The following is a 105635-nucleotide window of genomic DNA, read 5'->3' as shown; positions in this document are numbered from 1 at the left end:
AGGCTCAAATTGAGTGCGGACGGGAATAAAAAAATCTCCACATTCCGGGAATAAGACGCGATAGCGGTTTGTTGATGCCCCGCGGGGCGCGTGTTCACAAGAATCTTTACTGGCACGTTCGTGAGTCATACGTGAGTCATGGACGTGGGTGGGTGGATGTACGACGCGATCCTCCTTTGTTTCCTGCTAAATCCTCGGCTCTCACCTCAGCCTTTAGTAGTGTGTAGTATCCAGGCAGATAACGAGTCATGTGATTTTTTTTTTACCACCCCCCCGTGTCTCTTTCGCATGTTTCGACCGTAACGACACCTTCTCCGTGGGTGGGTTTCATGTTTGCGTTCGAACAAAACAAAAAAAAAGTTGAAATGTTAAGAGAAAGTGCCGACGGAAGGGAAGAGGGGTGGTGGCGGGTGATCAGTTGTTGATCAACCCTGACCTGTTTATCAGCACTCCCTTCCTTTTTATCATCTTCCAGCTTTTTTAGCCTAATGGTCTCCCTAGAAACAGTTGCCATGACACCCGGTGCTCGTAAGTGATGCAAGTACTCCAGGTGCACAGTTGACCACGGACCGTATGGGGGGGGGGCGCTGGGGATGTAGGTGGTGGTGGTGGTGGTGGTGGTGGTGGGGGGTAGAGTTTAGCCGCGTTAAGTAATTTGACACAGTATTCATATACCACTACAATTCATTGACATATTCAGAAGTATAATCTATGTAGTATAATCACATCTGTGCGATTTATTTGCATATCTTATCTGTGTAATCTACGATGTTACATTATAGTTCTGTTTCTTTCGTGCATTTTGTGCTCCTACTGCAAGTCTGTCTGTCCTGGACGAGGGATACCTCCTCTGTTGCTCTCCCTGAAATGTCTCCGATATTTCTTTTTTTTTCCTGATAAGGTTTTTCTTGTGAAGTTTTCCCTCAATCAGGTCTAGGGTTCAGGGATAGAGGGTGTCTGTCGCATGTCTTATACTGTCGTATATTGTTGTATATGTATATTGTACTGATTGTAAATCCCTTCAGGACTACCTTGTGATTTTGGGCAGTACAAATAAACTTGACTTGATTTTTTCAAATTGGCAACTACTATACACGAGGTTGCCATCAGAAAAGGTTTCTACGCTGTTCCAGTCTGGTCTATTCTAGCCTAATTTATTCGAATCTTTTCTATTCCATATGGAAAGGGCTCGGTGACAGATGAAAATAAACTTGGCTCCAAGCCATTTTCCTACAGCGGTTGCTGCTGAAATTGATGGTCTAGGTCGAATAGATTTGATTTACAGTTAAAGTTGTGAACTTTTTTGTGCAGTGTAATGTATTTTGCATCATCATGGACATAGACTCGTGTTCTAAATAATCAAACAAAATATCAACCACCATTACCATCAATGAGCTCTTCACGTTTCATCCAATTCGTTTACAGATTGCCATGTTCGTCAACTGGTGATGTACAGTGAAGAACATTTCAATGAATGTAAAAGGCAGGCTAAGCATAATTTTGTCTAGAGTTTCATAAAGGAAACCAGTTCTATGCAAAGCTGGAGGTGTAAACATTGTCACAAGAATGCGACATTCATCACCAATGCAAATTGCAATCTTTTCTGTACAAGGGTTAGCCTACATGTGATTGCACCATGTTGTGCTTTTACATGACTGGAAGACTCGACTTAGCTGATGAATATACAGAGACTTTGACTGCATGAGATGACTTTATCAACGACAACCCATGCTGCATACACATACACTGAACGCATGGCCGGAGGATTCACCAAACAGAGTTGCTCCAACTTCACGTCATCAACTTCCGTATTAGTATCAGTACGCAGCACTATATACTACATCCTCCTTTCTCATCATGAAAGTTACACTTCAACATTACTATAATGAAGATCTGTTTAGGACTGAACTTTGTGTCTCATGACTGTTATTGTCTAACTCACACATTTGCTTTAACATAAGAACAAATGAACTTGCTGCTCAAATAGTACAGATGATGTATAACTCTTCTGTCAAACATGAGAACAAATGAACTTGCTGCTCAAATAGTACAGATGATGTATAACTCTTCTGTCAAACATGACAATGGCTAATCAGTGTCTGAGAGCATAATATTGTGTCTTCTCCCTGCAAAGAATAGAAAATATTTCAAATATTCTAACATTTTAAATTACATTTCCTTCTTGAACAATTTTTTTTAATGAGCATAGTTGGAATGCGACTCTCACCGCCAGCTCAGCAGAAAGTCTTTGTACCTCTCAGGTGGTCAAATAACTCGACCACTCCTAATTTGAGCTGGCCTTGACGAGGATGAGAGCTCAATATCAACACTCTGCTGTACCTGCGTCTGGTGTGTTGGTTTGCTCATCATCTGTTAAGTCTGTTTCTGAATTCATCTGAGTGCTGGGTGGTGTTTTCCTCATATGGTGTCTGTTGTGTCTGTAGTGTTGCCCTGGATATGTCACTATGTCATGGGACCGTGGTTCACCTCTCTGTGCGGTCACCACAGCTGGACGCCAACCTTGTGCTGTCTCCATGTGAACAGTGCTACCTGGGTGCAGTTCTGGAAGCCACTTTAATCCTCTGTTGCAGTACTGCTGCTGTCTTTTCTGTAGATTTTGGAGAGTTGAGTGTACATCTCTGGGCACTGATGGATGGAGAACTGTGCTGGAGCTCGGTTGAGTGCTTCTGAAGACTCTGCCCATTTGTGCTGGGGAGTACGCCATGCTTGTTACAGGTGTGTTCCTCAGGGTGAGAAGTGCAAGATGGGAGTGTCTACATTTGTTTGTTGTGCTTTCTTCAGCACAAGTTTCAAAGGTTTTCACTGTTCTCTTGGCTAATCCAATTGACTGTGCATAACCCGGACTGGAGTGAATGAGTTTTGTGCCCCATGACGTTGCAAAGTTTGTCATTTTCTGACTTGCAAATGAAACGTGGTAGCACACTATCTCTAGTGTGTCACTATCTCTAGTGTGTAGTACTAGAGAAGACCGATTTCATCTTGCTGATCACAGTGTGTGATGTCTTGTCCTTAATGTTCAGTACCTCTGGGTATTTTGAGAGGTAGTCTACTATCAAGAGAAATGACTGACCTTCTATTTCAAAGAGGTCAGCCCCAACTTTGAGCCAAGGAAGCTCAGGGATGTCATGTGAGATCAGTGGCTTCTTCTGGTTTCTGGGCTGGAACTGCTGGCACGTCCCACAAGTCTCAACCATTTGTTCTATGTCTCTTGTCATTCCTGGCCAGAACCAGTGCTTTCTGGCCAGTGCTTTAGTCCACTGCATCCCTTGATGAACTATATGTAGCTTCTGTAGCATTTCTGTTCTCATTGTGCTTGGGAGGATTATCCTGTCTCCAGCGAACATTAGTCCTTCTCTCACTGCCACTGTGTGTCTCGATAGGCCAGTATAGTATCAGTCTTGAATCTGGCTACTTCTTGTGTCGGGGCCAATCATCTCTGTGTATGAATTGCAACAGCTGCAGTGTTTCATCTGTCTTTGTTTCACCCCTGAGCTACTCTAGAGTCTCTGTACTCAAGGCATCTGTGGGCTCCAAAGCATAGACAATTTTCTCATCCATGATTTCATCTGCTGACGTGTACTGTTCTTGTATGACAGCTCGTGAGAGTGTGTCTGCGATCAGTAGATCTTTACCTGGTGTGTAGGTGACATTTAAGTCATATCGCTGCAGCTGAAGCAGCATTCTCTGCAGTCTGGAAGGAGCTGTTCCAAGTGGCTTTCTCAGGATGTTTTCCAGTTGTTTGTGGTCTGACTGAACATTCACCCTCACCCCATACACATACTGGTGGTATTTTTTGACAGAGAAAACAATAGCTAAGAGTTCCTTCCCAATTTGTGCATAGTTCTTTTCAGTCTCAGTCGGTGCCCCTGATGCATAGGCTATTGGGTGGCCCTCTTGTAAGAGACATGCCCCCATGCTGTCTTTAGATGTGTCAGCCTGTATTATGAGCTGTTTCTTTGGATCGAAGAACCTTGAGCAAAGGAGCATTTGTAAGGGCATGTTTCAGTTTGTTGATTGCATCATCATGTTCATGTTGCCACTGCCACACATTGTCCTTCCGTAGCAGCTGCCTTAGTGGCACTGTTATGGTGGCCTCACCAGGGATATACTGTGCTAGGTATTTTATCATGCCAAGCATTCACTGTAGTCCTGTTTTGTCAGCAGGTGGCGGCATCTCAGCAATGGCCTTAACTTTTGCTTCATCTGCCTTAACACCCTCTGCAGTGACAATGTGGCCCAGGTAGTTTACACTGCTCACCTTAATACTGTATTTTCTCTTTATTGAATTTCACGTTGGCCTCTTTCACTCTAGCCACCACCTTCTGTATTATCTCATCATGTTCTTTCTCTGTAGATGCAGCAATAATCATGTCATCAGCTATGATGTGAACTCCTTGGATGTCTCCGAATGTTTCACAGTTGTGTTGCTGGAAGACATCACTCGCTGACTTTATTCCAAATGGTAGGCGTTTGAATCGATATCTCCCCCATGGTGTGTTAAATCAGCACAGTAGTGATTACTCCTTGTCTAGTTTTACTTGCCAGTAGCCATCCTTTTCGTCGAGCACTGTGAATATGTTCTTACCAACAAGTTTGCTCAAAACTTCATCAGTTGTAGGAACTGAGTAATGCTGTCTTAGTATTGCTTTGTTCAAATTACTGGGGGTCCAAGCACACCTGTAACTTCTTTTTGTCCTTCTTTTCATTGACTACAAGGCTATTCACCCATGGTGTTAGTTCAGTTACCTGTGCAGTCACATCAGCTTGTAACAGATTGTTCAGAGTGGCTTTGAGTCTGTCCATTATTGCCAGTGGTATTTTTCTGCAGCCGTGTATGACTGGTGTAGCCTTGGGGTCCGTGTGGATGTGATACTCTCCAGAGAACTCCCTCAGACCTTCAAAGACAGTTGGGTGCTGAGCTATCAGCTGCTCTTTTGTTGTTGGATGTTTCATGTCCAGTGTGTCAATGTCCACCTTTTTTACTAGATGCAAATCCTCACACGCCTCCCTCCCTAGGATGGATATGGAGGAGTGCTTGGATACATAACATTGTAGACTCGCTTAAGCCTTGGGTGTGGCACACTTGAGAGTGAGTTTCCCTTCTGGCCTCAGTCTCATCCCTCCATATGCTACCAGCACCGTTCTTGTGGGCTGTAGTAGTAGGTGTGCTCTCCACTCACCCCAGCCTTCCTTTTCGTGGACTTAAGCATCCTCAGTGGCAGGACATTGGCCTCTGCTCCCATGTCTAACTTGAATTTGACAGACATATTGCCTACATTTACCTCAGAGTACCACGATTTGTCAACTTTAGGGTCTAGCTGATTAATGTTCACTGTTTCAGTAAACGGCATCCATTTCAGGATTCACTTCATGTACTCTTTCTATGCTGTACTTTGCCTGACATTCACATCTTTGCATAGTGGTTCTGCTTTCCACACTTATGGCAGGATGCACCACATGCTGGACATTGCCTTAGCTTGTGCTCCCTTGTCCCTTTTTCTATGTGTATTGAACTGGCTGTTTTTGTCCTTTTGTTTTGTTTTTATGCACTGCATGTACAGCTCTCTCCTGGGATACTGCACCTATTGCTTGTATTTGTGCTTTAGCAGCCTCAACAGCACAACATGTGTCTATGGCCTTCTCTAATGTAAGATTTGGTTCTCTTAAAGTCTCTCTTTCAGGCGCTGGTCATTCATACTGAACACAATCTGATCATGTCATTTTCCAAGACGCCAAATTCACAGTCTTCACTCTTTCGCCTGAGCTCTGTCACATACGAAAAGACAGGAGGCGGAGCTGGAGGTGGCAGAGTTGAAGATGCTAAGATTTGCACTGGGAGTGACGAAGAAGGACAGGATTAGGAACGATTATATTTGAGGGACCACTCAGGTTGGACGGTTTGGAGACAAAGCAAGAGAGGCAAGACCGAGATGGCTTGGACATGTGTGGAGGAGAGATGCTGGGTATATTAGGAGAAGGGTGCTGAATTTGGAGCTGCCAGGGAAGAGGAAAAGAAGAAGGCCAAAGAGGAGGTTTATGGATGTGGTGAGGGATGACATGCAGGTGGCTGGTGTGACAGAGGAAGATGCAGAGGACAGGAAGAAATGGAAACAGATGATCCACTGTGGCGACCCCTAACGGGAGCAGCCGAAAGTACTAGTAGTACTAGTAGTAGTAGTAGTAGTAGTAGTAGTAGCGATAGATTGACATAGGGTGCACCCAAAACTTTTGTCTTTCAAACACCGTGTTTTTTTTAGGCTGACAATAGGCTCTGGAAGCTGCTAGAATTTCTTCTACAGTCTCTTCATCATAGCCAATATCAAGTGTGTTATACACCTCAGCTTCCTCGCCGAGTGCGTGCAGAAAAATGGCTACTTTTAGCTTTTCTTCCTTACGATCTGCACCAGTCATGGTCATGCATATTTGGAAGCGTTGTTCCCATCGTCGCCAATTTTCTCCCAAGTTGCCTGTTAGAACTAGCGGCGACGGTAACGTAAACTGACCCATCTTCAGACGGTGGCTCACCTTTCGTTGTCTGTGTGCCGTACGCGCTAGCGTAGCTTTTAGCTAGTAGAAAACTCCGTTGTCTCACAAACTGGACCGATCTCTGACATCATGTTATGGTTTTACATGACTTAGCTGATGAATATACAGAGACTTGACTTTGACTGCATGAGATGACTTTATTGGTGACAACCCGTGCTGCATACACATACACTGAACGCATGGCCGGACGAATCACCAGCTACTCCACCTTCACATCATCAGCTTCCATATTAGTATCAGTGCGCGGCACTATATACTACATACCATATTGTAGCAAATTCTGGGGGCAACCACAGGAACTGACGCGGCCGGGGCGCGAACCCATTTCGCCCGCATCGCGGGAGACATCGCTTACCGCTCGACTAAAGGCTCCGACTCGTCAGCTAGTGGCCAACGTGTGTAATTATCCATGCACGTTACAATATGCACTTACTCTATTTTGTCGGAGAATGTAATTGTACGGTGATTGTAAAGCCCTCTAGGACATGAAGCGTGATTAAGGGCAGTAAAATTTGACCAAGTTTCGTTTTCAGAGAATCGATTCCCTTGCAAAACAACAGTTACTGTACATAGGCTGATTCTGCTACATACTTTAAATCTGCAAACAAAAACTCGTTATATAACTTAACCTATCGGCCTATAAGCGTAACCAAGGCCTGACAATGAATAAATAAATACGCCAATAAAGTGTCAGTATTTAAAACAAACAAACAAGCAAACAAACACACATCGATACGTATGAAATAACACCTAAACCATCATTGGGGACGTTTCCCAGAAACTTCCCTTGAGTTTCGCAGTAACCTTCCTGTTTTAACCCCCCCCCCCTCCCGTCCGCCTTCTCATCTTTTTGCCCCTCCCTCCGTCCCTCCTGCCCTGTCCCTTCTCTGCACTCTGCTCTAAACGCGTGCACGGATGCGCGGCCACGCTTCCTGGGGGCTCGGCGAGGGGGCGCGCCCGTCAGTGAGAGCAGTGTTGATGTGTCGCAGATTTAAAAGAAGTCAGAGAGACGGGCGCACCGCGGCCCGGTGTGCTTGTGTGTGGAAAGTGCTAGAGATCAGCGGGTTAGAAGCGGAGTTAAAAACAAGGGATTCCCTCCTGTTCTGAGTGTCCGTCAGACAGAAAAAGAGCGGCGGTGTTTATCCTTCTTCTTCTACATCCTCTGCTTCTTCATCTTCCTCGTCTTCTTCTTCTTCGTCTGCGCCTTCTTCTTCTTCTTTTATTTAAGCAGTTCTAGAAAAACAGCGGAGACTCCGAGTCGCGTCCTGTCCCTGTTTTGAGCGTGCGGAGCAGTGTTGCCGCGGAGCAATGGAGCTGTCATCAATAGGAGATCAAGTGTTCGCAGTTGAGTCAATCACTAAGAAGAGGATTAGAAAGGTAATATTATACAACTTTTTGAATAACTCGTGTAACTACTACCCGTGATGTTTTCTTTCTCGAATCGAGTCTCTCGTGATATGCTCACTTTCGCTCATCGTTGCCCTTTTTTGTACCCACTAAAGTAGGGTACGCAGTTTCCCTATAGTTTACGCAAGAACTCATAGAGGCACTTCAGTGTCAATGACCACGCAAAAGTTTGACATTGTTTCGTGCCCAGATCGCGTCCCCCCTGTCCAAACGCCAGTGGGATGCGTGTCATGGTGTGCAGCGTAAACGCGCTTCATTTCTCGGCGCAGCTGTTTTGCAGGAGTCTGCGCTCCTGTAGTAAAATGTAAAGGGGGGTGTGTATCCTGAAAACGGCTCTCCGCCGCGACTATAGGATCATCCGCGACAGGCACGGCCAATGTGGTGAGAGCTACGCAGTTTATTTGTAGGTTACGCCAGTGAGAGAACGGTGCTAGAGGACGGGATGTGTATCTGGGTGAAACTGCTGCGTAATGTCCCTTTACTGCTGTGTGTTTATCCATTGATTATTGATAATGTCTCATGTTGTCGGACAATCTGCACGTACGGATGGTATTATCGCACAGGCGCTCGGAGGGATAATTCATGCCGTAATAAGTATGCACCCCGATCGAAATAGGCTGCATTTGCAGGGGGGGGAGAAGTGCCTTAATTTCTAATTCTATAAAAAGTCGTAGGCTATGGAACATCGGCTTACATAATGTTTCCTCCGCTGCACATGCCAGTAATAACTGCTTAGGAACGGGTGGAGGTGAGACTTGTGCGTTGCGCAACCCAGCATTGTTTACATGTAACCATGGCCCCACCTATTTCCGCTGGTTTAATGTTCTAGAAAGTCCTAATACATTATTAAGCTTGGCCATATACCCGACCCGTGCCCATGTGCAGTCACGTCATCACAATAGGAGAGAAGCTGCACGGAGACAATCCAGCCCCGCTGTCATTGACGTCATCCCTCAGAATTACGCTTCAGACGAAAAAAATAGCCCATACCCCCTCCTCCCTCTTATACCTTAAAGTGACAGTCATCCTTTTGTATTTAGCACACACACAATCACATGGTTAATTGCTTCTGCACTGCATCGGACTCGATTGCGAGTACAAATTGTGTGTACATCTATTTGATCTATCTATTTGTCTCTTTCTTGCCTCAGGGTAATGTGGAATACCTACTGAAATGGCAGGGATGGCCCCAAAAGTGAGTAATCTCATAGTCATTCTTCGATGAGCTCATACTAAGCACTTTAGCGAATCAGTTATCAGAATTATGGATTATGGATGTGGTGAGGGAGGACATGCAGGTGGCTGGTGTGACAGAGGAAAATGCAGAGGACAGGAAGAAATGGAAACGGATGATCCGCTGTGGCGACCCCTAACGGGAGCAGCCAAAAGTAGTAGTAGTTATCAGAATTATACATTGTTGTGCTTGCCATGTAGAGAGGGATGTCTGTGTAGACAGAGAGCTGGAGAGGTGCAAAGAGAGATTAATTGGAGCTAGCTATGCATTTGTGTATGTTTGACATTGACAGATACAGTACCTGGGAACCAGAGGATCATATCCTGGACCCACGCCTGGTTCTGGCATACGAAGAGAAGTGAGTGACGGACTTTTTGGTGGGAATGCTGTTGTTTGTTTAGTTGCCTTTTCTATCCTCTTCAACCTATTTTTGTCTCTCCCTCCCCCCCTCTCTTTCTCTCTCTCTCTCGCCACTGTTCTGTTTGCCCTACTGTTCATCTCCTCCTCCCCTTTCTCTCTCTGTCTTTCCCAGGGAGGAAAAGGACAGAGCTCTGGCCTACCGCAGGAAAGGTCTCAGACCCAGGAGGCTGGTGTTGCGGGTAGATATCCACATTTTTCTCCTCATCCACGCTCCTCATTATGAAACACCATGCATAGCACCCTAACACCAGGTGTCGTTGAGATCTGGCCCAGATTCAACTGTCCCTGCCCACTTCCCTCATTTCTACCTGTAAGCAGGGAGATGTCAAAACTTAAGCTCACATCAACAATGGGTTGGGCAGTTTCACCGCAGTTTCACCATTGCCAGGATGATGTCATGGGCCGGCTAGCCCGTTTATTTTGTTGTAATGTCTCAAAATACCTAAAGGAATAGAGGAAGACTGCTGCATCATTAAAGGAAGATTCTGGCATTCTTTTAACCTAAGTCCTATTTTCCTATTGTTGGGAGTCAAACCGAGCAATGGGTAGCAAAATCATTTAAGTTGCTTCTGTATCGAGAAAGCTAACGTCAGCTGACTGCTGCACACCAGACTGCAGCGTAATCCTTTTGGGTAATGGCGCTCGCCAAATAACATTGACTTTAAGAGCACTTTTTTGGCATTAACAGGCTCATAATGTTATGAGACGCATCTGAAAACACATTCCGTTATGAAAAGACAATCCCAGTGTAGTCACTGAGCACAATGATGGCATTTTTATTTTTTATTTTTTTGCATTTTCTTGTTTGTACATCTTTCCAACTCCTTCACACTTCCACTGTTGTCTTCCAACAACAACTTGCTCCTTACACGATTACAGAGTGAGACGTCTGCTCTGGGTTAAATTAACTGATATCTATATACTTGCATGATTGATATGGTGGCTATTGCTCTTTAGACACCTCTCATAACACTCTGAGACTGTTTTTACTGCAAATAAAGCTGGATGTTATTTGGCAAATACTGCCCCGAAGGAGTATGTTGGAGGTTGGTGCGGAGCAGTCGGCTGACACCAGATTGCTCAGTACTGAAAATTTTTACATTATTTTTCTACCCGTCACTTGCTTTGACTCCTAACAATGAGAAAATAAGGCTTAGGTTAAAAAATGCCAGTTTTCCTTAAAAAACAACAACACTAAAACAGACTACGTGTCATATTGGTTTTGGTGTGCCGTTCTTTTGCTGTTGTTAACAGCTTGATTCTGTGTCTTAATTTTCCTGAGCTCGTCTCTCTCGTTCACCCCACTTTTCTCTCTCTCTCTCTTGCCGTACCCCAAGAACATTTTTGCCATGAACCTCCGGAGTGCACACAAGGTCCCAGAGAAGTCCTCCTCTCGACTCCGCCTTTCCCTCACCCGTTCCATGAGCACCGACGTGGACCAGGGGGAGAGAGGGGGCATGTACCGGCGCCTGGCTCGACGCAAGAGCAAGCAGAGGTCGTCCAGACGAAGGCCCGAAGGACCCTCCAGCAAACCCCAGCATGCCAAGAAACGTGAGGATCCTATGGAGGAAGGAGAGCCCATGGAGCGGGACAAGGAAGACTCTGGCAAAAAAGGAAGGCAGGATACTGAGAGCACCACAGAGACACATGAAGACAATCCTTATGGTTGGTTTATGAAATCTAAAATAGTTCAAAGCAACCGATCATTTTACATGTGAAACTAATATGATTTTGGAAAATCAGAGACAAGTGTTTTTGCCTTACTTTTTTGTGTCATGAGTCCTATAAAGGCCTGTCCCTCTGAAACGTATTGTCATGATGATGCCATAATCAATAACCCCCCCCCCCTCTCTCTTTTTACAGACTCGTCAGATTTTGCCTCCCCTCTTTCCCCGGATCGAGATGATCCGAACATCAAACTGATGTCAGCAGGAAGAACACCTGAGGCACACATGGTGGAAGTACGTTTGACTGACACGCCAGATAAAGACACTTCTGAAACCAGACTGAACGCAGCACCGACATGCGACCAATTGGAGAACTGCGTTGCAATGCAGGAGGCGAGACCAACAGGTAACACTGACAGCACGGATGTCTGGTTAGATTCAGGAGGCTATGCAGGCATTGAGCTACAGAGAGATCCCAGCGCCACAGCAGCAATACATTCATCAGCTGGCGAGATTGGGACGGATGGTTCAAATCGAAGGTTAGAGAGCAGCGCATTAGAACCGGAGGTGGGGACTCAGATCAGGAAGACTACGTCAGTGATTGTGAGCATTCAGGGGACCAGCAAGACGACCTTAGATGACAGTTTTGCAGACTGCTCCGGTGCAGAGACATGGAAGAGAGGAACAAGGGGTGACAATCAGAGCATCGCTGCGACAAAACATCACCCGGGCAGCAATGCTATCGCCGCAAAGAACCCTGGGAAGGTTATTGTAACGGATGTGACTATCAACTCGCTGACTGTGACTTTCAAAGAAGCCACGGTGGCCGAAGGCTTCTTTAAGGGGCTTTGAATCGAGAAAGAGAGAGATTGAGGGGGTGCTGAGGAGGGAGAGAAAGAGAACTGTGTGTGTGTGTGGGGGGGGGGTTAGAAATGGAGATTAGATGATTAGATTACCACTCATTTTGTCCATGTAAATAGCTGCATATGTAACTAAGATATTTCCAGATGTTTACAAAGCTTATCTAAAGAAGGTTAACACATATTGAAGGATGAAATTTGCCTTTGAAAAAAAATGAGTGGTAATTTTAACATTGTGGCTTATATGACGGATGTGCGACAGAGAGAGAGAGAGAGAGAGAACAATTGTTGAGTTGAAGATGTTATCGCCTACATCACTACTTCCATGCAGCTACTTCTTGATACTTCTTCGTCCTCTGTGCTTTCCAGGATAACACTGGTCTCAAACTCAAATCCTGTCATCGGGGGCTTGTTTCAATCGCTCCTTTTTTTTAAAGAAAAGATGAAGTTTTTTTTTGTAAAGATATCCCTCTTTTACAGTATTTGCACAGTGCTTTCTGCATGCCCTGCCAGCCGGTGCCACGTGTGCACTAAACCTCTGTCCTGTGTTACCACTGAAAAAGGTTTATTTCTGTCACAAAAGAAATAATTCAAAGGGTAGAAATAATAACCTGCCTGGGAATCGAAGCTCCGTATTTCACGGAGAAAGGATGCATAAATAGAAGTACACTGTTGTGTTAGCTGTCTGTCCTTTTCAAGTATGAAACGCTACCTGGTTCTATTTTTGTATTACCAATTGATAGTGCGCTCTTCTTGCTAGCCTTTGTGTATTTTAAGAGAGGAGATTTCAGTTTACACTTGACTATCATGCTGCGTAGGGGAATGTGCAAACGGAGGCCATGTACATTAGGTCAAATGGTAGTGAGCTTTAATTTATCGCATGTCACACGTATAAGCTAATTTAAATTTCGTCATATGTTCGAGATGCTTTCTCTGACCAGGGTGAATTGTCGAACACGTCTTCTCTATGAAACGATGCCTTGTTATTTTGACTGTATTTACAATAAATATGTACTAAAACAGTTGCTGCCTGGAAAACGTTTCTATATTTCAGTCTTGTTGGATTAATACCAATAAAATGAAAGTTGTATATATGTCCCATTTCGAATGCTGGTTTAATGGAATCCCTTTCTAGGGAAAAAGTGCACAACCGAAACCCACAACGGGTTTATAGACTTTAAATTAGTTCACTAATAGTACATTAGGTATGGTGATAGTGTGTCTGGATTATAAAATCTAGCGTAAGGGCGGCACGGTGGCCCAGCAGTTAGCGCTGTTGCCTTGCAGCAAGAAGGTCCTGGGTTCGAACCCCAGGCCCTCCCAGGTCCTTTCTGTGTGGAGTTTGCATGTCCTCCCTGTGTCTGCTTGGGTCTCCTCCCGGTGCTCCGGTACCCCTGACCAAGGTAATGGAAAGGAGAGCTGGAGTTGGTCCCCGGGCACTGCAGCTGCCCACTGCTCCTGTACAATAGGATGGGTTAAATACAGAGAACACATTCATTGTAACCTGTAAAATTACAAAATAAAGTGGCTTTCTCTTTCTCACCTCTCTTTGCAATTGACGTAATAACTACCTGAACATAAGCAGATGTCAACATATATTATCAATGGCATGATGAATCATAATGTGCCACCATGTATTACCAGTAGAGCTCATGGTGTTGTCGGCGAACAAAACAAATAATTGTGACCATCCCCAACATATCAAGTGCAAAACAATGGAGACTGCTATTGGTGAGTACTGTGCAGTTTATTATAAATGACATAGCACTAGTACTGAGGAATTAAGGGTACACAAAGTGTTATGTGAGGCCTTAAGGTCACACATTTGAACATAGGTTGGTCATCTCACTCTAATTAGATTAAAGTTTGATTCATATTTCAGCTTCACCATCCACATGTCCGACTTCAGATACAGAAATTTCTGGGGTGTTCTCGGTTACAGGCCTGTGTCCTATAATGATGGTGTTTTGTCACTTCAAAAGACATCAAAACTGGAAATGTTTTGAGACATTAAGTATTCAACCCCTTTGCAAAGATATCACCGACTTATTGTGCCCAGATATATAGTTTTTACCTAACTTCAAGATTATCATATGTATATTTATAATTTCATTTTGTACTTGCATTTTTTTATTTCGCTTTATTCTATTTATCTTATTTTATTTATTTGCTTGTAACCCCTAATTTTAGCAGCCACATTAAGGATTCATGTCTAGTCTAGCATGTTTCCACAGTCTCCAGTAGAGGGCGCCAGTAGATTTTTTTTAAGGGGGGGGGGGAGTGCCACGTCCACCAGAGGGTAGTATAACGACAGCAACTGTAGAAGCTGCAGACGAAATAACGAGGACGAAATAGCAACTCATAGAAGTTGGAAAGAGAAATACATTAGCTGACACTTTATGGTTGAAACCTACACATTCCCAATTGAAGTTCATTACCACCGTTTTCGAATATTGAAGATTGCTTGAAGATTGCTTGTTCTTTTACCCAGATTCTCTGGCGAGTTTCTGCCGAGGTTAGCTAACCACGTGCTAGCTCAGCCAAGTTGGCTGTCTTTTGATTTATGCACTGTAGTATTTTCGTGGTTGATAGAGAACCTAAAGTATTTCATTTAAAAAAAAACAATCGGAGGATTTTCAGATATATTATGTAGCCTACTATTTCCTTTAAAGTGATGCTGTGATAACTGTGATTTTGCTGTGGTTAGTGCTGGTTAGCTACACAGACCTAATTGACTACATTGTAGCCCATGTGCGTTTTCAGTAGCCTAATTCTTTTCTTTTGGCTGTCGATTTGTTTCCTAATTCTATGCTTTGGGAATGTAAAAGGTTGTATATAGAATCAAATATACCAGATCTGGCGCTTTCTGTGAGTAGAATTTTACTGATTATTCCCTGTGGTATGCAGGTTGTTGGGGTTTTTGTTTTTTTTTGTTTTTTTTGTTGTTTTTTTTGTGTGTATGCACGATTCCTTTCTAACTGCGAGGGGGAGCAGCAAGCTGCGGAAGCCGAGTCGCAACGAGCCAGTGGACAGCACGTGGACGTGATCGGCTGTTCTAGCTGCCAATCAACTGCTTCTTCAGTTGAGGAGGGACAATAGACAGAGAAGGACAGAGAAGGTTGTTTGTTTTTTTTTTGAAGATCTCCACATTCATTTTCAGAAATACTACCCTGATAGACCTTTGTTTGAACTTTTCCCACTTTTCTTTTAACAGAGCTCTAATTTCAATTTATTCAGAGACATTTACAGACAGGTTTTGAGCAAATAGTGTACGCGTTGTTTCCAAAAGGTGATACTTTCTACGTTAATGTAAATAAATGCCGGCTATGTTCATTTTTGTAATCTGTTGTCTGTGATATTTTCCCCCCTCTTAACTCCTCCTTAGTCGAACCAGATTAGATCAGTGAGTCACTATTGCTAGACTGGAGCATTACATGCTGATTTTATATTCTTGCACAGTAACCGAGCATCCCTTTCATTTCATCTCACTGCATGTTTTACTTTGTACCTCGATGCATGTGACACATAAAGCTCCTTGAATCCTTGAATTCCCATTAACTGTCCTGGAAATGTCTTCATAACTTAACCGGAGTTAAGCTGTGGATATGACCGCTCACAGAGAGTATGGAGCAGTGGTATAAAATTGAATTTTACATGTCATAACATTAATATTCTTATCCACTCTGTTTAATCAGATTATCTTATGCACAGGCAACAGTTTATCCCTTAACTGATCCTCAGTTTGCACAAATAAAATGAGGCTGCAGGACGGCACTGAACAGTTATTTTAAGTGTACTGATGACACCTGACACCAGGACTTTGGATGGGCCTCCAGACTTATTCTCTGTTGGTCAGTATGGACAACGCTAAAAAAACTTTCACAGCGACGAGCCTCCTGCACCACCTCTCCGCTCTTATTTTTATTTTTTTGATTTTCCCTCCCAATTGTATTACCCCACTTTTCTGAACCGTCCCGGTCACTGCTCCACCCCCTCTGCCGATCGGGGAGGGCTGCAGACACTACGACATGCCTCCTCCGATACATGTGGAGTTACAGCCGCTTCTTTTCACCTGACAATGAGGAGTTTCGCCAGAAGGACGTTATTCCCCCCCAGTTCCCCCTCCCCCTCCCCCCTGAACAGGTGCCTCGACCGACCAGAGGAGGCGCTAGTGCAGCGACCAGGACATATACCCACATCCGGCTTCCCACCCGCAGACACGGCCCATTGTGTCTGTAGGGACGCCCGACCAAGCCGGAGGTAACACGGGGATTCGAACCGGCGATCCCCGTGTTGGTAGGCAACGGAATAGACCGCCACGCTACCCAGACGCCCATATATTGTGCTGGGGACGTATACGGAAGAGTTTTCAACTAACACTGACTGTTTCTTCAGAGAAAGCCAACCAGAGGCTGTTTTCAATTAGGAAGCTGGTCGAGGAGTCAGCACGGCAAAAAGCATCTTTACTCTGACGATATGGCTTGGAAGTCCTGGGAGAAAGCACAGAAACTAACCTGCCAGGATTGTCAGTATGGCTTACCAAGTCACGCGCAAGCGGCAGACACATGCAAGTGTCCTGCAAGACGTAACCGGAGGAAGGAAGGTTAAACTTATTGTCAATGACCTTAACCATCCCCCTCCACTAAAATGTCCATCAGCAAATCAAAAGCTGCACGAAAGATCTTTCATGCCTTGCGCAATCAAACACTTACACAGCGCAAAGTGATGGGTTGTGTGTGTGTGTGTGTGTGTGTGTGTGTGTGTGTGTGTGTGTGTTTTTTTTTTTTTTAATGTGATGCATATGTGAGATGTTATGTGTGTGACTGTACATGTGGTTTCACTGTACTGAGACGAGACCAAAGACAATTTTCTGGCCACGAAGAGACAATAAAGTTTTATTCTATTCCAAAACTCACGTCAGAGCAGAATCTCTACCGATGAAATCTAATAAAACAATTTGTAAAATTCAAAGTGCTGAAGCATGGTTGTGGAGAAGGATAGAAAACAATGTGCTTGGGCAGTAGGCCATAAGGTGAAAGGGTCACCTGAGTTTAGAGGATCTCGGATTGGGGAGAGAGAGCCCAAAAAACCCAGTCTGGAGGTCCGCGGTGGTGTAGCGGGGAATAACTAATGACTGAGTGTGGTGGACTATGTGGGCAGAATTCACCATAATCGGTTGACGTTCTGGGTTAGGTGGACACGGGCCCTTTAAGAAAGGGTTTCCGGGTTGACATGGTGGCGCTAGGAGGAGGAGTGGGAGTAGGTAGACGATCGGTATACCGTAGACGAGTAGAGTTAGGGTCTCAGTCCGAGTGTCTTCACGTTATTAATGAGCCATGCACATCAATAGCTCTGATAACGACGGGCGTGGCTAAACATCGGAACACAAAGAGCCATGGACATATATAGTTCTGATAACGACTCCAAAGAGGATAAATATCTGAGTTTCATCACCAGCCAGTCAGACTAGCTCGGTCTAGTCAGAAAGGCACGAACTGAGGAAGCCTCTTGGATGAGAGGCGAAACGTCTCCACGGATATATACCAAGTCCAGTTGCACTTGATTCAATTCCTTTGGATAACCATGACCTGGATGAATGAGAACATTCACAGACACGTTATTAATAGCATTATACGATTATTATTGTTGTTATTATTAGTATTACTATTAATGTGCCGTTGGCTACTACTACTACTACTACTACAACTGCTACTTTGCCGCCAACGTGACAGTTTAAACACAGACAACAACCGTTCAAAGTAGGCTGGAAGGACCCTTTAACCGACTGACCAATAGAATTGCTTCGTACCAACTTCCGACTTGCGGGGTATACCGATCCTCTTATACCGATCGTCTACCTACAGTGGGAGCAGCGCCATATTGCTCGGGTTGTCGTTGGTGTACGGAAGAATAAATGACACACGCGTTCGTGTAGTCAGTGAGAGAAATTGTCCGTCTCTACCTTCCTGCAGTTTCCACACTGGCGACCCCGACGTTTGTCTGCTGGACGTTTCCAGGGACAGCTCTTCGTGAACATGACGACTAATGCGGTGTCTCTCAAGCTGCCGGAGTTCTGGGAGCCGTCCGCCTCGGCGTGGTCCGCCCAGACAGACGCGCAGTTCGCATTGCGGGAAATCACCGCGGACGCCACAAAATACTATTATGTGGTGTCGGCAGTTCAATCAATCAAGCAATCAAGTTGCATTTTTTATAGCGCTTTTCTCAACAGCAGCCAGAGTGAGGAGTCTCCTCAAAAATCCTCCGCAGCAGGATAAATACGAGACACTCAAGGCTTTTCTCTCTACAAGGCCTCGGTGACAGTAAGCCGTGTGAACTTATGGACAGGATGCTGGATCTCCTGGGGCAGCACAAGCCCGACTTCCTCTTCATCCAACTGTTTCTGCGACAGCTGCCTTCTCAGGTACGGGCTGCTTTAGCCAACACCGCCATCACTGACTGTCGTGCTCTGGCCGAGGAGGCGGATAAAATTTTCCTGGCTGATCAATAGTAGGGATTTAGATAGTTTGTTCAGATTAAGGCGTAGGAGAATTTTCTCAACCCATAAAGGAACACTTGCATTCTTCAGTTTATCACAAATACTCAAATTCAACACGTCTGGTTTTCACTGGACAGGAATGGTATAAACAATTATCTGAAAAACTGTCAGACGAAGTGAAGTAAAAGCTACAATATTTGCCTCTGAGATGCAGTGGAGTAGAAGTACAAAGTTGCATAACATAGAAATACTCAAGTAAATTACAAGAACCTTAAATTTGTACTTCAGCACAGTATGTGGTTACATTACACCACTGGTGGTTAGTCATGTTGACTGTGTGAAGTCATTGTGTCTAATTCCTATAAATAAGCTCCCCTGTCAGATTTACAAGAGCTGCACAGATTTTTTTCTTGTGGGAGGCGATGGAAAGTGTATCATCGCTGACAGGAACAGTCTGGATTACTAGTTTTAGGCTTATGATCGAAGCACTCCCGTTTAAGCCACTCATTAAGTTTCGTCTGGTTGTACATACAACCACGAACAGCACATGTTGTCCCCGAGCTCCGTAAGTACATTTTATATGTAGGTTAGCAACTTTTATCGTTTTTTTTTTTCCAAAAATGTATTTCTGATTTTTCCCTTTTTCTCCCAATTTAGTGGCCAATCGATCCCTATTTTAATTCAAACAACCACCCTCGTAATGCATGCGTTCGCCAACTGCATCTCTCCGGCCGGCAGTCTCGAATCCGGGCCGAACCACTGCTTTTTCCGACACAGACGCATTCATGTGACGAACACAAGCCGACTCCGCCCCCCTCCCGAAGACAGCGCTGGCAAATATTGGCGCTTCATCGAGTCCGGCCATAGTCGGATCTGACCAGACCGGGCCGCGAACCCCGGTCCCCAGTGGGCAACTGCATCGACACAAAGCCGACGCTTAGACCGCTACACCACCGCGGACCTTTATCATCTTTTTTTTTAAACACGAACAGCAATACACCAATTTCACGCCGCGGCCATCTTGGATTTAAAAAAAACCAAGTGGTGGGAGTTTAGCTACGCCCCCTTATTGCTTCATGGAAAACGCTGCTGGAAGCAAAATGTCGTACTGCTGTGTACCATCCTAAATTCAACTGACACATTAAGATGCCATATGGCTAAATGTTTACTCCTCCTGCTATTGTTGCAACAGACATTATGTACATGTAGGCCTACTGTATGCATTGAACTGCAGAGGTTGCATGTACATTTAACGTTACTGTATGCATTGAGCTGCAGAGGTTGCACCATGTACAGCCAGTTAAATAATATTGGGGTGACCAGTTTCACTGTGACTAAAACATTAGAAGGGAGACAGAAGTTTGACATTGAAAAATGTTTGCTCCTGTTTATAGTCGCATTGGTGACTTAATAGCGGAAGAAGATGAAGAGGAACATGAGGGAGATAGGTGAGTTGTTACTGTCAGTACAATACAATTTTTCAAACATGTAGATTACTGCATTGTATAATATATATATATATATATATATATATATATATTCACTAATCTTTTAATAGTGGATAGCTCTGTTCTGACACATCATCTTGATAACAGGAGAATGTGTGGATTTATATTGCTTCCTACATGTATGACATATCCTCATGTGTCCAGTGAGGTTTGGGCAACTCTACCTGATCATGACTACGACATGAAGCCCCTTTCTGTGGAAGACCAGCTTGATGCAGTAAAGAAACGCATCGCTTTCCAGGAGGACGAAAATAAAAAGCTGAAAAGTGAGCGTTTTGGTCTAGAACGCTTCCAGTGTGCGCCCAATCTGATCAGGTTTTACACTGGTTTTAAGGATTACCACACCCTTAAAGCACTCTTCCTAGCTTTACAGCCTACTGCAGAGTCCATGGTGCGATGGACTGAAATGCAAAGGAACAGCCATAACCTAGAACACATTTCTGTGTCTGGCTTCCATGCAGAGCATTTATCGCTGATTGATCAGTTTTTCCTGTTCTTGTGCCGTATGAGGCAGGGCTTTTTTGCTCTGGATTTATCTGTATGATTCAATGTGTCGCCGGCCACAGTCAGCAGGAACTGTACGACGTGGGCCAACTATTTGCTCTTTATGTTAGGGACCCTCCCAATATGGCCTAGTAGAGCAGCAGTAGACGAGCTAATGCCACCAGTATTCAGGGAATTCTACCCAAACACAAGAGTGATACTAGACTGCACAGGGATCCGCATCGAGACAGCTAGTTCGAAGGTTTTGAACACCATGACATACTCCCATTATAAAAGTAACACTACACTGAAATCCCTAATTGGGATCACTCCCTCAGGGTCAGTTAGCCTGGTAAGTAATCTATACACAGGATGTATTTCTGATAAGGAGATAACTAAGAGGTCAGGTGTTCTGGACCTCTTAGAGTCAGGTGATGAGGTCATGGCCGATAAGGGCTTCCTTATCAAAGACCTGCTCGATGAAATAGATGTAAAACTTGTCATCCCTGCATTTTTAGGCCCAAGTGGACAGTTTAGCTGTGATGAGCTCACAGACACACAGAGTATTGCTGGCTTGAGAATACATGTCGAACGGTCAATAAGACGCATAAAGGAGTACCACATTTTTGATGGAGTCATACCCCTTTCACTAAGTGGAACAGTCAACCAACTGTGGACTGTGTGTGCTCTCCTAACAAATTTTCAGGGACCACTGTTTTAAACCTTTGTTAAATTCAGCTGACAAGAAAATAGTGCACACAAACCTTAGATAGATTGAAACATATTTAACTTCATTTCAGTACAGTCCCATTTTTTAGCCCACACCTTGAGATGAGCAATCACTATCTTAGTTTAGTAAACAATTGATGATTTGAGTTGGTAGCGAGTTCCAGTTTATTGCTACAACAGAATGACAGTTGACCGAACATATTTTAGTTTAAAATGAACCAACAGTTTTGTTAAAGTTAAAGGACAAAGAATGAAAATATTGTAGATGGGACAATCTAATGTATAAATATTGAATGTACAGTATAAAAATGAAATGTATCTTATTTTTTATTTTATTGTGATTAAACAGCTTCTTTGAAACAGCCCTGTGTGTGTGTCTCTCCTCACTGGCACAGGAGAGGCAGAAAGTACTCGAAAAAGAAAAGATCCAACTTAGTTTTCATATTGTGGTAAATGACGGTAGGTGCTCAAGGTTGGTAGTCCAAACCATGTTTGCTGCTGGCCCCGGCTGCATTGATTTCCGATTGAGTAAGAAGGGGGCGTGGCGTGGCTAAATTCCCACCACTTGGTTTTTTAAAATCCAAGATGGCCGTGGCGTGAAATGGGCGTATAGCTAACGCTTCTTCAACCAAATCTGCTGCCGGTCTGTGATACTGCTTCCGCTGAACACCGGAGGTATTATCCATAATAATTTCCCCGGTGACCCTCCAGGAAACTCGTGGATAGCTTGTAATGATCTACTTGTGGACATTACATCACTTTTCTTTTTCTTTTTCTTTTTTAACAATAACTCAGTTTTAATTCCCGAAGTGCAACTGAAGTACTTTCCTTGTAAGCATTCTCAAATGCCCATAATAAAAATAAAAACCCATAATGGTCTTAACTTTCACTGTTATTTCTTATTTGCAATAAACACATTTACTGTAGCTGTCCATGAAACAACTGAAAAGTCCATTTCTATAGTGCAACCAAAACAGTCCTTTACTTTGTGCTTTAAGCTTGCTTATACAGAACAGTCCATGGACCAATACTCTTTGTAAACAGTCTCAAATGACAACAACATTGTCAGTCCATGAGACAGAATGATCTCTCAGTCCATAACAGTCCATATTGGTTCGTGAGACTACTCGGGGGGGTAGGGAGGGGGACGTCTGTTGCGCCGAACAGGATATCTTGGAGGTGGTGTATTGACAACAGTCTCGTCGCTATCGTCATCTGGCTCTGGTGGAATGCTCTGGAGCTTAGTAGGGATTTTCTTGAAAAAGGATGAGTTCCTTGTGATGGAATGTCCATCCTTTGTTGCTGTGACCATTGAGCCTTTGATCTTTGACACTGTATGGTTAACTGTTGTAGGGTGTGGTGAGCTTGTTGTGTGCTTAGGCTGGCAGTGGAGTGAGTGAGAATACTTGGTGTGTGACGACGTGTGTCGGCATAAGCTTTCATCTTAGCGTTAGCTTCTCGATCCTTTGCTGGGATTCCATGATCTGAGCTGTTGGAAGTGGCATGGTTGACTGTGGGAATCTTTGTGTAGATCTTCCATTGGAACAGAAGCTCCGCTGGTGAAACATCTGTGGTGCTGTGTGGTGTGGAATGATACTCTCGAAGGAAGTTGTTGAGATGCTGCTTCCATGGTATGCCTTGTGTTCCTGCAACACGGACGGTCTTACTTAGTGTGCGCATAAAATGTTCTGCAGTGGCATTAGCCTGGGGCTACTGGGGTGTGAGTTTGTGGTGGTGAAACCCAAGGTAGGTTGTGAACTGGGCAAACTGGTCATCATTAAACGGAGGGCCGTTGTCTGTTTTGAGCACTCTGGGGATTCCAAACATGGAGAATACGTTGTCTATAACTGGTATGACTGTGTTAGCTGAAGTTGACTTAACAGCCTTAACTACTGGGTACCGTGTGTATTCATCCACAATGACAAGTAGATACTCTAGAGTGGGGAGACGTCCATAGTAGTCTGCATTTGTGATGCAGGGGGCTTCTGGTAACTCAGACATCTACAGTGGCTTTGCATGTGTGACTGGTGTGTTCGCCTGGCATGCTATACAGTTTTTGACTGTAGCTTCTGCTTGCTGGTCCATGTTTGGAAACCAAACTTTTGTCTTGAGGAGTATTTTTATCTTTACAATGCCCTGGTGTCCCTCGTGGCGAGCCGTAGGACTCTGTTCTGTAGGGCTGTGGGGATGACGAGTCTCGTGTTTCTTAAAGTGGACCTATTGTTGTGGTTACACCGCCCCGAGCTGCCTCCCCGGCACGTTCAAGCCACTCCCCCAGCTCGGACGTGCCGGAAACATCCGAGCGCTCGGCTCGCGCTCTGAGACGAGCGCTGCACTGCACCAGGTGTTTGCCATCATCCATCAGGCACACCTGTGGCAATCAGGCAGCCTTCTACAAGAAGCCTCCCAGAACGTCTCTTGGTGCTTCGACGTACTGAACCCTGCGGTGAAGTTCTGATAAGCCCTCCAGCGTTCCTTGCATTCTGTTTATTCCCCAGTGTTATATCTTCGTGTCTCTGTTTCCTCCCAAGACTCTCCCTCCGCGATTTCCACGGCTCCCCGCGTCTCCCTAATCCCCAGCGACCTTCACGTTTCTCCCCGGACCTCTCCTGCGATCTCCCCCCTTGTCCCTCTACCTGGACCCCTCCTTTCGGACTCGACTTCCCGGATCTCGGACCTGGACTTTCTCGGACAACCCCTCTTGGATCACGGACTGGACTTTCTCGCCAGGTGCACGCACATTTCTTCAACACCTCCTGGTCATTTACATACCGCACCACACATTGGCTAAAAACATTCACACATAGTTATACACGCAAACCACGGGACACCACACATAGTTTATTCACACATCCCACTAACAGAACGCCTTTTATCACGATTTAGCCCCTGTATTTAGTAAAAGTGCACTTTCCCTCCCCCCTCACCGCCCCTATGATTGTGCCATAGATCTCTTTCCCGGGGCCGCCCTTCCCACCGGTCGGTTGTATAACCTCTCCATCCCAGAGAGGGAGGCTATGCGCAATTATATCACAGAGTCCCTGGCCTCAGGAATCATAAGGCCCTCGTCTTCCCCGGTGGCGGCGGGCTTCTTTTTTGTGGCAAAGAAGGAGGGCAGCCTGAGGCCTTGCATAGATTATCGAATGTTAAATAATATCACGGTGAAAAATAAATACCCACTCCCCCTTATGAGTTCCACGTTCGAGCCACTCACTCACGCCACGGTGTTCACGAAGCTGGACCTGCGCAGCGCGTACCACCTGGTGCGCATCCGGGAAGGGGATGAATGGAAGACGGCCTTCAACACCCACCTAGGGCATTTCGAGTACCTCGTTATGCCCTTCGGCCTCACCAACGCCCCGGCCGTCTTCCAGGCATTGGTCAACGACGTGCTCCGGGACATGCTGAACACGTTCGCGGTGGTGTACCTGGATGACATACTCGTGTTCTCCAGGACTGAGGAGGAAGCGATATTATGAACCCTACATAGCCCTCGCCAAAATCCCGTACCCTGTCCCAAATCTCGCGAACGGACGCCGGATTTCCGCGAACGGACGCCGGATTTCCGCTGCGTTGCTAAGGAAACAATCAACTATCAACTCGGTGCGAAGCAAAGCTAACGTTAGCTACCTTCAATTTGAACTTATGAATCGTCTAAAAAGTGAACCATGGGGTTGAAATTATGATTGTGAGGGAAAGAATAGCCTTAAGTTGACTAACCTAACAATTTTAGGTTACAAAGTCTGCCTCTGCTCCTTGGATACGTTATTGGTATTATAATTGTGATGCATTTGAGGCTTGATGAGACAAAGAATCAGAATGAACCCCAGCTAAAAGGTTACATTGAGTAGTACATCACGACAGAGTCAAATATGTCATCTTCCTGAGGGTGGCGCTAATGTGCAAGAGCTGAAGGTGGCGCTAATGTGTAAGACTTGTAAAAGTCATATTACTACAATATAGGAGCTCGTTTTGTTTGTAGTCATGATAAGGGGTGAAGTATCCTATGCTCAAACGTGGAGCAAGCAAAGATTGAGTTAAAAACGTTAATGTTGATTGTGGATAACTTAGACAGGTTAAATTGTGGGTGTACAGCGTTTCCTTGATGAGCGCTAACCCCATAACAACATATTTTCGCGTTGCTACGGTGGCGCACACGTGACAAAGCCAGAAACGGGATTTTGGCGAGGCCTATGTAGGGTTCATAATATCGCGAGGAGGAACACCACCAGCATGTCCGCCTGGTCCTCCAACGGCTGCTGGAGAACAGGCTCTTCGTGAAAGCCGAGAAGTGCGTGTTCCACTCCGCCTCCGTGGAGTTCCTTGGCCACATCGTGGAGAAGGGGCTCGTCCGCACTGACCCCAGGAAGACCCGAGCGGTGGAGGAGTGGGCACGGCCCACCAACAGGACGCAACTCCAGCGCTTCCTGGGGTTTGCAAACTTCTACCGGCGCTTCATCAGGGGGTTCAGCCGTGTGGCCGCCCCCCTCACTGCACTCACCTCCAACCTCCGCCCCTTCTCCTGGACCTCGGAGGCGGAAGCCGCCTTCTTGGCCCTGAGGAGGCTGTTCACAACGGCTCCGGTGCTCGCCCACCCGGACCCGTGCAGACAGTTCATCGTGGAGGTGGACGCATCGGACACGGGCATCGGAGCCGTCCTCTCCCAGCGGTCGGAGGAGGACCAGAAGATCCACCCGTGCGCCTTCTTCTCCCGGCGTTTCAGTCCTGCGGAGAAGAATTATGACATCGGCAACAGGGAGTTGCTGGCCGTCCACGCCGCCCTAGAGGAGTGGAGACACTGGCTGGAGGGAGCAGGGCAGCCGTTCATCGTATGGTCCGATCACAAAAACCTGACCTACGTACGGACGGCTAAGAGGCTCAACCCCAGGCAGGCGCGCTGGGCTCTCTTCTTCAGCCGGTTCGACTTCACCCTCACCTACCGCCCGGGCACCAAGAACGTCAGGGCAGACGCCCTCTCCCGTCTGTTTCCCGAGGGGTCCCCTGACGCCCCAGACACCATCCTTCCCCCGGCCCGGGTGGTGGGCGCCGTCACCTGGGCCATCGAATCAGTGGTGAGAAGGGCCCAGCGCGCCCATCCCGACCCAGGCAATGGACCCCGGAACTGGCTATTTGTGCCTCCCTCTGTCCGGCCCCAGGTGCTGGAGTGGGGCCACTCCAGCCATCTTGCCTGCCACCCCGGTGTCTACCGAACGGCGGCCTTCATCCGCAGGGGTTTCTGGTGGCCCACCATGGAGGCAGACACCAGAGAGTTCGTGGCAGCCTGCACCACCTGCGCCCGCAGCAAGGCTCTCCATCGCCCTCCAGCAGGTCTCCTGCGCCCCCTTCCTGTCCCCGGCCGACCTTGGTCCCACATTGCCTTGGACTTTGTAACTGGCCTCCCCGTGTCCCAAGGCAATGACACCATCCTGACCATTGTCGACCGGTTTTCCAAGGCCGTCCATTTTGTTGCCCTCACCAAACTCCCCTCTGCAGCCGAGACGGCGGACCTTCTCGTCTCCCACGTCGTCCGACCTCATGGGATTCCCCTGGACATTGTCTCTGACCGTGGTCCCCAGTTCACTTCGAAGGTATGGCAGGCCTTCTGTAAGGGGATTGGGGCCACGGTCAGCCTCTCCTCCGGGTATCACCCCCAGACCAATGGGCAGGCAGAGCGGGCCAATCAAGCCCTGGAGGCGGCTTTGCGTTGCGTTACCACCAGCAACCCCGCCTCCTGGAGCAAGTACCTGCCCTGGGTGGAGTACTCGCTCAACTCCATGGAGAGTTCGGCTACCGGTTTGTCCCCCTTCGAGTGTTCCCTGGGCTATCAACCCCCTCTGTTCCCCCATCAGGAGTTGGAGGTAGCGGTCCCGTCCACGAGGGCCCATCTCCGCCGATGCCGGCGCGTTTGGAAGACCGCCCGGGCCGCTATGTTGCAAGCTACAGAGCGGGCCCGGCGCAGCGCCAACCGGCGGAGAGTGCCGGCCCCAGCTTATCGACCTGGCCAGAGGGTATGGCTCCTGGCCCGGGACCTGCCCCTCCCTACCCTCAACCGGAAGCTGGCTCCCCGCTACGTCGGTCCCTACACCATCGACCGCATCGTCAACCCTTCGGCGGTGCGTCTCCATCTCCCTACCTCACTCAAGATCCATCCCGTCTTCCATGTCTCGCGCCTCAAACCGGTAGCCACCAGCCCCCTGTCTCCCCCTGTCCAAGCTCCTCCACCCCCAAGGGTCCTCGACGGTGGTGACATGGTCTGGGATGTCGACCAGCTGCTCGCCGTACGCCGCCGGGGGCGTAGGTACCAATACCTGGTGGACTGGGTTGGCTATGGGCCCGAGGACCGCAGCTGGGTTCCCCGGTCCTACCTGGCCGACCCCGCACTCCTGGAGGAGTTCTATCGGGCCCACCCCAACGCCATCGGACGGTCGCCCGGTGTCTCCCGTAGGAGGGGGGGGTCCTGTTGTGGTTACACCGCCCCGAGCTGCCTCCCCGGCACGTTCAAGCCACTCCCCCAGCTCGGACGTGCCGGAAACATCCGAGCGCTCGGCTCGCGCTCTGAGACGAGCGCTGCACTGCACCAGGTGTTTGCCATCATCCATCAGGCACACCTGTGGCAATCAGGCAGCCTTCTACAAGAAGCCTCCCAGAACGTCTCTCGGTGCTTCGACGTACTGAACCCTGCGGTGAAGTTCTGATAAGCCCTCCAGCGTTCCTTGCATTCTGTTTATTCCCCAGTGTTATATCTTCGTGTCTCTGTTTCCTCCCAAGACTCTCCCTCCGCGATTTCCACGGCTCCCCGCGTCTCCCTAATCCCCAGCGACCTTCACGTTTCTCCCCGGACCTCTCCTGCGATCTCCCCCCTTGTCCCTCTACCTGGACCCCTCCTTTCGGACTCGACTTCCCGGATCTCGGACCTGGACTTTCTCGGACAACCCCTCTTGGATCACGGACTGGACTTTCTCGCCAGGTGCACGCACATTTCTTCAACACCTCCTGGTCATTTACATACCGCACCACACATTGGCTAAAAACATTCACACATAGTTATACACGCAAACCACGGGACACCACACATAGTTTATTCACACATCCCACTAACAGAACGCCTTTTTTCACCATACATTTCCCTCCCACAATAAAACCCCCCTTTGTAGACTTAGAAGTCATCTCGTGTCTGTCTGTCTTGGGTTTCGCCACACGGGTCAGGTTCTGGTGCGCGAGCATAACACCTATTATGCAAAACTCACTTTTAAGTGTTTTTGCCTATACATTTGAGTCTCTGATGGGCCTACTAACACACAAACTTTGAAGTAAAACAACCCAGTCATTTTGTTGTGGGCAGCCAAATTGAAAACTTTTCAAAAAAGTTCAGACCCAGCAAGCCGTTCAAATATCCTTCCGCCCTTTACGTCACGGAAGGAAAATCATTATTGTAGCGCTATCTATCCCTTTTAACTGTCAAGGACAACGCTCCTGAGTTCTCTATACAACTCGGTATTCAAAAAACTATTGAAGTATGGTAACTTCGCTTTTTATGTGTTTAAAGTATGTTCTAAATGTCTTAGTGTCATCTGGTAACTCCAACTAAAAGGTTGACTACCCCTTTAAGGCGCTCAAATATGGCATATGACCCCTTTAAGGCACTCTAACATGGTCTAGACACCTCAATGTGTCACCGAGTAACTTATATTAAAATGGTGGACTAGCCCTTTAAGGTTGTCTCAACATGTCACTTACCATAGCCTAGACACCACAGGAATAAACACACATGAATAATCCACACTCACACAGGTACATAAAATTATATATACAAATGTATTATGAGTAATAATTATTAGAATGAATGAAAGTGATAAGCCTCAATGGCTAACAAGCATCTGCATTCAGATATACACAAATTAATCAGACTAACACATTAGCATACAGCTCAATAACCCTATAACTAAGCCGGCAATAAAATAAAGTCAACCCCCAGTTGCAGGCCTGTTTCTTTATCGGGTACGTTGGGACCCTAAACAGCCCTCTTTGCTCCCCTTGGAAGCCCGCACATCCGGCTTGTACTCACAATGAATGCTTCTCTTCGTCTCAGCGCAGCAGCGAACCTCAGGCCGGCAGCCATCCTAGTTAACTGGCTAGTTAGCCGTTAGCACCATCTCACGGTCGAACCGTGCGCTCGCTTCGGCAGCACAACACGGCAACAGACGACTCCTTCTGCGTTCCTCTATGGTCGCATGAACCCACCACTATACTGTAACTGATGACGTTACTTCGCTAAACTAGAAGACGGCCCGACTCACTGTGGGGCAAGCCCCTCACCGCATCCAGTCCATTCGCCCGTCTTGCTGTGCTAACAACGGACACCGACTGGCTAGCTCGCTCCGTAACGTCGCTGGGTCCACATATGGGACTGACGAGTGGTCAGTTTGTCTCCCAAACCCACACAAACAGTTCCCGGGATGGGTCTCGGTCAGACACCCGCACACATCACTGTTCACTAAACTTCAATTACATTTCTCTCACCGCAAAATAGCATATAACAACTCGACATCAAACTGCTCCGTTTGGCTCACACAAGGGACGAGAGACCTCTCTCTCCCCGTCCAGTCTGCTCGTGCTCACGTTTTCCTCTGCCCTCTCAACCAATCACATTCAAGGTAAGGTATTCTCTCCACAGCCAACCAATCACAACAATGGTAAGTTTCAACACTAAAGCAAATGCATTTCACATTGGTAAACAACTGTTTTGCAGAACAATATCAACAATATAATATATTCATATTCAAAAGGTTTACAAAATAACAAACATAGGCCAAACTCTTATCTAATAGTGCAATATAATATATCTAAGGCCTATAATTTAACCACAGGGTTACATTATAATAATCCCGTCTTCAGTTGAATATCTCCACCCACCTACCTTACAGGTCGACATTTTTTGCAGGTACCGCTAGCTAGCATAATGCACAGTTGTCAGCTCCTTTTCTATACTCCACTTTGTAGTTGTATGGCTGAAGCCTCAGTCCCCACCTCTCAATTCTGGCAGGTGGTTTTTGATCTGGGATTGTTCCAGTTGATCTCAAGGGCCTTGTGATCAGTCATTAGTCAAACCTTTGTAGGTACCCATTTTGTCTGTCGTGGTCCAATAGAACTGGGATCACTTTATGAAAGGGGAGGAGAGCGACGTTGCCTGCGAGCGACATGGTAACATTATTTTGGGAGTTAGCTTGTGTCCCCGCTAGCTTAGCAACTCACTGGGTGCTTTCCTCTTTTTTTCTCTCGACGGAATTTTCCTTCGTCGCATAGGTTTGATCGTTGCCGCCAGTGTGATGTTTTGTGCTTCTTACGACATCAATAAATGGACAGACAACGACTGGAGTGAACGATGGTTTTAGTGAATTCTCAGGATATATTTCCACATGGCAGGTGGCTTCCTGACTGCACATAAGTGCCTGACTACCTAGCTGGCCACCATATGCTCCTATCAGCAGGGAGCGTACGTAGACTAGAACACATTCACAAAGACTATAATGATCTGCTTGTGGACATTACATTAGCTAAAAGAAATAAAATGTCAAACTCTTCTGTAAAGGGCTGTCAGTAAAGATGTTGTATGTCAAAAACCGGCCACAGCTCTTCAACCGTCTACACACAGCATCCGTGTTGCTGAACGCGGCGGCGGCGGCGTCCTGCTATGGAAATGACGGGGGCTGGAGTTGTATGTAGAGAAGGGGGGGGGGATAAATTGAGCCAAAAATAAGAAACTCTCGAGGAGAATCCGTCTTAGCGCCAAAGGCCATTGGGCTAGATGAGTTTAGATTGGTGATGTGCATTTCAACAGGGAATTGATTACTAGCATACGGCCCAATCCTGGCGGCCAAGAATCCAGAGTTGGACATCCGTTGATGCCCAGACTTGAATCCCGTTGAAAATTATTGAAATAACCTGAATGAGGCGTCCGGGTGGCGATATTATGAACCCTACATAGCCCTCGCCAAAATCCCGTACCCTGTCCCAAATCTCGCGAACGGACGCCGGATTTCCGCTGCGTTGCTAAGGAAACAATCAACTATCAACTCGGTGCGAAGCAAAGCTAACGTTAGCTACCTTCAATTTTGTAATTTTGTATTTTTCGCAATTTTGGACAGCTGGCTGCTTTTGTAATTTTGGACTGCTGGCTGTCAACAACAGAACGGAGGTAAGTAACGTTAGTTGTCACACGCCTCTGCTCCTTGGATACGTTATTGGTATTATATTAATGTTGATTGTGGATAACTTAGACAGGTTAAATTGTGGGTGTACAGCGTTTCCTTGATGAGCGCTAACCCCATAACAACATATTTTCGCGTTGCTACGGTGGCGCACACGTGACAAAGCCAGAAACGGGATTTTGGCGAGGCCTATGTAGGGTTCATAATATCGCGTCCGGGTGGCGTGGCGGTCTATTCCGTTGCCTACCAACACGGGGATCGCCAGTTCGACCCCCCCCCCCCGTGTTACCTCCAGCCAAGACACAAAGATTTTTTATTTATTTATAAATTTATTTCTAGTTATTCCCCTTTTCCCAACCGATTAACCCAATGGCATATGGCCGGAACTGTTGTCGAATAACTCCCCTTGCTCACTTTTCCACCGGAAGGAGATAGTCGTAACTCCAGCTTCCTTCAAACTCGTGTCGGCTGCTCTCGCTATTTTACACGCTGAAGCCTCACATGGATTGCATTGCCGTTTTGACAGGAGCTTGCGGGTTGAGCAGCGAAACTTTTCGTAGCTCTGCTTTCTTATAGCCCAAAGTTATAAAACAGACGATTGTATCGACATCAAAAGGCTGGATTTCAAACTGTCAAAATGCCAAATTCAAAGAAACATGTTGAGGGTCGCCCCTCGAGTTCTACAGCTCCCGCCAATCTACTTGAAAACATAGGACACGACTACTGCATGGAGGTAGATCCGAACGCTAACAGCAGCAAGAGGGAACGGGATCAAGACTCCCCACCAAATACTCAGTCAAAAGAAGTCAGAGAAAGAGGGAAGTGAGGTCTCCAATAAAGCCATCTTGGAAGCCATAAAAGCCTTAGGTACGAGAGTGGATGACCAGTTGGTGGAGATAAGGACCAGTTGAATCGCAACAGCACCATGATAGCGAGCCTGGCGAAGATCACGCAAGTCAACTCGGAAGACCTCGCCGAATGTAGAAAAAAATCAAGCTGATGGAAAATGATATCGACCAGCTTCGGAAGGAGAATGCTGAGTTAAAAATGAAGGCGAGGGAGCAAGATAGATACAAGCGAAGGTGGTGTTTTAAGATTAAGGATGGGAGGAGAAAACGTTGGAAAACATCAGAGCGGAGACAATCCAGCTCCTGAAAAGCATTGCTCCTGACATGGATTCGAAGTTGGAGGTTGCAGTTGATGTGGTGCATCGTGTCGGCAGGAAAGAAGATGGCAAACATTGCCAAATTATTATTTTGTTCGCCATGCGCAATGTGAGGGACGAGATTTGTAAACGCACTAAAGGCTCTCCCGTGTGTAAGGAGGCCGGAGTGCGTTTCGCAGAGGATCTGACCCGCGAGGACTTGATGGAGAGACAACTTCTCTGGCCCCAGATCGAGAAGGCAAGACAGGCCAATAAGATTGCATACCTCAGAGGCCCCTTTGCCTACATAGAAGGTCGCAGGATCACAGCTTAAATAAGAGTCAGGGGGACAATTCATGATAATCATCGCCAAGGCGCCATTTCGTCATTCTGCTCGTCATGTGCATTGAGAGAAAAGAGTTCTGGAGACACACCTGAAGGCCCTTCGCCTTTATGGAAGGACGCAGGTTTACAGTATGAATTACACCCACTGTACGTTATTGAATAGTCAGAATTACATTAGATGTCACCAATTAATTGTTTTGGGCGTTCTGCCTTTTTCCCACACAATACTCTACAATCCATTTGTTGTTATATCTACTTTCGTTGGGTAGAGTTGTTAAATGTTATTGTTGAATACTCGTGTTTCTTTTTGTTCCTTAAATACCCGGGGTTTAAAAGACAATGTTAAAAGAAAAGCCTTATTTCTTTTCTGTAAACGGCAAATGTTTAACTGTTTCTTTCTTCAAGAGAATCACTCTTGCGTCGCTGACGCCACTTTCTGGTCTAATCAGTGGGGGTGACTCTATGTTATTCAGCCATGGTTCCAACCGGTCTGGAGGAGTTGCAATCTGTTTTAATAATTTTCCTGGTAAAGTTGTCACACATATGGCGGATACTAATGGACACTGGTTAGCGGTAGTGGTGGATATAGACAATTTATTTTTTATTTTAGTCAATATATATGGGTATAATAATTATAAAGAAAACGGTAAGCTCCTTTCGAAAATCACAGAGGTTATAGTTGAATTGAAATCGTCCTTCCCAACTGACTGTGTTGGTAGGTGGCGACTTTAATTTAGCGCCTGATGAGTGGCTTGATAGGTGGCCATCCAATTATGCTAATTTTCATTACAACCTAGCTATTTCACAATTTAACATTGACAACAACTTGCTTGATATTTGGAGAAATTTAAATCCCAACGTGTTGAGATATGACACCAGCGTATTTGTATGACTATGTGTTACTGTGTACTATTATTTTGTTTACGACTTTGTTTGTCCACAAGTGGGCGGTGTTGCGCTTGCATGCGCGGATTGATTACGTCACTGAGACGCCGTTCATTTTTCTTCATCTCCCCAAACTACCGAATAAACGGAGGCTACATTTTTCCCTCCAGCAGAAGTTCGGTAGTCAGTACGATTCTTTATAACGGTTTAATAATCTACTTCATCTGCGCAGAGATAGACATAAAGTATTAGTCTAGTCTTCTAACACAACGTAAAACAGTTCTCATGGATTAAACCTGATGCAAGCAGCAAGTCGAGAATTGATTTTTGGCTTGGTACAGAGGCAGTGAAGAGAGCTACATTCAATTCTTCCATCACACAGGCCCCCTTAACTGACCATTGTTTAGTCTCGGTAGTTTTGAATCCAGTCATGAAGCCTATAAACTCCAAAGGCTATTGGAAGTTTAATGATGATCTGTTGAAAAATGAGGAATATTGTGCCAATATTAGAAGACTGATTTCTGAAATTAAAAAGGACGCTCAACTCTAATCTAACTGCAGCAAATGGGAGTTTCCGAAGTACAAGATTCGGGCGCTCTGTATTGGCTTTAGTAAAGATCTGTGCAGACAAAACGGAGAGTATGAATGTACATTGCTAAAGGACATCTGCATGTACACTTATGATAATCAGGACAATAACAACTGTAATGAACATAGTGACAATCTTGTTGCATTGCAGTCTAGGTTAGATGAGCTTTACATTAAAAAAGCCCAAGGAGCATTTGTGAGATCTCGGGCCAGGTGGATGGAAGAAGGCGGAAGAAATTCGGCTTACTTCTTTCAACTTGAAAAAAGGAGACAGGTAAAAAACACAATAAATAAGCTTATTATTAATGGGTCTGAATCCTTTAAAGGATATAGTAAATGAGGTATTTAATTTCTATAAGTCACTATACTCCTCTTCATTTTCCGACTCTGGTTCTTTGCAGTTTTTTGACAAGGTTAAAGGTCACCTGCCTAGCATTGATCAACTCTTCAAAGATTTGTGTGATTCAGACGTTCTTATAGAAGAATTGGATTATGGCTACAGGTAAATCTCCTGGCTCCGGTGGTCTTACTACCAATTTTTTTCAAATGTTTTTGGTCAGATATTAGAGAATTATTACTAAATGCAATAAAGGACTGCATAGAAAGACAGGAACTGACCCCAACTATGAAACAAGGAGTAATAATTTTGATCCCTAAACCAGGGAAAGATAAAAGTATTCTTGATAATTTAAGGCCTATCACTTTGCTAAATACAGACTATAAGATTCTGTCAGGAGTGCTAGCTGCCAGATTGAAAGAAGGTATAACACAAATAATTTGTGAAACAGTCTGGTTTTATCAAGGGAAGATCTATTCACAATAACATCCGTCTGGTTCTGGTTCTGCTAGATTACAGTGATTTAGTTGAAGATCATGGATTCTTACTGTTTCTGGATTTTCACAAAGCGTTTGATTCTGTTGAGCACCCTTTCATCTTACAAGCCCTACATCATTTTGGTTTTGGAGAAAGGTTTGTTGGTGTCATAAGCATGTTATACAAGGATATAAACAGTTGCGTGTCCTTATCTGGTGGTACCTGCCCGAGATTTGGTGTTAAGAGAGGCATTAGATAAGGCTGCCGCAGCTCCCCTTTATTATTCATTATTGTAGCAGAATTACTTTCCATTCTAATTAAAAATGATAACATTGAGGGCCTAGAGGCCTTGGGCAACAAGTTATTGATAAGCCAAATTGCGGATGACACCACACTTTTCTTAAAAAATGCCCCCCAGATCCCCTTGGCCCTTTAATCAGTTGAGCTCTTTACCAAAGCATCAGGTTTAACTTTGAATATAAGTAAATGCAAGCTTCTGGCGATACATGAGCATCATTCTAGCTCTTTATTTGGTGTCCCTGTTAAAACTGAGGTTAAATATTTAGGAATTAACCTAAGTAAAACCTTGAATCAAGAGAAGAGATGAATGTTCTGAATAATATTACAAAATGTAAAGCTATATTAAACAGCTGGTTACAGAGGGACATTACTCTGTTTGGGAGGACTCTACTCACCAAGATGGGGTGTCTCTAGATTTATTTATCCTGCTTACTCATTGGCTATTTCATCAAGAATGATTAAATCCATAAACCAAACTAATTTCAGTTTTATTTAGAAAAACAAGTGTCATTATATCAGGAAAAGTGACCTCTTGAAAAGTTATGAAAACGGGGGGTTGAATGCCATTAAATTTGACATTATGAATGGTATGATTAAACTGAAGTGGCTAAAAGCCTTTTTCATGGATGAGACTGTGTTTTGGCATGCCATCCCTAATGCAATCTTTAAAAAGTTGGAAGGGATTGCTTTTCTTTTGAACTGTGATTTTGAACTATCCAAGATACCATTACGTTTATCCACCTTTCATAAATAAGTTTTGCAATATTGGAAACTGTTGTTTAAACACAACTTTACCCCCCATGCATTTCCAATTTGGAATAATAGATGTGTCCTGTTTAAGGGAAAATCTGTTTTTGGAAGAGTGGTGGAAAAAGGGTATTTGGTCCATTACACACATCATGGATGACAGAGACAATCTATTGAATTATAATGAGTTGTGTTTGAAATATAGTTTATCCTCCTCTGTAAAGGTCTATGACATGGTAATAGGTGCGATCCCTATAGTACGTACAACTCAAGATGATGGTCTCACAGTGTCTTATTTACTCCTCTGTCAGCCCCACGCTTCGCCCCTTAATGATTGACAACTTAAAGTTTGTCAACAGAACCTGCAATAATCACTTTATCAGAAATTCTCTGTTGAAGATATGTTATCCTGACCCTTTAAGAAGGAATTATATTTTAGACATGTACCCACATTTGAATGCCCATAAAATTAGAAAAAGATACATTTCATTCCCTACCCCCCCCAAAGGTTTACTTCAAGATAATTAATGATATTTACCCCTCCAGTGAATTTATAAGTTTAAAATTTAATGGAAACTGTGATTTCTGCCAATTCTGCAAGACAAAAATAGAATCAACGGATCATTTATTTTCCCACTGTAACATTACTTATGTTTTGGTATAATTTCTATGTATGGATGAAGTCGAGCATTAGTGCTCTACCTCCATTTCTACTAGTAAGTGTCAAATTTGCAATGTTTATGGAGGATGGAAATATAGAATTCTTGTTGAATAATGTGATTATTTTGGCAAAATATTTCATACACAAATGTAAATATTGCAAAACGCAACCCTGTTTAGCAGCCTTTAAAACCGAATTAGTAACTTTGTCTAAATCTCTAAAATGTATGAAAACAGAATTGCCCAAAAATTATTCTTTGTATTTGAACAATTTAATGTAATTTAACCCCTGGAATAGTGCATTGTCCTATTTTATTTTATTTTATCTCTTTTTAATTTTCCTTTTCTGTTTCCTTGTTTTGTTCTCATTGTCTTTGACATGTTTGATGTACTGTTCTTAGCCTACTCTGTTATTTTAGAGTATACTGGCTTTGTTTGATGTGTTTGTATATCTGTAGTCTTGATTAAAAAAAAAAAAAAAGTAAAAAAAGATTACATTACCTTCAGGCCGCGAAGGAGACGTAGGGAGAATGCTTTCGGTTGCTTGGCTGCAGACGCTCGGATGGGCCAGAAGGGTCGCTGGAGAACGATGGGTCCCCGAACACTACACAGATCAACACCCACTATCCCTCGGGTAAGGGTGGCCCAATGAATGCCTTACCCCGTGGACGCTCTGGCCGTGACCGGTTACGGCGAGTCTGGGATACGAACCTCCCAGCCACATGACGAGTGGATTGCGAGAACGGTGGTTTATTCCGCTCGGCCATCAGAGCGGCCGCGAAATTACAAAGGCGCATGGGATAGCGGGCCGGTAGTTGACGTCACGCAATAGTCGAACTCAAAACACCGCCATTTTGGCAGGAAAGCGGAACTATTGCTGGGTAAATGACTGCTAGCTAGCAGCAAGTCTCTTCGCCTGCTGTATTTATACAGTGAATATGGTGGATAGCTGCTGTGCGCCGGGATGCCAGAACAGTTGCGGACAAGTAAAACGGAGAACATTTTATCGGATTCATAAATATCCCGATAGACGACATAAATGGATTACTGTCATAAAACGTGCTAGAAGAGAACAGAAGAAAACTGGGCGATGGGACCCCACAAGCAACGGATTCCGCTTGTGCAGTGACCACTTCATATCAGGTACAGAATACAACACTTCCTAACGTTAATATATTATCTATTTAACAGGCTTTTATTACGGTTTCTGACAATTTTATTAAACTAAAAGGCAAGTTTGAGCTATGCATTATGGCGTGGATTTTGCGGGGCCAACAAAGGCTAAGATAAAAGAACTAAGCCTGTTGCTCACTAAAACGCGTCTGCGGGTGGGAAGCCGGATGTGGGTATGTGTCCTGGTCGCTGCACTAGCGCCTCCTCTGGCCGGTCGGGGAGCGTGATCCTCCCATACGCTACGTCCCCCTGGCGAAACTCTTCACTGGCAGGTGAAAAGAAGCGGCTGGCGACTCCACATGTATCGGAGGAAGCATGTGGTAGTCTGCAGCCCTTCCCGGATCGGCAGAGGGGGTGGAGCAGCAACCGGGACGGCTCGGAAGAGTGGGGTAATTGGCCAAGTACAATTGGGAAGAAGAAAAAAGAGACCTGAATGAATATCTCCATCCAACAGAGAACAGAGGTATTGCAAGCTGATGGAGATATTGAAGAAAGCCAATAACTTATCTTTGCAAAATGGTGTTTCTATATAGTAGGGATTGTTTATGAGCAAGTGAGCTATTGTTTCACTTCAAATAAATTTGCAACAGTCCCTACAGCTGTTTTATCATTACTACTTATTTGCGTAGAGCAACAACAACAAAAATTCTCATTGCTCAAAATTTAAACAACCCAAATAACATCATCCACTAAAATGTCAATTTGGAATAAATTGAAAACCAGACTGGAAATGAATTTGGGAATACTCAAAAGATACAACCTGTACTTTCACACTTGATTGTATTCTTTCTGTCACATTTTTCCTATAGCGGATTTACAGTTTTGAAAAGATTTTTTGGGAGCCGTTTTAATTAGTTGGAAAATGTAGACACAGATGGATGAGCTGGAAAGAGAAAGGAAAACGCACAACAAAGGTCCTGGGCAGATTCCCAATCCAGTCTGTTGTATTTAGACCAGAGCCAACAAAGTTGTGTATTAACTGGCTGGAGATGCCGGCTCCGGGATTCATGCCGTGTTGACACTCTTCAAATGTACTTCATCCTGTCCATCCACTACCCAGAACCTCATCTGTAAAGAGCTGATGTTCGAGGGAACTGAAGGAGTGATAACGTGGAAACGAAAGACACCGCATACACAACACACATCACTATAATTTTCATTTTATTATAAAAAAAAAACAGTATTTGAGTCCACAGTTTGTGTTTCCTTTGTACAGTAAAAAATATTAAATTAAACTCCCAACGTTCTAAGCAGAAAGATAAATTTAAGAGGGTGGAGTCGGAGGGGGGGGGGCAGTGCATTTGGACCTCTGCTCGGGGGTGGGGGTAGGTGACCGGGGGTTAAGTCCGGGGGGGGGAGCAGCAAAGGGAATTTGAGGCAGAAAGAGGTGGAGAGATGAGTCCCATCTCGCCCTTTCCCCTCAGTTCTGTGCAACAGAGTCCATTTGGATCAAGTTCCTCCATTTCCTCCAAACGGCAGAATCCTAAACACACTGGTGGAAGTCCCCCAGTTATTCCACACCCCCCATACACCACCACCACCCCCCCCCATGTACTCAAAACGTTACAGGCACACAGGTATGCAACCCTCTGAGCCTCCACTGCTCATTACTCGGCGTCTTAAGGAAGGAGTGCACACACACCCACACACACGCGCGCACACACACATTCGAAAGAGAGGGCTTTGCATGTTTCGCCGGAGAAGTCCCTCCCAGCACGACGGATATCCAATACAGTAGCTGGCCGGGGCTGTCTCAAAATGTCAGATAGCCGACTGAAACTTGCAGTAGACCCCTTCAATCACTGCAAAAACACTGACATTTAATTATGTCCAACTCGACATACCTAACCAAAGACATCATGAAGTGAAATTAAATATCCACTACACCCCATTTCAATAGTCAATAACAAAAATATATTTCTATACGAATTGTAGCAGTCTCAGGGTACATATATATATAAAAAAAAAAAACCCAAGGAAAAAAAAAACAGAAAACAAAAAAATAAATAAAGCACACCCAAACATTTCAAAAGGAAGATATGCATCATGTTTGGATTTATACTAATAATAATCATAATATTATAATAATCCACATCACTCTGCAAAATCAATGACAGACTGAATGATGGAAAAGAAAAACAATAAAGTCCTTTGCATTAAATCGTTTCCTCTTTAATTCTTCACCACTTTTAAAATCTTAAAAACATTTCTTAAAAAAGGCAAATACTCCCACCCTCCCCCCCCCGAACCCCAAAAATATCACCTGTCTTGTATTCTTTAAAGGAGTGGCAGAGAAATCACCCCCTTTGTACACAATTGGCAAAAAAATATATTAACAGCAATAACTTACAATTCGTTTATTCTAATCCATTTATCGACTGGTTGATTTATTGTTGCATCTCCCATAGGAAGTTCAGTTCAATGTATCTTTATTGAAAACATTTTAAATAACATTTAATAATAGTATAAAAAAGAAAGGCGATGTAACAACAACAGTAACACTGTCCTGGGTGAGTGCAGTTTCTGCGAAGAATCAGAGAGCGTTTCGGCTCAACTTGACACAGTAAGGTAGACTGCCTACATGATGTCTAAGGTGTTGTGATTCATGTTCTGGCCCAGTGGGTCTTGGCTATTGGCTCCTGGCCCGTGGAGACCAGCCATCCCACTTAGTTGTGACAACATGGCATTCTGATCAGACCCAAACTGCTCTATTGAGTTTGGTTGCTGCTGTTGGGTTGCTGCCTGTTGTTGCTGCTGTTGTGGTGGTTGTTGTGAAGGGACCACCATGCTGGGATGGTGCTGGTTCAGGTGGCCCGGGTGCGGTGAACCTGTCTGGGTCTGTGGAGAGATGTGGTGTGGGGAGGGCTGGGGCTGCATGCGTGGCGAAGGGCTGGAATGGGGGGGTTGCGACTGGGGTCTGGGCGACGGTTGTGGGGATCGCACCTGGTTAGCCAGGGATGTGGGCAAAGTCTGGGCCTGGAGATGTGGATGTGGGGACTGAGCCATCTGCTGTGGCTGCTGGGGGCTCATAGGGTTGCTGTGCTGGGCTGGTGACCCCCCAGTGCCCAGATGCTGTTGCTGCTGCTGGAGAAGCCTCTGGTGGATGACCTGTTGAAGCAGGGCCTGGGAGGATTGAGGCTGGGGACCTCCTTGAGGTGGTGGTGGCCCCTGAGGTGGCTGCTGGGGGCCTCCGACACCTCCTCCACCTGGCCCACCATCTCCCCCCTGCAGGCCAGCAATGGTGTTCTGCTGCTGCTGCTGCATTTGGAGGTGGTGCTGGTGCTGGAGCCTCTGCTGGAGTGCGGCTGCGGCTTGCTGCTGGGCAACTGTTCCTGGGTAGCCTTGGCCCTGCTGCCCTGGGGGACAACCAGGCTGCTGTGGACCAGGAGGGGGACCGCCAGGTGGGCCCTGCCCTGCCTGAGGAGGCTGCATTCCAGGCTGGCCCATGTAACTCTGGCCTTGGGGAGGCTGTGGCTGCTGAAACTGGCCATGGTTTGCTCCCACTCCCATTTGTTGCTGCTGCTGCTGCTGTTGTTGCTGCTGTTGTTGGAGGTGCCGTCTCATGAGCAACTCTCTAAACTGGGGATTGTTGAGATTTGCCATCTGAGGTCCTTGGCCCTGCATTCCTCTTCCTCCTCCTTGCTGCTGTTGCTGGAGAGCTGCCACTTGCTGCTGTTGTAAACTGTTTAGCATTGGCCTCTGCTGCTGCTGCTGCTGCTGCTGTACTTGCTGTAGCTGGGCCATGGAGGCCATGCTGACATTTACCCCCCCCTGACCCGGCATGTGCATTCCCGGCTGTCCAGGCCCTGTAGCACTGACGTTCATCTGTGGTCCCCCACCGGCCATGACGTTACCTACAGGAACCCCTGCAGGTCCAGGAGCCCCAGGAACACCTCCTGGTCCACCAGGGACTCCCTGCGCCTCTTTGTACTTGGAGGCCCTCTGCTTGATGAAAGCAGCCATGAGCTGGGGGTTGGAGCGCAGGATGTTGAGTACTTGCTGCTGCTGCAGGGGTGAGCTAGGCGAGCGGAGAGTACGTAGCAACTCCTGTAGGGCTGCCTGGGGCAGGTTCCCTCCACCAGCTCCTGGGACACCAGTGACTCCAGGAGCAGCTCCACCTGGAACCCCACCACCAGAACTTTGCTGCTGTTGTGCCATGTTAATCAAGGCAGCATGGCCCTGAGCTTGCTGTTGCTGCTGTTGCATTTGCTGCTGCTGTTGTTGTTGCTGTGCAGTCACCATACCTTGATGCCCCATCTGGCTCATCATAGCCTGTCTTTGCTGGGGTGGCATGCCCTGGCCGGCCCATTGCTGCTGCTGTTGGGGGCTCTGGAGTGGGGCACCCATCCTCTGCTGCTGAAGCTGGACCTGGGGAGGGATCTGGCCCTGTGGCAGGTTACCCTGCTGAGGAGGCTGCTGCATAGACCCACCAGCTCCTATCATCATCCCTGGTGGTGCACCTTGTTGTTGCTGTTGCTCCATGTGGGCCCTGGCAGCAGCAGCTGCTGCTTGAGCCTGAGGTGGAATCCCCTGGGCCCCAACCATCCCTACGCCCCCTGGGTGGCCCAATCCTATTTGTTGGCCTTGAGCCGGTGGGTGATGGGGATGGGTGGGCATCATGCCTGCCGCCGCCTGTGCCGCTTGTCTCTGCAGCGCCATCTTCCTTTGGGCGTCGGCTACCTGTTGTATTTTCATGGCAATTTCTACAGCTGCAGGAGGAGGGCCAGACGGAGGCTGCTGGGGCACTGGAGGCTGACCCTGGCCTTGGCTGGAAGGCTGCTGGCCCGGACCACCTCCAGCCATAATATTGCCGCCAGTCTGCTGCTGGGGAGGAGTAGAGGGGCCCAGGCCTGGTTTGCCCTGGGACTGGTGGATTGGGGAGGAGCCTGGGGGTCTGTTGGCATAGGGAGGCACATTGTTGGGGTGCTGCTGGTGCTGTTGAGGGGTGGCACTTCCTCCACCTTGTTGTTGCTGTTGGACCTGAGGAAGCATCTGCTGCTGATGTTGGGGAGAACTCATCATCCCTCCTGCCCCACCTCCTCCACCTGGCATCTGCTGGAACTGATGGTGGAGGTGGTGCTGAGGAGGCATGCCACCTTGTGGAGGCATTCCGCTTGGCTGTTGCTGCTGGCCACCAGGCACAGGACCCATGCCCTGCTGAGGACCTGGAGGCATGGTCTGAGTTGGGGTTTGGGGTGTTGGAGGCTGGGTACCACAGGATGTGGGAGTACTGGGTGCAGTGCCATTGTTCCCAGGTGACGGAAGACTTCCAACAGGTCCTCCTGGTGGGCCACCAGCAGGCTGCCCTACCCTCTGCATGCTGGCCATCCTTCTCCTCAGCATCTGCGCCTGCTGGAGCCTGTGCTGCAGCTGTTGCTGCCGGAGCTTGTGCTTGATGTTCAGGCAGAACGGGACGGGACACTTGTTTTCTTGACAGTGCTTGGCATGGTAGCAGCACAGGGCGATGAGCTGCTTGCAGATGGGACAACCGCCATTGGTCTTGCGCTTGCAGCCTTTGGTGTGCTGAACCACGCGCTTCATCTTCTGGCAGGACGGCAGTGAGCAGTTGGCATTGCGACACTGACAGGCGTGAACCAGTGACTGGATGCATCGCTGGATACTGAGGCGGCGGGAGTCTCCTGGGCTCTGGGTGGCTGTAGCAGCCTGGTTGTTGCTCTCGTCATCTAAACCAAGCCCCAGCTTTTCCATCTTGTGTTCATGGCCTTTAGTATTGTAGCAGGTGATGCACAAGTCATAATCCTGGGAGAGGAGAAATAAGGGCGGATGAATAGATGATAGATAAGTGCAAGTAGTCCTGAGTTATCCAAGATTACCTCTTTCACTGCGGTTGGCCTCTGACAAACAGTACTGCTGAACCACTACACCAGGGCATTTCAGAAGTAACGGGGGGATAGAGCACTACTAATTTGATTTCCACTTTTTCAGCTGTTCTGGGGGTTTGAACTAGCAAACATATAGAAAGAAGTCCTCATCTTTAACCTCTGGGTTACTGTAGCCTCCCATGGATGTTGAAAAATTCTTGCCACTATACTGAAACTAAAATGCGACATAATCATTCAGTACATCCCTATTACTATGTCTACAAGAGCAGCAGGAAATTGAACGCTAAGAGCAAAGGCACCTTGATCCCTGCTATGCGGTGAGGGAAGATTGTCAGTTTCTATCCACCTGTGCAGAGTTTCCAAAATGATATGGAAATGGTAAAGTTATCTCCAGTCACAAGCTTGATTCCTAAATTAATAGGTAACCATTCCCCTATTTCATGCCTGCGCTTCAATTAAAACTCCACTATCAATTGAAAACCCACTGTTCAAGGCCAATAACGTTCAATTCATGCTCTGAACACAACCAATGAGAGCTTGTTTAATATTAGTGAATGCATTAAAAGCCACCACTGTCTCAGACATCCAGAGCTTAAGAGGGGAGACCCTAACATGATCCCTATGTTTTTAGTGCCATATTTAGGTTATTGTACAGCTTTGCAGAGGATGTACCGGAAAAGCTGAGGGGGTGGGGGGGATGCTTTCAGAGATACATAAGTGAACTTTTAAACTAAGTGGTATTCTCTTTAATGTAGTAATATCCTTATAGGGGCAAAGATTTATTGACACTTTTCACTTGGGTCTATGAGGGGGAAAAAACAAAACAAAAATAAAAGGAAGACATTTGTCGTTCTTACCTCGCAGACAGTGCAGTGGAACCGGGTCTCCACGTGGTGTTTGCACTCGTTGCAGGTGTAGACAAACCGGTCCTGGCTCTGGTTGTGGAGCTCCACCAACATACACATGGAGCTCCATTTGGACCTTCTCAGAGAGCTAAACTCTAAGTGTTTGTCCCTGGCCAGTGTCAGGAAGGCGTCACGGCCATCCATCAAGTCACAGGCCATCAGGGGGTCTGGCTCGGTGATGGGTGGCAGCGAGTTGGCGGTAGGGCCAGCAATGAGACGGATGACAAAGAAAACCTGGCAGGGATGAGAGTGGAGAGGATCAGGGTAAGAACTGATGTGTAGTCAGGGGAGAGGAAGAGATTTAGAGATGCACACACACACATGTACATACACAGTGTATTATATATATATATATTTGTACATACATAGAAGTTGTAGTAATATACACACACACTTATACTAACTTGACCAAGTATAGACATGTGACTCCTCAAACCGATCAGTGATTAGTCACTGTTCAAACCCACACACACACACTCTTGTACTTCTATTTTTGTGAGGACCCCTCATTGACTACATTCGCTCCCAAGCCCTTAACCCTAACCATCAGAACTACATGCCTAACTTTAACCCTTAACCTAACCTAATCTAATCTAATCCTAATTCTGACCCTAACCCAAGTCCTAACCCTAAAACAGACCCTTAAAAGAAGTGGGGATTGGCAAAAATGTCCTCACTTTGCAAAGATGTCCTCATAGAAAATGCAACTTGATTGATTCTGATGGTTAAAAAAATCAAATTGGTCCTCACAGAGCTAGAAGTACACACGCACACATATAAATGCTGTAATCATCATGGAATTGTTGTATATAAATTTAATAGCAGGGATTGTCAGGTTTAGCTGGGATAATGTCAAGTTCCTTTTCCAGAATCAAATACCTCTTTGTGTTTCTCCATGGTGGCATAGAGTTTCTGGGAAAGATCATTGGAAACATTGGGCATCCCTGGCTTCTTCTTATTGGCTCGGCTCAGACTGCTCTTGTTCTTGCTCGTCTTCTTATTGTTCTTCTTTTTGGCATTCTTGCTGTCTCCTTTCGTGGCCTGTGGGTGACATTTCAAAAGATTTAATGTCAACATCAATATTATTCACTGCTGTAAGAATAAGTTATCAATACACGGCAGGACTGAGCTTCCCAGTGATGCCTACACATCTCAAACAGTTGTCAATGACGAATTAATTTCTATCAAAAAAAAAAAAAGCTCCATCAAAAGTCTTTTATGGGAGAATTACACACAAACATGCACACACTTTCACCCATGTCTTCCCACACCGATCTTACTTACATCTATGCTCTCGCTGGAGGTACTGTTCTCCTCCCTCTTCCTCTCCTCTTCCTCCTGCTCCAGTTCTTTTATGCTCTCCTCTAGTACATTGGGCCAGAAGTCCCCCTCAAAGTACGGCAGCTCCTTGGCACTGGTAAGACGATCCTCTGTCGCCTGCTTGAAGATGTCCTGAAAGGCAGTGAATGAGGAGGTAGTGAGTTTAACATTTCCCAAAGATGGGTAAGTAGAAAAGGCCCACACCTTGGAAAGAATGTCTCCCTGTTGTCCTAAGATTCTTTCCTTACTCTGTCTCTCTGAGATTTTCTATGGTTTTGTTAAAGGAAAAAAATGCTTCATGGGGTCACAAGGAGTAGTAGTGGGATATAGAACAAATGCAAAAGGGAATCCAAAATTCTTTCAATGTTACTGTTAACACTGGATTTGATTACTGCTATTGATTGTTAAGTATCAAAGTAAGCAAGGATCAAAATGATGGACAGAGAAAAGCTTGTATATTATGGTACCTTTTTATTATTTTTCCAATTCCTACAAATGGAGAATAACAGTTAAGTAATAACAGATGGCTTGTCTTGTTTTACTAATGAAGGGCATAACCACCTCAGACTGCTCCACTGTTCAGCTTATCTGCAATTTAAGATTTTTTTTAAAATTTTTAGCATTTTTTTTCCTTTATTGGATAGCGGATAATGAAGTGGAAGACTGGAAACAAGGGGAGAGAGAGCTGGATACAACATGCAACAATGGTCACTCCCTGGAATCGAACCAGGGATGTTGCGGTTATGTGGCATGCGCCATGAACATTCAGTTACCAGGGCGCCGGCTAATCTGCAATTTAAGATAATTTACAATGCTTCTACAAAAATAAAATACACATATCTTACCTTGTAGTCATGGACAATGCGCTCAGCCACAGCCTTGTCCAGCATCTTTTTGTACCACTCCTGCAGGCGTTTCGGCTTGGGTATCTTTTGGTCGACTGGGTGACAGTGGAAGATGTAGTCATCTCCTTCACTGGGTGGACAGGCCCAGATGTGACCAGTTGTAAACCTGCAAAGATCACAGTTTAGTTAATTGTTTTGGCCTAAGAAGAGGAATGAATCTAAGGCCATTAATTTAATTTGCATGCTCCTTTTCAAGGTCACCCCTGTCACTGAAAATGGTCTGTAGCTGTTGCTTTGGAATCTCTATGCAAAAGTGCTTGATTATCAGACCATAAAAGCATAGTAAGGATCACGTTTGATTAATTATTCAGTTTAGAATAACTTCGCATCAATTTTTTTAGGAATGAGTTCCAAATATCGGTTTTTAGTTGTTCATTCAAGGCTTAAAATTTTAGGGCAACATTTTTGTGTATTAAGTTGTGGATTCTGAAGTTTTCTGCAGGGAAAAGAATTTCTAATTTCTTACCCTAGTCTCTTGACATATTCCAGGTAGCCAATGAGAATCTCATGGTAGACACCTGTTCGGAGATGTCGAGGTTGAAAGAAATGCACACTGTCCAGGTAAGAGATGTAAACCCTTCTCTGATTTGGCGGTGGGCAGTCAGAACCGTACTCCTGAACGTGCATGCCAAAGAAACATACATCTGCTCCGTCTATGTCCTCGAATGCAAACAGGGCTTTGGTCCTGTACGGAAAGGATTCCGCCATCTCTCCACTGTCCACAAACCTGTATGATGGGAAGAGAGGGTCAGGAAATAAATTACCTCATGCTATCATTACTATAGCAAAACAATGGCTCAAACCACTTTTTCTTTTTGTAATTTCACCATTATGGACTAGATACTGTCTAAATATTACATGATTGAATGGGAAAAGAAAGTTACCCTTGAGTACGGATATTTTTCTCCTACTCAGAATTCCTATCACATTTCATCCACATAAGTGGATGAGTGCAATTTCAATGCAGGTTACACTTCATTTCATTAGTTACTTTTCATTAGGCTAAAGATTGTAACCTGCTCTACCAAAGGTCTGCTTTCAGCAATGTTACTTACATGTTTTGCATCGCTGTGAAATTAGATTTTGATTTTGGTGTTTAAGATAACTACCACTTATGACAGTGGAATAATCTTGTTTATTCATTTAACCTATGATTTTTACTCTGATTGTCTTTACTTAACCTAGTTCCTTGATTATTTAAAAATGTCACACTCCATCTAGAATCTCTGACAACATAATACCTTTGTCCTTCTCACCTGGACTTCATGCCCGGCTTAACCTCCACTACCTTGTCTGAGACATGAACCACACGGATGGTGACATCACCAGACTCTGGGTGGTTCTGCCGCTTGAGGTAGTCGTTTACTCGTGTCTCCAGGAAAGTCCCCAACTTGGTCTGAGGGAGCCCTGGGGAGGGAAAAGGAAATTGATAAAGGATACAGGGAAGAGAGTGGATAAGTAGGACATGGGGGAGAGATAGAGACAGAGTTAAGAGTAGGGTAATGACAGGTAGGAAAAAAAAGAATGAATGGGAAGTTTCATATCGTAGAAATAAAGGTCCGCTCAGTCTTAAAATTGTGGAGATAAGAAACCGGGGTTGACCTGGTTATGTCAAGCAGAGTGACAAAATTCTCCAATAAGGATTTGTGATAATTAACATGTAGAATCTCTTGATCTCCCCAAAAATTGCAATTGGCAAACAAAATGCCAGTACTGACCCAATCCGGGCAGTAAAAGAAGTCTCTGCAGTATAGTCACCTGAGGCTTTTTTTCTTCTAATTTTCTATGCCTGCCAATATGCCCAAATGCCTTTGGAAATCAATATGCTTGATTATGCTAGCTTTAAATAGGGTCGATTTAGCAGCCCCACCAGCACTTTGCCCTGATCTCTTAAGTCTGTAACAAGAGCAATTAAGAAGTGACACTAGGAGCTGACGAATAGAGACTGGGTTTCACAAGTATATAAAGACTGCCTCTGTAATTTGTCCTTGTACATACTTTTGTACATTTCAGACATTTAATATATATGCTTTGACATAAAAGAATAAAGAAATCCAAGAGCGGCAGTCAACGAAGCTTTAACTTATTCATTTCAAATTGACTTGGGACCGATCTGATCCAATATCGTTATCAGGTGCCAATACTGATGTAATTCACTCATCAGATATCAGACTGATGTTACTGATCCACGACCGATCCAGATTCCATAGTCTGATGTTTTTACGAATTATAAATACCACATATCCTGGACTATAAGTCGCTGTTTTTTTTTATTACTACTCATCTGGCTGGTACTGCGACTTATATTCCAAAGTGACTTACCCCATGTAATTTTGTTGGACGAATACACAGCATTTCAACTGAGGCCACTAGATGGCACTGTTTAATTTTGTGACTCAATTGAAATACTGTACCACCATATAAATGCGACTTATACACCGAAGTGACTTATATACTTATATATAACCATCCATCCATTATCCGAACCGCTTATCCTGCCCTCAGGGTCACGGGGATGCTGGAGCCTATCCCAGCAGTCATTCGGCAGCAGGCAGGGAGACACCCTGGACAGGCCGCCAGGCCATCACACAGACCCCCCACACCCACACCCACTCATACCTAGGGGCAATTTAGTATGGCCGATTCACCTGACCTACATGTCTTTGGGAGGAAACCGGAGCACCCGCAGAAAACCCACGCAGACACGGGAAGAACATGCAAACCCCACACAGAGGATGACCTGGGACAACCTCTCTAAGTTTGGACTACCCCGGGACTCGATCCCGGGACCTTCTTGCTGTGAGGTGACCGTGCAAACCACTGCGCCACTGTGCCGCCCCACTTATATATGTATTTTTTTCATCCCCCCCCCGCAACAATGCGTTTTTTTGCTGAGTGTGACTTATACTCCGGTGTGACTTGTAGTCCGGGAAATACAGTATGTAATAATGCAATTTTAAGTCCATAGCCAAAATGTCATATGCAAGTTCAAATAGTATGAAGTGTTTTGAGCGTGGGCACATGGGACACAAGCGCCTCACTTGCCCGCATACATAGTGGGAAACAGGCTGAAGCGGGGGGGGGGGGGTAGTAACAAGGCCGATGGCCGCATGCAAAAAGTGAAACCCCACAAAATGTAAACCTGGAGTCTCTTAAATTACAGTTATTTGGAGAAAGATAAAATGGCCGTAGATGATGTCGTAACTATCAGAGGGACCTAGTGTGCGTGGAGTTAGTGGTGCTGCTGCGTGTGTAACCTCCCCGGCAGCTACTGCAGCAGAGCCCAAATAGTTTCAAATAGGGATTAGAACTGCACTCTAGATTCCACACTGGACAAAACAACTGAATAACCACCTTTACAATCTTCCATCACTTTACCCAGGTTATTGTCACAATTTGACTTAAGTGAGGCTTGGAGAATAAAACATTCAAACAGCAGACATTACACATAGGTAAAGGTTTCAGGGGACAGGTTCAGTGCTGCCAGACTAGAGAGGGTGAATATCATCAGACACCTTAACGCCAAGCTAGTCAGCAGCAACATATTTCCAGTTGGTTTTACAGATCAACACTTAGTCAATGTTGTTTTGTCTTTCACCAACAGGAAAATATGTCTTTCTGGCATTTTAACATGAAATGACCTCAGAATAGGTCTTTTTAGTAAAAAAAGAAAAAAAATTAATATATTTTTAAAAATATATAAAAAAAAAAATTTCATATAAAATATTTTTTTTTTGATATTAATGACCAAGGAAAAAAAGCACAGTTTGACTCTTTTAAGTCAATTAACACATTAAAGGAGTTGCCACAGCAATTTGCACTCCTACACCTGTTTGTATGTGAAGCCTACTTCAACTACAGTTCAGATAATTTGCTTTGAAACAAATTAAAACTTTATGGATTTTAGCATATTTTTTGCTCTTTTAATAAGAGGTGCTGTGTGGTTTGCTACAGCCTCATGTAACCTTACACATAATACCAATGACAATAATCATAATGATAATAATAATATCTAAGAAAAAAAGCTCTGTATCGGTAAGTATCGGTATCGGCATATATCCAAATTCAGGTATCGGAATGGGAACTGCGAAAAAAGTGAATTGGTGCATCTCTAATCACATATTTTATCCACTACTGAACATACTTCCAGCACGTTTTTTTAACCTGTTACTCGGAGAAATCAAATTCACTCTGGAATGTTTACCATCCAAAATAAGTTAAACTACACAGGGCAAAAAAATGTGTTTGTTTTTTTTGTGCAACATAACCGTCATGTCATAAGTCAAAAACAGCACAAAGGGCAACTGTTGCTTGGGCTGATGGATAGATATTTAAAAAAAACAAACAGTAATGAGAGAAAAGGAATCTGTTCTATCTGTAGGCCTGTGACTTGTACAGGCTAGACGTAGGACTAGTAAAAGAAACGAAACCCCGCTGCTACACATGACTCCGGCAGCGACATTTTACGACGACTGGTTTCTGCATTACAGAAGCTGTCCAGCTGTGTGACTCAAGGCAAGAGGACCAGGCACTCAAAGATGAAAAAAACAACAACAAATAAAGACACAAACATCTTGATAGTTATAATAGTTATTTGTTAATTCAGTTATAAACAGAATTAAAATATAATCTGAATTCAGCATTTATTTGTTCTTGGCTTGTTGTTGATAAAAATGTCCCCCCCGCATATACTGTTGTGTTGACAGTGACAGTCACAAAGAAAGAAAGGATCAGAAAACAACAAAGTCCATGTAGAGAAAACAGGAAGACAGAAACAGTCCAGTGACTAAACAGCTAATATCATGAATAATAAACAAACTCACAAATGATGCTCCTTTACTTACTTTTTGCCGCGTATTTGTTCTCTTTACGGGTCTTGTTGGCCTTTTTAAGACAGCTGTCACATACAAAGCTGCGGAAAAGGGGGAGAATTTGTTTGTTTTTATTTTAATTTAGTGTTCACAATTCATGCATGTCTGTCACTGTTACCACTGGTATCAACCACTCAGAGATTTTAATCAAGATCGCAAACCACTTCAGTTTTTCCTTTCCTTTAACAAAGGGCTTGGAAAATACTCAAGTCTTAAAAAAAGTAAAGAGACCGTACCCTAAAGAGTGGGATCAAGTTTTTAGTAAGCATCTGAGGTTAACCACACTTGACCTACACTGCACTGTGTATATGTGTGTGTGTGGTGTGAGAGAGAGAGCGAGAGAGAGAGAGATGTGCTACCCTCCAGACAGGTGTATTAACTGTAGTATATTAGTCAGCATTCCCCCAAATTTATTCCATTTGTAAATTTCCTAAAATTTCCAAACCCTATTTGGTTGTGTTAATTGGGATTTACGAGGATGAAATTACTTGACAAAAATCCCATTATAGATGAAGGTAAATGTTAACAACAGCAGATATAAAGTTTTGATGGTTTTTAAGGCATGTACAGGAAGTCGAAAGATATAACAGAATGTGAGGAATGCGTGTGATGGCGGGCTCACCCTGAGGGCCATATGGTGTCATTATGCAGGACACAGATCTGGTGCATTTTACGACCGCAGTCAATACATTCCACAAGCCTGAAGTCAGGAGAGATAGAACAGAGATTGAGTGGATGAGACAAAAAAAAAAAAAGAAAAGAAAAAGCCTCATGTCACACAAAACGAAAATATTCTCCTGTTAGCTATAGGAGATGCAATGTGGCTTAATAACGCAAGCGAAATACCATGAAACTGAGAACGTAAAACAAAGCCAACAATGAAATCTTGATCTGATGGCTTTTCTGAGTCACAATGGTGTTAGAAAATGACACATAATACATTTTGAGTTTAAAAAAATAACACATAAAAAATGGGTAAAAAAACATTTGAGTACCTCATTTTGAATTCAAATAACATGTATTTTCTAAGAGCATTACATAAAAACAAATCGTAAATGAGGTTTACTCATCAACATTACACATCAGTCTATGATTCAGAGAAACGGTAAAAGACTAATAGATAAAGATAAGAGGTCAGATGACATACAGCTCAGGGTCGAGTGTGTCATTCTTCTTCCTCTGGAACTGATCTTTGTTGATGGACCTATGAGCAGGAGATAGGAGCACAAATTAGAGAACAAATTACTGTAACCACATCTGTCCCGCCTCTTGTCTGCACTGATTCAACAGGCGTGTCAACCACATGAACGTCTGCTACGCCAAAGAGTCTATTACTACGGGCCTGCGAGCCTGTTGGCTTTGTTCACCACCTCTCACAGCAGGTTTTCCTATTTCAGAAAATAGAAAACAGTATTTCAGTCTTCAACAATCGAGATCTTTAGAGGCCCCTTTTAACACACATTTAACATAAGAGAACGTTAGTCAAAATACGGGTTGAAAAAGGCGGACATGGTGGAGTGGGAGATAAATAAGGGCAGTAATAAGTCGTTTTTTTACTCGTCTGGCTGGTCCTCCGACTTTTATTCCAAAGTGACTTATACAATGTAATTTTGACTGCATTTCAAATAAGGCCACTAGATGGCACTGTTTAAGCTTGTGACTCAATTGAAAATACCGTATCATAGTGGTGCGCGTGTCGGGCAGGTTCGGGTAAGCGTACTAGAAAATATCACGGGTTCGGGCAGGCGGGTCAAAAAAGTGACAAAGCAGTGTTTCGAGCAAGTTATAAATAACTTACAGAAACACTGCGTGCAACAGACTAGGCTGTGCATTACTAGCCCACCTTCTCTCCCCCTCTCCCTCAAACACACATACACACACGTATACGCATGCAAGTGGCTTTACTTGTTTTGCTGCTATTCAACAATAAAGAACACCGTTTGGAACAATTAATCTGTTTATTTAGTAGCCTAGACCCCGCCCCTTTTTTCTCCCCAGTTGTATCCAGTTACCCTATTCTTCCGAGCCGTCCCGGTCGCTGCTCCACCCCCTCTGCCGATCCAAGGAGGGCTGCAGACTACCACATGCCTCCTCTGATACACGTGGAATCGCCAGCCGCTTCTTTTCACCTGACAGTGAGGAGTTTCACCAGGGGGACGTAGCGTGTGGGAGGATCACGCTATTCCCCCCAGTTCCTCCTCCCCACCAAACAGGCGCCCCGCCCGCACCCCAAGGAGGCACTAGTGCAGCGGCCAAGACACCCACATCCGGCTTCCCAACTGCAGACACATCCAATTGTGTCTGTACGGACACCTGACGAAGCTGGAGGTAACACGGGGATTCGAACCGGCGATCCCTGTGTTGATAGGCAACGGAATAGACTGCTACACTACCCGGATGCCCTGACCCAGACGCTATCAGGCTAAGATACAATAGGCTATGCTGCGCAATCAGTGTATTATGCTGGGCAAACAGCCCAAAAATGTAGTGCAACACTGCTTACTTTGCTGTAGACTAGGCTAAATTTGGAGGTTTGCGGGTTGGGTCGGGTGGTTAATTGACGCATATTTTAGTGGGTTGGGTGGTGCGGATTGGTGCTCATAAAGGATTAGTGCACATATTAAAAATCCCTGACCCCCGCATCACTACTGTACCACCATATAAACCAAAGCGACTTATGTTTTTTCCTCACAACAACACGTTTTTTGCTGAGTGCGACTTGTACGCCGGTGTGACTTGTAGTCCGGGAAATACGGTAGATCACCGTTGTCGACTCCTTTCCCAGTTGAGTGAGGAGATAATACAACTTTTTACTGAAGTGACAGTTGCAAATGGATCAAAGTGAGATACAAAGAGAATGGTATAATTAGTATAAAGAATGTGTAATTGGGCCTACAAATCACTAATGAGAATAGCAAGTATTTCAATTTTTCATGTTACAATGAAACAAAAATTCTCAAAATTAAAATCGAAGATTCCATAATAAAGACAACTATCTGTGAAAGAAGCCTAATCAGAGGAATTGCATCACCTTTAGGACAGTGAGGTATTGATTGAGACTAAGATTAAGAGAAGAAGAAGGGACAGGTGATATGGTACTCACGTCTGAGGCTGGGAGGGGTCGTCTCCCAGGGAAACACTCTCGCCCTGGATTTCGTTGAAACACTTCTCACAGAAGTGGTACCTGTCAGCAAGAAGCCCATATTTTGGTGAACTACACCGTTCGCCAACAGCACAGCCAATCACAGAGAGGGCACGAAGAAGCAGTCGCCAATCAGGGCAGGGCAGGACAGGCCAGGGGGCGGGCACACAGGAGGAGGCAGAGGGCAAAGTAGGTCGTCGCCAGGAGGTAGCAGCCAATCATGATGCAGGGTTTTTGTGTGGGCAGGTGTTTTGATTTTGCACGTAAATTTCGAAGTGGATGATTGGTCACACCAAAGCAGGCCAATGCAGACATCACAAGCGTTAAAAAAGGAGGGAGAGAAGGGAAGAAGGGAAGGGGAGATGGGGAGGGGCAAAATGAATATTAAAAAAAGCATGAAATAAATCGTTACAGGTCAGACGAGGACAATGGAGGGATGGAGAAGAAGAAGGGGCCGTGGAGGAGGGAGGGATGGATAGATTGATAGAAAGATAGAATGTGAACAACAACCAACAGAGGACAGAGAGCCAAGGCAAAGCAAAGATTAGCGTCAGACATCCAGTGGTAAACAACAACAACATTACAGCAACATGAGAGACCACTAGGAGCTGTGGAGAAGGAAGGAGGCTGAGGGTACAAGGCTCCAAACATGAAAGGGTGAATGAAGAAAAAAACAAAAACAAAGTGGTGGTGCAACAGAGACCCATCATCCTTCCAGTTCATTTATAAAGTGGGAACCTTTCTTCAAGCAAATATTCGCAAATGCAAGCTGTGACTTGCACATCCATTCACCCATTTGGAAACAACGGTTGAGAAACCAAAGATTTAACAACTAAAGAAGACCAGAGCCCACTCTATGAATGACAACATAATGAAAATTAAAACTGTGAATTATGAGGATGGATATGGTGCCAGGGTAACCATTTGAAGCCAAATTAAAACTTTTGACTCATCTGTGATTGATTAATGCAATGTTGCAGGTTCTATCAGTGTGAGAGAATATCACCAGACAAGGTCAGGCAATATCTAGTGGTGTGAATTCTCAACATATTTGACTAAATTCCACAATTGTTTTTTATGCCCATGACCTGTGTGTGATAGTGTCTGCAACTTTGCACCTCTTACCTGTTCTGGTAGCTGAAATAAGCAGCGTCACGTTGGATGGTGCATAATTGTTTTCCATAGCAGCATAAAGTTTGTGGGGAGAACTCAAGCTGTAAAAATAGGTGGGGCAAATAAAAGAGAAATGTTATTTCCGCAACTATGGGTAATTATATCCACACTCATACAGATATACTTGGTCTTACTCTGTGCAAATCAACCTCTCATAAAAGCAAAGTACAGATAAAGCCACAAACTCGGCGTTCATACACCCTTCATTTACACCCTTGCATACACGTAACACACACAAAACCCACATACACATGCCTGTCTCACCTTCCTCCCACAACAGTATCCAAGGCCCTGCATGACCGGGTCGATCTCAGACTCGAACACCTCAGCCAGCTTGGAGCAGTACTTGTAGACGCGGGATGTCTTGCGGTTGTACAGCCAGGCGTTGTTGAACATCAGCCAGATGTCTTCCACATACTGCCAGGGCTCCTGGTACTGCCCCGTGTCCAGCTTTCGCTTAATGGTGGACAGGTCCATGGGGTTCTTTACTATGTCAAAGTAATCCTGGTTTTGCAGCAATGCAATCCACATCCACCATAAGGTTAAGGAAATGTCCAGGAAGATGAAGAGGGTTGATGGTGGTGAGGATTTCATTGTCCGGGCAAGCGGAGAAAACCATCATCATCGCAACGATGTTCGTTGTAGAAGGAGAGTCGCAGCCGTCCGGGAGGTACCAGAGCGAGGGAGAGAAGAGGGTGCAGGGGGACAATGTTGTTGAGCGCTGCAGAGAGGAGGGTTCGCGTGCAGACAGAAAGACATGACAGCTTCTCCCCTCTGACTCTGTTTTGCACCCTGTCTCTAGTTCCTATCAGTGCACAACAGAGACTAACTGACCTCCAGAACACTAAACACATGGTTGAAGAAGTTAGCTAAAGATAGGGTGGGATATCACATTCTTTTATTTATGTACCACATCCAATCTATTTGTAGTGCTTAGATATAATATTTCACAAAAAGAGAGTGAAATATTCTGCTGTGGCTATAGTTATTGTTATACATTATTGTTCTCTGTTGTGGGTCTGAAAGCCAATAAAGTTTTCAGGCCCAGGAGGTGATGTGGGTGCAAAGCAGAGATGGAGAGTGCAGTGGTAACAGCAACTGGCGGACAAAAGTCAGAGATAAAACAACATAACTCTTATTAGCAACAATTATGGTTAGCATTAACAAGGCCAGCAGCTTTGAGTGGCAGCATGAGGCAAAGTTAAAGCCAACAGCACTGAAGCAAAACTAAGGTAAAAGTGGTGGATGAGACTCAAGTTTCCCCCCTCCACTATCTCTCTTCAGATTCTATCAAGAGATTAAAAAAAAAATCCCCCCCAAAGAATCTGAGAGGGGAATGTAAAGGGGGAAAAGGATAAGTTTTAAGAAGATTCAACCAACAAAAAACAGGAGCTGAGGGTTGTTTTTTTTTTTTTAGAGACAAGGGTCTATTGTCTATATCATCAAGGAAACACTAAACAGGAAATAGACCCTCTCCCTTTAATGGAACCAGTTACATCACAATCTAGTGATGCATATCAAAATATCAGCTCACAGAATAAATTTGTTTGAACTTTTGAATCACAAAAATGCTATTTTGACCATCAAACTGTATAACACACAGGTCTTGGGATATCGGTGCATCACTGAAATTTTTTTTTCTAGAAATTACATTATAGTGGAGATAGAAAACAGCTGAAGAGTGCACCACTGGATCATGATAGTTCCTGTTGTGAAGAGGTGAGCCAGGGGCCTGTACCCCAAAATCACTGCTCTAAAATGAGAATTGAGCAGTATTGCCGAGATTGAAAAGTGGCTGATGGTATGCCACTAGTGGTTCAGCAGCATATACCAATTCCTAATCGCATATGCTGATCCCTAGAGGGTTATGCCGCTCATGTTCCATCGGCACATACCGTTTCAAAACAGCAGGTGCCGCTTGAAAGTGGTAGGCCGCTGTCAGACTGTCCCACCAGTACCGCCCTGATGCATATGCAAATTTAATGGCAGTGGGATAGTTTTATGACAAGTACTGCCATAAATACATATTTTCTCTGTCTTTATTGACAATGTTAGGGTAACATAGCACTGTAAATAAAGGCATGTGTAAGTTTCTCTCATCTGTTCTTATTGATAGGCAAGGCTCAGCATTTTCGGTTTTTACCGATTTTCACCGAAAAATACCCAGATTTTTTAAAAGGAGCAGACCGGTTTAAACTGATTTTCACCCGGATTTTATGTTTCCACGGATCCAAAAGTTGTTCCTGTTCGTGTGAGGTTATGTAACAGTGTCCTCTTGTGGCGAAATTCGGCATGCTAGCTGGCTTTGAAAAATAAAAACCGAAAACGCTGAGCCTTGTTGATAGGATATGTGCGATTCTTTTGAAATGAGAGTGAAGTAATTACATGTATCCTTGCCGATGTATCCAAAGCTAATATTAGAGCTAGCCTTAGCAAACTCCGTAGCCAGTCTGACTAATCCATAACAGAAATTTAAAGCCAACTAACCAAATCACACTTGCATTATTTTTTGGCATGTTTAATTCATTAGTAGAACGTGATCACATTACATCATATAAAATTCAACATCGCGGAACATTAACCGGGCATATTATTTATTATTCATCATAAAAACTTTAAATCAGTAACCAGTTGCTATCATCATGGCATAAGTCGTTTTCTACAGCACATGTGTGTGTGTCCAACAGTTTAATAAAATAGTTAAGACTGAAAAATATTGACAGCTCTAGGTTTAGAGGCTGTTAAATGCTGTGTATGAGAACAAGTTACCAAATGTCTATATAGTGCCCCCTCCTGGCAGATATAGGAACCTGCCTCTGTAGAGTCACGCCAATGTTGGAATTTACAGTAAAACTATATATGGTGTAATCAATACATACATAGTCATTTCAAACTATCCAATGATAGATCATAGTGAGAAAATACCCCGATGTCTATGCCAATCACGCCTATGCCGGAAGAAAACGGCTTATGCCACGATGATAGCAACTGGTTACTCATTCAAAGTATTTATGAATAATAAATAATATGCTATATATATGCCTGGTTAATGTTTCGCAACATGGAGTTTTACATGATGCAATGTGTGATCGCATGATGTAATGTGTGATTAGGTGAAATAAACATCAGAGATGCTTCGCTACAAGCAGAAACTGCAGGAGCTACTTAGGATGTTGCAAGTTACTCCTCTTGATGGTATTCCTTGGTGGAAGGGTGGTCAGAGCATTCGCATTGTAGTGAACCCTTCTGCATCTTCAGCAGGTATCTCAGGGTCACAAGCGTTTTGCCCCTTAGCCCCTACGCCTCGCCTGAGTCGGGCAGCAAAGAACAAATTAGCCTTCACCTGCAGAAGGGCTCCAACTGTGGGCTCTCGTCAACCACAAACATCTTGAGCTGGTCTCAGCTGCCGTGGCTATCTCACCAACGGCTTGCCTCAGCTGTCTGGGCTCCAAACCCATCTTCTGCAGGAAATAGCACAATGATGTTGCTGGGAAACCAAAGCTGCCGACCTCGATAGGAAATAAGGTTGCGTACCATCCTTTGACGAAAGCTTCATCAATCAAATCCTGGTACATGGCTTTCTTCTGTTGGTGAGAGATGGCTAGCCTGTCCTCCCAGGGCACTGTGAGTTCGGCTACTAAGATAGTTTTTGTGCTCCTGGATAGAAGTACCATGTCTGGCCTGAGTGAGGTTACTACCACCTCTTCTGGAAAGACAAATCTCTTCTTCAGGTCCACTTGCATCTCCCAGTCGAAAGCCCAATGCAAAATTGGAGCATGGGTTCTTTGCAGTTGTTCTTGCCCAAGGAGTCTTATCTCCTTCCCTTTGGAAAGTGACACCTTCCAGTGGTAATGCCCAGTGTTTATTGGCTTTGACCCTCTGCAGGTCTGCCCATTTGGCAATTTCTGTAAGGACCTTGTCACCTGTATTGGCCTTCTCTCAGAGCTTTGGGACATCCAGTCAAGATGTGATTCAGGGTGCAAAGGGTTGCACCACACTGCTTGCAGGATGGGTCGTCTTCTTTGCCCCAGATCTTTAGATTGTTTAGAGTTGATAAGAGGTCAGCCACAGCACGCAGGATGAAGGTCAACTTGCCCTGGTTGGTACCCAAGAGCTCCTTCCAGGACAACGATCGTTTGAGTGCTTGGTCCCACTGCATCCACTGTCCCTGGCAGGTAGGGTTGGGCATCGAGAACTGGTTCCAAAATTCCGATTCCAAAGGAATCATTAAGAAGTTCAAATTTCAATTCTGCCTACTGGTTCCTAAATAAATTTCACTCTTGCTAAAGTTAGTTTCAGTTTCCGTGGTGGCAGCATGCAGCTTCCATAGTTTCCACCTCTGCAAGTTAAATGTGCGCCATCATGGACCAGAGCAAGCTGCGGTTGAAATTGTGGCTTTTCATTTTGCCTTGAAAAATTAAGTGTTGGCATAGTGCAACGCCTGTGGCAAAATTATTTCATGCAAGGGAGGATGCACAACAAATATGGCCAAACACCTTCGCCTACACGGTGTACAAATTAACCAGTGTACTGTGTCTGACACGTTGCGCTGGTCTCCATCTCTTGCCTCGGCATCCTCTTCAGCCAACCCTGAGCAAACAGCACCTTGTTGCAGTTGGGTAAGTGAAAATTGTTAACTTTTGTCTTATTCGCAACAGCGAGACAGCAAACATAGGAACAAATTATTATAAACTGTATGCAAATACTGAAATGTATTTTTTCTGTGCCGAACGCTCACGCCTGAGAAGGCAGATATGCTCATTTTTTTAAACAAGAACTGTTTCTAATTTAAGGAGTTTAATACCTGGTAGTCCGGACCAGGTTGTGACTGTGTCTTTATTTCTTCATCTTCATGTATGTAGAGTTGTTGTAAATGTAAATATAGGAATGAGACATTCACATGAATGATCTGTTCTTCAAACAGAATGGCTTGTCTAAAGTTTTTTTTAAATAAATGTTTCTTCTGTGAAATAAGCATGTGACCAGTGTTGACCCCCGCCTCTCAAAGAACCGGAATCGAGAATTATTAAGAAATGGAATCGAAAAGCAGAATTGGAATCGGAATCGTTAAAACCCAAACGATGCCCAACCCTACTGGCAGGCAAGCCCTACCACTTTTATGCGGCAGTCTTCTTCCACTGCCTCTCTGACCCTCTGCATCACTAGTCCTCTCTTGCCTTTGGCATTGGCCTGACTCCATCTCTTGGCGCTGTAAGTCCTAGCCATCCTTGACAGACTACCCCAATGATCTGATGTTTCCAGTATGCCTCTGCCTCCCACACTGCTTCCTGAGGCTTCCACTTCCTGCCACACTTAATGGTCTTGTTAGCGTGTCTGACTTTCTCATCCTCAGACAGTAGCAGTGTACTGACTGTTCTTGCCTTGGTGGCTTTGAATTCTTCCACCACCGATGAGACTGGTAAGCGGCGCTTAGAGGTCTTGCTGTACAGGTTGACTGAGCTGAAAGTTGAAGGACACCCAGCTATCTTCGCAAGAATTTGCTGCAGTCTCTCCATTGCTTTCACTCTTCACCCTTCTCCGGGGTCGGGTCGCGGTGGCAGCAAGCTAAGTAGGGCACTCCAGATGTCCCTCTCCCAGCAACGCCCTCCATCTCCTCCTGGGGGATCCCAAGGTGTTCCCAGGCCAGATTGGACATGTAGTCCCTCCAGCGAGTTCTGGGTCGACCCCGGGGTCTCCTCCCAGTTGGACGGGCCCAGAAAACATCCAAAGGAAGGTGCCAAGGAGGCATCCTAATTAAATACCCGAACCACCTCAACTGGCTCCTTTCAACGTGAAGGAGCAGTGGCTCTACTCCGAGCTCCCTCCAGATGTCCGAGCTCCTCACCCTATCTCTAAGGCTGAACCCAGACACCCTATGGAGGAAACTCATTTCAGCCACTTGTATTCGCGATCTCACCCTTTTAGTCACTACCCAAAGCTAATGACCATAGGTGAGGGTCAGAACGAAGATTGACTGGTAAATTGAGAGCTTTGCCTTCCGGCTCCGCTCCCTCTTCATCACAACGGTCCAGTACAACGTCTGCATTACAGCTGATACTGCACCAATCCCCCTGTCAAGCTCCCGCTCCATCCTACCCTCACTCGTGAATAAGACCCCAAGATATGTGAACTCCTTCACTTGAGGCAACAACTCATCCCCAACCCAGAGGGAGCAATCCACCATTTTCCGGTGTAGAACCATGGCCTCAGACTTGGAAGTGCTGACTCTCATCCCGGCCATTTCACACTCAGCTGTAAACTGCCCCAGTGCGCGCTGGAGGTCGTGTTCTGATGAAGCCAACAAAACCACATCATCTGCGAAGAGCAGAGATGCAATTCTGAGTTTCCCAAAACAGACACACTCCTCACATTGGCTGCGCCTTGAGGTCCTGTCCATGAATATCACCAACAGAATTGGAGACAAGGGACAACCTTGGCGGAGTCCGACACCCACTGAAAACGTGTTTGACTTTGTGCCAAGAATGCAGACAGAGCTCTCACTTTGGTTATACAAGGACTGGATGGCTTGTAGCAACTGCCCCGGTACCCCATACTCCCGCAGTCCCCCCACAGAGTGCCCCAGGGTACATGGTCGTAGGCCTTCTCCAAGTCAACAAAACACATGTAGACTGGCTGTTCAAACTCCCATGCCCCCCTCAGCACTTCCACAAGGGTAAAGAGTTGGTCCATTGTTCCACGGCCAGGACGGAATCTGCATTGTTCCTCCTGGATTGGAGGTTCGACAATTGGTCAGAGCCTCCTTTCCAGCACCCTAGAGTAGACTTTCCCAGGGAGGCTTAGCGATGTGATGCCCCGATAATTGGAGCACATCCTCCGGTCCCCCCTTTTAAATATGGGAACCACCACCCAAGTCTGCCACTCCACAGGTACTGTCCCTGACCTCCATGCGACACTGAAGAGGCGTGTCAACCAAGACAGCCCAACAATGTCCAGAGCCTTCAGCATCTCAGGGTGAATCTCATCCACACCCGGCACCTTGCCACCGAGGAGCTTCTTAACTACCTCAGAGACCTCTGCCAGGGGGGATTCGAACCGGGATCCCTGTGTTGGTAGGCAATGGAATAGACCGCCATGCTACCCAGATGCCCAATATTTCTAATATAATATTAAGACAGAAAAAATATACATTTACAGCAGTACTTGTCAAAACTAGCGACATTAAATCTGCCTATGCATCAGAGGGCGGTACTGGTGTGACAGTCTGACAGTGGCCTTCCACTTTCAAGTGGCACCTGCCATTAGGAAACGGTACGTGCTGGTGAAACATGAGTAACATACCAACCTCAGGATCGGCATATGCTGCTGAACCACTAGTGGCATACCATCAGGCAATTTTCGATCTCAGCGTCTCTCAAATTGAGATTTTTCATGTGTTAAGTGCAGCCACTATATTTTAGTGTCTTTGAATAACAAGTTTTATCTCATTTAAAAAAAAAATGTCTCCATTGAATAAATTAAATCAATTTCCCCCGATACAAATGCAGTGAAGTTAAAGGTTTTGGCCCACCTTTGCACATTACCCACAAATCAAACTCTGGCACAGCACTAACTACTGGTGAGGAACTGAACTAGGAAGCTACAAAGAAATGCTAGGATGAAGTCTAAAATCACAGTAATTCAAATTAAAACCTTAAAAAAAAGTATTTTGAATGGTGAGAGAGAGTGAAAAAAGTTTTAAGTTCAAATGAACGTGAGAAATAAAACAAAGCAATAAGCTATGAGCATTTTTTGGGGTACTGGCAAATTAATTACCCTTTAGCTCTTCTTTGGAATGAAGAATGCTGATGTACCGCTGCTAAAATGCTCTCGATGTTTGTCGCCAAATACAATGTAATAATCCTTTTCAGTATTATGACTGCTGGATGACCTATACACCGATTCAACTAGAACGCCATGGTTAAGCAATATCAACAAAATGAGCAAATCAAACCGTTTATGTGTTAAATTTGATTTGGGTCTAGGTTGTGCATGTCTGTAGGACTCCGTTAAAGCCTATAGGATTTTTTTTTTCTTAAGGAATAATTAGTCTTTTTGTCTTGGGTCCCTCCATACGGAGCGGTATGAGCAGAGCGCAAGCTAGATAAGATTTGCCTTGTGGCTGCGGGGTGGGTGTTCAACAGTCCTGGTTAAGTGCATTTAAATGCACTTAAACAGACCAGATTCTCATGAGGACCCAAACCCGGCTGGATTAGGTCTCCCAAAATAGTATGTCATTCATCCAAAAAAATTGATTTCAGAGGCATTTTACACCCCTACCCGAGAATGCAGTATGTTGTAGTTGTGTCAAGAAAATAAAAAATGTTCATATGATTGCTTTGATTTATCCTGCGAAATGAATGATTATCCTATGCTGAGAGAAAATTTGAGCAAAACAAGCACTTTCTTGTCATGGGAGTAAAGATGGATAGAAGGATCAAACAAACAGGTAACTGAAATGAGAATATCCAGAAAGCAATGACATCTATGACAAAGAAGCAAATGAAAACGGGAAAACTAGAAAAAAAAAAGCGGAAAAAAACACAAAACATAAATCTACATTTTAAGAGGAGCAGAAGCAAAATGGCAGCCAGTGCAGTCCCTTACCAGGTTAGTTTTGTTACTAGTTCGAATACGTACGGGTATTCCCAGTAACTGGGGGTCCACCGGCTGACGAAAGGGGAGGGACTCTGGGTCTTGCCTGTATAGAGCCTCCAAGGTGGGCATCAGAGACTGTCGCAGCTCCTCCGGCTTAAAGACTGAAAGAAAGTGAGCAGGACACACAAAAAGGAAAGAGGAGGGGAGGATATTTAGGAGAGAGAGAGTGAGAGAGAGGATATGAGAGAAATAGAGAATGGAGAGAAATTGGGATAAGAAGAAAGGGAAGGGGAGGGTGGATGAGTGTGAAGGGAAAAAAAGGGAGAAGAGGAAATTGGGATGTGCAAGGGAAGAGTGAAGAAAACTCAAGTAGAAGGACGGAATGAAGAAAGGGCGTAAAAAAGGAGAAATGCAGAGAAGGCCAGAAACGGGGAGGAGAGTATGAGAATAGGGTTAAGAAACGTTAAAGAAATAACATGATGATGTATGAAACTGACTTTTTTTTCAATGTACTGTTGTAAGGAAATACAATCTATACAGGTATTCATTAAATACATCTGCCTTGACAGAGGTTACTATTCAATCTTTATTAGAGTAGGAATTAAAAGGTATGTGCTTACTTTTTCTCTTATTCTGAACACTGGCTGGGGAGCTGCTGGTGCTTGTTGACCCTGAACCCTCCTCTTCAGGTTCTTTCTTCACCTCTGGCTTTCTGTCCTCACTTGTTGCAGTCGAAGATGACGACGACACTGATGATGAAGCTGTATCCATTGGCTCCCCCTTACACCCATCTCCCAGTGGTTTCTCCTTCTTTATCTGCAAATGGAGACAAACATTCAAAAATGAATCCTTAATGAATGAGAACATCTGAACTACAAAGTCGAGGACTTTTGTATACTTCAGCAGTTATTTAACTGTTTAAAATAAAGACTTGTGGGCCACTTTACCTCTGGCTTCTCCTCGGGTTTGGTGTCAGGCGGACCCTTGCCCATCTTTCCCGAGGCCTTGCCCTCTCCCTGAGCTTCAGCTTCCTCGTCCTCCTCCTCCTGCTTCTTCACCTCCATCTTAATGTCTCCCTGGCCAGGTGCAGGCCCGTCTGCCGGTGCAAGCTGGGAGCCAGGATCAGCATTGCTGCTAACTGAGGCTGGAGTGGACACCTGTCCATCCGCTGTCAGAGAGGACTTTTGAGACAGCTGTACAACAGAAAGAAAAAATGCGAGAGGGAGAAAGAGATAGGTTAAGGATTAATTGGTATCAACCAGTTTATGTATGAAAAAGGGAAAAGACCACAGTTAAATATAAGAAAAAAACCAAGTACTACAAGTACTTAGGAAAAGGTAACGGAAGAATTAAAATGAAGTCTTATCAGGCAAACGGAAAGGAAATGGGCTCTCAAAAGCAGACTGATCTACTCACTGGGGTCCGTGGGAGCTGAGATGGCATATGAGCATTCTGGGTAGGCACCGATGGAGCCTGCCCTGTCTGGGGCCCTGTGGAGGACATGCCCCCAAGCGTTGGCTGCTGATGCTGACTGGCCTTTTCAGAGTTCACTCCCTGGCCATGTGTCTGTTGCTGCTGTGACGCTTGCTGCTGCTGCTGCTGCTGTGGCTGTTGCTGTGGGGGTTGTGGAGGGGGCAGTTGGGGTGGATTGGGCGTCTGTGGTTGTGGTGTTTGTGAGCGGGCTAATGTAGGGGGTGTTTGGTGGGGCTGAGGTGTGAGGCTACGCGCTGGTGAGGGGGAGTTTGTTCGGATGGGTGGGCAGTGGGGGTGGGCGTTGGACTGAGTGGTATTGGAGGATGGCGGGAGATTGGGTAGCGGTCCACCACCTACACTACCAGGCCCCATAGAGCCTCCAGGTGCACCAGGGCCTGTGGCAGCAGAGCTTGACTGGGTGGCAGGACTGCTGGCTGGGAGGGAGGGTGGTGTAGACATCTGGTTTTGCTGGAGAAGACAGGATAGATACAAAGACATAAAAAATTAGAGAAATATTTCCTTTGTATTTTATTTAAACCAAACATAGACATAAGAATGACTGACTTTTAAGAGAGTGGGAAGTCCACTTCCTCAAGCAATTTTTTTGTTTCATGACATGAAAGCTGGTTAGTACAAAGAAAAGAGGCTAGAGAGCAGAAGGTTCTAGCAGGATCTGATCTAAGGCCAACATGGGCACATGTGACTGCAGAAAGAGAGGTTTGACTTGAAAACCATCACAGGTCACAGGGTGTGAATACACCACCTCTGGCCATCTACCCAATGTACTATTGCAAAAATGAATGAGGACCCCCACTGCCCCTCACTTAAATTGTGATATAGAACAGTTGAGACATCTGAGTAGCGTTTAGTCCTGTTTGGGGCTAGCACAAACCACTGTGTGGGTACTAGGCCCAAAGAAACATATCGACAGTTCCCTGGAAAACTTGTTTTGAGCACATTGCAGCACTTTAGGCTTGGGTTGGGAAAGGTTTCGCAACCAAAATTTGCCAAACTGATAAGTTTTAATAATAATAATAAATAATAATAATAATTCTTATTTATATGGCACTTTTTAAAAACAATGTTACAAAGTGCTTTACAAAGAAATAAAACCAGACAAGGCAAAAATGAGAATAAGACCAAATAAGTAAGAGTAAAAATAAAAACAGTGTAAGTAAATAAAAACAAATATCACATTTACAAAAGCTTTCTGAAGGTTTCTGAAAGTTTTCTGAAAACCTTTAACCCTTTTCTGTTACCTGAGTAAACTTGAAAATATTTGTCGTATTAGATCTCTTGTGAGATTTTTTTCCGAGAGGCTTTTTATTTTTTAAAAGGAAATATTTTTATTTTGTCCACTAAGATGTCCATGGTGCTTTTGAATATGGGGGCTCAGGTGAATGCTTTTACAGTGCATGGTGAAGAGCCCTAGAAGTAGAATGGGAGCATCCATAGGAAGATGCATTTGAATGTGGCCTGGGACAAGCCACACAAATTAACTAAGTTTCCTTTATTAATCCCGTTGGGGAAATTTAGTTACTGCAAATTAACCCATCCATCTGTGTAGCTAGGAGCAGTGGGCTGCCGCCTTCCTGCTGCGCTCGGGGACCAACTCCAGTTCTTTTCCCACTGCCTTGGTAAGGGGCACAGACCCTAACATGGCATGTTTCTTTTGATGGTGGGGGAAATCGGAGCACCCAGAGAAAACCCACCACAGACCTAGAGAGAACATGCAAACTCCACACAGAGGACGACCTGGGATGACCCCCCCCCCCCCCCCAAGGTTGGTCAACCCGGGGTTCGACAGGACCTTCTTGCTGTGAGGCAACAGCGCTAACCACTGGGCCACCGTGCTGCCCAACAAGTGAGACATTATACTTTATTCAGGTAACATAAGACTTCAAGGATTTGAGAAAGCTTATCAGATTATTACCCTTGCCCAACCAAAGTCAAAAGTGCCGCAAAGTGTTTAAAACAAGTTTTCCAGGAAATTGTCAATGCATTTGCACTAGAATAGCACCCACCCAGTCATCCAGTGGTTTGTGCTTGTCCCAAACAGAGCTACTAAGTAAAGCTCAAAAAAGAAGAAAATAAAATAACATTCATCTGTGTCTCAGTTGTGATCAAAAATCTGTATTGCTCCAGGGAACAATTTGCATGGACTAGGCGCAAAATCATTCAAATTCTTTTCACATTGAAAAGCTCTCAGTTGTGATAACCTGTTAAGTCTTTGCTTTCATCACATTAGTTCACTAATCAAAGCCACACCACCACAACCCTGTCTGTTCTGGCCCCAATAAAACAGGCTCGTCCTCCCACATTTGAAAAAAAAAAAGAGCTTTATCACATAGACATTTAATTTTATCGTTTCATCGTTACCTGTGGCATACTCCCCTGTGCCCCTGGTGGGTTCATGCCCATGGGACCGGAGCCAAGACCCGGACTACTCCCAGGAAACTGGCCAGGAGGGAGGTACTGATTCTGTATTTGCGCCACGTTAGGCTGGCCCATCCTTGCTGCTCCCATATTCATCTGGAGAACAGACAACAAGGGGAGATTTGGTCAAAAGTAAGCAAAATAAGGCCAACCACTTTTAATGTAAACCGGAAACTGTTTTTGCTAAACTGACCATGACCCAGATAAAAAAAATTAAAAAAAACTAGAGGAGTTCACTCAGTGGAGTGCAGCTCTCTGCCAGGCGTACATATCTCCCCTTCTTTGGTGCTTGGACTTGGCGACAAACAACCCCTTTTTTCGCCCCACACAGACAGAATAACCAGTTTTTTTCTGGCTATTATAAGACTTTTGCACAGCACCCAAGTCGATTGAATTGAATTATGAAAAAAAAAAGTTGCTAATATGCAGCACTCAAGCTAAAAAAATCTACCTAATGAAAACGTTTCGCCTGTCAAGTCTGTGAATCCTAGCCTCCTAGGCAGACCCCTTGCAACAAAAGCGACCAAGTCTAATATGAAGTAACAGAGCTCAGGCTATCATAATTTCAAAGCCCTTATTAAAAGACTTCAAATGTGTTTAACCGTCTCAGTTTCCATGATATAAAATGAATGATGGCAAATGGCTGCTCTGCTGATTGACTTTCATTCATCATTCATAAAACAATGGTAAGAAAACATAGCTCAGCCATGTGAAATGTTTAATTTTAGCTACTGAGATGATGTCCAGCTGTGACTGTGGTTAATCCTACTCTTGAAATTGTATTTCTATAGCGCAGTTTTAACATTGGAGATTATGGCACTTCTGCGTGGGCAAATAGGTGAATAAGGTGAATTATTTTTGGTTCATCCTGTGTTCCTCTAGTTCTCCTGTGCTGAGATCAGCAGTGAATGATTTGCTGGCTTGCGAAATACGATCAACTTCTCATTTACTTTTAGCACTCATACCCAATACATAATGTTTTGGTTATGACCCTATCGCTGTCCAATCTGACTCAACCGTGGGGGTGTCCGGGTAGCATAGCGGTCTATTCCATTGCCTACCAACATGGGGATTGCCAGTTCAAATCCCTGGGTTACCTCCGGCTTGGTCGGGGATCCCTACAGACACAATTAGCCATGTCTGTGGGTGGGAAGCCGGATGTGGGTATGTGTCCTGGTCACTGCACTAGCGCCTCCTCTGGTCGGCCGAGGCACCTGTTCGGGGGGGAGGGGGAACTGGGGGGAATAGCATGATCCTCCCACGCGTTACGTCCCCCTGGCGAAATTCCTCACTGTGAGATGAAAAGAAGTGACTGGCGACTCCACATGTATCGGAGGAGGCATGTGGTAGTCTGCAGCCCTCCCCGGCTTGGCAGAGGGGGTGGAGCAGCGACCAGGGCAGCTCAGAGTGGGGTGATTGGCCAGGTAAAACTGGGGATAAAAAGGAGGGGAAAAAAATCCACAAAAAAAAAAAAATCAACCGTGACTCAACCGTACATGAGTTGAGCATGTGCATAATTGACTCAGCGGGCAGCGACGGAAAGCAGCGTTGTTGAGCAAGCTAGAGAGTGAATGAGGAGAGGGAGCGGCGATAGTGAGCAAAAATTTTTCAAAGGTTTTTAATCACCACAACCACGAGGTTCTCCATCATACAGTCATAACTGCACAAAAATGTCTAGGCTGATACGTTCAGTTGTTTGTGAGATTAGCTGTGGGTGGACAGACATACACACACACAGAACCAAACACGATTCTCTCCAGGCTAACTACCACCTGGCGGAGATAAAAATAGATAATTTAAATTGTGGAAATATATTTACTATCCCAGAGACTTATGTTGTTTGATCTATTTCACTATCATGTTAAAGTTTCTCTGTTTTTATTCAGTGGTAAAGATTCACCCATCTATACAACCTCTACAATTGAGATGTCGTGTTGCTAAACATCTCAGAAAAAACAGCATTCTACTGTAGCTACTGTGTCTTAGCAATGCATAGCATAACTTTGCAGTACTAGAAGATCAATTATATATGAGCATTTCTCCATGACTTTTGAGTATGGAGTTGTAGCAAAAAAAAAAAAAAATCAAGGTGTTATACAGTTTGCAAATGGAGTGATGCCAACCTGGTTCATCTGAGCACCCAGAGGAAGGGGAGGTGTCGACCTCGGACCCATCGACTGCATCCCTATTTGGCCGAACTGGTTCATCCCTGATTGAGTGAGAGAAAGAAAGACAGGAGGTATGCAAGGGGAAATGGTGAGCACAAAAGTTCATGAGAACACCAATTCAACTGGAAAGGTTTGTTGATAACCAGACCTGGCTCCAGACAACAGGCAAGATTTTCTTTGAGGGCCCCCCTTACTTTGCCTAGAGCCAAAAACTATGACGTAATATATATATACACATTATGTTGTCCTGCAAGCACGTAACCCTGTGCAATCTGACCAGCAGCTAAACCCCTTCTCCCATCAATCCCTGGAGACTGAGATCGTCTAGTGTCAGTTTATTGACAGAAAAAGGGTGAAACTGAGAAATAAAACACAATTACCAACATCACTTAAATATACAGAAGATGAGTTCCAAACATCATACGACAAGAATTGTCAAAATACAATACAAAAAATATAACTACATACTATAGCTATAGTACTGCTGTAGCTAACATAAAGGCTTGTGAGCAATAATGCAATACAATGCAATGTTATACAGTGTAAGTAACATAACCTATATCGCTCATCTAAATAACTGAAATCGACTTACATACAGCACAACACAAGGTAAGTTTAGCCAACTAGCTTACTGAAACATACTAGCATGCTGCCGTCCTGATATGAGCTATCAAAAAATCATCGACATCAAAATACTCACATTGCACATCAAACTTAGTGAGCATAATCAACAAAGAAGTTAGGACAGTATGTCAGTATATATTTGACGTACGGAGAATGCTACCAAAGGCATAGAACGTATAAGATTGAAGCGGATTGAAAAAGGCAAACCAAGACAAAAATCATGAAGCTGTTCTGCTCACAATCAACTTCCTGACTGAGTCACATGATACAAAGTTCACATGCATAAATTGGTCACATGCATAAACTGATGTTATACAATGTGCTGCCAAATTAAAAGAAAATAATGTCCTGATGGGAACAGAACACTCCCCACCTGGTATCTATAGATAACATCCATTCACTTAGCCCTTGAAGAACAGGGTCTGACAGGCTCTACTTGCTCTTGTGGACTGCTTCAGATGAAGGACTAAGTCTGTAACAGGTCTGAGGAAGATCTTGGTTCAATCTTGTCTGAAGATCTTGATTTCCACGCTGCAGACTTTCCCATTTTTGCTTGGGAATACCTTACTGACCAATGCCATTGGTCATTCATTCCTCTTCGCTTGGTACTATCTTTCATGAGTACAGTACTTCCAGCACTGATGTTTGGCTTGCATGAATGCCACTTATTCTGTGTCTGCAGCGTTGAAAGGTACTGCTTCCTCCATTTGTTCCAGAAAGCATCTGCAAGGAATTGAACCTGATGCCAGTACCACTTAAGATCTTTGGTGTCAAATTCTCCAGGAGGAGCTGGGAAGGTACCTATCTTCTGCGTGACAATGGTAAAAGGAGTAAGCATCATTGGGTTCTCAGGTCACTGGATATTGGACCCAAGGGTCTTGCTACTTCTGCCAGAAGAGTTGTGAGAGCCTCATGAGTGAGCCTTGAGGATCCTTCCTGCTGGAACAAGGAATCCATGATTCTTCGGGCTATACCTATCATCCTCTCCCACACGCCGCCCATGTGAGAGGAGTGATGTGGGTTAAATGTCCATGTGCAGCCTTGTTCAGATAGGTACCTCTCCACACGAACACTATCAATGTTTGAAGGAACCTTGAGCTCGCTCCTTGCAGGCCCCAATGAAATTTGTGCCTCTATCCAAGCGGATATGCTTCACTCAACCACGAATGGAGATGAACCATCTGAGGGCATTCACAAAGCCTGATGTATCCAACGACTCAATGACCTCAAAGTGCACCGCCCTGATACTCAAACAGGTAACGATCACTGCCCAACACTTCTTTTTTTTTTTGGGTGGCCAGCTCTTGTGTACCTTGTGAGAACAGACCAGGGCCTAAACATGGGCCTAAATATCAAACAAGATCAACATTAGTGAAGGGACGCTCAATGCTTAGTCTATCTGCAGGTAAGCTGGCCATTTTCTGAGCTTGAAATGTGCTATGGAGCTTGCGGCAGCTGACACATTTATAGATGATGTTGCTCACATGCCTTCTCACTCTAACTATCCACAGGCCAGCAGTGTGAATAGCACCCTCCGTAAAGAGGTATGATGGTTCTGTTCATGGTAGTGGCATACAAGTAACTTTGTAATGTGCTGGCTACCAGGAATTATTAGAGGGTTCTTTTCATCACGCTCAAATTTTGCCTCTGATACCGCATCCAACTCTCATTAAGCTATTTTCATTGATGAATGAATCCAGTTTCTTGAGAGTGCTGTCTTTGGGTGTTTCTTTCCTGGGGCACTCAAACTCCATGGCATAGGTTTCTTGCTCGCACTGTGCAAATGAGATCTTTAGACTGAGAGAGCTCATCTACTGTGTATGCTGTCTGGCAATAATGCCAGCCCTTACATTTACTTGGTCTTAATGATGATGCTTTCTTGAGGGGTTGAGCCACGTGGATCAAGCGGGTAACAGCGCGAGTCAATGACTTCCAGCTGGAAAACTTCTCGAAGTGTTGCAATCCAAGCTGTGCATTTGAGGCAGAGAGCCGTTTTAGTGCCTGTGCGCGATTGTCAGGAAGGCAGCGCCTCCCTGTTCTGAATGGCTACCCAATTGTTGGCATCGTCCTTTTGGAGTCCTTGTTTCATCATCTTTAGCAAGGCCTTGTCTTCAGTCAAGGGAGCCATTTTTTTTATCCTCCTTTGTACTTTGGAATACTACACACCCAAGGTGGTTTTGCTCTTTGTCGCAGGCAGTATCATCTCTGAGGTAGCTGCCGATGAGGCTGGTTAACAGGGAGTTGCTGTATCTTTCTTTGATGAGGAGGCGATTGGCACAAAGTTGAAAGAGAGATGGACGACCATTCTCTAGCATGCTTGTGAAGAGCGTGTTCACAATGGATGGTTTATGAACATTTCCTAAACAGATGTCTCCCACAATGACCCATCCTAGGCAAGCCTTTGAGGGCGTCGTGACGGCCACTCATCTGTTTGCATACCTTGTGTACTCTTTTGGTGGTCGATTTCAGGAATGTGAAGAGCTACAGATTTCAATGAGCATGGTGGAGCACAGCATCTGGAGTGGGGATTTCTGACCTATTGTTGGGAATCTGATTACATTCGATCAGCTAGGGAGAGGTAGACACACCAGGCCATCCAGAGATTCAATTGGTTAGTTACTTGCCCTTCTTCCAGCTGTCTTCTATTACTCCTGCACATGTCCTCAAGGGGTAAGGTGAGCTGGGGCCTTCTACCTTGAAAAGATAAAAGAACTCTGGGTGAGCTAGTGACCTGTTACTTTGATCATCAAGGATCGTGTATAGCCTTGCCGCTTTGTCTGGATGACTTGACTGGAAGACTCTAACAAGACAGAACTTGGAACAAGACCTTCCACTAAGGTTTCCACCATAGACGCTGGTACACAGGACTGCAACATCAGAAGGGGCACTTTCATCCTCCCTGCCATGCTCTATGGCAGGGTCTGTGCTCTTTGTAATCCAGGGTGGAGGTCCAGGATGTAAGGCTGTATTGTGACCTTCACTCCCACACTCTGAGCACTTGCCTTGCAGCATCTGGCAAGATGTGATGTTGATGTGCAACATCTGTAACAGATCCCACTTTCCTTAAGGAAGGCTTTTCAATCTTCAAGAGATTTCTCTCTGAAACCGCGACATCTTTGGAGAGGGTGAGGCTTCCTATGTATGGGTCATTGCCTGCCAGGCTCCTCAGTCTTATTTTGGGTCATCTCAGCATTTGAGGGGGAAGACGCTTCAGTTTTATGGCCTGAAATAGATGTTCTCCAATTGCCGTGCTTGAGGACAGGTCTTCCTGAGTTAAGACAGGGCAGTGTTGAACATGGTCAGGTCAAAGCTAGGGTCATTATTAGTCATTGCTTGGTAGCAGACTAAGTCCACAAAAAAAGGAGAATCTGGTACCTTCACTTCCATTTCTCTTGTAGGTTGTAAGGTAATTTTTGTGCGATGGGGTTGACACTGTGTGAGGTATCCATAAAGGCAAGGCCCGGTAGATCTCCCTCAGCTTTGGCAGAAGGAATTCCATCTACAGATCACCCAGCTCTTTCAGTTTCTGAAAATCCTTGCTAGATATCCTAGGGAACCCATCGAATCTCTTGAAGAGTGCGTTCTCTATGGCCTCTGGTGATCCATAACAGTGCTCCAGTCTTTCCCACATCATTCTTAACCCTCTTTCAGGTTGGTTTATATTAACTGCCCTGATCCATCTCACATGTCCAGCAGACTCATTTCCTAGCCATTTCACTAAGAGGTCCATCTCCTCGTCAGCTGATAGGTCTAGGCCTCTGATTGCGTTACAGAACAAAGCTCACCAGTCTCTGAAGCTTTCCGAGTGATCGTCAAACTGTAAGAGTCCTGTGCTGACAAGTCCGCGGCGATTTAAGAACCTCACAAAGGTCATGAGAGTCATGCTTTGACTCTCATGTGGATTGCTCACTAATAGAGTGCTGTGGTGTTAAGCTGGTGGATGGTTGCGGTCATTGAGTCTTCCTGCCTTGATCCAACCATCATCCTGTCTCTCTTCAGCAGGATAGGTCCGATCTGTTTTAAGTTCCACTTTTACTGGCTGGTGTGTAGGACGTTATTCTGGAGTGGGGTGTTGCCATCATTCTCTTGGTTGTGGTGTGGGAGCTGGAACAGTGCTATCTTGCTGTGGCATTGAGGTTCCATATCCTAACTCATACCCACAGATGGGTTCCATTTCCGGCATTGACTGAAGGCTATTGTGAGATTTGGGATGCTGAAGTAGATATTCAGAAATACGTTTATTGGGGTCTTTGGGCTTGACTAGGAGGTCTACTTTGCAGCTATATTTTTCCTCAATGGTGTCTGTGGCTGCCTCAAGGACCTCTACCTCAGCAATGGCAGCTGCTGCTTCTTTCTCCATGATCAATACATCTAAGGATGCATCTATTTGTGCCCTTTCTACTTTCATTTGCATTTCTTTTTTTAACAAAAGAAACTAATGCTCTTGCTGCTTCTGCACGCACAATGGCTGCTGCTTTACTCATAGATGGAACTGCTTGAGTTTTCCCAGAGCCAGAGGCAACAGATTTTAAATGTGGTTGCCTGTGTGTCTTCCATTTTATGGCAAAGGATGATATTACCTGCATTAGTGCTGCCTCTGTAATAGCCCTCTATCTTAGCTGTGACATAACAGCAGTAACTCAAACCAGCTCAAACTTGTCCGCTAGAAAGCTCTCATTTCACTGTGTTGTCCTGCATGCACGTAACCCTGTGCAATCTGACCAGCACCTAGACACCTTCTCCCATCAATCATTGGAGACTGGGATCGTCTTGCGTCAGTTTCTTGACAGAAAAAGGGTGAAACTGGGAAATAAAACTCCAACATCAAACCAACGTCAAAGAAGGTTGAATCAGTTCATCTGGATACAATGTTTATTGACAGATACGTTTCATCACTCAAGTGACATCTTCAGTCAAAACTGAGTGCAGGTTTTCCCATCCCTTATAAAAAATACAGTTGCATAACGACCAAAGCCAACGAATATGTTGCATATGTTGTATGCAGATGAACTAATTCAACCGTCTTTGATACGAGGACTGAAGAAACTCTAGTTAATGGTCACACCTATGTTTGCATATGCAATTGATCGTTGGTTTCGGTCGTTATGCAACTGTATTGTTTATAAAGGGTGGGGATACCTGCAGTCAGTTTCAACTGAAGATGAAATGCAATTACCAACGTCACTTAAATATAGAGAAGATGAGTCACAAACAACATACAACAATAACTGTCAGAAGAAAATACGGATTATATAACTACACTAGAAGAACCCCGCTACAATGTAGCGGTTTGGTTATCCACCCGTCTAAATCTCCCTCCTCTTCATCCTGTCAGCTAACCGCCTTCCTGCTGCCCCTAAACCCCCCCCCCACCCCAACTCCCTCCCCCCAAATGCTCAGAATCATCTGAAATGCCGAGAAAAGTGGTTTTTAGCCATTTTTAGAAAATGCATATTTTGCATAATTATGCATAATTATTATAATTATATCTGAATTTTCTGCTATTTTTCTGGTCCTCTCTGGAACAATACCTACCACCTCCAACAAAAATTAGGATCATAAGGTCATTTTTGCAAAAATGCATATATTTTGCATAATGCCAAAACATTTCCAAGTCCCAGAAATTTTTTTTTTATATAGGTGGAAAAATCAAAGATGCTCAGAATAATCTGAAATGCCGAGAAAATGGTTTTTAGCCATTTTTAGAAAAAAAGCATATTTTGCATATTTATGCATAATTATGCATAATTTTAATTTTCTGGGATTTTTTCCTTACTGTGTGAGACAATACCTACCACCTCCAAAAAGAATTAGGATCATAAGTGCTTTAGTTTTCGGTCCCGCTATCTACACTAACACCACACACACACACACACATTACGAAAATATATGAGTAGATATAGCTATAATACTGTAGTATTACTGTAGCTAAAAAAGGCTTGTGAGCAATAATGCAATGCAATGTTATAGTGTAAGTAATGTAATCTATATCGCTCATCTAAATAACTGAAATGTACTTACATATATATAGCACAACACAAAGGAAGTTGAGCCAACTACCTTACTGAAACATATTAGCATGCTGCCGTCCTGATATGAGCTATCAAAAAGTCATCGTCATCAAAATACTCACATTACACATCAAACTTAGTAAGCATAACCAACAAAGAAGTTAGAACAGTATGTCAGTATACATTTGACTTACCGAGAATGCTACCAAAGGTATGGAACGTAGAAGATTGAAGCGGATTGAAAAAGCAAATGAAGACAAAAACCATAAGGCTGTTCTGCTCACAATCAACGTCTTGACTGAGTCAAATTACACAAAGGTCACTGCTAATGTTATACAAAGTACTGCCAGCAGGGGGAGATAAACCAAACTAAAAGAAAATAATGTCCTGATGGGAACAGAACATGTTTATATAGTATGTATCCACTACTACTTTCGGCTGCTCCCGTTAGGGGTCGCCACAGCAGATCATCCGTTTCCATCTCTTCCTGTCCTCTGCATCTTCCTCTATCACACTAGCCACCTGCATGTCCTCTCTCACCACATCCAAAAACCTTCCCTTTGGCCTTCCTCTTTTCCTCTTCTCTGGCAGCTCCATATTCAGCATCCTTCTCCCATTAAACCCAGCATCTCTCATCCACATATATCCAAACCATCTCAATCTTGCCTCTCTAGCTTTGTCTCCAAACCGTCCAACCTGAGCTGTCCCTCTAATATACTCGTTCCTAATCCTGTCCTATTTGTCACTCCCAATGAAAATCTTAGCATCTTCAACTCTACCACCTCCAGCTCCGCCTCCAGTCTTTTCATTAGTGCCACTGTCTCCAAACCATATAACATAGATGGTCTCACAACCATCTTGTAAACCTTCCCTTTAACTCTTGCTGGTACCCCTCTATCGCAAAATCACTCACACAATATACAAAATTTGTTTTATATATATATATATATAATTTGTTTTATTAGGACAACATGACAACCTTTTGATATTGTACTACCAAAATGTGGCAATTCCTGCAATCTATAAAGTGGACATAATCCTTGCACGACATAATACACAAAACACATTTGTAGTAAACATGTCTTCATTCAGTAGATGTTCATTAATGTTAGAAGTGGTAGGCGTTATATTTGCCTTTTTCCTTCTTCCTTTTCTTACATACTTGGACTGGTTTTCATTGAGAAATGATTGGAGGTGTGTTTAAGCAGTGTTTATAAGAAGACGTCACCCTGGAGTTAATTAATGGTGGCAGTTTGCATACATGCACCTCAGGATACGCAACTTTGAACACGCTGTTCAGGACACTACAAGTCCACATCTTTCCAGCTCAAGACCATCAAACCTAAACTGAATTAGGATACCAAGACGGAGTCCACCGTTTACGGAAGCTGAGACCCATATGGCCAAGGCTTTGTCGGAGGGACCTGCTAACTGCTAGCCTGCTACCTCGGTAAGCTAGCCCACCTCCCGGCTATTTCTCTCGTCTTGGAAATCAGTCCTTCTTCCTGTTTCTTCCCTCGTTTCCATCTTTTCTACACACTCCAGGTTAGAACTGGTATTGCATGTTTAACCCTTAACCCCTAGACCCGACTAGTCTGTAACATAATTTGGGGCGCTCGTCCGCGATTTATTTAAAGATTAATGCATATTTTCGATAAAATCGGTTAGCGATTAGACGTCAGTAGTGAGTTACATCCAAGCATTCTGTTTGTGAGAAGAGGCAAAATTGAGCTGGATTCAGTTCGGGAAAAGCTGTATGTTGCTAGGTTTAGAAGTAGGACACAGACATACAGCTTCGTGCAGAATAGCTGCACGGTGCCAACTTCTCACTTAAAACACATGGTTATGTATGTATGTAAAACTAAGCTAGCTAGAAGGGAAGTTAGTGAATGCATTCATTGTATGTGTTGAGGTTAAAAATGGGGATATACTAGGTCTACAGGTTGATAACAGGTTGATTTGGCTGGTTAGCTAATAGCTAGTTGGCTAATGGTGGCAGGTGTTTTGCTGGTGTGTACTGCAAGGTATCGGTTTGTGATCTTCGAGTAATGTGAGCGCTCTGTGTGCGGTCTGTTCATATCAGTTTCTGGGAATATATCGACTTATGAGCTACCTCTTGTTGCAGGTTATATGTTTTGTCGTTAAGGCTATTTGGTAACAGTTACCTTGGAGGTAATTTGGTGAGAGTCTTGTCTCTTTTGGTTAGCCTATTTTTGACAGAATTTGATAACAATAGCCATGGCAATGTTCAACGTAGAGGAGTTTTGTGGGAGTGATTTTGGGCGCAAGGAGTTGCGTAACCTTAAAAATGAGGATTTGCTTGCATTAGCTCAATATTGTGAGGTAGACGTCACTCCAGAGGCTAAAAAGCCGGAGATTTTGGAGACCCTGTTTTCAGTGTTACACCTAAAAGATCATGTATATGAAAGAGCAGAGCGAGAGAGAGAGGAGGAGTGGCTGTTTCAGCTTGAGTTAGCAAAGCTCACATTAGAGCAAGAGAAGCTTAAAGTGAACAACAGTGACTTACAACTTAAGCACAAAGCTTATTTTGATGTTTCCAGCTGTTTGAGACTCGTGCCAAAATTTAATCGGGATGATGTGGGTTCTTTCTTTGACCCTTTTGAGAAAATTGCCAAAGAGCTGGAATGGCCTGAGAACAGACGTTGTTTATGTATTTATTTTATTTTACTACTTATGCATTTAACCCATTCTAGCTGTGTAGCTAGGAGCAGTGGGCGTCTTGCTATGCCTCGGTCAGGGGCACAGACAGGAGTATAAACCCTAACACGTATGTCTTTTTGATGGTAGGGGAAACCCCACCGCAAACATGGGGAGAACATGCAAACTCCACACAGAAAGGACCTGGGATGACCTCCCAAAGTTGGACAACCCCAGGGTTCGGACCTAGGACCTTCTTGTTGTGAGGCGACAGCGCTAACCACTGCACCACCATGCCGCCTGAGTGTGATTGAGGGCAGAGCCCAGGAAGCTTATGCGGCGTTAGATGCTTCTGACAGCAGAGACCATGATACTGTGAGGAAGGTGGTTCTGGCAGCCTATGAGGAAGTGCCAGAAGCCTACCGACAGAAGTTCAGGTCTCTGCAGCAAAAATGAAGTGAAATTTTTCTTGATTTGGCTAGGCAACAGGAGGTTGTATTTGACAGGTGGTTAGCAAGCACTAACACTCACACCTTTCAAGAGTTGCGGCAACTGCTGGTGGAGCAGTTCAAAACCAGTTTACCCTGGCATATGGAGATACATCTAAAGGAGATGGGCATTACTGAGTTAAGAAAAGCTGCTATGGCAGCAGATTCTTACGAGTTAACTCATAGAGAAGTGCCATGGAAAGGAAAGTTTGGCAGACAGGATAGGAGGCAGGCTGCAACTGACAGGCCTGGTGAGGCTGCCATGACAAAATCTACTCCCACCTCAGTTCAGTCTCCAGGGCCAGGGAAAAGATATGAGAAGCTTTATTTTTTCCAAAAGCATGTCACCTGCCATTATTGCAGAAAACCTGGCCATATAAAGTCTAGTTGTCCCGGTCTCAAAAGGAAAAATGGAAATGGGAAAATTGTGCGACTGATTAGCGCCCAGACTCAGATCGGTCCCTGTGAAGTGGATAGTTTGAACCTGCCTTCCTGCCCAATAGTGAAGGGGTTTGAAGGTTTTGTGTCAAAAGGTGCAGTTTCTGGTGCACCCGATGGCAAAATGGTCCCTATATCAATTTTGAGGGACACAGGTGCCACACAGTCCTTAATGGTTCAGAGTGTCATAGACCTACCGCCTGCCACCTATTTAAAAGCTTCTACCCCAGTGAAGGGGGTAGGAGGTGGTTTTGTTAGTGCCCCTCTGCACAAAATATTTCTGGCATCTAACATTGTAAATGGAAAGGTAGTGGTGAGTATTGTTCCTTCCCTGCCGACTGAATGAGTTGCCTTTGTGTTGGACAATGATTTGCCTGGTACTCAGGTTTGTGGGACACCTGTTGTGAGTGAGACACCTTGTGAGGTCCCTGAGACCATGGCTTTGGAGAGAGAACATCCTGAGGTGTCTACAGCATGTGTGGTGACATGTGCTCAGGCTCTGTCTGCTGAAAAGGGAAATTCCAGTGAGCAAGATGAACTGTCAGGTGGCTTGGTTGATGCCTTTTTTGCTAGGCTAGCTGAGGTGTCCCCCTGCTCCCAGTTTTCTTGGGAAGCCCTTATATCAGAGCAAGGAAAAGATCCTTCTGTAGCTCCATTAAGAGACAGCTGATAATGCTGAGGACATGAAGGCTGTGGCTGAAGGTTTCTTTCTCCGAGATGGAGTCTTGTTGAGGAAATGGCAGCCTCGTGATCATCCTGCGGATGAACCGTGGACTGTTATGACTCAAACTGTGGTGCCTGAGAGTTTCAGGAAGGAAGTCCTGCGTTTAGCCCATGAAGTATCCTTAGCAGGTCATTTAGGCATCTGTAAAACTCAAGAGAAAAATCAGTAGACATTTCTACTGGCCCAAATGCATAAAGATGTGGTTTCAAACTGTCGTAGCTCTCATGCTTGTCAGGTTGTAGGCAAGATTGGAAAGGGGCAAGTCACATATTTGGGGCATCAGGTGGGTCAAGGTTCAGTAAAATCAGGAACTGCCAAGGTGCAAGCCATTTTAGACCCGCCAGTTCCGAAAACAAAATGCCAGCTAATGCGCCTTTTGGGCATGCGTGGCTTTTATAAGTGGTTTGTTCCCAACTTCGCAGCTGTGAGAACACCACTCACAAACCTGTTGAAGAAGGGAGTTAAGTTTAGCTGGTCAGCGGATTGTCAGACAGCTCTGGAAAGGTTAAAGCTATTCTAGCTAGTGAACCGGTGCCGATTGCTCCGGACTTCTCCGTCCCATTCAAGCTTGCAGTAGATGCTTGTGATGTTAGAGTGGGGGCAGTGCTGCTACAGACTGATGGGTCAGGAATAGACAGGCCTGTTGCATATTTCTCTAAGAAATTGAATTGCCATCATAAGCGATATTCTACCATTGAGAAGGAGGCCCTGGCTCTTGTCCTAGCAGTCCAACACATTGAGGTGTATGTCTCTAGTGCTGGAGCTGATCTGGTAGTCTTCACTGATCACAACCCACTTATGTTCCTGTCAAAGTTCAAAACATCCAGTCACAGAGTGTTCCGTTGGAGTTTAATTTTACAACCATATAACCTGACGGTAGTGCATTTGCTAGACAGAGAAAATGTTATTGCGGACACCCTGTCAAGGGGATGAGCATATGGTTTGGGTATTTTTGAAAAGTTTGGGAGTGCATTGTTGATAGTAATGCACATGAATCAGTGGAGCTATAAAAAAAAAAGGGATTATAACTGTACACAGTCTTGCTGTTATTGTTGTTTTAAGAAAGAGAAACTGATTTATATAAAAAGAATAAAAGAAAAACAAATCGGTCGAAACCAGATGTTTTGGGTTTTTTTGTTGTAAGGGGGGAGGAATATTAGAAGTTATAGGGGTTATATTTGCCTTTTTCCTTCTTCCTTTTCTTACATACTTGGACTGGTTTTCATTGAGAAATGTGGTTAAGTAGTGTTTATAAGAGGACGTCCCTGTGAGGTGCGGGTGCATCCCCGGGAGTTAATTAATGGCGGCAGTTTGCATACATGCACCTCAGGATACGCCATTTTGAACACGCTGTTCAGGACACTACAAGTCCACACTTTTCCAGCTCAAGACCATCAAACCTAAACTGAACTAGGATACCAAGATGGAGTCCGCCATTTATGGGAGCTGAGACCCATATGGCCGAGGCTTGGTTGGAGGGACCTGCTAACTGCTAGCCTGCTACTTCAATAAGCTAGCCCACCTCCTGGCTATTTCTCTCGTCTTGGAAATCAGTCCTTCTTCCTGCTTCTCCCCTCATTTCCATCTTTTCTACACACTCAAGTTTAGGACTAGTATTGCGTGGTTAACCCTTAACCCCTAGACCCGACTAGTCCGTAACAATTAAGAATTATGCCTTCGGACCTTAAATCAGAGGTCTCAGCAACATCCTCAAGGCACAAAGTGTTTCTAAACTGTCAACAAAAAACGAGGGTGATACAACTCTTGACGACAGGCTTGCTGGCAGTAAAACAATACAAGCCAGCGAACACTCAACAGCAGTCATACAATTCAAAATAATCTAAAATGACAATAAACCAATATACCAGCAATATACCAACAATATCCCAACAACATGAAAGAAACTAACATTCTATTATACACAGATGGTATCTGTAATGACTTACCAAATGCCTTAAGTGCAAAAACAGGATATTTTCCAGTGCACAGAAAAGAGGTTTCCAATGTCCTTTCAGTGGAACTGCCAGAATGACTGGGTGGATTTAATTATGCTTAATTAAAGGCTCTCAACTACCTATGACAATATCTTGTAAATACCCAAATACAATATACAAGAAACATGTGGCCAAATGTAACAAACAATAAAAACAGATTACAGTTTGATACTAGAATAGCTACAATGCTGTTGGCTCAGCAAGTGGATGAACAGGAGCTGCACAAAAAGTTGCTTCACTGTGACTGTCTGATGAGAAAATTCATATATATATATATATATATATATATATAGCGTTTTTTCCCAAAACCGTCAATGGTGTTATAAGTGCTCAACTAATGAGGAGCGGAATATCAATACAGATGCAGGAATACAGATGCATCTGTATTGATATACACAGTGCATCCGGAAAGTATTCACACCCCTTCACTTTCCCCACATTTTGTTATGTTACAGCCTTATTCCAAAATGGATTAAATTCCTTTTTTTCCCTCATCAATCTACATAGAATACCCCATAATGACAAAGCGAAAAAGGTTTTGTAGAAATTTTCGCAAATTTATTAAAAATAAAAAACGGAAATATTGCATGTACATAAGTATTCAAATCATTTACTCAGTACTTGGTTGAGGCACCATTGACAGCGATTACAGCCTCAAGTCTTCTTGGGTATGAAGCTACAAGCTTGGCACACCTATATTTGGGGTATTTCTCCCATTCTTCTCTGCAGATCCTCTCGAGCTCTGTAAGGTTAGATGGGGAGCGTCGCTGCACAGCTATTTTCAGGTCTTTCAAGAGATGTTCAACGGGGTTCAAGTCTGGGCTCTGGCTGGGCCACTCAACAACATTCAGAATTGTCCCGAAGCCACTCCTTCGTTGTCTTGGCTGTGTGCTTAGGGTCGTTGTCATGTTGAAAGGTAAACCTTCGCCCCAGTCTGAGGTCCTGAGCGCTCTGGAGCAGGTTTTCATCAAGAATCTCTCTGTACTTTGCTCCATTCATCTTTCCCTCGATCCTGACTAGTCTCCCAGTTCCTGCCACTGAAAAACATCCCCACAGCATGATGCTGCCACCACCATGCTTCACTGTAGGGATGGTATTAGCAAGGTGATGAGAGGAGCCTGGTTTCCTCCAGATGTGACGTTTGGCATTCAGGCCAAAGAGTTCAATCTTGGTTTCATCAGACCAGAGAATCTTGTTTCTCATGGTCTGAGAGTCCTTTAGGTGCTTTCTGGCAAACTCCAAGCGGGCTGTCATGTACCTTTTACTGAGCAGAGGCTTCCGTCTGGCCACTCTACCATGAAGACCTGATCGGTGGAGTGCTGCAGAGATGGTTGTCCTTCTGGAAGGTTCTCCCATCTCCATAGAGGAACGCTGGAGCTCTGTCAGAGTGACCATCGGGTTCTTGGTCACCCCCCTGACCAAGGCCGTTCTCCCCCGATTGCTTAGTTTGGCTGGGCAGCCAGCTCTAGGAAGAGTCCTGGTGGATCCAAACTTCTTCCATTTACGAATGATGGAGACCACTGTGTTCTTCGGGACCTTCAAAGCTGTAGAAATTTTTTTGTACCCTTCCCCAGATCTGTGCCTCGATACAATCCTGTCTCGGCGGTCCACAGACAATTCCTTTGACTTCATGGCTTGGTTTCTGCTCTGACATGCACTGTCAACAGTGGGACCTTATATAGACACGTGTGTGCCTTTCCAAATCATGTCCAATCAATTGAATTTACTAGAGGTGGACTCCAATCAAGATGTAGAAACATCTCAAGGATGATCAGTGGAAACAGGATGAACCTGAGCTCAATTTTGAGTGTCATAGCAAAGGGTGTGAATATTTATGTACATGCAATATTTCAGTTTTTTATTTTTAATAAATTTGCAAAAGTTTTTACAAAACCTTTTTCACTTTGTCATTATGAGGTATTGTGTGTAGATTGATGAGAAAAAAAGGAATTTAATCCATTTTGGAATAAGGCTGTAACATAACAAAATGTGGGGAAAGTGAAGGGGTGTGAATCCTTTCCAGATGCACTGTATATATACACACATACACACACACTCACTTATACACTCACTGGCCACTTTATTAGGTACACCTTGCTAGTACCGGGTTGGACCCCCTTTTGCCTTCAGAACTGCCTTAATCGTTCGTGGCATAGATTCAACAAGGTACTGGAAACATTCCTCAGAGAGTTTGGTCCATATTGACATGATAGCATCACGCAGTTGCTGCAGATTTGTCGGCTGCACATCCATGATGCGAATCTCCCGGTCCACCACATTCCAAAGGTGCTCTATTGGATTGAGATCTGGTGACTGTGGAGGCCATTTGAGTACAGTGAACTCATTGTCATGTTCAAGAAACCAGTCTGAGATGATTCGAGCTTTATGACACAGCGCGTTATCCTGCTGGAAGTAGCCATCAGAAGATGGGAACACTGTGGTCATAAAGGGATGGACATGGTCAGCAACAATACTCAGGTAGGCTGTGGCGTTGACACGATGCTCAATTGGTACTAAGGGGCCCAAAGTGTGCCAAGAAAATATCCCCCACACCATTACACCACCACCACCAGCCTGAACCGTTGATACAAGGCAGGATGGATCCATGCTTTCATGTTGTTGACGCCAAATTCTGACCCTACCATCCGAATGTCGCAGCAGAAATCGAGATTCATCAGACCAGGCAACGTTTTTCCAATCTTCTATTGTCCAATTTTGGTGAGCCTGTGCAAATTGTAGCCTCAGTTTCCTGTTCTTAGCTGACAGGAGTGGCACCCGGTGTGGTCTTCTGCTGCTGTAACCCATCTTCCTCAAGGTTCGACGTGTTGTGCGTTCAGAGATGCTCTTCTGCATACCTCGGTTGTAATGAGTGGTTATTTGAGTTACTGTTGCCTTTCTATCAGCTCGAACCAGTCTGGCCATTCTCCTCTGACCTCTGGCATCAACAAGGCATTTTCGCCCACAGAACTGCCGCTCACTGGATATTTTCTCTTTTTCGGACCATTCTCTGTAAACCCTAGAGATGGTTGTGTGTGAAAATCCCAGTAGATCAGCAGTTTCTGAAATACTCAGACCAGCCCGTCTGGCACCAACAACCATGCCACGTTCAAAGTCACTTAAATCACCTTTCTTCCCCATTCTGATGCTCGGTTTGAACTGCAGCAGATCGTCTTGACCATGTCTACATGCCTAAATGCATTGAGTTGCTGCCATATGATTGGCTGATTAGAAATTTGCGTTGACGAGCAGTTGGACAGGTGTGCCTAATAAAGTGGCTAGTGAGTGTATATATATGGTGACAAAATCTAAAACATAATTTATAACTTCTATGGCCAAAAATAAACTGGGCAAAATTTAAGATGAGGAAAATAAAACATTTCAAACCATCCAACCATCCATTATCCAAACCGCTTATCCTGCTCTCAGTGTTGCAGGGATGCTGGAGCCTATCCCAGCAGTCATTGGGCGGCAGGTGGGGAGACACCCTGGACAGGCTGCCAGTTCATCACAGGGCCCGCCTGCCTGCCTGCCCGCGCGCGCACACACCCACACCCACACCCACACCCACACACACACACACACACACACACCTAGGGACAATTTAGTAATGCCAATTCACCTGACCTACATGTCTTTGGACTGTGGGAGGAAATCGGAGCCCCCGGAAGAAACCCATGCGGATGCAGGGAGAACATGCAAACTCCACACAGATGATGACCCGGGACCACCCCCAAGGTTGCACTGCCCTGGGGTTCGAACTCAGGACCTTTTTGCTGTGAGGTGACTGCGCTAATCACTGCAGCACCGTGCTGCCCCATTTCAAACCATGTTTAAAAAAATAAAATGGAAACATTCATCTTTAAAAACTTGGCAAGCTGTGGTTTCCCTAAAGCTGTAAAGCTTTTTTTCTATTTGACTGTGTGTGTGTGTATGTGAGAATGAGTGAGAGAGTCAGTGAGTCAGTGAAAGAAAGAGAGAGAGAGAATATTCACCTGTGAGTTGCTAAAGAATATCTGTATCAATTCATTCATTTGCAATGAATGACTCCATGACACATACCTGAATCCCAACTTCTTCTAAACAAATAAATGCACTAGACTAATTAAGCTAGCTACCCCGACTGGCCTCATACATGCTAGTTGCCCCGTAAATTAGCTTAAGGTTTGCTGTCTGTCAGTAATAGCTTAACTGCTTCTGAACAGAACTGGCTAATATTCACCTGTGAATTGGTAAAGAATATCTGTAACAATTCCTTCATTTGCAGTGAAAGTCTCCATGACACATACCTGAACTGTGACTTCTGCTCTCTGTCTTTGTTTTCTTAATTTTGGCAGCGCCGGAGGAATACTTGCGTTTTGGAGGTACCATCCTGTCATACTTTTGGGGGGTTTTTTAACCATCATATCGTACTTTTGCAACACGATTGACTGGACAGTTGCTGCAGCACCTGTGCCAATCAAATCCATCCACTGCCATGATCGATCCACTGAGGAGGAGGCCCCTTGTACTGGGTAAGAGCCACTGATTTTGCTTTATGTCTCCTAGCAAATTTGTTTATAAAAAAAAAAAAAGATTCGCAGGGCCCTACGCAATTACATATTCAGCGTATAGGGCAGGCCGTCTATGCTGACAACAAACGAGGGAGAAGAAAAACACACTACCATTGTATGTGTGGTTATACTTTAAGACAGGGACTTGGGACTTACCTGCCGGGTTTTGCATCCTGTTTACCATCTGGTTCGGCCCAGTGGGTCGGACCATGGACGGGTCGGCATGAGGGCCATCTGCGGAAGGATCAAAAAGATTAAACACTTGAATTAGAGATCTGGACAGAGTGAGCCACCTGTCTTTAGTCTCACTGAATACACACTGACAAAACAGACATTGAATCAAGTGAAGAAAGAAAAAAACAGCAACTGGGGTCTGGCAAACTAAACAAAATCTGAAAAAACCCTAAAATAATGTATACAGCTGCAAGTGAAACAAGCTGTGCATTTGTGTATATGTGTGTTATTTGTATGGGAAGTGAATCCATGTGTACACACAATATGAGCGTGCTTAAAACATTTGAATGGGGCAGGGTTGATCTAAGAGGGAGTTCACGTACTTGGGGGTTGTCCAGGGTTCATATGCGGTTGTCCCATGCTGGGGGGACCCTGAGGCAGGCCGGACGGGGGCATACCAGGCTGATTAGGCATCATGCCCTGCTTCTGGAGCCGTGTTCGCCTCTTTTCCTCCAACTCCTTCTGGATCTTATAGATCTTCTCTGCCAGCAGGTGGTAGTACTCCGCCTGTCAGCATGAGCAAGAAGGTGAATGAGGAGATCAAAATTAGAGAGGAGGATGGACAACAAGATGAGAGGAGGAACGGTATAAAAAAACCATTTCCCTCGATTGGGGAGCTGGTCTTAATACCACCATGCCACATACTCAATACAGTGAGTATTTCTTACCCTGCTGTTTGCCGACTCGTACATGTCCCCCTCCACCTTCCTAGCATACGCCACCAGGTTCTCCATCCTCCGGTCTTTCAGCGCTGCTGGGTCCGGAGTGGGGAAGATGGCTTGCACACTGCACACACACGCACACATGCACGCACGCACGCACACACACACAGCCGGAGACATAGATACAACTTTATCCTACACCAAAATTCGTTAAATAAACCATAATTGTACACATGAAGATAGCAGCTGACAGTTGATCCAAGTCCAACACAAGGAAACTGAACCAATGAAAATATTAAATAAGTTTCCGCTCCAAATAATATTGTCTTTGTGTGTTATGGTACAAATGGGGCAGACTCACAGCTTGTGGACAAGGTGATTACGGAGGTCCTGCGTGATGTCTTCATGCCAAGACTTCCTCATGCCTGCTGCCGAGGGAGGGGTTGCTGTGGGCATCGAGTTCAGGTTGCCCACACCGTCATTCAACAAACTAGAAAACAGAGACAAAGGCAACTGAATAAATAGAGGACAAGGCAAAACATTTCCTATCACAGATTTACTTTAAAGTCCCATAACCAGGGTACGAACTACAGGGGAGCTTGCCTTCCCTTAATAAGACATAAGCTCCCCTGAAAACATGATTTGTGAAATTTGGGAGGTCTCTAAAATATTGACAATAGACTATGCATTTCTATTTTTATGTGTCTCCATCATCACGGATCAGGCGCAAAATTAGGCAATTATTAATGTATAATTCATACATGAGAATCACTAATTCACTTTTAATAAAGATACCCGCATGCATGCAATTCTTGCCATCACCATCAAAGCGTGGCGGCGCAATCAGAAAAAAACAAACTTTCTGGAAAAAAAACCCCAAAACTCTTAGTCCCACTCAGTCTGCAGGCCGAATCGCCATTATTCCGTTTCTATTTTGTGGTCAGTATACAGATAACTATGTCAAAAAGAAAACAAGGGAGCTTAGTCGCAAATTTTTTATTTACTAAAAAAATCTAAGCCAATCACAGAGCAACCAGAGCAAGAGGCGTCTTCTACAACCGACGCTGACGCAAACAATCACTGTGATAGCACAGCACACAAAACGGCCGTTGAAGTCACAGCAACCAAGCAAAAGGAGATTCTGCAAAACAAGGTACTCGAGATCAATTCCAAGTTAATGGAAGAAACAGCAACTTCATTCAGATCCGCCTATATGGTGGCCAAGGAAAGACTGGCTTATAAAAAGCTCCATCCTTTTATGAAACTTCAGGAGCTCAATGGCGCAATAGTATGCACTGTACACAAGTCAGATCACTCGTGTGCTGAAATTGTAGGCCATATTGCACAGCAAATGCGGAGGAAGTTTGTTTCAAATATCAAAGAGATCAATTCAAAAATCAGCATCACCATCGTTGGATGCTTCCGCTTCAGGAGTGGGAAGATGGCTGCGAGAATTCGCATTTGCGGCGGCCTCACCCAGTACCGTCCATGCAGTGTCTTTGTCCATATCTGTGTCTAAGTTTTGTCTTCGTTTGATGGCTGGGAGAGCTGGCTCTGGATCGGCTGGGAGAGCAGGGCAGGCTAAGCCAACTGCTAGCCCATGCAGACCAGCAGTTCCGATAACAACGAGGGCGGTGGAAGTTGTTCTAGCTGAACAACTTCCATTTAGAGTTAAAGTTCTATCCTTATTGCTGACGTAGTTGTCTGCCAGGTGACATTTACCTGCCATATTGTTTTTTTTTTTAATTTCCAAGGTATCACCAGGTTTAGACTACCTACCTCTGTGTACTTATGCTGTTGTGTAACAGGGAGTCTGGTAGTAGGTTAGACTGCTGGTTGGGGGGCTGCACCCCGACTCCACCATTCACCCCCATGGGATTTCCTCCTTCAGAAGAGAACAGAGATTAGTTTTTCACTTAATGTTTTGAAAACTTACACAACTGACCTCCCAGCTCAACACAAAGTGGTACTTGTACTAAACCATAACATCCTCCTGACATTGCACGGCAATTACTTTGCTTCAATCTGATATAACAGGCCTATACAATGGTAATGGTTGCCACTCCATTTATTATAAACACAAAACAAGCATACACTGTGGACCATGTTTACCAACAAAAAGGAATCTAATGGAAATAACTCTACATATGCTTGGAGTGAGGGTACTTGGTAGAATCCCAGTTTGAATTCAACAGAAGTGGGGTCAGTAGAGTCCTTCAAAGTAATATGGGTTTCCTCATCATTTGTGAGAACACTAGCTTTACACACTTATTATGCTTGATATCCATCCTTAAGGCTCATAATAAAATCCTTTGTGTGACATACATACAAGTAGAATTACACACACACACACCCATGGTGTTAAGGGTCCTCATTGCAGGCTGCCCCTGTAGTGCCTGGTTAGGCATGTTGGCCTGCGGGGGTTGCTGTGGCATCTGGCTGCCTTGGTAAGTGAGACCCAAAGCAGCATAGGCCCTCTCTATGGAGCTAGGGTCTATCTGGTTGGGGGGGTTGAGGTTAGGGGTATTCGGCTGGCCCCCTGGTACACCGGACCCTAATGAACTTACCAGGCCCACCCCAGCGCTGCTGAGAAGAGCTGAGAGAGACAGGAAGAAGCAAAGAACTCAGATAGTGGAAGCGGGATTCAAGTGAATGAAAACCTCTGGATATACATGAACCTAAATTGTGCATCAACTAACCAGATACTGAGACAGTGATGACTGGAGAAGCTCTGAACTATTACTTTGACACTATAGCTAAATTTCATCAATTCAAGATATTGTTTAACAATTTAATGGGATTATTTGAGTGAAAGTCGGTTTTTGCTGCAGTCAGCAACAGACAAGCACATGCAACCACACACATACGCACACACGCATACACACACGCATACACACACACACACACACACACACACACAATGAAAAACACCCACATTGCTGGTTCCGCTTGTCTCCAGCATTCTTCAGCGGCAGGCAAACAGGACAGTCGTGCCGCGTGCAGTTCTTCCAGTGAGAAATTATCTGTCTGGATGAGGCACAGTGTGCCACTAGAGAGGAGCAGAATGAGATGGAGAGAGTGTTAGAAAACCACGAGAAAAGCACAATGGAGTGGTGAAAATAGAACCTGAGATAGGATGAAGGAAAAATTTAACAAGACACACAAAGAATTCAATAAAAACAGAACAGAGGACATAAAATGACAGGGAACTAAGCAAGACATTGTGAAAGTGATGACGTGTGTCACTCTGTACAGTGAAACTGTGTCCAGATGGAAAAAATGAAAGTTGGACAGAATGAAAAAAACTACAGTGACTGATACACCAACAAAGATAATTACTCACTGGGATAACACAAACTGGGAGGTTTACCAAAAGGGATATAAAAAAAATGCAACAGAATAAAGGGCATTTAACTAACCACTGCATGGTGTTTATGGAATAAACCAAACATATTAGGAAATCTAGCAAACTAGACATCTTCTCAACTAGTGTTATATAGCAGACTCACCCTGGCAGGACTTGCCAGCCTGGCAGTGGGTCATGTGGTTGAGCACGTTCTTCATTGTGCGGCAGTGGGGCAGGTTGCATTGTCGCACCTCCCCGTTGGCCTGCTCCCTCCGCTGGCACTTGTGTGCGTGGAGCAGGAGCACAAGCTGCTGCTGGATCAACTTCCGCTTCTCAGGGTCTGCGGTAGGGGGCGCTGCGCCGGGACCCGCCCCTACAGCACCGAGGCCAACCTGGGCCCCTCCCACTCCTGCTGCGCCTACTGACACGCCACCTACTGCTGACGGCTGCTGCTGTTGAGTGGCCTGGGGACAAAAAGGAGATGATGAGGAGTGTAAACATGGTACAGACACACAGCCCATATCAGGACAGATATCGTCTGTCAATACCTAGGGATTGAGAGACTGTAAATTTAATGTCTTTATGCATGCTCAATAATTCAGGTAAGACTCCCCATTCAAGACTTGGCAGTCTACACCCATCTATAGGCCAGTGGCGACTCTTTTAAGGATGATGATGTGCACATCCTTGATAGGGAGGAACGCTGGTTTGAACAGGGAGTCAAAGAAGTCATCTATGTGAAGAGAGAACGACCACCCCTGAACCGAGGGGAGCCTAAGAGTACATCTGGCACCATCTTACAATGCTGTGATTGCAACCATTCCCCAATCCTCTGTGAATAGTACACATTACCACTGAAACTCTAGTTAATTGTTACAGCAACCTGCATATGAAACCGATCGTTGTTTTCGGTCATTATGCCACTATATTGTTTATAAGGGTGGGGATACCTGCAATCAGTTGAGACTGAAGAGGTCATTTAGATGAGTGATAAAACGTTTCTCTCTCAATAAACGCTGTGTCCAAATGAAGTGATTCAACTTTCTGTAACTGTAATTTAAGTTATACGTAATTAATGTCCTTAAATGCTGAAATTATAATCAGGTCGGGCTGTGCGATATGACAATATATAACGTGTGACGATAGAAAATGTCTATCATTTCATATTAAGCTCTATCGTTTATTTCATTGTGTCACAAATCACAGTCTTTACGGCAATATTTTTCATCATTTGGACGACCCTTTCCGCTCTTTGCACAGCACGGACACAGGCAGGAAATTTGTGTGAAGGCAATACAAACAAACATGGAAGACAGTGAACGTAACGCAGAACGGGGTAATTCCGAACAGAAGGACTCCGACTAGCCGGGACAAAACGAGGAGCGTGTACCTAAAAGAGGGGCTACTTCTTTCGTATGGACGTGGTTTGGATATGAAAAGTCTGACACAGACCAGAAAACCGTACTTTGCAAAATGTGCTGCATGCCAGTCCCCACAACAGACTCAAAAACTAGCCTCTTTTACCACCTACGCAACTATAGTTGAAAAGTGTTTTCTATTTACCTTTTTATATTTTATACATTAATATTTTATATTTTGTTACATGGCGGCACGGTGGTGCAGTGGTTAGCGCAGTCGCCTCACAGCAAGAAGGTCCTGGGTTCGAGCCCCAGGGTAATCCAACCTTGGGGGTCGTCCCAGGTCATCCTCTGTGTGGAGTTTGCATGTTTTCCCTGTGTCTGCGTGGGTTTCCTCCGGGGTCTCCGGTTTCCTCCCACAGTCCACAGACATATAGGTCAGGTGAATTGGCCATACTAAATTGTCCATAGGTGTGAGAGTGTGTGTGTGTGTGTGTGTGTGTGTGTGTGTGTGTGTGTGTGTGTGTGTCGGCCCTGTGTGATGGTCTGGTGGCCTGTCCAAAGTATCTCCCTGCCTGCTGCCCAATGACTGCTGGGATAGGCTACAGCATCCCCGTGACCCTGAGAGCAGGAAAAGCGGTTCGGATAATGGATGGATTTTGTTACACACTTAACTGAAAATGTGCACAAATCTTCTAAATAAATGGGGGAAAATAATCAAATATGAGTAAGTACCTTTTATTTGTCAAGAATATAATTCAAAATTTAATAAGAAATAGGCCTTTCCATATGGTCATTTTATATTAACCATTTTTTCATTGAATTTACAGAAAATGTGCTATATTGTGATATGCATCGCTACATGAATGACCTATACCATGATATGAGATTTTGGTCATATCGCACAGCCCTATAATCAGGTCAGAAAAAACAACCAACAACTCCAGTTCAGGCCCGTGAGAGAACACTGCTCAGGGGGCAATTCTCCTATTGTATGAGGGGGCCCAATATTAAAACAATGGCAACAAGTCCTACCCATTGAACTGCCCCAACACCACTCTGAATGACATTTTCAGTGCCCAAGGTCTCAGAGTCAGGTCTCGAGTCCATATTTATATTTACAGACTCAAATTGGGAAAGTGATGGTCTTTAGCGACTCATTGTAACCAACAGGGTGTGTCTGACATTCTTCTGTAAGAAGTCGGGTTGTTGTGAAGCGTCTAGTGTGTTGGTGTAATGTTCTTTGCCTGTCACGTCTCACTCTCAACCTTCACCGCTGGCTAGCAGAAATGCGAACAGGGGAGCCGAGCACATAAGTCTCTCCCTGCCAGTACATAGCCTCTCCAACAGCAAGCCCTATGTAGTGCCTCCTCGTGGCGACATACGGTAACCAGGTACACCTTGGACCCTGGCTGAACTACAAGGGACTCGGAGGTCTGGCCCCTAGACATGTGCTACGCAGGCCCACCGGTGTGTGGATATTCCCTGATGCCCACGAACCAGTCCCCCAGCTATGGGTTAAATAGTGCCAAGTCAGGTCAACCTTTGCTGCTACCATTATGACAGTAGCAGACCTGCCAACCCTAAAGAATAAAAATTAGTACTCCTTTTTGCATGCGCGCATACCAAAAAAATGTCTGTGTTTGCGTGTGTGCCGAAAGTACACGCTGAAAAAAAGACATCACACAGTGCATTGTGAAAAAAAACTTATTTATTGAATACTGAAATCAAAAATCAAAACCGCCAGTCACCATGTTAGTTGGTTTGCATCGGGTAAAAAAAAAAAAATTCAGTTTGAGGCCCAAAATAAACTAAAGTTTTATGAAGGCCTAAAATCACTCAAGCATTTATTTTTATTTTTTTTATAAATGTATTTCTAGTTTTTCCCCTTATCCCACCCGATTAACCCAATGGCATATGGCTGGAACTGTTGTCGAATAACTCCCCTGGCTCACGTTTCCACAGGAAGGAGATAGTCGTAACACCAGCTTCCTTCAAATTTGTGTCGGCTGCTCTCGCTATTTTACACGCTGAAGTCTCGCATGGATTGCATTACCTTCAGGCCACGAAGGAGACGTAGAGAGAATGCTTTCGGTTGCTTGGCTGCAGGCGCCCGGATGGGCCAGAGGGGTCGCTGGAGAACGACGAGTCCCCGAACACTACACCGATCTACACCCACTATCCCTTGGGTAAGGGTGGCCTAATGAATGCCTTACCCCGTGGACGCTCCGGCCGTGACCGGTTACTACGAGTCTGGGATACGAACCTCCCAGCCACATGACGAGCGTATTGCAAGAACGGCGGTTTATTCCGCTCGGCCATCAGAGCGGCTAAGCATTTATTTTAAAGGAAGCTCTTTTGCCTATTCAACTCGTAGTCGCATATTTTGATCTCAAAATGCGGAGTGACTACGCAGAATGCGTAGAGGTTGGCAGATGTGCAGTAGATGGTACTATCTGCATGTTTCTAATGCCTTGTAGTGCCTCTTTAGGCAAAGGCTAGGAGAAGGTAACTCTGAATTCAAATCCAAGAAGGCGCTGGCAGCAGGGCGCTCGATGGTGTTTGCGGCAGAAGAGCCCCATAGGATCATGAGCCCTATCGGACTAATGGCACAAACATCAGATGGCATGCAGAGGAACCACTCTGTTGGTCAATGGATAGCATCACTTAACAAGTAAGCTGTCACTGTGGGGCAACCTCTTCATCTACTGAGCCCGTTGCACTACGGTGTACTGCTTAGGAATGGGTTCTGAGGTCCAGAGAGATCGTTCGGCAGGGGCATGGCACCGACTGTACTACTGTGCAAGGCGTGATGTGAGGAAAGCTCGATAGGAAAAGCACTTGCGAGGAGAGCTTGTAACAGACCAACTCAAACGACTTTCGTCTGTGACAAATGTGGATGATACTGTCACTCTAATGCAGGCCTGATGGCCCACAGGCGTGTTTACTCAGCTTAAACTGCATCACGGTCATCATAGTTTTCGATGGACTACCAAAGAAGGACAGCACTGAGCTAGATTTTCTCAGCATTTCTCTCTTGAAGGAACACTAGAGTGTGTGTGGTGTGTGTGCTATTGTAGAATCTTGTGCAAATAAGAGATAAGTGGACCATCATGGTCCAGTAGACACCACTGGCACAGTCGCAGGCAATGTTTGCCATCTGCATTTTGTGGACAATGAAAAATTAGAGAACTGCCACGCAGTTGTATGGAAAGGTACAAACTGCTCTCATGAAAACATGTAGGACTAAGTCTATGCTACTATTAAATTCCACAAATGCATTTTTGATAGCCTGAGTGGCGTGCAGTGCTGCATGGGAAGTGGTCAAAGAGACAGGATGCATTGTGTGTTGACATACACACACAATGGGTAAGCCAGGGCTCTTTTTTTTTTTTTTTGGCATTTTCTGCCTTTATTTGACAGTGATAGAAGAGAGAGACAGGAAAGGCAGGGGAGAGAGCGGGGATGACATGCAGCAAAGGGTCCGGGCCGCATTCGAACACAGGCTGCTGCAGTAAGGACTCAGCCTTATGTGGTACGCGCTCTACCAGGTGAGCCACCAGGGCACTCCCAGGCCAGGGCTCATTGTTGAGAGTTTTAAGTGCAGTGGCTGGATGCACTATACAGTTTCAAGGTGATAAATATTTTCATTTCAAACACAAACCTGTCATACATGCTTGTGTTAAACAGTTTTATGTACCTATGTTATCACACCAATAAATGGATCAAAAATGAGAGAAAAATGGTGAATGTGAACGCCACAAGATTTCTTAAAATAGTTGGTGTGCACACTTGTGAACAGATCCAGTCATAACAACAGATGTTGCATGAGGCTGAAGGCCTGTTGCAATGTCCACTTGATTGTACTTAACAACACTAGTGACAGAAAAAGCTAAGAGTTGAAATCCAATAGTGACCCATGATGGTAGGCTATCGTGAAGCTACTGTTATGTACGTATGTGCGTGCGCACAAACACGAAAGACAATCAAATCCAAGATTGGATTCTCTTACCATCCCAGGCATGCCTTGACCTGGTGGTGACTTCTTATCTATGTTGAACTGGGCAGCCAGACTGTTGGGTAGGCCCGCTTTGTTCTGGAGCTGCGGGCCCAGCCCTGCTCCAGCCAGCCCCTGGCTGGCAGGCTGGCCATACGGACCACCATAGGGGCCCGAGTTGGCCATCATAGTCATCTGGAGAGCAGGGAAGTGAACAGAGCAAGAGAGATGGAGGACAAATGAGAGAGGGAAAGTAAGAAGTGGAAAGTGGATGAGTGAGCAGAAGAAGAAAGAGGAAGACAAAGTTTTAAAGGCTTGTTAGTTACTTCTTGTATATATTGTAGGTAAACGGTAAATGGACTGCATCTATATAGTACTTTTTTCCAAAGCGCTTTAAAATTAATGCCTCACATACTTACCACACACACTCATACACCGATGAGAGTGTCAACCATGCAAGGTAACAACAACTCATCTGGAGCAGTTAGGGGTTAGGTGTCTTGCTCAGGGACACCTCGACATTTTTGCCAGGAGGAGCCGAGGATCGAACCAGCAACCTTCCAGTTACCAGACGACCTGTTCTACCTCCTGATCTACTGCCTCCCCCAAATTAGAAAAATTAAAAAAAAATTTCACTATCAATTCAAGGAATTCTACTCAGTACCTTGTATTTTTCCCCCCCATTTGTATTAGCTTTAACAAATATGGAGATGATTCTGATGAGAAAACTGCAGATAGGAGGACAGTGCAAGATCACACCAATATGTGAGCAATGAATTTCACATCAGTGTATGAGTGATAACAGGTTTGTGTATAGACGAAGAAAGCAAGAAAGCCACTTTATTTTGTCATTGTACAGGTTACAATGACATCTGTTTTGTATTTAACCCATCCTCTTGCATAGGAGCAGTGGGTAGCTGCAGCGTCCAGGGACCAACTCCAGTTCTTTCTATTGCCTTGCTCAGGGGCACAGGCAGGAGTATTAACCCTGACATGCATGTCTTTTTGATGGTGGGAGGAAACTGGAGCACCCAGAGGAAACCCACACAGACATGGGGAGAACATGCAAACTCCACACAGAAAGGACCTGGGACATCCTGGAGTTCGAACCCAGGAACTTCTTGCTGTGAGGCGACAGTGCTAACCACTGGGCCACCATGCCCCCCCCCCTTTTTCTCTTTTTTTTATTTATTGCTAAAAATTTTCTCCAATTTTTTTGTATGTGCTTTCGGAGACATTATGGGTTCTATGTAGAGACCCATCAAAGGCAATTATGAATTAAAATTTCCATCCCAATTTATTTAGCTTAATGAAAATACTACTACTACTACTTTCAGCAGCTCCCATTGGGAGCAAAATTAAGAATTTAGCTTAATGAAACTATTCAGTAAAAACCGGTAGTGGGTATTTAGTAACAATTGTCCCTAGTTTTCCAAAAGCATTTGTAATACTTCATTCATCCCGTCTCCATTTCAATTCAGGGGCAATACCACGATCTTCATGCCATGATGTTTCCAGGATATATAAACCAGGTCAGCATCAGTAATACTCTCAATAAGATATAGCCTGTATTAACACCAGCTGCATTACCTACACCCAAACAATAAGGCTTTCCGACAGCATCAATGCCTAAGAATATGAGTAAACAAGAGACACCTCATTATTGGAACAACATCAGGTGATTTGTTGATTGTTGCTATGTGATCATTCAAAACGCATGAAAACTGTTCATATTTGCCTCTAAGCCTGCCTCCAAGCGTCCAATGTGAAAACTAAACAGCTCACTGGATGTCATAATGATGGCATTCTCTCCATCCTAATTACTGTAACTAACAGTAATGTTTCAAAAATCTGAATATCAAATGCCCACCACATTATGTTGAGACAAATGCCACTGTCTTGTTGTCCCAGATAAAGAGCACCAAAAAAGTTGGCACAAAACCCACTTCCTGCATTACATCTATCTCAGGACACCTTTCCACCCAGTATGTCTCTCAATCAAACCATTTAACAAATGCATGGAGTTGTACTGTTTTTCAAACAATCAGGTTGTAATAAAAACATACAGGTGTTTAATAACCAGGAGGGTGACCATCAACCATACATAGAGAGTGCACAGTGTTTAACACACACAACAGAAACACAGCTGCCAATCAAACCCCTGCCTGCAGCCATAGTTAAGCTCTGGTCTCCAGCAGGCTCAGATTAATAACCATTTACATTAATAACAACTCGTTACACTTCAGTCGAGAGTTCTGCGTCTGACTACCTAGGCCTGGCACAAATTGAACCTTAAAAATACTGTTCAATTAAAAATGGAGCATGCATGCGATTAGCTTTTTTTTAATTTTCTACCGACCTACGTATAACACATCTACAAAGGGCTTAAGGTCTATACTAAAATGCTTATGTCAACTTTTGATCATATTTTTGAATCCAAGCTAGATACAAACTTTTGTGATTAAGTAAGAAATTCAGCTTTCCCTAACCCATGCCCATCAATCTAGCCCTGAAATATTGAGCAGAAATGTTGAACATCAATATTTTATGTTCTGAATGGCTACAGGGATAAAATAATCTAGTAGTAGTAATAATTTAAAATTAGACCTTTCCCTGTGATTCAAAAAAGGCATCCTTTGTCAATTTAAAATGGGAAAATCCATTGAGAACTGAGTTTCTTGTGCACCTCTAATTGCACATTCTGCCTATGTTCTGCACCTAGACTTACCTTGTTCATGGCTCCAGGTTGCTGTGGCCTCATCCCAGGCGGACCCCCTGGTCCCATCTGCTGACTCCCTGTCTGCTGCTGCTGCAGGGTCTCTGCCAGCAGATTACTATTACTACCTATGCCCGCATTGCCAGGGTAACCCATTCTAGGTGACCCATTCATCACCTGACCTCCCATCAGTCCTTGCTGCTGCTGTCCATTGTTGCCCTTCTGGGCACCCATCATGGCTGCTGTTCGATTCAGGCCTGCCACCCCGGCAACCATTCCTGCCTGCTGCATCAGTCCAGCCTGCTGCTGCTGGCCCTGTGGTCCCAGAGCTTGGGGTCCCCCTGGTGAGGCATTCATGGCCCCCATCATGCTCATGGAGCCTGCAGCTCCAGTGCTGTTGGGGCTGGGACCCCCCTGCTGGGTTGGTGCACCAGCACGGAGAAGCTCTGAGAGCTGTTTGTGTTTGGCTGCCGCATCCTGGCCTCCGCCCACACCCATCCCTCCTATCCCTCCTCCAAGGCTGGTATGCAGTTGGCTGAGGTCCCCTCCATTGACCAATCCCAGCTCTGAGGAGTTGATGAGCTCATCTGGAAGATCATGCTCCAGGTCAAAAAGTGACCCAAAATCTAGGACAGAAAAGACACAGTAGAAGATCAAATTTTCTAATAAATCCTAAATTTCATGTTATTTTACACTTACAGCAATTCAAAATTTTGTACCTGAGAAAAATGTAGTCAACTCAAGTCATTTTCAAAAGATTCACAATTCAAATAAATTATCATTACAAATATAACATGAGTTTAACATTATTTTGAACTATCGACAAGCCGTTATGGAAGCACGCAGCGGAACAATTTGCCTCCTATCTGGAGCTTGTGTACAGCAGTGAATGCATCCCAGAACCTAGACTCCCTCCTGTGCCATCAGTTTGTGGTTTGATGAGATGCCAAACATGGAGAGTAGACGCAATAGGGTTAGGGTGAGAAGCCGCAGAGGAGTAAACACTGACTGGGCAGGTGCATGCACCATGTCTACAGTAATATTGTGCAACAGCGTAGCAGCTCCAGAATAAGCCACTGCTGTAAACTGACTTAGACTGGGAGGAAATTAAGAGGGGAAAGTGCTTTAAAAGGGCAGGGTCATGTTAGATTGACAAATGTTGAAAATGCATCTCTGGCTCAAATGGTTCCCCAGGAAAAAGGAACAACTCAAAATAACAGTGCAAAAAAATATGGATATCTCCAACTAGAGCGTCTTGGTTGCAGCCAATAAAAGCTGATTCATAATCCATCTCAGTGGCACAATAAAAGCCATAGTGTTTGATGGCATTTGGCTGCTCAACACTATTTAAAATTAGGTCAAGTGGCTGTCAATGATGTTCCTCCCTCTCTCATGCAGTTTCCGCCATAAAAAAAATACTGCAATATCTTAATGAAAATAGCAGCATAGCCCAGATATCCAAGGAAATTTAACATAAACACTAATCACCAACCTCATTTTAGAAACGTCTACATAGGGATCACTCTGACAGAAGTCATGCTCTTTCCAACAGTTGCACCCTTGATCAACCTTTTCATAGCCATGCCAGCAACTTCCAGATACAGTTTAACTCGTACACATGCTAGTGTCAGCATATTCAGAGAGAAATGTCAGTTTACTGCTTTGCTTTTTAGAGGCGTCCGGGAAAAAATTCCAATTTCCTCAAACTGGATGCAACATGCGGCGAGCATCACTCTAGTCAGTAAAAGTTGAGGCTGGTAAGGCATATTTACAAGTAGGTAATTCAAATGGAAGCCGGAATGACAAAGCTTCCATTTTGTTTACATTCATCGACAGTACTTAAATTGTAAGAGACACGAGCGGTGATTAAAAAAGGAAAACACTTAAGTGTCATTATGCCATATTCAGACAATGGGGGGGGGGGTATTCGGTAGCTTCATAACCAGTCAATAAGAGACCCTTCAGAGACAATGAATGACTTCATCCCCTCGTTTACTAGCGTTGCAGCAGCGCGGACGAACTCGATAAAAACAGAACGGTTTCCTACCACAGCCCGGAGGCAGCAACGCCGTATTAACTTCTTCATTGGTGACGTGAGGGCCAAACAATAGCTAGCCACTTAGCGGCAGCGGGTTGTTGCAGTCGCAACTGTTCTCACGCATTTTACTCTCGAGTGGGTTTGAGGAAACAATGTGTTTTTTGGTGGTGGGGGGGTGGTAAGATTTTAAAAAGTCAAGTGAGTCACAAGTCTAGAAACCGAATTAATAGTTTGTGTGTTTTGACTTTTGCTAGCCGGCTACCAAACTCAGCTGTGCCGGTAACGTTAGCTGGATAGCTTGCCGTGATGCCGTTATTTTCCGCCGTTTTAACAGGACATTTGTCCGTTTCTCAACATTTCTTTACCGCCGACTTAAGGAGGAGTATAGCGCTACACGGCACTGTCGTGCTGCTCAGTTGGGTTCAGTTAATTCTATCGAATTGAATCTTTCGATAAAACAAGAGGCTAGCGAACTTAGACGAACTGGAGTGACTCGACTCTTCCATTGTTCGAAGTAGTACAGTTAGTAGCTCGTTAGCTAATTAGGCTAGTCTGCTGCCTGCGACCAGCGTTATCAAAACACAGCGCATGCTAAGTCTTCCGTATCACCGACACCGCTCAACGCTATTAAATTCCAACACAGATTACTTTTATACCAGGATCATGCATACATACATACATGCATATATATATATATATTTATATTTGTGCGTGTGTGAAAAACCATTACGAAGTCACTAAGTTAGTAAGAGCGAGCAAACTTGCAGGATAACTCTGCAGAGACTGGAGAGTAGATTGAACCACTAAACATTAAGTAAACAGCTCGATTTCTGCTATGTCTAAACAAATGATGCATTCAAGGTGTTTACCATTTCCATCACTGGCAGACACTGAAAGAGCTGGGGAGGACAGCTTTGGCCTCTTGGCTGAAGGCGGGCCGGACTCCAAGACATTATCGGCCATATTTTTGACGAATTAAAAATGTTGTAGATCCACACAGGGCAAAAGTATGTCCCTTGTTTGCTTCTCCTTTATCGCGCTTGAAAAATGTTTCGGGCTCTTCCCCCACCGCTTTTGGAGACGGTAGGGGGAGGAAAAAAACACGGCAATGTCGAAACTCTTTCCTCTTGAGTTCCCACTCGATTTTTTTTTGTAACCCTCTACAGATATCAATCCCCCTCCCCTGTCGGAGATTTTGTTTCTTCACACACAGATTTCTCCGAGTTGAACAGGAGGAGGTGGGAAGGTGGAGTCGGCTGAAAAGGCAAGAGAACGGGCCTTTGACAACCTCATGTAGCCTCCTCTGCGACATAAAAATTGTCCCAACACCTTTGCCCCATGGCAAAATCAGTCCTGTCCGCCATAGCTGGGGGAGAAATCTAGTATTTCAGCTCCAGGCCGCTCCAGTGGAAGGTCTTTCTCTCTCTCTGGGAACAAATGGAAGAACGCGGGGCAAACGTAGCCCAGTGATAACTTTTAAGAAAAGGATGCAACAGTTTTGAGAACCTCGATGACAATTATCCTTTCCTCGACGTGATTTGTTTTCTCACTGGTGTCAGTGTTACCAATTCCTAATATTACCAAAGCCAATACTGTCAACTGGCGCGTGGTGATCACTCAGATTGGGAGACAGTGGTTTCAAAAGTCAAAGCACGGTGATCTCCAAAGCAATACTGAGGGAGGAAAAATACCAATAAACATTGGCTCTTCAACTGAATAAATAGCACATCAATAAAGTTATCGTCAAAGATGAACACGCCGAGTTCCACACTTGCAGAAACTCAGACCCCGGGAGCTATTGGTAATTAAAACGTTCATGCATCTCATTAATTTCCTTTTGTACGTCAACCTCGACTACAATGTACACCTAATGTATACATCTGACCAAGCAAGGCACTAGGTCAAAAGTAAGACTCATATTGCACATTTGGTGGTTGCACCCCTTTGAGCGAGTATGCCTATTACAGCAGTGGGGTTGGCAGTGGTTGCAAAAAAAAAACGAAAAATCTTGTCAAAATCACTGCTCATCAGTAATTGCCTAAAGATTTTGATGCAGGTTTTTTTTCCTTGTACAGGACAGTTCTTATGGGCTATCACAAAGCTAATAGGCAATCAGAATGATCCAATTAGTTTTATTTTCCAGAAGACGGCGCGTTGGGCTACTTCTCCTGTGCCTCTGAAGAGGTTTCTCGTCCACTTTTCTCCAGTAATAACACTGTGAAGCTTCTCCTTGGCTGAGGAATAAAATTATAGTTTTTGCGAAATGTGTCATTCGCTGCATACACTGATATCTTGACGTGCGAGCATGAAAAAAAGGGGGAAAGAGTCCAAAAACAAGCGAATATGGCGTTGGGCGAAAATGTAATTAACTGGCATGGGTCGCTGAGAAATTACGGCTATTTCAAACGTGGATAGCCTCGGATAGGCAAGATGACGTTAACACCCCCCCAAAAATATATCGGGTTCACAAAATCCTTTCATTGACTCTTTGTGATGGAGAATGCCCCCCTCCGCGTTTATCCTAGCAAATTTTCCTTGTCTTTAAACCGGTCTTTCTTCGTTCCACCTATACTCCATGCCCATTAACAATTCATTTATACAATTGTCTATGCGGACTCCTCTTCCCTTCCTCTGCGATGGGCCCGCAGATGTTTTTCAGATTCATTTTCTCCTCTTTCGCAGGTTTTCCTTCGTTTATATTGCCCTCTTCCGCCTCTCCTCTCCGTCTCCG

The 105635-nt window shown here is 44.7% G+C and overlaps 2 protein-coding genes across 3 annotated transcripts; one reads left to right on the top strand and one right to left on the bottom strand.

Annotated features, from left to right (window-relative positions):
- Positions 1-7500: 7500 nt before the first annotated feature.
- cbx7a (chromobox homolog 7a) lies at positions 7501-13695 on the top strand. The gene is made up of 6 exons (XM_056287553.1): positions 7501-7944; positions 9126-9169; positions 9501-9566; positions 9741-9807; positions 10966-11293; positions 11492-13695. Exons 1-6 carry the CDS (start codon positions 7876-7878, stop codon positions 12145-12147), a joined length of 1230 nt encoding a protein of 409 aa, XP_056143528.1. The 5' UTR covers positions 7501-7875; the 3' UTR covers positions 12148-13695.
- A 26794-nt stretch (positions 13696-40489) lies between these two features.
- Positions 40490-104583, bottom strand: ep300b (E1A binding protein p300 b). 2 transcript variants are annotated; one of them, XM_056287270.1, is made up of 30 exons: positions 103774-104583; positions 100879-101492; positions 98166-98345; positions 92959-93259; positions 92385-92498; positions 91803-92045; positions 91229-91334; positions 89811-89939; positions 89456-89573; positions 89111-89294; positions 88710-88787; positions 71022-71107; positions 68842-68994; positions 66406-66930; positions 65937-66182; positions 65610-65805; positions 64999-65150; positions 56659-56898; positions 56347-56435; positions 55183-55293; positions 53227-53283; positions 52702-52779; positions 52053-52120; positions 48465-48615; positions 47675-47935; positions 47149-47314; positions 46268-46435; positions 45863-46024; positions 44936-45217; positions 40490-43995 (listed from the first exon to the last, which is right to left on the bottom strand). In XM_056287270.1, the coding sequence occupies exons 1-30, from the start codon at positions 103865-103867 to the stop codon at positions 40813-40815; spliced, it is 8535 nt and encodes a 2844-aa protein (XP_056143245.1). In that variant the 5' UTR covers positions 103868-104583; the 3' UTR covers positions 40490-40812. The 2 variants fall into 2 exon arrangements, with proteins under 2 accessions (XP_056143245.1, XP_056143246.1); XM_056287271.1 differs by having other exon boundaries at positions 55183-55263; positions 65032-65150.
- Between the last annotated feature and the right edge of the window lie 1052 nt (positions 104584-105635).

This window comes from Lampris incognitus, chromosome 10 (genome assembly GCF_029633865.1).
Source record: "Lampris incognitus isolate fLamInc1 chromosome 10, fLamInc1.hap2, whole genome shotgun sequence".
Classification (NCBI taxonomy): domain Eukaryota; kingdom Metazoa; phylum Chordata; class Actinopteri; order Lampriformes; family Lampridae; genus Lampris; species Lampris incognitus.
Note: the sequence above shows the minus strand (reverse complement) of the source record. Positions and strands in the feature narration are given on the sequence as shown.

Coding starts and splice junctions, on each gene's coding strand:
- cbx7a (XM_056287553.1), top strand. CDS start 7,876: ATGGAGCTGTCATCAATAGGAGATCAAGTGTTCGCAGTTGAGTCAATC. Junction 7,945..9,125: donor CTAAGAAGAGGATTAGAAAG/GTAATATTATAC, acceptor TTCTTGCCTCAG/GGTAATGTGGAATACCTACT. Junction 9,567..9,740: donor GTTCTGGCATACGAAGAGAA/GTGAGTGACGGA, acceptor TGTCTTTCCCAG/GGAGGAAAAGGACAGAGCTC.
- ep300b (XM_056287270.1), bottom strand. CDS start 103,867: ATGGCCGATAATGTCTTGGAGTCCGGCCCGCCTTCAGCCAAGAGGCCA. Junction 89,574..89,810: donor AATCACCTTGTCCACAAGCT/GTGAGTCTGCCC, acceptor GTGTGTGTGCAG/TGTGCAAGCCATCTTCCCCA. Junction 52,121..52,701: donor GACACCATATGGCCCTCAGG/GTGAGCCCGCCA, acceptor CCTTTTCCGCAG/CTTTGTATGTGACAGCTGTC.